Source organism: Mixophyes fleayi, chromosome 7, assembly GCF_038048845.1.
Source record: "Mixophyes fleayi isolate aMixFle1 chromosome 7, aMixFle1.hap1, whole genome shotgun sequence".
NCBI classification, from domain to species: Eukaryota; Metazoa; Chordata; class Amphibia; order Anura; family Limnodynastidae; genus Mixophyes; species Mixophyes fleayi.
In genome coordinates, this window is record NC_134408.1 from 119372077 (window position 1) to 119487693 (window position 115617).

General features: G+C 40.6%; 1 protein-coding gene across 2 annotated transcripts; it reads left to right on the forward strand.

The window, feature by feature from the left end:
- The first annotated feature begins 5965 nt into the window (after nt 1–5965).
- Nucleotides 5966–115165, forward strand: SESTD1 (SEC14 and spectrin domain containing 1). Of its 2 annotated transcripts, XM_075180512.1 has the most exons (19): nt 5973–6050; nt 7170–7266; nt 20686–20757; nt 38579–38687; nt 42817–42907; nt 52217–52330; nt 63886–63999; nt 65124–65221; nt 66103–66158; nt 74855–75066; nt 81889–82011; nt 84295–84489; nt 86077–86191; nt 92626–92785; nt 101343–101424; nt 105347–105469; nt 108703–108894; nt 110500–110621; nt 114346–115165. In XM_075180512.1, exons 3-19 carry the CDS (start codon nt 20703–20705, stop codon nt 114473–114475), a joined length of 2091 nt encoding a protein of 696 aa, XP_075036613.1. In that variant the 5' UTR covers nt 5973–6050; nt 7170–7266; nt 20686–20702; the 3' UTR covers nt 114476–115165. The 2 variants fall into 2 exon arrangements, with proteins under 2 accessions (XP_075036612.1, XP_075036613.1); XM_075180511.1 differs by lacking the exon at nt 7170–7266 and having other exon boundaries at nt 5966–6050.
- Nucleotides 115166–115617: the final 452 nt, after the last annotated feature.

The following is a 115617-nucleotide window of genomic DNA, read 5'->3' on the forward strand; positions in this document are numbered from 1 at the left end:
CCTCGGAACTGCAACTTTTTGGGCCCGTTCCATAGCTGCTGAAGAGGGAGGTACCATCAGATTGGTGGTTCCTCCCTCTACATAGACAGGCCAGGGACCCCAGGCAGACCTGGCCCCCTGTACTTTGTACCTGATCCCTTAGTGTATGTCTGCAGAGCAAGTCTGACGAGTTGTGTCTGCTGTGTTAGAGAAGCACGTCCTCTCTAGCATGCTATCCTGTTGCAGGATTAATGTCAAAGCTTTACTTGCACTTTAATATCACCTATACTGAGTTCTGTCTCTTTCATGCAGAAGCAGCAACTCAGCTGAATCTCTTCTTCATGAAATCACATATTAACCACCTGTTGGGAACAGGAAATCCACTCTGTGCAGTTGAGTTGCTCATTGCTAAAGGGATCTCCTAATATTTGACATTGATCTGGCCATTGTTATTGAATCTTCATAGGACCCTGACCACTGGTTGTGTCCAACATTTCCACCTGAAGTGAGACCATAATTATCAAGAATACACTTTCAGAATGTGCAACCCCCTGAATGTTGGTATGTTGTGTCTGTATATTGACCTTAATCCAGTTGGACCAGCTTCCTCTAAAGAAAAACACAGCTGGAAATATAAGGAACTGTTCATAATACATGATTGGTATGAATACTTATTAATAATTAATAGCATTAATAGCTGTAATATAAATCCTTATCCTTGACGACTACTGATGTCAGAATGTGACATGATATACACCATCTTCTGTGAAATCAATGAATATTCAAAATCACATGTTCATATTATTTTATTTGATGATGTATTTTTTAATGAGATAAATTCAAGCTTTCACACATGTGAGTGCATGTGTGTGACAGGCTAGCTGGTCATGATGGAGGGAGAGCACTGGGGTAAAGTGCAGAGTTAAGTAAAATGAAGTAAGACAGGAATGAAGGAGAGAAGTGGTCATTATAGAGCCAACACAATGTATGAAAAAATTAGAAATCTACAGCCAGGGATGGACTGGCCTGCCGGGAAGCTGGGGTATTCCCCAATAGGCCCCGACCCTGATCGCTCCCCTCTTCGTTAGTGGGGGGGGGGCGGGTACTATTAAAAAAATAAAATAAAAATATACTCACGTGATCGCAGCGCCGTTGCCCCTCCTCTCTGCTCTGTTCGCACTGAATGTTGGGCGTGACATCATCACGCCCGACGTTCAGCGAAGAGTGGCGCAGACAGGAGTCTGCAAGAGGACAGAAGAAGAGAAGAAAAGAAAGAAGCCGATAGAAAAGGTAAGTGAAAGAACGGATGCAAGGGGGAGCAAAGGCAGCATGGCACAGTGTGAAGAGGGGCAAAGACAGCATGGCACAGTGTAAAGAGTGGCAAAGGCAGCATGGCACAGTGTAAAGAGGGGCAAAGGCAGCATGGCACAGTGTAAAGAGGGGCAAAGGCAGCATGGCACAGTGTGAAGAGGGGCAAAGGCAGCATGTCACAGTGTGAAGAGGGGCAAAGGCAGCATGTCACAGTGTGAAGAGGGGCAAAGGCAGCATGGCAGAGTGTGAAGGGGGGCAAAGGCAGCATGGCACAGTGTGAAGAGAGGCAAAGACAGCATGGCACAGTGTAAAGAGGGGCAAGGCAGAATGGCATAGTGTGAAGAGGGGCAAAGGCAGCATGGCACAGTGTAAAGAAAGACAAAGGCAGCATGGCAAAGTGTGAAGAGGGGCAAAGACAGTATGGCAAAGTGTGAAGGGGGGCAAAGGCAGCATGGCAGAGTGTAAAGGGGGCCAAAGGCAGCATGGCAGAGTGCGAAGGGGGGCCAAAGCAGCATTGCAGAGTGTGAAGGGGAGCCAAAGCAGCATGGAGGGTGCAGTTTTAAAATAAGGGGGCACAGCATGGTGATGAAGGGGCACAGTAATGTGTGTGTGATGACACAACGGGCTTGTGGCAATGTAATATGTGTGTGTGGTAGGTGGTAGCTAATGGATGTTATTTTGTTTGTGGGGTGATGGTGGGGCAATTTATTTTATAGTGGGGACTATTACTTTAAGATGGGGTGGTTTGGGGGCTATTAATTGACTGTGGGGCTGAGTTTGAGGAGCATGAGGTCTATTTATTAAATGTGAAAATGAATTATTTAATGGCAGTGACGGTTGCGGGAAATAGGTATATTTATTATACGTAAATGCTATTAATTTATTGCTGGGGCTGTTTGGAGGGAGGAAAATAGGTTTATTTATTAAATGGGAATACTATTACTTTAATGCTGCGGCTGGAGGAAGGCCCAAGTATTAATCGTGGATCCTATTGATTTAACGCTGGGGTTGATTGGAATTTTCTAAATGTACCCATTTTTTTCCAAATATGACCCCCAGCATTCCAGGATCCAGACAAGCCGCAACTAAAGAAACCAGCAGTCACAGGTGGTGAAAGTGACAAGAACAGGTAGGACAGTCTGTCAAATGTTCTGACTCTAGTGGGACAATTCCGATTTTTGGTGACTGTTCTGCCCAATCTAAGGGGCAGGTCAATACAGTGTCCTTTTTATATATACACACTGCATTCTTTATATACTACACTATGGTGCTAGCTGTCCTTCGTGGGCTGACCACTCCCCCTCTAGTGTCTGGTCTCGCCTCTATGATGGCTGGTCACACCCCCTCTGGTGGGCCCCTAGTGTTGCAGTCCCCGTTGGGCCCTTCATGCCCCAGTGCGACACTGTCTACAGCTATGTCTAACTCTTTAGCAGGGTTTAAGTATTCCCTAAAATGGACACCATAATAAAAGATATTTAATGTCAGGGAGTGACATAGGTAAAGACATTTTTCTCTTTTGTTAATTCACCCCTTTTATTTTCCTGTTTTCTTCCATTTTAGTAACCTCAGTCTAAGATTATACTGCCCAATATATCCTGCATCAGCCCTGCAACCAATAAATTAAAGAAATAAAATCAAAATATATTTTTAGGATAGTTATATCTATATCATCTTTGATAAAGTTGAGTTAATTAGATAAAGTCTTTTTTATTGATTTGGCTGTGTGGGCAGCACCCGCAAGAGCAAATCTAAGTCATAGTGGTCATTCTGTATTATTTGAACACAAAAGAAATAGCAGAAAATCTCACTATTTTAGTAATTGACGTGGTAAAAGTATGATCATTTACAGTTGATCATGTGATCTAATTTAAAATGAAAGAACTTTATCTAGTTTCCTCTAATTCTCACTCTAAGCTGACCAGATCTGCAGTGCTATCTTATGGGACTATTTACTATTAGATGGTGTTTTTTTTACCTAGATAGGGCTTTTCTCCTTCATTTATATAGACCCCTTAGAGTGCATATCCCTTTTTGGCAGGTGGGGGAGGAGGGAGGTGGTCAGTTACCTTTTATTTAGTTTTTAACAGTGAGCAAAAAAGGACATGGTCTATGGGGCATGCAAGACGAAGACAAATTGGAGACCTTACCTCCCAATGGCTCTGATTTTGGAGGAACATCTCGATTTCCGGACCACAAATGGGGTGGGGTCTTAACAGGAAAATGGGTGGAGTTTTATACAAAGTTGCCCGTTTGTGGGTGGAGTTTGTGCAGAATGGGGTGGTGCTTATTTTGCTTTTGGGATTCTAAATATTGGGAGGTATGGGAGCCTGATCAGGTAATTAGGGGAGATCAGGAACATTGTCTTTTAAATGATATGGCCCTGTGGTAGTTACCCTTTGGTGATCACATATGATCACCAAGCAATAACACCCTGCACTACAGAAAGCATTAAGGAGCACAGGATGCGGGATGAGTTTTGTAATGCACACATCTAGGATTGCTTTCTAACATGTTGCTTATCAATTGCTTGAAAGACGCTCCATGAAAGCAATCCAGAATGTTACTGCATCCGGCTGATTTAGCATTTGGCATATTCTAGTTCACATCAGGTATACTAAAATCTTCTATAATTCATACCTTCCAACGTTTTCAGTTTAGGAATTGGGACAATGACTCAGAGCATAAAGCTTGGGGTCCAGCACTTCCACTAAAACACCCCTTCAATACTACGGCACAGTCACCTCAAAACGAGACTATCCCACCTAAATCAGGACAGTTAGGTGCTATACATAATTATCACCTAACTGTTCATTGACATTGCAGTGATTTTCTGTATTAATCTATCCAATACCTAATTTTGAACTGGTGGTCTATAAATTATTGCTATTCAAAAGATCTAGTTCTCAAAAGTTTCCCAAAGACTCTCAATTTATTGTACTGTGCTCTGTATTAGAATTGCTTTTTATCTAACGTTACTTATAAAGCAACTCCACCTCCATTTTCTCCTATCTGTCTTTTCTAAACAGGGGCTAACTGGGGGTAACTATGGGGCCTGTTTATTAACAAGCAGCAATAACACTGATTTTATTGACACTTATCACAGCAATTAAATATCTGTTATCACCAGAATTTATCAATAAAATTTCACTGAAGCAAACTGAGTGACACTTAGCTGCTTCAGCGATACTGGCAGGGACCGTTAAGGGTTAACTTACCACTTGGTCAGGACAGTGATATGTTCATGCGTGATCCGGCTAGCTGTTTGATGCAAGTGCAATGGAACTGAAAGCCCAAGTAAAACAAATAAATAAATGAAATAGATAACAAATATTTTGAAGAATAAAAACAATTAAAAATATTCCTCAATGAGATGTTTTATTCAAATAGTAAAGCCTTTTTACATTCATATTTTTCTGTTATCTGCATCCTGAGATCCTTGTTTAATAGGCTTTCCAATGCTTTGCATGGGGGATCTATCCAGGGCCATCTTAACAACATTATGGGCCCCCGGGTAAAGCAGTGCACCGGGGCCCCTAGATATAGATATAGATATATAGATGTATACAGATACAGATATAGATATAGATATATAGAGATAGAGATAGATAGATGTACTTGCTCAGTGACCCTTGTAGGTTTTTTTTGCAGGTTTTTTTCTTGCAGGATTATTTATTCTCATTAAGAGCCGTGCCTATGGGGCCCCCTTGCCCGTGGGGCCCCCGGGCAGCTGCCCATCGTGCCCAATGGAAAAGATGGCCCTGGATCTATCGCAGGCAAAACTTGGCGAATCTTACCACCAGCAATAGCAGTGCTATTGCGGGTGGTACCTCCCTATTGTATAAGACCAAGCCCTATAGCCAGCAAAAAGCCATTTTTGCCACTAATAGGGCTTTTCACCCTTTCATAAATATACCCCATGTTCCAGTAATAATTATCACTGTACCATGCCTCAGCAATCATTACAAGATATAAGCTACCCCTGGCATATTTTAAATAATTCCAGATTGTATTTCTTAAACTGCAAGTATTTGTATGCATTGTATTTAAAACCATGCCTCTTTTTCTTAACATGCCAATATTACCAATTCACTTTTAAAAAATATTTAAGGGATCTACTATTTTTCAAGGGACAAGCGCCCCTTTTATGACAAATGCTACTATTATATTCAGCATATTATGTGGTATGGTTAGGTCAGGCAACAATAATGTTTCCAAGCACATTTATTAAGGGCTGTGTTTATAAATGCAGTATTTTTCTACGCACTAAAACCGATTATTCTAGGACTGGCTCTTAACATCTGTCAGCAGCTGGCAAGCACTGAGCCCTGGATTGCAGCAGAGAAATATAATACTCTCTTGCATAACTCTGATTATTTTCCAACATTACTGTTGATGCCAGTAGTCTTTGGTGGAAATATGGTCATTTTTTCCAGCCTAGTGTCACACGTATATAGCAATATCTGTGTGTGTGTGAAACGCCCCTCATTCCCTAATTCCCACCCGACCGCATCACTTTCATTGTTTCCACGTCTGCGGTCGCCAAGGAATCGTCCCCAGTCTCCCAGAGGGGCGGGACCAGACATGAGGAGAAGTGCCCACGTGGATGCGTCGCAGCCAATGGAATCCCGCTGTCTTTGATACCTTACCTCTGAGGGGGGCGTGGTCTGGGGGGAGAGTGGGCCGGAGTGTAGTGGGGAGGGGATGTAACACAGGAAGTGTGGAGCGTAGCCGGAGCCGCCGTGGTCGCTGCCTCAGCTCATGTAAATATTGACGGGGACGTGTGTGTGTGAGAGTGCTGGACAGGGAGGGTAACGGGCGGCCGGTGCTGTGTGTGTGGCTGCAGCCGGGAGTGTCCGCTGCAGGAGGGCAGCAGCATCTGTCCTCAGCCGTGTGCGGTGTCTGTGTGTCAATGACAAACGCTGCTCCTATCCCTGTCTGTGCTGGTGTGGGGAGCCTGCCCGTGGCCACATGTGCAGTACCTGCACTGGAGAGCACTGATCCAGCCTTTGTGTTCATGTCCTTTTCATTGCTTGTAATGTTTCCTGTTCTTGCAGCTTTGTCATTGTGTTTAAATTGAAAAGAATGACCCTATTCCACAGTCCATTGTTACTATTCCTGCTTGTATCTATTTATAAAGTGCCAACACATGATATAGGCAGCACAATAGGAAACTAAAGGGCGTAAATGACATACATATGTTTCCGATGCCCATCTCCAGTGAATGGGTAAAAGAAAGATTCATTTTTTGGTACATCTAGCAATGCTATATGCTACAACCAGCACACCCACTTTTTACTATTCTTTTTTGCAGAGGGGAAGAGCTCCCCATGTTGTCTTAATTTCCTAATGTGCCTTGTATGCTAAATCAATTCTCATCCCATCATGTACTCCCAACATTCCCATATTGCAGTTGTGCTGAGATATTGTTCCCCCCCAATGAAACTGAATCAAGCAGTATGTGATCTTTTATTACAGTATTACAATAATGAATGTTTTATGCAGAATATATATATATATATATATATATATATATATATATATATATTATGTGTGTTTTATTTGATCAGGAGGCATTTGCTGTGCAGACAGAAATTAAAACTCAGCTGGAGAGCTTGCAGTGGTTTTCTGTCTGCAGCGTGAATATGCCTAGATTATTTTGCTCTCTGTTTTATGATATCCGCCGGTAACTGAATAATAGAATTGATCCTTAATGTCATTTGTAGAGAGATTGAATTATAAGGGCCTTCAGAATTGTGCTGCAAAGGTTTGTCCCAAACATGGCTGAACAGATGTCCTTGTAATATAAATAAATTGTGTGGTTGTTGTGTTTTTGTATTGTTCCTCATAGCAACATATTTTTGTATATTTATCACCTGCAGACAATGGGGCCTATCCAGGTATTCACACGAGATCACTAGTGATATGTTTCTGCGTGCAGAACAGGAAACATCGACCAGTTTTGCGCGCACCTCTGAGGTTAGAGCAAAGATTATTTCCAGAATGTCCCACAGAGACACATATTGCTTGGTTCCTACGGGACCCCGCGGCTATTTGAATCAGCCCCAAGGTCTCATTGATGTCACTGGTTCCCAGTGAACTGATATGTTGCTTTCTCATAGATATTTGTTCAGCCCAAAAAATGGCTGACTGCACTGTGTATAGGCGACAAGTGCAGTTTAAACATAGTCAACTAATTATTTTTAAAATACATAGATATAGAAGCTACATTTGTAGTTTCCACACAGCAAGTATAAGTTGAACAGGCAGTGCAGAGTCTCTCCTCTGCCAGCCCCTCTCATGTACGACAGCTCTCGCAGGTCTGCCAACTTATCAGCAGTGGACTGGCAATCGTACTGCCCACATATGTTATTTAGCATGATGGGCACACTAAATATATCTATTCATCTGGTTTGAGTATGTGATGGGAAAACTTATACTATTTTGGAAATGGTACTCTTTTCAATAACCCCTCCCCATCATTCCACTTTAATACTTGTCTGATGTTTGCTGATTTTTTAACAGAACACGTCTAGAACATGTTACTGTGGAAGAAGTTCATAATGCATTACAGTAGTTCCAGCATCTTCTGTGTTATTTCTTGTCTGTTCCGACCTTCCAGTGGTGTTGGGCACGACAACAATTAATATCTGTTTTATTTGTAGACAATACATAATATTGCTCATGCATAGATATATATATATATATATATATATATATATATATATATATCTATCTCACATATCTTATTAAATGAGGTAGACAAATTGTTAAGGATACTCACAAAATACTCCATTGAACCAAGTGCGATTTATAATTGAAGCAAGTGCAGGGATCAGCATCCTTCCATGCCACTGCAATCTGAAATTTGGTGGCGCAGCAAGTATTTCGGATTATTAAGATTTTAAAACCTGGGATGGGAAACAACACTTTGGATAAAGTGGACCAATACATCGGTGATGGAGTGGATGAGATTTCTGACCTCCCTGAGCAGAACTCCATTTAATCAAATGAATGAGTGGTTCTCCGTGCATCAACGTTGCTCATGTGCTTTTAATATATTCACAGAACTTAATCTAAATTGAGTACCGCTGAATGTATCACATAAAATTGGATAAGCTTGATGTATTTTATAAAGGAAAGATCCACCTTAACTTTAAAGCAAACAAAAAATAAAAATTAATCATAAAACATAAGCCGATTGGTTTCCTAGAATTTTCTTGCCTTCCTCCAGACTAAGAAATGAAAAAGTCTCCTTGTTGGTGGGCTGGAAGAGCGGCTCACATCACCAGGTATTGTAGGGCACTGCCTGGCAGAAGAACTACAGCTCTTACTATTCAGTGTGTTGCTCTGCTAATTGACCAGCAAGAGTGTACCCTGGCACGTGGATGAGGAGGGAAGAGCTGTGCCCAGATTATGTATGATGTGCCACAGAGCAGTTGTTGATAGGCGGGCATGAATGCATGGTATTCCATCTGCATACAGTTTCCCCTAGGTAACAAGATTGCTTTTGGAGAGCTGCCTGGTCTCACAATGGGAGAGAGAGCAGAAACTGTTGAACTTCGATTAGGGATGCTATTTAAAGAAATGTAGATTTTCACTGACTGCATCTAACTAGGATAAGTAGTTTAAACGTGAACTTGGCCTTTAATCTCTGAACAAGACACTGTTCATGTGTATAACACTTGTTATTTGTTTATTAAAGTTCATACCTTAATCTCATTTTTGTTTATTTTCCTTTTTTAATGCCATATAACATTGCAGACCCATGTAGCATGTGGTACATGACCCATAATATGATTCTCCATTCAATTGTCACATGTTGAAAAGGAGTTTCTCTTAGGCTTGATGTCAACTGAGCTTTTTACTATACACTGAAACGTAGTGTTCAGAAACTAATTTACCTGCAAAGACAAATAGAAAACGTATGAAGGCTTTTGCATTAGAAATGATGTTGGGCCAATTTGGATAATACTAACAAAAATAAGTCAAGGTCATGGCCAAATGCCTCTTGACTCCAAAACAAGTGTAATGTCTCACCTAGCAGCAGTAGAGTCTGGCACCTGAGTTAAAAGGGCTGCAAGCACAAAATGTGTTGGGGTTTTTATTTGGGGAGGGGGGGGGGGTTTGCATAGGGTAATGCCTATCCAAAACATAATTTTATGTTATGCCCTTATCTGCATCTTTGCCTACTCTGTCTTATTTTCCGTCTTGCATACAGTGACATCACCCATATGCCTTGCTGCTAGGTAAGATTGACAGGAGAGGTATGGGTGAAGGGAACACAGGGATAACTGTACTGGTGGGCAAACTCCGCTAGCTGACTTACTAGCATCGTTGTAAAATAAAGTCCAGTATCATGGATATTTGTGTACATTCAACCGTTAAAAAATGACATTAGACAAATACAAAAGGAATGTAAACCCGATGCGTTCAACCAGGTGTGTTCATTATGCACTCTATGTCGGCATACAATGAATACTTGATGACAAAGCAATGTTTAAACTTAAAATAACACAGTTGAGCAAAATTAATAGTGAATGATTTTGTTTCACTAAGTTCTTTTGCATCAAACCTTAACATAGTTAAAGAGACATATGGCAGGAGTGAACTGTGGACTAAGACAATGCTCTGAATTGGCAATTTATTAAAGCTGTATTTATGCACATCTTCAATGCACCCTACAGTTTGATGCACAGTTTAAAGTTAAAGTGACGAATAAAAGCAATTTAATATGGATATAGTAAATGGTGAAAACTGTGAGTGTGATATGTCTACCTTTTTGTTGCTAAATTGGAACAGTCTGACTTATCGGAGTTCTTTCAAGTGGCAGGATTGGCCAGTGTGCCAGCTTTACATGTGGACCTTTACACGCAGGTGACAGAAGACTGCACACACAAGAGAGTATCTGTATTTGCTGACAGGATTTTCAGGCAAAGATCCAATTGTTTTTGAATGATGCAGACGAGGCAGCCATGTTGAGGCATAAACATAGTTAGTGGGCCAACCTTGCGGCATGTGTCTTACATAAGACTCCATGTTCAAACTATTTTAGTTCAGTAGGTTTAACTTGAGTGGTATTCCCTGTAAAGATCCACTAAGCCTAGAATACAAGTTGTTGTTTTTTTTTGTTTTTTTAAATAAACCACTAATAATATTTGCAACTAGCCGGCCACGTGCAATGATCTGCCACTTGGTTCCTGTTAGTCGCCAAATTAGAGGTGATTGATCCATTTGGAAAACTGGTTGAGCAACGAGACTATTGGGCGACTATTTGTGTGACTGGAAAATGTTTCCCCACACAGCAGAATTGTCATCTTCCAACAGAATTTACCTACATTCCTGCCAGTTATCCCAGTGAAAGGCAGCAGGTTTTAGGGCCCCTTCAGAAGGTAAATTGTCTGTGGAAGTATTGCAGCATAGAGACTATAATTGATTTCTAGGTTTTCCCCCTTTGCCAGCCTCAAGGTGGATTATGGCGCCTCTGTATAATACAACATACGAATGCGACAAAGCCTTGGCTAGCTAATCACATACTAAACCCCTTCCTATCTCTTTTTTTTTTTTTTAAATCTCTTGCAGCCTGATGGCTGTCAAATACTGATGTCTTGCTCTACATTGCTTTAGTGGGAAAAGCCCTTCAAACATCCTTTAATGGTAAAGATACATGACACACAGTTTCTATGTTTGTGTCAATTTAAAACACAGGTTAATGTTAATTCAAAACTTTAATCAATTTCTGCTAGGAGTTATCTGGAAGCTGCAGACATGACTGATAATTATACACTTGTGTGATTGGTCTTGTTCGTTATGCATATTTTAATGCAAAACCTTGGATCATCAATTATTTCAGTCTGCTGCAATGAAATAAGTAACATCGTTCTGAATAAATGTTTGTAATAGGTCTGTTTAAGATCGGAAGATGTTCTGTGTTTGCCGAAGAGGAAGTATTACTTTTGCAATCATTTTTTGCTTTTTTGCCATACAGTGATATGCTTACCAGTTAGAATGTGGAGAATATGAATGGAAATGGACAGCAGTGTGGCACAGTGGTTAGCATTGCTGTCTTACAGCGATGGGGTCACAAGTTCAGTTCCTGACCAGAGCCCTATGTGTGTGTGGAGTTTGTATGTTCTCCCCAAAACATACTGTTAGGTTATTGGTTGGTGACCAAAAGGGACCCTAGTGGGTGTTTGCTTGTATGTTAGGAAATTTAAATTGTGAGCTCCAACGGGGCAGGAACGGATATGCTTGGACATGTTTTCTGTACAGCACTGCTTAATATGGTGACTATATAAATAATAATTATTTCATTTAGCCGTTACATTGCAGGAAACCTATGACCGGCATACAAGTTCGCCATTTGACAAAACATGTTCTAATAATGGTTATCTTAACTTGATCTTTACATTGTTGTAGTTGTTGGCAGCAAGGATTACACAGAGCTTTCAGTGTTGGGACACTGGATCTGACCCGCAGATTCAAGCTGCTAGGACAGGTGGTGCATAGGACATAAATGGGTGGTTACAGCTCCTGACCAATCAGGCTCCAGCGCTGAAAGCTCTCTGTTTTGATACAGCACGATTATGTATATTTTTTTAGATATGAGTGAAGGACCCTGGGTAGGCCCCCCCCCCCACCAAGGTACCACACTGGAGTTATTCAAGGGGAGTGTCAAAATTGTACCCTTTTAATTTACAATTTGGGATGGCCTTCCAAATGTCTCTGAACATTAAAACATTGTGGGTCAGTGAAAAAGTGTTCTTTGTTTGTTTTTTTGCAATACTAGATGCCATATTTAGCCCAGTATTGCATTTCCCAAAAGTTTTGTAACTTGGCTCTAAGTACAAGTGTGCAGAAGAGGTACATTCTGTGTTCTTGGTAACTTATGTCTGTTTTATTGCATATTGTGTGGGAATTGAATTACTATTCTGAGTGACATGTTTTCCTTTATTTTTCATTTTGGTATGTGAGGGGACTTCTGATGTTTCAGCATAGAAGCAAGAGCCTCATGTAGACAAAACGGTCACTGCTTTCTCTTTATGGTTTTTCTTGTAATGTGTGTGTAGAGTGGGTTGATGTCCTCCTTCAGTGTTTATTCTGAAATCATACTTACTGTGGTCTTAATGGGCTATAATTTGTGGTTGCTGTGTTTATATAAGACTTAAATATAAAATCACCTGTTTATATTAAGCTTTGTGTGTTGCATTTCAGGCTTCAATTCTAAAAATGTATAATGTGCTATTACGTTAGTGTCATCTGTATTGTACAGTTTAATTTACATTTATTAGTGCAGCTATAGCTTGAAAACCAGTTAGCCAGCATATTCAACAATAGCAATTTTTTTTCCAGCCATTAGTAAATGCTTTAATAAGGTAGCCAACAAAGTATTTGTTGTCCTGCATCTAACTATTGGTTCAATGTTTAATGGATGACTTTACTGTTTTAGTGATTTCTTTGGCCAATTTGGTAATTTCGGACCAATGTATTAATCATATTTAGCTGCACATGTTTGTGGGCAGTGTAGACAGGGCCTGTGCTAAGTGTTCTTATGTGTCTAGAGCAGTCAGATTGCATGGATTTTCATCTAGCGCTCCACATGCAATTATATCCACCCATTCTGCTTTTGTTTTTTTTATGCAATCACATGGAGACGTTGTTTTGACAAGAAGGAAACCTTTTCCTCTCCATAAAGGACAGGAAAGCGCAAAATTGAAATATTCAGACATGAAACATAAACTACATTGTTCAGTTAGCCTGATTTTCCACTGCATGTCCTCTGTTGAATAGTAAAGTAGCACAGTGGCTCAGTGGTTAGCACTTCTGTCTCACAGTACTGGGGTCATGAGTTCCATTCTCGACCATGGCCTTATCTGTGTGGAGTTTGTATGTTCTCTCTGGGTGCTCCAGTTTTCTCCCACATTCCAAAAACATACTAGTAGGTTAATTGGCTGCATTCAAATTGTCTGTGTGTGTGTGTTAGGGAAGTTAGGGAATGCATAATTTCACACACTGCATTTAGGCATGTCTACTCACTCAAACACTGCCTGTTGTGTTAGACAAGAGTCTTCCCCCTAAGTTGGCAGGTGGCAGAGCATGGTTGGTATAAGCATTTAGTAAAAGAGCACCAGTGTTTTATGTGTCTATATAGCTCGTATGATTGCACAGCAATTATATAGGTATATGTGAACGGAATGTCCTTTAAATATGAGGTAGGTAATCACTCTTGTTACCTTTAGGAAGAGATAATTTTCTTAATTTTTTTCAGTTTAAGTTGTGATTCAAGTGGCTATTGACGATTGGCACCCACCCTCAGGGGCGAACGCAGGATTTATAAGGGGGGGTTTCTGCCTCCCCCCCCCCCCCCCCCCCCCCCCGGAAAAAAGCAGCTCCATTTTGGCGAGTCTGAATTCTACAGCAGCCGCGGCGCTGACAAGCAGCATCCGCCGCACTGCTGTATTATACTACAATACAGCACTGCCGCGGACGCTTCTTTGACAGCGCCGCGGCTGCTGTACAGTACCGTTGGTTCGCGGAGGGGAGGGGTTTCTGGAGAACCAGAAACCCCCCCCACCCCTGCGTGCGACACTGCCCCCTCCCAAATCGATTTTTAGAGATGGCGCCCTGAGTTCTTGGAAGACGTTCCTGGAAGCCCCTTAGCCCCTTGCCCCTGATTTGAATGAAAGGTCGTTACTGTGGTATTCCAGGATCAAAGTTATTGATTACATCACCCTCCTTCACGTGAGGCCTAACCTTTGGTTATAGCCCTTGGGTTTATTCGGAAGCAGGGATACGCTGGCATGGGCCTTATTCTTCATGGTTTTGGTCCCTGTTTGTGAATGTCTGGATGACTTAATAGGTGATAAATTGTTTTCCTCTGTGTAAGGTGAACAACAAAGACATTGGTTGTAAAAGAAGAACAGTGGTTCACTTAACAAACACTACATAGATACAGTTAAAATCATTCTGCCCTAGTATGTTGCACTTGTGTTTCCCCTTCATTTTCTCATAATAAGCAGAATATGTGATGACATTTTACTATCAGAGTAGTTTGCTTATCTCTTGTTTGTAAAGTGATAAGATTCAGGCCATAAACTTAGCAGATAAGGTGCTGTGTATAACACTAAAGAGACAGGTGTTATTTTCTAATCTATTTCCAGGTATCCAGACATCATAAATCCTATGCCTACGCATATTTTCTTTGTGCTAAGCTTCCCACACAAGTGCGTTAAGGTCAGAAGCGTTGGTCATTTGTGGCCCCTTGTCTGGTCATGTCACCATGTGTAGCCCCATCCCGGTGCATCAACATTCAGTCCGTTCCGATCTGACTTTCTCCATCAGGGTAGATAATTGTGTTGGTTGATGGCTACTGCAGTGCTGTGAGGCTATTGGTCATCTCGGAGCATAGAGAGATCAGATCCACAGTCTTTCAGCTTTGCTCCTGATAATCTGTGCGGTTTGACCACCCATGTTTGGTCTGGTTGGTGGTCATACCGGATTGCAGTGTGCGATCAGAATTACTTGGGGGGGGAAAAAATATTAGAGTGGGTACTCATGAGAGTTTATTATATCATCATCACCATCCTCACCATTTATTTATATAGTGCCACTGATTCCGCAGTGCTGTACAGAGAACTCATTCACATCAGTCCCTGCTCCATTGGAGCTTACAGTCTAAATTTCCTAACATACACACACAGACAGAGACTAGGGTCAATTTGTTAGCAGCCAATTAACCTACTAGTATGTTTTTGGAGTGTGGGAGGAAACCGGAGCACCCGGAGGAAACACACACAAACACGAGGAGAACATACAAACTCCACACAGATAAGGCCATGGTCAGGAATTGAACTCATGACCCCAGTGCTGTGAGGCAGAAGTGCTAACCACTTAGCCACTGTGCTGCCCATATGATCTAAGAGAATCATAAGCCAAAGCTCTAAGTCTTCATAATGGTTATTTTTAAGCTGGTTTTGCAAAGGTTTCAGGACAAAAGCAAGAAAAATCTACTAAGTGGCATAACTATTGGGGCATTATTTTTATATGGAAATTCTTTAAATAGCTGTTTCCTGAAATTATATATATGGAAACTTGCTGTATTTTTCCATAACTCTTCTCCCTACATTCCACGTGTTCCACTTTGGTTTAGTTCAATTCTATATTCATTGCAGATTTTTTGGTTTTCTGGCTACAAAAAACTTGAACTTTTCATTTTGTCCTTCAAAACCAGGTTAAACTGTATGATTTGTTGACTGTAGTAAATTTGGTCCCGAGTGTGTTTTGACCTAAAGTTTTCTTGCCACTTCTGTATGTATGAAAGCTCAAACATTATATGTAAAGGCACCCCGAAAAACATTTCTTTTGTATGAAGGTCTCCGATAAGGATACATAAAAAATACACTGTCTGCTGAACAGAGCTAGTGGGTTTTAATTAAATACTGGCAAATGAGGGGTTTTTCTACAAGGGGTATAGCTACCCACACTCACAATAATTTGGAAGGCCACTCTTGCCATTTAAAGCCAAACTGACACCATATCACACTGGGTGCAGGTCCCAAATGACTAGTGTTCCTGTGAATATCTGATTCATATTTTGATTGTTACTGCCAGGAAACCAGGTCATCCGATGACTATGATACATAAATGTGCAAGTTCATAGATCGGCCTCACTAATACCACTTTCATACTGCCGCCCAGGCAATATCCTGGGTATATGAACCTGGGATATTGCCGGGGGGCAGAGGCTCGGGTAGACCGCGTTCATACTGAACACGGGTCTCTATGGCAACATCCCAAGAGGAGCTCTGATTGGCTCCTCTTGTGAGGGTTTTATTTTTATTTTTTACTTTACCATTGTGTCGGGTGAGACCCGGGTTGAAAAACCCAGGTCGCACCATTCATAGTGCAGGCTTCCCGGGAATAACCCCACCAAAAGATCCGGGTCTGATGACCTGGGAATTAGATCTGGGACCATTCATACTGCACCTGCACCTGGACCCGGGTCGTCTGGGCTTGCCCTGGCAAAAACACGGGTTTTTGGTGCAGTATGAATGGGGTCTTAGTGAGCCCATCTGTACAATTTAGTCACCCATTTAGCCGCTTGACACTAAGCAGAATGACCAGATCTTTTTAGCGCACCTTTGTAAAGGAGAGTGATAAAGGTATATTTTGTTTTTATTATTTATTTGAGTTAATTATTTTGCAGATTCCTCATGTGGTTTAGGTGGAACAATATTATTGTGAATATTAGTTAGAGGTTGAAAAGTGCATTAACAGTGGAAGGACAACTGCAGAAAATAAATAACTAAAAAACAAGAAAAGAATCCAAACCAATTTCAGGAATGAACTGTAAAGGTAAAATTGTTCATTGTTAATCTGCCTTTACACTGCAGCTCTGGTATACAGTAAAGGATCCCTCCATCCAGTACAGGTAGCTGTAGCTCCTCCCACATCATCAGTGCAGCTTCCTTACAGGATCTGATGCAGGTCAAAATAGCCGAGACTGCAATATTTGAATTATGATCTGTGGCCGTTCCCCTGTATATAATCCAACAATCCACACGACAAATTTTTCCAAAGCAAATCTGCCATGCTGTCCGTCACATAATCCGCTCTATTAGTGAAGCACCTGTTTCCTAACATGCCAACCTGTTGCAGAGGAGTAAAAGAATATTATAAAATCTACAGTTATATCAGGTATATTACTTGGCATGATACTGCACAGACTTTGATGTATATTAATAGCAAATAGTGTCTTCACACACACCCTTTAAAAATTAATACTCACAGGATGTTGAAATCCTGCTTCAAACGATTCCTGTAAGATCCACTCATTGAGCGAGTCAGCATGAGAATTATTTGTAGTTGTTTCTAAAGATATAACATGGTGTTCAAGGGGCAACTCCCGCTAAGCCTGCTTGGCAAGCGCGGATAGAGATAGAGATCAGCCTCTGGGGCACTGTTTCATTAGCACACTGCAAGTTACATTGTAAAATAGCAGAACATATGGGAAGCTACAAAACAATTAGACAATGTAGAAACTGTCTTTCTAAAGTCACTGATAACAGCCATACTAGAATAGAAATTTCTAAAGCTTGATACACATCCATGCGATTTCTGTAACAATTTCACCAATGATTGAATGTCCCGATGAGCATTCAGCTTCATGCGTACACACCTACACAGTTTAGCTTCAGATCTGTGATCTTCATCTCATAACCATCTGCTGAAAAGATAGTGACTCTGTACACACTGCAGATATCTGCTTACGCTGCTGGTAGTGAGGGCATACACACTTTGCACGACATCTTTCCATTGTTGATTGTGACTTTTCCAAAGTTTAGAAAACCAAGTCAGATGCAATGTGACCAAACAATTGTTAATCATATGATCTTCACAATAATTGCATAGGTGTGTACCTAGCTTTACTGATTGGTTCCAAAGCTTCCTAAGTAAGTGATTTAACATCCACATAGGTTTTCACAAACTTTTTCTGGTGAAACAGAAGCAATAAGTTATGTATACCTATGCTTGCCAAACCTCATGGTTCAGGTTGTGGCCATTTTGTCTCTTTAAATTGTGCTGACATTTCATCTCTGCAAACAAATCAAAACTCAATGGTGGCAGCACGGTGGCACAGTGGTTGGCACTTCTGCCTCACAGCGCTGGGGTCATGAGTTCAATTCCCGACCATGACCTTATCTGTGAGAAGTTTGTATGTTCTCCCGTGTTTGCGTGGGTTTCCTCCGGGTGCTCCGGTTTCCTCCCACACTCCAAAAACATACTGGTAGGTTAATTGGCTACTAACACATTGACCCTAGTCTGTCTGTCTGTCTGTGTGTGTGTATGTTAGGGGATTTAGACTGTAAGCCCCAATGGGGCAGGGACTGATGTGAGTGAATTCTCCGTAAAGCGCTGCGGAATTAGTGGCGCTATATAAATAAATGGTGATGATGATGAATGGTAATCTATCAGGCTGGCAAATCTGGTGTATGGCCATAATCAGAATGTGTGTACAGATATAGTTAGACCTCAATGCTTGTGCCCGGTCTATCCGTATTATTAATAAACAGCTGGGTCAGTTGAACTGGAACAGCAAGTGGAGACAAGGAGAGAAAGTACTACGATATTGTAAACACATTTTTAAGTGATTTAGAATTCTAAAGCTGTTCTTCAGCTGTTTGTAGTAACAAGAGAATTGGTAAGTTCCTTCATTTGAAAATATACTGTGAGCTTTTAGAATAGCAGCAGCCTTTTGGGTGCTGGATTTAAGTTCCAATTAATTAGATGGACGCATTTGTTTCTTGGTAGTTCTGTATAGTTAAAACACAATAAATTAAAATTGAACCCTATTAAATTTACTCCCAAAGATGAAAGGGTATTTCCCATGTAAAACCCTATGTTTGGAGATAAATATTGCCAATCCTTGCTATACTGCACTGTTCTTGACGTCTGGTTCTCGCTGATGGAATATATGGAGATATCCGTAATCATACTGTATACTTTCCATTGCAGGGTGTGGTGGCTGTATGGAAGGTTGGGAGGAGCACTTAGGGATTTGGATATTGTGGATAGCTGTATATCGTTCATTATGTCAATAGCTCTGCTGCATCACTGCGGACAGCTGTAGAGCTGGCAGGGAGCCTCTGCTCAGGACAGCACAAATCTGCAGTTACCTGGCAGCCACTTTCTGAACTTTTTCCTTTGGCAAGAACACATTGTCAAATAGGCTTTAGCACATTTGCCAGTAATCTCAAATCCACATTGAACGTAGACTTCACTGCTGGCTAGAATCAGAGCGGAGGATACTCGGTTGTATTATAGGGTGTGTTATTTGTATGTATGTGCAGTGGTTTTTTTTTGTTTTGTATTTTTTTTTATAGAGGATATTGTTTTTGAGCAGTGTTGAAATACAATATGTTATGATTCTTCTGGTAAATATCTGATAAATACATAGTTGGATATGTGTTGATGTTTCCGTTATTATTTGGCCGCCAGAGATATTATTAATCCCTTGGCCAGTGGCGCATGCAGGGGGGGTTTCTGGGTCTCTAGAAACCCCTCCCCTCCGCTGAAAAAGTGCCCTATATAGCAGCACTGTACTATACAGCAGCCGTGGCGCTGTCAAAGAAGCGTCCGTGGATGCTTCTTTGACAGCGCCGCGGCTGCTGTATAATACAGTGCTGCCTAAACTGAGCTGCTAAGTGGGTGCATGCGCGGAAGCTCTCTTGCTTTTTTTTTTTTTTCCGGTGGAGGGGAATCCTCCCCTTTAAAAATGCTCTGTGCGCCCCTGTTGGCTGCTATTTTCTTTCATTTCTACTGAGAAGGAAGAACAGCACCACTAACTCACTAATAAGTACCAATACTCATGTGAATGTTGGAGACCTTTCTGGGTCTCTGTAAAGCCGGGTACACACCTATACAATGTCTCTAACGATTCACTAACAATTGAAAGTCCCGATGGTCATGCTGATTCATGCATACACACCTGCACAACTTACCTTCACATCTGTGATCTTTAGCTCTCATAACCATCTGCTGAAAAGACATCATTCCAATATTGATCGTGATTTTTAGGACGTTTATAAAACCAAATCAACAGATGCGATGTGTTTTGCCACGATAACACATGAAGGAGGGAGAATACACACTGCAATATCTAACCAGTTGGTGGTGAATCGTGTGATAATTGCATAGGTGTGTACCCAGCTTCAGGCTCGCATGAGTCTACAAGCAAGTGGATAACAATTGTAGTGCAGTCTCTTGTCTTGTACTTGTAACACTCATAGCATTTATTTACGGCATGCTCAATATACATGCAAAGTAGTTGTCCTATAATGTAAAGACTCCAGTGACTTCACTCATTGGCTTCTTCAGGGCCTGGACATTGGAAAGATTACCTTGCAGAAGTCATTATACAGTGATACCTCTTTATACCATCGCCCTTTATAACCCCATAATTACCATGTTTGTTCTCTGCAGAAAAGTAATATAAAGTGACTTCATTCCTTTATATAACACAATTTTTGGCTGGTGTTCTAAAGAAGGAACACTGTAAAACAAATACAATAAAAGCTCTTAAGAGGACCTAGGGTCATAAAAGATTTGTATGGTTGCCCTTTGGAAAGTCCTAATCTACTGTTCACTATTTACTATTAACCACCTTAACCGTCATTGTACAGTTATTTTGTCTAAGAAAAATTGTCCGCTCAGTGCGACAGATCTGATAGCATCTCTGAAGCTATGGCTGTGTCATGCTGACTAGACCCTGCCTGTAGGGGACAGGCTATTTTAGGTGTTTTGTTTTTTTTGTTTTTATTGTTCTTGTGCTTCTTTTTTAGTTTTATTTCTAGAACTGGTATATTTAAATCATTGACTCATTTATTTTTTCTTTTGCAGACCAGTAACTAAGAAAGATGGACGCCACTGTGATTCTACCGATACTGAAGAAGAAGTTGGCTTTCCTTTCAGGTACGGTCTTCTTTGGATGCATTTCTGCATGTATTTGTTATCAAACCTGCTATGAGCTGCCAGTCACTGTGGGCAGAGAGGATTTTCAGAAGTACTTGGGTTTGTGTTAATGTTTTAGTACATCTGTTCGTGTATTTGGCAGTGATATCTGGATGGACCCATAACTTGATTGAGCTGATCTTTCCAGTGCAGGTGTTACAAACACATCATTCTTTGTTTGGCGACTGAATTTGCTAAGCACTTCTGCCAAACTGTTATGTCAATCCAAAACTCTGTTTGCTCTGTAATTAAATTAGCATATTATTTTTGCACTGAGTTACAGTATTCCAATTTTTTGGAGATTCCTCTTTGAAAAGTTATTATGTAATTGTTAGGACTTATGTTTTTTCAGATTATGCCATTAATTGTACTTTTCCCATATGTCATCTGTAATATGTATTACTGAGCAGCTCATCGCATGAATAATCACACTGGGCTTTTGGAGAAACTATGAAAGTTTTTTTTCTTCCCTCTTTTTTATGCTCTGTTTAGGAGTGTTCCAGCCTACGGTGTTGTGCTCTCTTCCAGGAATTCTGTCAGTCTGTTCCTCTGCCTCTCGAGGTAGAGGAGCTGTGATGTATTTGGGGCAGGGAAAACATAAAACAAAAAAATTGAACTATAAAAAAAAAACATACTTGCATAGTGCAGAAGCTCCATTGTTAAAATATAAATTGATTTATCTAAAAAGTGTCAGAGGTGGTCTTTAAATTATAGTAGAACCTTTTATCCCTTATTTAGTAAAGAAGGCAGGCTCAAGTTTCCCAACAAGACATACGCTTCATGGCCAAAAGTATGTGGACACCTGATTATTACATCTATATGTGTTTATTGAGCATCTAGTTCCAAAACCATGGGTATTGATTTGGAGTTGGTTCCCTATAACCTCTTCCACTAGAGATTGGAACATAACTGCAGGGATTCGCATCCATTCAGCCACAAGAGCATTAGCGAGGTTGCCACTGATGTTGGGTGAGAAGGCCTGGTCCACAGTCAGCGTTCCAGTTCATCCTGAAGATGTTTGATAGGGAAGAGGTCAGGGCTCTTTGCAGGTCTGTCAAATTCTTCCACACCGAACGCTGGTAACCATTTCTTTTGGTGGACTTTGCTTTGTGCACAGGGGCATTGTCATGCTGAAATAGGAAAGGGCCGTCCCCCAAGCTGTTGCACAAAGTTGGAAGCACACAATTCTCTAGGATATCATTGTATGCTGTAGATTTCCCTTCACTGGAACGAGGGGCCCCAGGCCAAACCATGACAAACAGCATCAGACCAATATTCCATCTTCACCAAACTTTACAGTTGTTCGTACGCATTCGGGTGCAAAGTGTTCTCCCGGCATCCGCCAAAGTCATCAGTCAGACTACTGGATGGTGAACACGTTACCACTGCTCCATAGTCTTGTGGTGGTGTGCGTTACACCACTCCAATCATCGGTTGTTGTACATGGTGGACTGAGGCTTGTGTGCAGCTGCTCGCCCATGGAAGCCTAATCCATGAAGCTCCCTACAGTGACATTATAAAGGTCACAGGCTAAGTGTTTTTATACGGGCCTCCGAAATACGATTTGGCTTCTCTCTGGCATAATATAGACTAGAGGATGTGTCCTTATAGTAAAGAAGATTTCCTAAAGAACAATAATGTGATGACATCAGTACTCATCAGTTATGTGCAATGACGTCATTCCTCTTAGATTGTAAGCTCATTTTGTCGAAACCATTTTCACCTTCTGTTTCAGGTCATTGTATGTAAAGCTTAAGTGCTTGTACCTCAGACAGCACAGTGCTGGTGTCACACCAGCAGCTAAATATAGGATATGGTTACAGTCCTTCTCAGTTGTATCATAATAATTGTATACTGTTGAGAGAGGATCAAGTTAACACTGCATGTGACCAACATCTGTTTATGAATTGGTTTGTGATATGCTCTAGCTTTGCTTACTATGTGAATATGGACATGAGGATATTCCTGTTTAATACAGTATTTGTAAAGCAGTTATTTTAATGCTGTCAGGGTTATACGTAACCAAGTACATTGTGATGTAGTGCAAGCATCTCAACATAACAGTCTGCAGGGGCGCACGCAGGGGGGGTTTCAGAAGTGCCCCTACATAGCGGCACTGTACTATATAGCAGCCACGGCGCTGTCAAAGAAGCGCCCGCAGATACAGCAACGCTGTGGATGCTGCTTTGACAGCGCCGCGGCTGCTATATAGAACAGTGCTGCGCATGTGCGGGCGCATGCGCAGCGGCTCTCTCGTGGTTTTAATTTTTTTGGGTGGGGGGGAAACCCCCCTCAAAAATCCTGCATGCGCCCCTGGTCTGATCCCTTTTTTGCTTGTAACCTGAGGATTTTTATGACCTTGACTGAAACGTACCTCCCATCCCCCTTACTCCTCTGGACTGTTCTATATTGCTTGTCTTGGAAGAATGGCTATACTGTTGTATGCTAAATTGTGGTTGAAAATATTACATACAGCACTTGTATAAATTACAAGTTGCACCTTGTATAATTAGCCTTTATAACTAGTTGGTGTACCGCCCCCAGTGGAATTTACTTTACTTTTTTTTACCCCCAATATTGAGTTTGACTTGTCTGGTCTGGGTACTTGCTTTTCCCTGTGTATTCTTTCTGCTGTTTTAGGATCACATAACCAAGTCTTTTGTGAGTGTTTTCAGGATAGTGACATCTTATTTAGGAATGAGCCTGAATTCATTGTTTTACTGCTGAATATGTCCACTTTGCCAAGTACAAACCTATAAATCTCTTTCATTCTTGGCACTCCAGAAGAGTTAGATCGGGAGCCTTGATCACTTCTTTCCTTGTGAAATAAAAGTGAGACATAAATGCACCTATATATTGTCTGTTTCATGATAATATAGGCTTTCCTTTGTGGCTACTAATTTTTATCATGGTTGTCCTAACTAAGCAAAGGCTTGGATGAAACTTGAGTCTAAAAGATCAAACCGTTATGTATCTGCAGTGAACAAACATTATTTTTTTTGAACCTGGACAGCTTTGAGTATACTGTCAGGGATACAAGTTCACTTGTTGTGAATGCTCTTAAAACATATCCAAATGTGAGAATACGTCTATTAAAACTCCACACAAGAGGGAACTATACAGGTCTACAAAATGACAAATTAGTAGTATGTATTTGTGTCTGTTTTTCCATTGCTGACTGGAAGCTGCCGTGATGTTCTCTCATTTTGTTGAATGGGGGGCTCTTACCTAACATTTGGGGGGGTATAGAGTTTTATGAATAGCCTGCAACATCTCGAAGATGTTACGTGAGATAGAATAAATCACTCCTACGAAGAGAAATACTATTGTTGTATATGTACGTGTAAAAACTGTTACTTAGCCACTAATGTTTGCAGTAATGTGCTGCCAACTACAGTCCTTTGTAGACCATCTCAGGTGGTTCATGTAATGAGTTACTGAGACTTCTGCAGAGAGGAAATAGCAGATTGTTGGAGGGTTTTTTTTGTCTCTTCTATCAGACGCAGCATAATTAGCAGTCCAGCCAAGTACTGTTATAAAAGCATCCGACAGATTGTCTAAGCTAAATTGCTTTACGTAGACTAGATTTCACCCAACACTAACAAATGTGTTTGAGTATCCCCTATATAACTTTGCAAAACATCCCATCAGTGTATGTGGATATGTCACAGATACAGTCCTTGCTGGGAACATCTTGCATCAATTAATGATGAGAGGGTTTCCTCTTTATTGATTTGGGTTTCAATAGTTTTGTGTATATAGATTGTACGCTCCCTTGAGCAGGGCCATCTCTCCTCCTGTTTCCTGCACCTTTTACTCTGCTCTCCAGCTACCTTTCCCCCCACCCCTCTGGGGGTCTCTCCGTCATCCGCGCCCTTCCTCTTGGGCTCCGGGCCTGCCGGTCTTCCCTCCCCCCTAGCTGTGCTCTGAGCTTACTGAGTTACTGTGCTTATTGTTTACTGTATTTTGCCGTCCCACCTTGTACTGTACTTGTTTGTCCCTGTACGGCGCTACGGACACTGAGTGGCGCCTTATAAATAAAAATTAATAATAATAATATATGTATGTATTTTAGTACAGGCATGCCATTTATTATCCTGAGTGCTTAGAGGTCTAGTGATGTTTTAGCTAAAGGATGTTTTACATAGCATGGACTCATGCTCACTCCCAGGCAGCTACATCGGCACTTGTGAGCATAACTCTGCAGTTGACATTTGATATTTGCATATAGTTTGTAGAAATATTTCATTCTCTCTCCTGGGTAAGGATTTTTTTTTTTTTTTAAATAAAGGCCATGCAACCTTTACTTCTGTTCTCCGTAATTTTGGTGTATATACAAAATTATATTTAAAAATGACCCCTATCTTTACCACACTGCCTCCTGCATTCCTTTCATCATTGCTGTGGCACAGTGGTTAGCATTGCTGTCTTGCAGCACCATCGTCATCATTTATTTATATAGCGCCAACATATTCCATAGCGCTTTACAATTGGGGACAAAAATAATAAACTAATAAGCTAACTGGGTAAAAAAGGGCCTATTGATTTTATTCTAACCCATGTACCCACTCACCTATTATCGGGAATTATAGTGTAACTTCCACTGGGGTAGACTGATAAGTGTTATCATGCTAGTGTGTGATATTATTACCAAACAGCATTACTAATATTATTATTATTATTATTATTATCATCGTAGATTTGTAAGGTATCGTAGTGCTCCGCAGCATCGGAGAGTAGGAAAAACAGTACATACATAAGACAGGGACAAACAAGGTAAACAAAATAAATGCAGACATGAAAACAAAGGTTATGAAGGACCCTGCTCATTAAGAGCTTACATTCTAAGTGGAAGAAGGCACAGCTGAAACAATAGGAGTTCATGTGTTTGAGTGGAGATTGGTACAGTTGAGAGTGCAGCAATTATTTAATTTTTCTTTCTGGATAACGGGTATCTAGATGAAAGATTCCAATCTTGTATATATTTTACAATTTATATCTTTTATGTATATATGGAATACAAACGCAGTTATTGCTATTTCCTTCTGAGTCTATTTGCACTGCTGTGAACACTTGTATTGTAGTTCCAGGTCTTACATGGAGATAACCCCCCCATATATTTATTGGTGCAGATGCAAAATATAATAAATCTGGGTACAACAACCCTGTTGTTCGCTACCTGGTAGCATGGCTGCTGTGTCCTGAAACATTGATTTACTATAGCAAATAAATATGGATTTTTCCTACCACCTGCCTTATCTCACTATAGCTCTAAGATTTATTTATTCAACCCCGCTGCTACGTTCATGGTGTGCCTTCTACAGTGAAAATAACCTTTTTGAAATATGGGCAGAGTTTATTGTGCTCAGCTCCTGTTATGATTTGGTAAAATATATTGTGTTTTATTATGACGCTTCCATCTACATGCCATAAATAGCTAATGATGATGTACCAGCAGCCTACATCAAGAAAGGGGTGCAGTGGTACATAACATATATATAACTTTTTTTTTTTTGCTGTCTATTTTTCTAGCATGTTGTCTGTCTTTAATGAAGATGCTTCCTGCATCATTTTTATAAAATTGACATTTTATATTGACTTTTATTTTTTGTTGCTAGGACATAATGGAAATGGCAACCAATATATCTGGTTAGTAAGGATTACATCCTGATAAAAAAAAAGAATTAGAATAAAATGATTGCTCGTATTATCCACTTAGGGTTTGCTAATAATGGGGCTGTTCCTCTATAAAAGGTTTAACGGCTGATATCCTGACTTCCCTTACCCTCTTACTCTTTAACTATAACCTTAAATAACTGACACGAAATCTGAGTGCGGCAACTTTAAATAGTTTATATAAATATGGTGGTGGGGAAGAGAGCAGCCAGTCCGACGTCCGCCAGGCAAAACCCAACTGTCCCAGCATTAACCATGGCACCTCATCAATTCAGGCACAATCAATCAAACCTTGGGGTCAAGTGGGGCACATATCTAGCTTAGCAGGACACGGCGTCCTGGGCTTTACAGAACCCGCCAATCCTCTGGGCTAAATGGAACGCGACCGCAAGGCGACCCACAGGGGCGGTACTTATACCAAAACTATAGCAGATTCACTGAGAGGCGGGTTCAGTGTGCCCACTACCATAATGTGCACCCCAGCCACTGGCCGTCGACTGTACTGCGTTTTCCGGCAACTTAATCCAGAGTCACCACCAACCGTGTCAGCATGCCAACAACTGAGCACCAACACGATAAGCATCCAACCCTGTATCCGCACTACCAAGTACCGCCAACCATCAACGTCCAGACTGCAGAGACTGTTTAATTCTCCGCCCATCCAACTGTCTACCCCTCCCCTATGACAACAGATGGGCGTACTCCATAGTTAACTATTTACCCCAGAGAATAATTTAGTTTAAAGATACAGCCTTAGCTTTTAAATTGCCTTCGAGTTTATTTCAGCCCTCAGTTCTTAATTCTTTTGCCCTATTAAAGCAATGTATATAGGTATTCAGTGTTGTCCATATACACATTTTCAGCCCCAGGCGGTCCCCACACAGAAGCGATGAAGAGTATTTGATATAATATACTACTTTTATAATCGTCTTTGGTCTCCTTTTAAGTGTAGTATACAGAAAGCCATTGATCTGGGGTAGATTAATAGACCATACCTTTTGATACATATGTGACACTACAAAATGTTAATTGGACATTAATGGTACATTAACCAGTCCTATATGAGTCCACCAACATGACAAACCAAGTTCTAGTCCAGGAAAACATTGGTTTTAACAAGATGGAAGTACTTCCTAAATGCTACCTAAAGGTGATAATCTAAATGGTTACATTTGTTTGTGTTGTATTATTCTTGTAATTGACGTAGTCTGTGTTTAGTATGGGTGTCCTGCTTGTAATCATTCACACTTAAAACCCAGGATATCGCTGCCTCTGCTTCAAGTTGTCCGTGGACCTGATACTAACCGGCCCAAGGCCTTGTTTATTTGCTTATCCTTGTTTTACCAGACAGACCTGTAACCTGCAGTCTAGGTGCCCACAGTAGTAACGCAGTGTATGATTTGTATTGTCACCTTTGAGTTGAAACTGTGTTCCAATGTTTTCTTTGCTTGTCTCGAGCCTGGGTCAGATCTTGGGAGTGTTTTCTCTTTGGTTAAAAGGTTCCAAAGTTATTTGGTCATTGATTACACGTCACTCCAGATCAGATGAATGGACTTTAGTTATATTCAGCCCTTAATTGAATGTAAGGATTACCCAATCCTTGGTATGGGAGGAACAATAAACTAAAGTATTTTGGATTTTCCTTTTACAGATAAAGGTCTAAAATTAAAATCATACTTATTGGTGTAGAAGATGCAAAACTCAACCGTGTTCTGGAACATTGATTTACTATACTTTATGTACAAATATGGATTTTTCAACCACCTACCTCAACTCGCTATGCATAATAATATCATAATCCTTGTCCTAGTGGACAGACTAAACATATTTTGCAGTTAAAGGTCTAAAATTTCTCGCATTTGCCAATAATCCCAAATGCAGAAATCCTATAGATTGTAAGCTTGTGTACAAGGGCCTCTTTACCTGTCTGATGTATAATACACTCTCTTGTCGTGTTTCTGTGTGTGTTCCCAATGTTAAAATGCTGTTTAGCAGCTCGTTCTATATGAAATAGAGTGAAGACGGCATGGTCAGCGAGCATTCATATGTTTTGGTTGCGACCTGTCTTCATGCAGTTAGAAGTTTGTCTCTTGTTTGTGGGAACTGTAATTATACCACTATAACTGGCTGGTCTATATTTTAGAAATGTATTTACCAGTAGTAGAGCTGTAGCTTGCTGCTCTATTAGATCACTATTGGCATTAAAGATATCTTTAATATTATTGATGGTTTTCTCCTATAATGTGCATTCTATGTACTATCATTTATGTTTTTCTTGATCGTTCAGTTTTGCCAATCTTTTCTTTAATTGATTGGTTTATCTTGTTCAACTCACTGGAGGCTGCTGTAAGCCTAGATTGGGTAGAACCATCAGATTGTTTGTTGGTTTCAGGTCCCACAATCTTTTTCTTCCCTGTAGCCCAACAATACTCCAAAATCTGATATGTTTTTGGGGCTTCATGGCTGTGTTAGTCAAAGTTGGAATCCTCAGAGGTAGAAGGTAATACGGGTAATGATTAGTGTCCACAGAATAGGAAAGGTAGCGCACTCTGTAGATGGAATGAGCCCACTAAGATATGCCCTCTTAGGCTGTGTGCATGCACACCTCTGTGATAGGCTATGAGGCAGCAATACTAACCACTTGCCACCCTGTTTTATTAACAATGCCCTTACAGACCATGGCTTCCTTTTGTAGTCAAGATAAACTGAGCTCTCTAGTAAGGCAGAGCTGTGTGTGGTCCACAAGCCTGTCATACTCTGTTGTTCCTTGTACCTTTGCCCTCAGCCCTCTGCCTCTTCTCTCCATTTTGTCACTTGACTCCTGCCCCACCTTTCCTCCTCTCCCATGCCTCCTCTTCTCCACCTGTGTCTGGCAATGCCTCCTCTTCTCCACCTGTGTCTGGCAGTGCCTCCTCTTCTCCACCTGTGTCTGGCAGTGCCTCCTCTTCTCCACCTGTGTCTGGCAGTGCCTCCTCTTCTCCACCTGTGTCTGGCAGTGCCTCCTCTTCTCCACCTGTGTCTGGCAGTGCCTCCTCTTCTCCACCTGTGTCTGGCAGTGCCTCCTCTTCTCCACCTGTGTCTGGCAGTGCCTCCTCTTTTCCACCTCTGCCCTGATCCTATAAATGTTGCCCACTCTGCTGGGCACATGCGCATCCCTTTATTCACTCCCCCACCTCTCTCCTTCCCCTCCTATCTGTACATCGGAATTCACTTTTACCTCTTTGCCCTGTGCACTTCTCTCTGCTAAATTGGTACCTGTTTATACATTTTGCACTTTGTCTATATTTTTTGCACTTTGCTCTTCACTTTGTTTTGTACTACCTTGTATGCCATGTATTGTATGCTATGTATTGTCACCCTGTAGTGTTAGCCCAACCTCTATGTACGACACTGCGGACCCTTTTTTTTTTTTGTGCCTCATAAATAAAAGATGATAATAGAAATCCCCCAACATGATCTGCTTTCACACTAGCAGCTATAGTGAATGGTTTCCTTTGTTAACAAAGGGAGGTCATCATCAGCTATTTATATAGCGCCACTGATTTTGCAGCGCTGTACAGAGAACACACTCCCATCAGTCCCTGCCCCATTGGAGCTTACAGTCTAATATCTCTAACATAACATACACACATAGAGCGAGAGACTAGGGTAAATTTGGTAGCTGCCAATTAACCTACTAGTATGTTTTTAGAGTGTGGGAGGAAACTGGAGTACTCGGAGGAAACCCACGCAAACACGAGGAGAACATACAAACGCCACACAGATAAGGTCATGGTTGGGAATGACCCCAGTGCTGTGCGACAGAAGTGCTAACCACTGAGTCAGGATATATTAAGTTCATATAATAGAAGCCATATAGTCATGCTTCCAGTCGAAAAAATTGAACCTTAGGCTCTCTGAAACTATATTTGCTATAAATATAGGTGGAAATACCCTAATCCTAAAAATCAATATTTCTAAAGTATTTTTTCTGCATTTAATAAGATGATTTGATTGCAGGAGTCAGTCAGTCATTGACCTGTGTAAACCATGGTAGACAATATATGTGTTATAACTTAAACATGTTGCTTATGGAAGAGGAAGGTTGAAGAAAATAAGGACAAGAAGCCATGGTAGAATGGACTGATCTCCTTCATGAATAACATGCACACTGCTTAAAATTACATACAGCCCCAAGTCGCACATACATGTCTATACTCCAATTCAAATCCATGGCATAATGCAGGAGTTTTAAAATGGCATTGACAGAGAGAGACGATTTGACTCAGTGGTAATGTATGGAGCTTGGGAATTTTAGATGGAACTGGACTTTTACATGATTTTCCAATAACAAGATGTCTCTTTTTTATGTCCTTGTAGATTGCAGAGCTGTGTTCTCATGAATATTGGTTTAATTCACAAAATAGTTCCCTCCCGTGTGTAGAGGGAACAGAGACGCTTTAAGTTTGTCTTATATCTGGTAACCAACAGCATGTGTTATTTTCTGTAGTTTATTGCAAGTAGTTCCATGTGACTGATTCAGGTAATGAGCTCCATTAAACATACTAGGCATTCTTCTATGTAATCACCATTCTACAATAAATGCATCTTTGTATATAGTCTAAAGCTTCAATCCTTGGAGGGCTTTAAATCAACAGCTTGTGTTTCTGATTCTTGAGCGTTCTTGACGTTGCTGGCTAAATTGAAAGCATGTTATATGGAAGCTCAAAGCCTCTGTTCTAATTAATTCCTGATTTTAGTGGTGAAGGTAAAGCTAATTTTAGAATTTTCATCAAAAGGTAATCTGGTTTATCCTATATTCAGACAGATTGCATAAGAGACGCTAAATTAAATCATGTCTCCCGATGAGCCAAGTGTATTAATTTAGACATTGCATAATTGGAGTAACGCAGAGTACCTCTTTATTTTCTATAATGTGATATGACACAGGCTTGCCAAACATGACGTCACAGTACTTGGAATCAGTGGGTAGCTACCTCTTATTTTATTTTTATTTGTTTTGCTAAACTGTTCACTATTAATTTAAAACAAACTGTATTTTTTTTCACTCTTTATGATTAATTTTTCTTTCTTCCCTAAATCATCATAATCCTCATCATCAACATTTATTTATTTGCCACTGATTCCGCAGCGCTGTACAGAGAGCTCGCTCACATCAGTCCCTGCCCCATTAGAGCTTACAGTCTAAAATCCCTAACACTCACACAGAGAGAGAAAGAGACTAGGGTCAATTTTTCTTGATAGCAGCCAATTAACTAGTATGTTTTTGGAGCGTGGGAGGAAACCTGAACACCCGGAGGAAACCCACGCAAACATAGGGAGAACATACAAATTCCACACAGATAAGGCCATGGTCGGGAATTGAACTCATGACCCCAGCGCTGTGAGGCAGAAGTGCTAACCACTTAGCCACCGTGCTGCCCCTGAATCTTGAGATTAAGCAGTGGAGGGCAATGCACAAACTGGGGACAGAATGTGGCCTTCTGACCAGGGCAAATTTCTCTGTTCAGTCCCCTTATTGGTAATTCTGATATCGCTGAGTGCAGTGCATTCTCATAGTTATGTGGCAGGTTGCTCAGTCTGACTTTCCCATCATAGGTTAATGTATTGTTAGGCTTAATCACCTAATTGTGATGATCTGATGCCTCTATCAAGAAGTGATGTGTAGCCACTTTGTGGCACCAATGGCCACCCGGTAGGTGCATTTAAAGTTCAGTGTAGCCCACGTCTTGAGTTTGACAATTACTTATATCCCATGCTTTAAGGTACTTTTAATACTAGTTCATTATTTTTTGCTTGTGCTGGCCATTTATTGAAATATATATTGTGATTTGTACTCAGTGGTTAGCACTCCTGCCTCACAGCACTGGGATCACGATTACGATTCCTGACTATCTGTGTGGGGTTTGTATGATCTTTGAATGGGGCTGCTCCGGTTTCCTCCCATAGTCCAAAAACATACTAGTAGATTTATTGGCGGCTGACAAAGTTAACACTAGTCTGTGTGTGCATGTTAGGGAATGGCAGGGACTGACAAATATTCTCTCTGTACAGTGCTGCGGAATTGGTGGCGCTATATAATTAAATGGCGATGATGAGGTGTAGTTTCTAAGGTAAACCTTTTTAAAAGCAGGAGCTATTTTAGCTTTGACACTGTTTACAGTGCATTTTGGATTATTAAAACAGAATAATGTAATAATGATTGTTTCTAATCCTGCGCCTACACTTCAGTTTCTATAGCGCATACAGAATAGGTGGATCAATTTGGAGAATAAAATATTTCATGGTTAAATGATTTTAGGTTTTCTATGTAGTTGATAATGCTCTAAGCCATTAGTAGTGTTGTGTGTGTGAGAGAAGGCGGGTGTTCTCTAAGAAGCTGTATATCATTTTTAATTGGACTTTGCTTATTTTCAGTTGTTTTGTCATGAAATACGTAGAGGGCAAAGGCAGGATACTTTACTGTATGCTTGGTAACTCGTAAAGGAGAACTAAAACCCCTAATGGGGCTCTTCTTACTACAAGAGCTGTAAGACGCCTATACCACAGTCCTTATCTGTTAGTCACTGATGCCGTGATGTACCCAGGCACACACTATAATACCTTTTGCGTGTATTTTGTTTGGGGATATACTTGGTGTTTTGGTGCCATTTACTAGATGAAGGAACCACCACACTACTATAACCCATCGCACACACACTGTCCAGTAACAGAGGTGGCTCCAGTCAGTTAGCAGCATCCATAATTTGTATAGCTCATTAATGCACACGTTTTGATAAATATTAATGGCTGATAGTGGCGTTATGTGCTATCATCATTTATTTATATAGCACCAGAAAATTTCGTTGCGCTTTACAATTGGGAACAAACATTTATAAAACAATACTGGGTAATACACACAGACAGAGAGGTAAGAGTACTCTGCTTGGAAGCTTACATTCTATAGGATAATGGGAGTTTGAAACACAAGGGCATGTGCTACATCATATATCACACTGGACCAGCTAGAATGCAAAGGTAAAAGTACTGAGTGGGCCGTGTGTGTACCAATGTTGATCAGAGGGTTGTTGTCTTGTATTAGCTGTGTAGAGGGTGGTAATAGGGAGATTAAGATGGTGGTTGAGGAATATCATAATCTTGTCTGAAGAGGTGGGTTTTCAGAGAACGCTTGAAGGTTTGTAGACTAGAGGAAAGTCTTACTGTGTGACGGAGGGATTTCCACAAAGTGGGTGCAGCCCGGAAAAAGTCCTGTAACCGAGAATGGGAGAATGTGGTGAGAGTGGAAGAGAGACGTAGATCTTGTGCAGAACGGAGGTGTCGAGTGGGGAGATATTTAGATACAAGTGAGGAAATGTATGTCGGTGCAATTTTGTTGACAGCCTTGTATGTTAGAAGAATTTTATATTGGGATTCGTTCAAATATAGGCAACCAAGGTAGAGACTGACAGAGTGGCTCAGCAAAGGAAGAACGGTTTGCAAAGAAAATCAATCTAGCCGCTGCGTGCAAAATAGATTGTAGGGGTTCAAGTCTGACTTTGGGAAGACCAGTAAGGAGGGAATTGCAATAGTCGATGCGGGAGATGATGAGTGCATGAATTAATGTTTTTGCGGTGTGAGATGTGTGTATTCTGGAAATGTTCTTTAGATGTATGTAACATGATTTAGATATGGAGTTGATGTGCGGTATAGTATAGTTAGGGATAGTTGTGAGTCAATGCTCAGAGCTAGGCAGTGAGCTTGCGGGGAGGGATTTATGGTCATGTTATCAACAGAAATAGAAATGTCAGGCAGGAAGCTTCTGTTTTTGGGTGGGAATATTATTAATTCAGTTTTTGAAAGATTGAGTTTGAGTTGGCGAGAAGACATCCAAGATGAAATGGCAGAAAGACAGTCAGTAACGCAAGACAACACAAATGGTGAAAGATCAGGAGAGGATAGATAGATTTGTGTATCATCCGCATAGAGATGATACTGAAATCCAAAGGAGTTTATTATTTTTCCAAGAGAAGTGGTGTAGATAGAGAATAGCAGAGGACCTAGGACTGAGCCTTGTGGTACTCCAACTGATAAAGGAAGTGGAGCAGAAGTGGATCCAAAGAAATTAACACTGAAAGAGTGATTAGATAGGTAGGATGAGAACCAGGATAGGACAGTGCCTTCAAGACCTAGGGATTGTAGCATTTGTATGAGGAGTGTGGTCAACAGTGTCAAATGCAGCAGAGAGATCCAGGAGAATTAGAAGAGCGTAATGGTTTTGACTTTTTGCTGTGATCAAATCATTGACAGCCATTGACTCTGTGGAGTGTTGAGAGCAAAAGCCAGACTGAAGAGGATCCAATAGGTTGTTTGCTGTAAGAAAGTGTGTGAGGCGAGTGTAGGCAAGTCTCTCAGTATTCACTCTATTACAGGACTCCATCAGTCTATTATTGTCAGAGCAACTGACTCTAAAATTATTTCTCAAAGACCTCAACTTCTCCTGGGTCATCCGCCTATTCTGCTTCTGGTCCAGAAATATAATCCGAGTCAGACCTTATGATGCTCAATTTTTAACATTTGATAGATTGCGACTTTATTGGACATAAAACTGTAAAAGTTTAGCCTTAAATGATTAATTTGTGACCTGATGAAATTAATAGCTCAAGATAATGTTTTCTACAGTCAATAGATGCAGCTATGTAATTGAAATACCCACCAAACCCTTAAATTACCTCTGATCAGTCCCTTGATTATGCTTGTAGTTGCCTACTTCCTTAATCAGTAATCTAAATATCTTGCAAAGCTCTAATTAACCTTCAATTGGTCGCTGCTTTATTGCTTTCTCTTAGATTCATTGTTATTCAAACTGCATAAATCTAAAATATTTTCAACCATCATAAAAATACACATTTGTGTTTTTTAAACAACAATAAAATTTGTCTTTGTTTTAAAAGTAACCTCACTTTTGTGGAAGTATTAACTTCTACGCTTTATATGCTGCTTTTTATATATTTCTGTCAGCCCAGTTCTATTTCATGATGACTTGTGACAGTTCTCAGCATTTGATGTCACAGAACCTGTCAGTGGCTGTCCTCTTCAGCTGGCCTTACACGGGCAGCTCCAAACACTGTGCAACAAGACTAATGTCCAAAACTGGACGAGATCTGTCCGATCAGAAATAAATGAGCAGCACCAGGACTGATTTGCATAGAAAACAGATAATGGGAACAGCTGTTTAGCATTAGCCAAGGCAATAAATAAAACCAGTACATTGAGAGATGGGGGGTAAAAGATTTGTATTTAGATTTTTATCTTGACTGATGGTTTTTCTTTTTAAACTGTTAAAATACCTGATGTATCCATCTATTACTCCTTTTTATAAAATCTCAGTAGCAAGATCACTCACGCCTCAGGTCTGAATAGAGGATGGGGGTTACATCATACTTGCCAACTTTGGCAAGAGGTACTTTGGGGGAGAGGTGGGCGTGTTGGGAGCGGGGCCTTGTGGGTGTCATTTGGCCACGCCCCTTAAACAGCCATCACTGTTTCTGGCCAATTACAACAGGGGGTGGGGCTACGGTGACGCACAATTCACGTCATAAAGCCCGCCCCCACCACCTTGATATAGAAGACTTTGATAACCGGGAGGTTGCCCTGCTCTCCCGGGAGTTCGGGAGGACTCCAAGAAATTCGGGAGTCGCACGGAAATTCCAGGAGAGTAGGCAACTATGGGTTACATATGTCATATCTAAATCCTAATGAGAATAATGTTATTGTCGAGAGCCTTGTATTAGAAAAAATCTGAAAAGTGTAATGACCCTTTAAACATAAAGGGCTTGAGTCCTTAAGGAAAGTAAGCAAAATAAGGAGTAAATGTTCTCCAATACAAACCATGTTACAATGCAAGAAACCATGTTACAATGCAAGGGGAGCAAATTAGTTTATTATTTTGCACATAAGTTAAATATTGGCTGTGTTTTCATCTAGCACTCAAATCCTTGAAAGTTTTAATTTTACACTTAAATTTAAACAATCTAGGTCACATCATACCCCAACTATAAATATGTCCCCACATCTTACATTTACCTCCTCCTGGAATGCAACATGGATTTGCCCAGTTGCAAACTTTCTCCCTTTTTATGCTTTACTCTCCTTAATGACTCAGAACCAAAGACTATTTTTTTGGGGGATTAATCTTTTTGCCATCAAAGGTTACTGAATTGACAGATGCACTAATCTTTAGCTACGGTGGTGGTGGGTGGTATATATGTGCCTTAAGAACACGGCGTCCTCCACCTTGTAAATCTGCGAAGTATCAGTAGTTCTAGTTGGTTACCACGGAGTGCAGACATTTACCTACAGGCCATTAAGGCATGACACAGAGTGGTCCTCATCGATGACCAGCCTACGGGTTACTGAGTGTAGACGGACTCATTCATTGAGAGAATGCCAGTATACTCTCTTGTCAGTAGTGCTTTTAGTATAGTAAAGCATACAGAGCAAGGGATGTCTATGAAGAAAATGTTGAAACCATTACCTTACATACCATGCATTTAGGTTAAGCTGAATATAATACTTTTAGGATAATTCATTTTACAGGATGTAAAGACGTTTAAAAAAAGAGGAAGGAATTAAGATCTATAGTCTTTTTCTATAATTTGAGAATGACCAGTGTCATGGTTTTGAGAAATCTGGCACACACCTGGAGTTTTCACAATACAAGTTACAGAACACTCATTTCAGAGGATGTACTGGTAATTATAACATGAAACAATGAAAATCCTTAAAAAAACTTATAACATATTGTGCATGCTCCATACATAAAAAGATTTTATTTAGATAACAGTTGGTATTATCCATATATATTATGTACTAATATGACTTGGTAATTACACAAGTCTCATATTTTAGTAGTCAAAATGTAACCTTACTATCTTAGCTATCAAGACCTGTTCAGTTTTTTTACACAAAATCCTATATCTTATCACGCACAGTCTTTTGTGTAGCTCCATCATTTCTTACAGTAACAATTACGGATATCACATTTTACACATTCTTATGGCACTTTGTAAGTTGCATCTAAAAATTTCTTAACGATGGAGGTCTGGCCATTATTGTCTAATTCCTCAATATCTGCAACAATGCTGGCCATACAGGTTCTAATACCGCTGCTTGATGTATGCACTAAATGACAGGATTCAGTTTAAATTTGTCAATTTGTGAGTGGTCATATTGGACAGATCTGGCTGTTCAGCGCATGTGCTGGGTGACTGGATGACATTTGGACCGGTTTGTGTAGTTGGCAGATGCCCTTACTTGCTTATATATACACCAGCCAGACTCACGGGCCAGCAATTCCATTATAAATATTTTGTATATGGCCCAAACCTTTAACTCCATAATAATAGCATTATTTGTCTTTCTGTGTATATGTATTCTATTGAGTTACATATATTATAGTGTTAAGTTCTCAGTCCATCTGTTTCCATACAAGTGACTGCGTAGCATCCAGTAGGTCTCTTTGCAGGATACAGAACTGAGCGTAGCACCTTCTGAAAGGAATGAAAGTTGGCACACAGACTACACACAAGGCCGGGCTGAATTCCACACATCTTTCCAAATCTACGCACTTGCATCTGCCACTTATTTTATGAGGCTTTTTACTGTATTCATGGAGCTATGATGTAAAACGCAGACATTATTTATATGCGCTTTAGGAAGAAATGAGATTACTTCCCGGCCCGTGGAAGCACTTGTTGAGTGTGCTTGTTTATGATTGCCAAACTGCTTAGATTTGGAGGTTTCTGCTTATATGGTTCAGCAGCAGCAGACTGTAGACAACACTAAGAAATACTAACACTTGTTCCAACACTTCCAGAAGGGAAACGTATAAACGTGAATGGAACTTTTTCATTTTCCTGGCAACTTTTAGACATCTCCCATAAAGGTAAAGGGAGACTATAGACTAGATATTTATTAGAGGTCTTTTTTACGTTTGTATTATGAGCTACACACATCTTCCCTTTAACGTTCACCTTTTAAATATATAGAAGTCTCTTTTCTCTTCAGTTAGGCTTGACTGATGCAAAGGGCACTTTCCTGCTGTTAACTTTGTGTGTTCTCTCTCTAGGTGGAAAGGACAGACGAAGCGGCCTCATTCTGACAATCCCATTGTGCTCAGAACAGACAAATATGGATGAGCTGAGCGTCACCCTGGATTACCTACTCAGCATCCCAAGGTGACTTTACCTCTAGCATAAATAAGTAATACAGAACTTTATAGCTGGCCACGTACAGCGTTGTTATGATTATGCACTATTCAGTATTTCTTTTTTGTTTTAAGCTGCATGTTGGAACCTAGTAAATCCTTGTTCTGGTCACAACTGCATTGGTTTGTCTTTGTGAGCATTCTTAAGCAGAGTGTCCACTGGCATTGCATTTGCATCAGAAAAAGTCCTGGGGGTATGTTTACTAAACTGCGGGTTTGAAAATGTAGAAATGTTGCCTATAGCAACCAATCAGATTCTAGCTGTCATTTTGCAGAATGTACAAAATAAATGACAGCTAGAATCTGATTGGTTGCTATAGGCAACATCTCCACTTTTTCAAACCCTCAGTTTAGTAAATAAACCCCCTGGACTGGTCTCTGACCAACAGAACCCTATGCAGTGGGTTTTACTGTTAATAACAGTGTGAGGCTGGAACCTGTATGAGTGGGGTAAGCTGCAAAAATGACACGGACATCAATTTGTAAAAATAAAGTTCAAATAGGACACTATCGATAACCTTGTTTAAGACTTAAACATTATAAAAACAAAAAGAATCTTCTTTCTTCTTGTCCTGTCATAATTCAGTGGCATTCTTGCAATTTGTAATCCAAAGGGAAAGGTCTTTTAATTGATAATACAAAGGAAAATCAAAGACAGATCTTTAAACCAGAGGGAAATATCCAGAGTGGGCAACACACTGAGGATGGATTGGGGAGCGGAGAAGAATGTGGGTTAGTTGTTGTGGCTGGCTCACTTATAAATAACGTATTGTATAAATTTATTTACATTAATACCTCAGTGCCTCAATATATATCATTGCAAATGTACCGATTTTTGTATTGGTATGTATTTTGTATGGAAATGTATTTCTTTCTGAGACAGTATGTCATGATTTGGTTTTGTAACTTTCCTAGAGGAAATTCCAATTAGACTAATTAGACTTTTTTTTTTATCTGTGAGTGACCAACAGGTCTTTTTAGCCTGAAAGCACATTAAGGGCCTGTTCCTGTTATCATGTCTTGTTAAATGTACACAGCAAGTTTTAGGATTAATGTAAATTTCGAGGATATATTACATCCTAATTGTAATTATTAAACGTGATATATCGGACGTTGCGGTGCCAGCTGGGACAGGGACTGGGTAACAATCGGCCCACGTGAATGTCAGATTTTCGTAAAAAGAGCACTGTTTGAATATGTCGCTTCTGTAAATATCGCTAGTACCACAAACTGGCCTGTAACTTTCCTAATAAGGGCTTCTTGAGCTAATAAAACATCACTGCTTCAGGATCCTGCTTTGACACATTCTTACCTGGGCATTTCCTGTGACATACAGACTAGACCAATCGTCATCCAGCTGTTCTGTGGTTGGGAACCAGCATTCGGTGCACTCTGCCCGCTACCCCGCAGCTCTGGCCAGTGTGACAGACCAGGGGGAACCATCCACAGCAACCCTGATCAAAAGGAAGAGGTCAGGTGTACAAGCTTAGGTGCCCAGCAAGGGTGTACAGTAGCCGCAAGAGTTACCCTGAAGGAAGTGATTCTAGGTGCCGGCGAAGGAGCCTACTGGTGGCAGCAGCAAGCCCCTCCTACTGCATTTAGAAGGGTGCAATTTGGGCTAAAGGAAGGGGACGGTGGCAAGGCAAGCCCAGCCGGTCCCCAGCAACACGGACATGGTGCATATGATCCCCATCCTGTCATAGTTGTTATCTACAAATGCTGTCCTGTTCCTTGCTACAATCTGTGGTATACAAACTGGAATGTAGAGGACAGTGCCAGCTGTGTGATCCCTATGATGATTTAACCTGTATAAAAGTAACCTTTCCTTTGTAGAACTATAAAGGAAGCCATGCAGGATGGTGGATGTTGGGGGTTAAATATTTCAAAGCATCAAGTAACAAAAAGTAAAGTTTAGTGTAACAAGTCTTTTCAAGATAATAAACCTGTATAAACATTTTAAATGATGTCAATAAAAGCACTTTATAGAAAAATATGTATTATTTTCTATATTAGAAATAAAACTGGTCAAATATGTTACCATATAAGTTTGTAAACAATCCAAATACATATCAGCAAATCAAATAGAAGATATCCACAACATCCCCACCACCCACACACAGCGCCCAAAGTGTTGCAGCATAACACATGTTTTTAATAGAAACAAGCAAACTGTGGAGATTACAGTGGCCACAATGATGACAATAAAAAGTGTATGGACAGCTGTTATTATAAGTCACCTCCCTTCCTTTCCATAAAATAGAAATTTGTCTCATTTCCCTTGTCCCCCCTACCTGTTTGTTTGGATAAGAATGAAAACTATCTGTACTTATAACACTTACCAGTACTGTGGTTTGGTTTTAATTAGCCACAGAACTGGTATAGTGTCTGTGCCGTCACTAAAGAGATGCATCGGGGACCCTCCTTATATATAGCCTCCTGAAAAATATATCCTTATATTTAATGAATAGTATAGTCATTACTTATATGTATTCCTTGGTGGTTTCATTTGTCAAAATGTTGGTGTCATAAACACAATTTGATATGAGGATTTTCTCGTACAAGGAACTTGTTTTGTTCCAAATGCTATAAAAAATTGTGTATCTGTACTGTAATATTGTGACCTGTACTACAGCACTGTGATATCCAGCCTTTATATGGTCACGTTTAGTTTATAGATGTAAAATGTTCTTAGCAGAGCAAATGGCTTGGTGTGTCCTATCAATAATATTCAATTGGCATTAAAACCATCTAAAACACCTGTGGTATAGGGAGGGTGGCATTACAATGAGGGGGGGGGGAATATTTGTATTAATACATATTAATGCACCTTTGCTCAGTAAATACCTGTTGGTAAGGGACTGTGGAGGTGGAACTGTGAAGAGGATTATAGTAACTTTGTTTCAAAGTACTTAGTGCATTATATGTTGTTTTCACAAGTGTTAACGTTATTAACATGCTTAAACAATATTAAATAGTGTTTTTTCCACTTGAATAACAGAATCTGTGGGCAGCTGATACGTCCAAATCCTATACCATTAGCAAACTGAACCAGAACATGATTTGAAATTAATTCATTAATTTTCATTGTTAGAAAAAATAAATTGTATAATGTAACAAGTAAGAAAGGGACATATGTTGAGACTTATGTACTGTACATATACTTGTCTGCTCTCCTGGGAGTCTGGGAAACTGACCCGGATTTCGGGAGTCTCCCGGACATTCCGGGAGAGTTGGCAAGTATGACGTAATCGTGTGATCGAGCAGGACCGTTACCCTATCACTTTATCATGCCAAAACAGGAGCTATTAAGCATGTACATATTTAGGGCTTTTCAGTGTTAAAGTCCTCCTGTGTTACACCACTCTCAGGGCTCCTATCCACTGGCAAATATGCTTGTTACATGCATTAACATACGTAAAAGAAAAACATGTAAATGAGCCCAGCACTAGATATCATTGTTCCTAGAGGACACGAACCGATTGGCCTTTCCATTACGTTGAAGTAGTATTTGCTACTTCAATCTCCTGTGATGGAAATGCAATGGGAAACTTATAGTAAGAGATGCAAGTTAAACGCCAGTGATTGGCTTTTCTAAGCAATCCCTTTGTCTTTTATTAGTTAGAAAGGCCTGAAAATTATAACATGACCTATATAACCATCTCCATTTCTATTACCTTGAAGAAGCACTCTTAGAAATGTGAAACAACTCATGGCATGGAGCTTTTTATCTTTGGTTACTCCGCTAACAGTCATTTTTAACTATATATTAATAATTTCATAAAGTTTCTAGTAAATAGAGCTCTATTCTCATGAATTTTGGGATTCTCTCTGTAGCGGAGGGCCGACCTTAATCAATAGATTGTAGTATCACTTGGGTGAAGGGTTACATCACACAGTTAAAATTGAATATATTATTTCAGCCATGTATTCTGTTATTGACAATACGAAACGAGAGTAGCCTATTTACCAGATGAGCAGATGACATTAGTGGAGCTAGAGTTTTTTTTTTATTAATAAATACCCAATAGTTAGATTTTTTTTTTTTTTTTTTAAATGGTAAATTAACATTTTCTGAACTGTCATATTCTTTTATTTTCCAGCGACAAGTGTAAAGCCAGGGGCTTTACAGTCATTGTGGATGGAAGGAAGTCACAGTGGAATATAGTAAAGACTGTTGTTCTCATGCTACAGGTAAAATTGTTTTAATGGCTCTTATTCTCTGTTGAAGTTCCAATGAGCTAGCAGCAGCTGACGCTAGGGTTCCATTTGGGGAGGACACCAGCTTGTCAATGTAGTTCTGGGGGGAACCTAGATGATTCAGTGGCTTTTAGCTGTGACAACTCCATGGAAGGAGCAGTTGGTAGAATAGCCTAGTTGGTCACAGGTAGGGAGCAACTGAGTGCCGGTCACCTAATTGTGTGTGTGTTTTTTGTTTTTTGTTTTTTGTTTGTTTTCAGTTTTGATTGGGATTAGCCTTCAACCTGGCAACGCAAATTTTTTTTTTTTTTTTTTTTTTTTTTTTAGCCCATTGTTGCATTTCTGTACAATCACATTAGTATACAATTGGGGCACACATTCTACAGTATCATCCCATCTGATCATTTTTATTAGATCTGTCGTAATAACCAAAATAAAAAGGGATGTTTTGGATCAGGAAGACATTTGTCTGGTGGAATATAGAACAGTTTTAGGATTAGGTGACTTGGATTACAATACACAGGCTGAAATCTGATCTATTTGGATGAATATTTTCCCAACATAAACCATAAGATTATCAATTGATCTGACAATCTACATATGATCCTACTGGATCGGTTACGCACATATTGAACCGTTAAAGGTTTGACGTGTGCGTCACTCAGGCTGAGTCTGACGTCCTTTTTATTTAGAAAGAGCGAAGACTTGAAAAATCAGAAGCTTATTTCTGAATGGTCTTCAGCAGCACATTGATACATTTACCTGGGGTGAGAGGTGCTTTCCATGTCCCAAATGACACAACTCATTTTATTGACTGCAACAATAACCCCATATGTAGCCTCCTAATCTCCAGGTTTATTTTACCTGCATTCATTCTGTCAAAACTAATCAGCGTAGCCTATTACTTGCTTTCGTAATGCAGGATGGAAAAGATTAGGAAAGCTTTGATTTCAGTTTGTAGGTGTGCTAGTTTTCCAGAGATTTCACACAGCACAGATGTTCATAAGTAAACAAAGTTGGTCATGTGGTCAAAATGTACATGTTTAGGAGTTCAAATGTGTGACATGGTTCTAGAACTCCAGCACCGAAATGTGTAATAACTCTTGTTTAAATGGGACTTTAATCTGTTTTCAGTTTCCTTTCTCTCCGGCTTGTTCAGAGATCACCACATTGATTAGCTGCTTGCCTGGTAGCTTTGAAAATGAAATACCATTGTAGTGTTAGCCAGCAGTCATTACGATTGCTTCAGGCTTGGAGTAATATTGAAGGTGGATAGATGCAGGAGGCACCCAGATCACACTGCTTGTCACTCATACTGTGTGCGACCAGGAGCAGCTATTAAGATAATGCATTTGTTTTGCCCGGAGGCTTCTTTCCTGGTGTAAAATCTCTATGACCTGCTTAGAGGTTGAAAGCAGCTGTACTTCAAAGAAGTGACAGAAGTCAGTGATCGCTATAAGTTATCTAATATTTGGATGTTATGAAGAATGAACTAAAATATAGAATTCATGTTGAGATTTAGGTATAAGAATTGACTATCTCTGTGCTCTTGAAATAAACATCTCCCAGTAAAATTTGATTTCATGCCCTTCACTGACTTTGTTGTGTTTTACATGTCCTATTTGGCTTTTATTTTAGCAGTGTTTGTGCTTTTTTTTTTTTTTTTTTTTTAATAATACATTTATAGGAATTTCTACCATTTGACATTTTTCATTACTCAAGACTGTTACTGGTTACTACAATATTTATGAATACTTCTACTGTGTTACATTGGCCAACATCTTAGCGAATGATCAAACTGTCTCGTGTGTGGCAGCTTCCACCACTGAGTTTTTTTTCCCTTTTTACCCTTTTTTGAAAGATCAAGAACATGGAAAATCAGAAGTGTGGATCTGAATGGTCTTAAGCAGCAGAATGGATAACTTACCTGGGGTTGGTGGTGCTTCCAATGTCCTTAATGACACAGCTCATTTCACTGACAACAATATCCTTATGTAATCTCCAAGTTTATTTTCCTTGGATTATAGGTGCAGCCTATTCATTGCTTATATAATAACAAATGAAAAAGATTAGCACAGATTTGATTTAATTTTTTTTTGTGTCTTTTACCAAACAGTTTCTGTAATGTGATAGAGAGATTTTGCACAGTACAAATGTTCATTAGCAAATTGAGTTTCAATAAAATGGAACCAAAGTTGAACATACCCAACTATGCTCAGTGGAGGCAGCCATTGTAGAAAGGAAAGCCGCTTACTATCTCCCTAAGAATTGGTGACATAACGGAGGTATGAGTTACAAAGCGAAGACTGACAGGTGCCAGTTTGCCCCATATCCTGGTCACATTCCTCTCCCCTAAAAGCACCCTTGACCAAGTCAAAACAATCACGGTAGGACAGTCCCCTCAAATCATTGCGGTTTTGCTGAAATGGGGACAGTTGGGAGGTATACAGGCAGGGGTAGGGGGGCTTCTGCCCCCTGGGCCGGTCACATAGTGAGCTACCTTGGGCTGGGTCGCTGGGCCACTTGCATTTTTTTCATTTAAAATGTTCCCAATAGGCTGCCGAGTCAAGTCTTGCCCCCTCCGGGCTAAAATTTGTCAGCCCTCCCCTGTATATAGACTCTTGTAATTTTTCGGCATGTAAGGTTACATGATGCACAACATTTTTGGGGGAGCTACATTCCCTTTCTTCAGGTGCAAAAGAATTTCTTGAAGGATAAAACACCCACAATTGTGTTTGATTTAATTAATTCAGTCTTTGTTGCCCATCATCTGGTAAAGGTGTGCACTTTACAAAGCATAACGTACATTTAAAGGCTTCAAAACCCGTAAGTGAAATGTTAACTAGGTAAGCGTCACTCAAATCCCATAGTTGGTCAATATCAAAGTCCGCACAGAATGGTGAGTATATTAGCGTTTTCCCTAAATAGCATCAAGCTGAAACCTGCTCGAGGGTCTATCCAGAGCAGAGCGGAACAATGATACGTGGGACAAATGCGTACAGAGAGATGCAAATGTCTCAAAATCACAGTTTACTGCATTACTATTGCTTAATAAATTCCCGGATACAAGTCGACATGTAAATAAGAAGCAAACAGAAATGAATTGTCACCTAAAATACTATTGCAATATAGATTTTTTTTTTTTCTTCTAAATAACCTGGTTATATAATTTTATTAATAGTTACCACTTTTTGTGATGGTGTATTTTGTGTATCTGCAGTAAACACAAATTGTACCCCCCTTTTTAGAACATAAACTGTGTCAACTTGAATTATTATATTAAACACACAATTTCTTGGCTAACAGATGTACCTTTTGTTTTTTGGGGGGTTTTTTTTTTTTTTGTTTTGTATTTTTATGGTGTTTGTTTTCTTTTTCTGTCCAATTTGTTAGCATTGATCAGTTACTCCCTGTTCAGTCCCTGCTACCAGGCAGGATTGACTAAAAGCTCTCTTGTTCCTTAATGACATCAAACTGTTCACTCTTCAGCAGGTACAATGAAAATGAGTAAACCGATTAAATACAATTTAGTGTACGAAATGAGTTCTTATTAGCAGTCTTGAAGTATTTATAACCAATTTGTAATATATTGTAGGAGTATTATGCGACCACAGAGACGAAAGATGCAGACAGTCTTTTATGTTTGACAGTTTTATGAGTTGCTGTAATCCAGCATGCTCGTTAACTTAATGATCACAGAAACACTTCATATGCAGCGAGTCTACTGAAGTTATGCATGGAAACATATGGGGCCATTTTTTTACAAGTGAGCCATATAAATATACTGCCAGAAAGCAGTAAATAGGGAGAGACTGCTGTCCCTGAGTGCCATGCCAAGGGATCTTTATATTTACTAAACCCTTCTACCCATATGCCATTCCTCTTGGGGGAAGCAAAAATAGTGCCCCTAATTTCCTTGCACTGTGGAAGTTTCATGCCAAAAGAGCAATTCCATGGTCTTTCATTTTCTGCCATAAAGTTGAATTTGGTATAAATTATTTTAATAACGTTTTTGTTATAAATTATTAAGTCCTGTTTGTTTAACTAAAGATACCAATGTCTTAATGTTATCAAGTGGGGAATTTGAGCAAGTGCCAGTGGATATTGAACATTCACAGTTGGCAGTTTATTTTCTTTTAATCACAGCTAGAGTTCAGTTGGCTTTTTGGGTGTATTGAAATCTCTGTTATAAGGATCTGAGTGACTTTGACAAGGGCCAAATTCTTATGGTTAAACGATTGGGTCAGAACATCTCCAAAGTGGCAGGGCTTGTGGGGTGTTCCTTGTATGCAGTGGTTAGTACCTACCAATAGGAGGTCCAAGGAAGGACTACCAAAAGGGTCATGTGCTCCCAAGTCTTAGTGCTGTGCTTGGGGAGTGAAGGCTAGCCCGTCTGGTTCAATCCCACAGAAGAGCTACTGTATCACAAATTGTTTATGCTGGCTATGATAGAAAGATACAAAACTGGTAGTTGCTCAAATCAATTTATAGGCTATAACAGGTGCATGAAAGGGTGGGGTTATCCTAAAAGGAAAAGACAGAGACAAATTCCCCCAGCACACTGCTATAGCCAGCAACAGATCTGCTATTTCTACTGTAGATAAAAATGCAAAAGTCTCAGTTGCACACATTTGCAAATGTATGTTGAAGCCACCCACCACGCCAAGGTGCTTTTGCTAATAGGGTGGTCCTACTCTAAACAATGAGAGTCCCATATATTTGGGCCATACATATGTGTTTTTAAATTGAGAGCTAACTTACCAAAGAGGTACCCCAGAGACCTCCAAATAGCAATCCAATGTCAGTACTCCCCCTCAGCTACTGACACCAATATGCCTCTCAGACAAATACAAAACTGGTAGTTGCTCAAATCGATTTATAGGCTATAACAGGTGCATGAAAGGGTGGGGTTATCCTAAAAGGAAAAAACAGAGACAAATTCCCCCAGCACACTGCTATAGCCAGCAACTGAGACTTTTGCATTTTTATCTACAGTAGAAATAGCAGATCTGTTGCTGGCTATAGCAGTGTGCTGGGGGAATTTGTCTATAATAGAAAGGTGTCAGAACACAGAGTGCATTGCAGCTTGCTGCATAGCCGCAGACCCCCGTCCACCGCTGAAAGCACCTACAATAGACACATGAGCAACAGAACTGAACCATGTAGCAACGAAAGAAGGTGACCTGGTCTGATGAATCAGTTGTTTTTTTTTGCATCGTGTGGATGGCCAGGTGCATGTGCGTCGTTTAACTAGGGAAGAGATGGCACCAGAATGCACTATGGGAAGAAGGCAAACCAGGCAGAGGCAGTGTAATGCTCTGCAGGGAATCCTTGTCTCCTGGCATTCATGTGATGTTACATTGACATGTACCACCTACCTAATCATTGTTGCAGACTAGGTACACCCCTTCATGTTAACGGTATTCCCTGATGGCAGTGGCCTCTCTCAGCAGGATAATGCGCCTGCCACACTGCAAAAATTGTTCAGGAATAGTGTGAGTAACATGACAAAAAGTTAAAGGTGTTGACTTGGCCTCCAAATTCTCCAGATCTCAATCTGATTGAGCATCTGTGGGATATGCTGGACAAACAAATCTGAGCCATGGAGGCCTCACCTCCCAGCTTACAGGACTTAAAGGATCTGCTGCTAATGTCTGCTAGATACCACAGTACACCTTCTGAGGTCTTGTGGAGACCATGCCTCAACGAGTCAGAGCTGTTTTGGCGACATAAGGAGAACCTACATAGTATTAGGCATGTGGTCTTAGTGTTGTGGCTTATGTCACACAATATGCCTTGTCATTAGGTCGTGTCCCCACGTCATTGTAGCTTGAGAGGGTTGTCAGACACTAATTAGATTGATGGGTCTGCTCTTGGAGGAGATGAATGTATTCTGGGCAAGAGAACAAATCCATGGAATTATAGCAAGTGGTGAGCTCTGTAAGCAGCGTTATTAGCTCCATCACAGAAAGTCCTAGAACAACAAGAATATTTTACAAATCTATCCTAACATTTTAATTTATCGGTAGTAGTATTAAAAATACTTTTTACCATGAGGCGTGTCAATACTCTTTCAGAAATATATGGCAGTGAAAATGTCTGTGACAAAGTCTTTGGTTGTGATGTCTCTTGAAAGATGTCTACTCAGAATTATTATTTTTAAAAAGTCCTATTCCCCTGCTAATAAGGTGATTTACAGATCTATTTCTGTGGCACATTTAAGCTTCTCTGCAGGACTAGTGCCAACACAAACACTTTCTTTTCACGATGTGAGAGATCTTAAAATTATCCCTAAATGTCCATCACATAAAAAATCTTGAATGAGTGAACCATGCCTACTGGAATCAATTCTGTGCATTGCATAAGCCCCTTTAATGCACAAAAATGGGTCTGAAAATTTTAGATAATTGTTTCCATTGACTCCAGACCAGCCTATGATACCATCTGTGTTCTGCACACTGCCTGCATCATTCAATGTGTTTAATGCAAGTTAAACACTTTGAGATCATTGCCAATAATCTCCAACAATCTTCCAAATCTAAGTGCCCAGCCTTAATATATGATTATATTGCTGCAGAAAAACAAATGACTCTTTTCATTGTTAATCATTTCCCTTTTAATTGAGGGTTGTGAGTTCTCCCACACTACAGCCCCCCTCGCTCACAAAAAAATAAATGCAAAGTTCACACCATGTTTAATTAATGAAGTCATAACTGATGCTGAACTCTGTTTTGTACCACTGATTTGACTGTCCAGGCCACTGAAGTGAAGGTGTGAGCACCCGCACAGGCCACTGAAGTGAAGGTGTGAGCACCCGCACAGGCCACTGAAGTGAAGGTGCGAGCACCCGCACAGGCCACTGAAGTGAAGGTGCGAGCACCCGCACAGGCCACTGAAGTGAAGGTGCGAGCACCCGCACAGGCCACTGAAGTGAAGGTGCGAGCACCCGCACAGGCCACTGAAGTGAAGGTGCGAGCACCCGCACAGGCCACTGAAGTGAAGGTGCGAGCACCCGCACAGGCCACTGAAGTGAAGGTGCGAGCACCCGCACAGGCCACTGAAGTGAAGGTGCGAGCACCCGCACAGGCCACTGAAGTGAAGGTGCGAGCACCCGCACAGGCCACTGAAGTGAAGGTGCGAGCACCCGCACAGGCCACTGAAGTGAAGGTGCGAGCACCCGCACAGGCCACTGAAGTGAAGGTGCGAGCACCCGCACAGGCCACTGAAGTGAAGGTGTGAGTACCTGCACGGGCCACTGAAGTGAAGGTGCGAGCACCCGCACGGGCCACTGAAGTGAAGGTGCGAGCACCCGCACGGGCCACTGAAGTGAAGGTGCGAGCACCCGCACAGGCCACTGAAGTGAAGGTGTGAGCACCCGCACAGGCCACTGAAGTGAAGGTGTGAGCACCCGCACAGGCCACTGAAGTGAAGGTGTGAGCACCCGCACAGGCCACTGAAGTGAAGGTGTGAGCACCCGCACAGGCCACTGAAGTGAAGGTGTGAGCACCCGCACAGGCCACTGAAGTGAAGGTGTGAGCACCCGCACAGGCCACTGAAGTGAAGGTGTGAGCACCCGCACAGGCCACTGAAGTGAAGGTGCGAGCACCCGCACAGGCCACTGAAGTGAAGGTGCGAGCACCCGCACAGGCCACTGAAGTGAAGGTGTGAGCACCCGCACAGGGCAGTGATTTCACAACAACTCACATTTGTGATAAAGGAAGGCTACATGAGGGATTTTGCTACACTCTGTATAGGAGTAACCATTATGCGTGAGATTATATATATATAGTGTAGAGGGTAATCTATTCTTGCTTATTTAATATTTGATCTTCATAACGTTTAGTGCAGCGTTGTAACTGTCTGGTATCCCAAACTCCATCCTGTGTTAAAGATTAATCCCAAAGGGTATATTGACGTTAACCCCTATCTTGTGTGTAATTGTTTGCTAGATATAGCAATATGTAACTATTAGCCCTTATTTGATGGAGAACTATCAACCTATTCATATTTAGCTCAGTCCCGATTGCGTACAGCAGACCCCAGGGTCTTCAATATCCAACAAGTGCTCACACCTGCAATATCAAGTGCACAGAGCCCAACACAGCGTCAAATGACGCCTTTCTCAGCCTGGATAGCTGTTTCATCAGAGGTAGGGTCATCAGAGGTAGGCTACCTCTGAAGAAACGGCTATCCAGGCTGAGAAATGCGTCAGCACTGAGCACATGTTATACTCTAGAGAAGTCAGTTTCCTCCCATCTTTCTATTGAACAGGATTTAGGACTCTTTGGATGAATAAGTAACAAGCTGTCTTTCTCTAATAATCTATACTGTGGATTGCTCCCGTATTCTTAAGGGTTCTGTAGTACACAGTTCATATTCAGCGGATAAATAATCCTTGTACTTCTGATTAAGACGTTCTTCTTATTCTTGTTTTGAATATCGCCAGGAGATATTTAAAGGAGGAATACTGAACTTTTCCATTTCGGTTGAGGAGTATTGGATAATTGTGCTATGTGTCCCAACTTGTGCTATATTATTTTTGCAATTTTGATTAAAGTTTATCAATATTGCAAATGGTCCTGTGTCTAAAAAGTGACTGCTAAGAGTATTTTGGATTTAGTTATTAATATAGGAGCCTATACAGCATATTTAATCTTATGTGTATTTTATTAATTTTAACATTTATTGCATTTATATTAAATATTTATTTTATCTGGTTCCAGCGCTCTTCTTGTTGCTTTCTGTGTCGTTTACATACCTGTGTCCAGATCCCAGGTTTTCAGAGCTGCAGTCCAGATAAGCAATGTTTGTTTATTAATGGTCTGCTACCGCCAATTATTTTGTTTAGTTTTATCAGTACGTTTTTAGACTGAGAGGGAACCCCCAAGAACATGTGGATAACCTACAGACGCCACACAGATGTGGCCCTGATTGGATTACGACTCATGACCCCAGCGCTGAGGCAGCACTGCTAACCACTGTGCCACAGTGATGGTCAGATTTAAATATAACAGCACTTTGCCTGTATTAGATGATCCTCAATTGTGTATTGCCTGATTGACACTTTAAAACAATAAGTATGAATAATGGACACTGAGACGAGCATAGAGGGTGATTCCTCTTGATATATTTGCATTTTTAATGTAAAAACTAGTATGTATATGTTTGGTAAGGAATTCGGTACCCCCTTTCTGTATTTAAAATAAATGTCAAAATGTTTATCCTGTGTCTCCATTTAGTTTTTTTGAACCTCCGTGTGCGGCATGTGACCTCTAATTCCTCCGTTTTCATCTTCTCTTTCAGAACGTAGTTCCAGCTGAAGTGTCTCTAGTTTGTGTGGTAAAGCCGGATGAGTTCTGGGATAAGAAAGTAACACATTTTTGCTTTTGGAAGGAAAAAGATCGACTGGGATTTGAGGTATGTTTTTTTGAGACAAGTATTTCAGTGAAAATGTTGCCCTGAAAAACAAATCACCCCCCTCCCAAAATACCTCAATATGTAACATCACTTACGTACATTTTGTGTATATCAGAATCTGCTGTTAAGTTCAAAAATACATAAAAAAATGCTGGTGACTATATTTCATTAAACATATCCTGCCTGCTGTCTCTCATCTCTTTATAGTACAACAAATGTACTGTTTAGGATCATCCATCAGTTTGGCACAAAGCGGTCAGGTCTTGTGTGACGGACTTGTGGCTTCCCAGCTGATTGTACCTTATTGGTTGGTTTGTGACATATGTCCATTCAGTTGCTGCATAAAGTTCTTTTTTAAATGAACCTGCTTCATTTAATGGTGTCGTCCACTTTTGGATGGGAATGTCCAGCAGCTGTGCAGCTTATGCCTCAGTATTACTTCCAGGAGTAGATTTACTAAAGCTTCTTAAAAGGAAAGGTGGAGGTGTTGCCCATAGCAACCAATCTGATTCTAGCCATCATGTTCTGTAATGTACTAGATAAATGATCCTTGCTAGAAGCTTTAGTAAATCTACCCCCCAGTCGTCTTGTCAGCTGCAGCATGAGCTGGCGTCATTATTCCTATAAAATAATTGTATAGCTGTTTGTTTATTATTTTAAACTCCTAATTTGGCCACAGAGGAATGTAGAATGTAGTTTATGGTTCATGGTAATCTGCTTTCGTACCTATAAGCTGTTTTTGTAAATAATGTCTTTTGAGCTTCCTGAGGCAGCTAGATAGTCTATTTTCTATTGTTTTTTGTGTTTTTTTTGTTTTTTATATTTAATTTTTTTTTTTTTTTTTTTACTGACTGCAGAGAACACAAATTAAAAATGAATTCCCTTGAGCTCATAGGGCATCTTATGCCTGATTCATAGTTTCACAAGGATCACAGTTATATTACAGCAAACACAGCAATACAAACATGTCGGCCACAAGCCTTCAGCGTATATTGTGAATCTTCCTAGTCCTCAAGTGACCAGAATTGGCCATTCCTGTTTGCAGATAAAGTTCGCCACGTTGCATTTGAAAGAAGAAATATGTAAATAACCCTTGGTGCAGTATACTAAATGATGCTGTTTACAGATCACCAGAACCAGATCAGGACATGGGCCCTATTTATTGCACATGGCAAGTCCATATTGCTTTTAGCATGCATAGATCTAACTGTGTTGATGAGTTCCATGGCTCACAGGCCAGTGATGATCTGTCAAATCTACAGTGAATGTATGAGGCAGAAGAAGGCTGAGGATAGCAGATAGAAAGCATACAATGCAATTATCCTGTTCTGTTGTGTATCCACTGAGAGTCGATAGATTTAATCAGCCAGGCTTGTGCTGGATATATTGTGTGAGAGTGTCACACAATATACTGTTCATCATGGATCCTTATATGACCCCCTTGTAAAACATGCTTTGTCAAGGTACAATCAGTGGAAGCAGTGTGCTTGCTTCCTGTCACTGTGTGCCCATTATGGTTAGAGTTGTGGTGCGTCATTTCAAATAGATCTTTTAATTTGTCTACATCAGTATTGTGATGGCGGTTTACTCTGAAGTTTGTTCAAACTGTAAAATGAAAAGGGTTTTGGATATTGAGTGTAAACTAATTGACTCATTTACTGTAGAAGAGTCCCATCCTAAATTTTAAGTCTATTATTTGGTGGAATTCATTAAGTTAACATCAAATACTGAGCTTTATTTACGTGTGATGCATTGCGAAACTGCTTCGCCGCGTCCCCCAAAGCCACTTTTCCAGTGGTCCCAGGACACTTTTCTGTACACTTCTGCCGGCCCCTTGTATTTCTTATTAGCATGCTCTGGGAATTATACTGGGGAGCTGTTTGTATGAAGCAGACCAGAGGTGGTAATATACAGATGAGCAGCATAAGACTGATGGAGGTTCTAGAGGACCAGGTGAATCGGTTGACTGGCATCCGAGTTAAATAAAATTTGGGATATAAGGTCATCTTTGAGCATTCCGCCACACCAGGCCTATTGCTCTCTAGATTGTTAGTTTTTGTGGAGTTCATGAATCTGGGAGTGCATATTACAAAAACAGATCTATGTATTGCATTTTCTTACAGACTCCATGGACAAGGCCTTGGCAACCTGTGCCTCTCTGGGTCTTGTGAAAGTACAAGTAGAAGCATACTTTGCCAACTATCAACTGGCTATTGGGTGGCATCCATGCTGGACTTGTAGGACACTACACCTAGAGAGCCGCAGGTTGTCCTGCCATGGATTTTCCCAGTTTCTTTGCATCTTGTAAATGGTTAATCCCTATAATTTTGCTGACTGCCAGAGAATAATGCTGCTATACGTGTTTCCCATGGCGTCTTACAGTGACCCACCTCTCCAACTCAAAGCTGTGTTTCCTCCTCTGCACCACCATTACTTTATCCACTTTCTCTAACTAATGTCCACAGCACTACTAAAACCCACTACTGAAAGTTGGCCGTTTCATTTATGTTTGTTAGATATTTTATTTAGTTTTTCTAGGGAAGCCTTTTAAGCCATTCAGTCTTTCTGTACATCATCCTAAACTTATTGGTCGCTCTCAAATCTATATGCTTAACTGAAATGAAAACTTCCTTGTAAACTTGTGTTTCCTTCTAGCATCTGTTCTGTGATTTCCATAATCGCTGTTTGACACAGGATAGTAAATCATTCTACAGAATGATAAGGATCACAAATCACGGTGCACAAGCTGTGGTAGGAAATACAATTATGGAAAGCAAAATGTAACTTTCTATATTTGAAGCTTTTCTGGTTGAATCCCAAAAGCATTCATGAATATAAACTGTAATCTTCTAAGCTCTGTGAGTGGCCAATGTTTCCTTTGCAGCGAAATGAGACCAAAAGTTGCCACAATACGAACTTGTTTTCCAACTTTTGAAGTTTTGCAGGGAAATAAAACAGATGCACATCCAGTTTAACATTGATGGGAAGGAACTGCGAAGATTAGTAGTGTCAGGACAAAGCTGCTGTCTTACTAAAGCAAAGTGCATGTGCTCTGCATCCTAAACTCTCAATGCAGAGAAAGGCTTGGTTAAATATTTTCAGGAATGGGTCAGATCCTGCTCTCATAGTGTTTCTAGCACGATATTCTGTTTAGGAGGCACTGAGTTCAGTTCTACCAATCCTCTTGTTGAGAAAGATTTTATACGAGAACACTCACCATCCTTTACATCAGTGTTGGCTAACCTGTGACACTCCAGGTGTTGTGAAACTACAAGTCCCAGCATGCTTTGCCAATATATAGCAGCTTATTGTTAGAAGGCTATGCTGGGACTTGTAGTTTCACAACACTTGGAGTGTCACAGGTTAGCCAACACTGCTTTATATGAATAGCTTATCCCCACAAATGCTCTCCCTTACCTAAATAGTAGGAGGTCCTCCTCTGGAAACGCTTTTTTGGTTTTGAGCTGGGGGACACCTGATGAAATCAGGTCTTCATACAAGTGGAACAAGCTTGTCACAGCAGAGGGTGGTGGTAAAACCCCAGTCATGATGTTGGTTTGCTAATATACTAACATTTGAAAGTCCCATCACCTACAGTATAGTCTCCACACTGGGACCTTCACAAATGTCATTACATTGGCAGACACACAGCAAGTTCATAAATGCACATAACATATAGGCCTAGTCATAGAATTAATTGCAACAGTGATGTCCTTCTTTGGATTACCGCTGGATCATACTAATAAGTAAAGCACTATCAAAAATATATATTTTTTTTATATTAACTGCGTCCACTGAAGCTTATGCTGATCATACACCCTGCTATTTGCACTTAACTTGATATTATAGCATGTGGGGTCAACAAACAACTTCCACTGCCGATAATAATCCAACCCAAATCAATGAGATCATTCTGACTTGATGGTAAATGCAGTTGAACCCCTGCTGGTCTTGTGTATGGTAATCTTCTGACCGAACTAAACAGGCTTCAGTGACAAGAGAGATCCGAGTGGCCAGATCTCATCCAACCACTTACGTGTGTGGCCCTATTAGTCCCTCATCCTGTCTCAACCTTGGCCAAGCGTGTGTGACAGCCATGATCAGATACTAGTTGTGTGTGAGAGCACTACACAAGGCTACTATCTGTTCTATTATAGAGGTGAGGGTGGTAGGGATAAATCATCACATGCAAAACATGGTTTAGTTGCCAAACATTTATATATGAAGAAAATGTGTGTGTGTGTACATTTCAATTTCTTACCACTGATGAGAATTGAATTTAAATTATCTTTGTAGCTAAGTTCAAGCTGTTATGAGTAATTTTATGCAGAATGTGGCTGAAACAGGCTGACTGCAGAGTCCTTCGATGGCAATTCTGAAATAAAGTCTGTCATAGGAACATCCTTATCCCACTATCATACTATTAACCTGCTGAAACATTTATATTGTAAATTGTATTAGTAGCTCTTTTATATTAACCAACTTGTATTTTAAGTCATTAACTTAGAGAAAATTGTATAAACTCTTTGTGGTAAAGGCTTGATCACGTTCTGTGTATAATGGAAGAGGTCAAATGACAGTATGGCCGGGAGAACTGAAAGACTAATTAACATGCAGAGTCCTTCCAGTCACCTTTCTATTGAGGTCCTATATGGTTTGCTAGCGAATAATTAGAGTACTTGACACTCGGCTGCACAATAATCAGATATTTGAGAAAACCTCTACATATATCGGGGCTGACACAAAATGGAAATAACTTACTCTTAAAAAACCAAAAAGAAAACAAACACCCCACAAAAAATGAGTGTATTTCTGACCTCTACATATCTCCCAGTTGCATCCGCCCCTGCATCAGCATCATGTGCGCCTGGTTCATGATAAATCATTGTGTACTTGCACCTGTCCTATAGCAGACCCCCCCTAACATGTTTGTGCAGGTCTGCACGAGCCGCATTTGCGTGAACACTTCTTTAGTATGCTCAGCCCACGTTTCCCCCCCCTGTCCAACCTCTCCAGACTCAGGCGGATGTAAATGCCAAAACCATGCAGGTCTGAATAGGAGCATATGCATGGGCATGTGCAGAGCAATTTCATGCAAGATATGCTACGCAGACTGGCGCACATCTCACTCTGCATCAGCTCCATTGTATGATCTGTTTTATTTCTTTACATGAAGTGTTGTGGACAGTTATACATACTCAGTAATGAGAGAGCGAGCATCCCAAGTGCTGTCAGGAGCATGATCACTGTTGTGCTTCTGAGAAACTCTTTTAACCTCCAAAGTGTAGGAAGTCTGCCTACTTTCAGCATGAGTAATCAAAGGAGATTTAGCTCCTATGACAGCCCACACCAACTTAAATAGCTAAATTTCAATATTGCCTAATGCAAGAGGGGAGAAAGACACCTGAGATTCTATAGGATCCTCGCACAAATTGACATAATGTGTGTGCGGAATAGTCCAAGAATATACATCATATCAGGGTTTATCCATAAATTTACACTCATTTTTCCTTGCGTCCATAGAGGTGCGCAGAAAATTGAGCGGAGCAATATGCGCGTCTGAATATTGAGGCGGTGTTCAGCGGCACCTCGCACCGAACTGAATCTGCCCATTGGCTTGCGGGATGTTTGTGGTAATGATCTTCACTCAGTTTTGCATGAGCAGTGTTTTCTGTACCATAGTTGCAGCATTTTTGCCTAGCGCAAGGTTCCTACAAGACCTTGTGGCTAAAACTATTTACCAGAATGAAGCCTATAAAGTCTTTAAGCTAGAGGAAGCAGTATGTGCCTCAGTAAGGCTGAGTACAGACTAAAGAATTCTCCGACCGACGTGTTATCTGCAACGACTTTACCTGCGACCGAAGATCCGATCACTCGGGCGATTAATGCATACACACTAGTCACGTTTTAGACAATTAACAAAAGACTGACCGTCTGGGCAGCGACTTTTCACAGCATATTGTCGTGAGCAAAGATTAGAATTCTGTACACACTGAAACGACTTATGAAAAGCATGTTCAATAGTAACCACCCCAAACCTCATAGAAAACCAAACGTAACACGTTTTCTTCATACGTTCGTTGGCACAGTGTACGTTGGTTCGCAACTGCACATAAACAAATTTATTTTACTAATATGGATACTATTGAAGAACAACAAGCAACTGCTCTTTTTCAGATCGCTGTAGCAAGAAGACTGCAAGTACAGACCCGAAGGGAAAGGAGAAAGAATATATCTTGTTATTAATGTGTCTGGAGTGTACAATAAAGTGACAAATAGCAGATATAAGCAATACACACATAAATGAAGCATTGTTTTTTTTTTTTATAACACTATAGTGACATATGGTTCGTAATTATAAAGGCAGAGTATGCTGTATGCATTAATGCAATAGACACCTGCTATTGCTTTACAGCTAGAAGCACCTAATTGTAAAAAGAGTGACGTGCGAACACCACATCATATGGGACTGGTGCAGGCATCAGAAATTAAGATACACACACCCTCAAAGGAGTCGCAGTTCGAGGAACTATCGGCAGTTGCTCGTGGATCGATTGGAAACTTATACACTCTACATGATCCTTATGTGAGTTGTCGGAATATATTAAACAGCACAACCAACCAAATGAGCCGGCAATCGACACTTCGGGACGGCTTTCGACCACCATGTCACTATACACACTAACCTGACTTCCGACCGAACGGTCGTATGTCGATAATTGGATGAAAATGATCCAGTGTGTACCCAGCCTACGGTTACTAGTTCTTGTGAACTCTCCTGCCTAAGTGATCACTCCTAGTGAATTGTCTGTCTGGATATAGAGATAGATACAGATATATGTAGATATATAGAGATAGATACTCAATACATTTCAAAATGAACAATGACAATTATTTATTAATTTTACATCTAGTTTATAAGCTTAAAACTACAAGATAAATGCGTAGATAATGTAAGACTTATAAACAGTCATATTACCCAAATACAGGCCCGACATCCATCAATAACATGTTTATGGGATCTAGGCCTAACCACAACTTCATCTTTCCATTGTCATTTCTAGATAAATTGCAAGTTAAAATGCAGTATGATATATTGCCACATAAGCTCTTGAGTAACTTCTGCTAAATTAAAAGAATATTCAGTTTTTCAGCCAATATACTGTTAACTCTTAAACATCCTAATCATTTAAACATAGCCTGTTTTTTTAAACTTCCATTTTATCATTGATATGTAATGTACAAGACCCTGTGCATACAGCAAATAAAGAGTACAGACATATGCTACTAAGTAACATACACAACACCATTGGTGCTCAGTACAGTTAGATGTTTTAGGTCTGCAGGTCTACCATCTTAGTACATCGTATTGATGGCTTTACTTTGGAAATGTAGCAGTCTAATTAAGCTTTTTATGATACAATTTTCATATTTTTTAACATTGCTTTGTTTTATATTGTCAATAAAATAACTCAGTATTTGTTTTTTATTATTTTTAATAAAATCAAAGGCTATCAACATTTGGGAGTATATTTACTAAACTGCGGGTTTGAAAAGTGGAGTTGTTGCCTAAAGCAGCAACCAATCATATTCTAGCGATCATTTATTTAGTACATTCTACAAAATGGCAGCTATAATCTGATTGGTTGTTATAGTCAATATCTCCACTTTTTCAAACCCGCAGTTTAGTAAATATACCCCCTGGACTGTAGTTCGGCTGCCTAAATAGGCCCTATGGCCCCATAAAGTCTTTGATTTTTAAACTTCAATGTTTGTACAGAGAAGGTTGCTCATGTCATAGTATTCAAACAGCAGAGCATTTTACATAACACTATATAATCACAGTAAAAAACTGAGCAATACATTCCATACCGGCACAAGCCAAAAAAGGTTACAATGTAATGTGGAAGAAAATAAGCTATTAATGAGTACTTATTGGATGTTTACATAGGGTTAATGGAGTACACTTTATATGATCTAGCAAAGCTAGTGATAATATTTGATTACAGTTAATAAATATAGTTTATTATTTCACACTTTGGATCAAAGTTTAGAATTAACCTTGACAGACTATTTTCTTACTTTGCCAAATGAAGTTTAAAAACATCTATAAAAGGAAACTTACAGCGACAAAAAAAATGAACTTGCATATTCAACATTGACAAGCTTGTCAAGTAATGAGGCCTTCCACCTCCTTCCTTGGAAATATAGCTGTAAAATACCACAGTACACTAATAAAACGAGGAACATATATGTCTTGTCAAATATTTTGTTTAGAAAAATCCTGTCATACTTCTAACTTTAATTGAATGTGTTTTGCCACTGTCCAGATCCTTGGATAACCTCAGCTATCAACTTGCAAGCTTATAAACTGAACATCTAACTAACAAGCTGATAAAGCAGATTTCACGTGGCAGAATTGCAAACTGAGCATACTTGTTGCAGGATCTTCTTTTTTTGTTTAATTTCTATATTTTTTTTATTTTTTTTCCACGTGCTGCTTAATCATGATTTGACAGAGCCAATACGCTAACATTCCATGTAATAAATGAGCTAGTAATAGCATTCACAGATCGATGGATGGATACACACACGCACACGCGATTGTTGAGCTTACAGATAGGATGTTTTCATCATGGAGTAGACCTTTCCTTCTGTGCTTATCACACTTCCTCTGAGTAAGCCAATTAAAGGTAGTTTAGAGGCAACAGTGGAGTTTGTGAGTTAGGGAAGCCCAAGTTCCGCCCCTGTGGAATCAGTCCATTATTTAACGCACTTGGAATGGCTATAAAGTGTTTGTTTTTGTTTTGTAATTAATTCTTAAGGAAGTAATTCAATTAGTCGCAAGGTTCTGCGGTGTGTATCCGAAACAGTTTACGGAGATACATCGCATCAACGGTTTTTTTCTTGACTCAAACATGCGAGGAGAAAATGAGCGGAGATTCAAAAATAAGTAAAAAAAAAATTGATTTCTCCACTTTTTCACTCATTGACTCCATAGAAAAAAGAAAGGATAACAATTTCAGCTTGACCCAATGCAGGGAAAAAAGTTGTTTAAAATAATGAGACGTGCATTAACAAGAAAAACTTATAGGGGCATATTCAATTAGCTTTCCCGTTCTCTGTGACGCGCATTACTGTGAAAAGTGTGCAGTATTGACAGTAATACGGTACCACAATAGTGCGGATTTTCCTTCGCGACCCTATGGGGTGCACACGAAAATCTACATTTTTGCGGTACCGTGAATTGCCTTTGCGGCCCTTACCAGCGCGTTATTGCGCACCGGAAACCTAATTGACCCCCCTTAGACTTACATTGACTTCAGTTGTTGGCTTTCCTCCAGCTAAAGACTCATCAAAGCTGTAAGGAGAAAACGCCTTGGTACACAGGCCCAGAAGCAATATCCATCATTTCCAATAAGCTGATCTGACCTCTTTGACTTTGCACCTGGTTGAATAGCCAGTCAGACTGACACCCTGGATCTAGTCTAATTCCACTGACTTCTTACTCTGCGCAATTATTTTACATGTAATTTGTATCTGTTGATCTAACATGGAAACACTTCTTCATGGTTAAAAGACGTTCTCAGTTCCGTCTAAGAAGCAAAATCTATCAGGCTGTGAAAGTAGGAAATTAATTGGAATTTAGATGATATTTTCTGCGAATGAAGAATTGACTTTCCATCCATATCCAATATTGTGGTTTTAATCAAATTCCTTGGCCGAACGCCAGAGATATGTTACACTGTAAACTCAAACAGTAAATGTCACAATGTATAAATATTTTAAAGATCAGAAAACCACATATTAACTTCTTGGCCTAAAGTTTAGCCCAGTGGTTCCCAAACTTTTGCAGTTCGCGGCACCCTTAGAGTCTCCAACTTTTTTCAAGGCACCCCTCCAAAATATTTACTGAGCAGTCCTGTTTTAGAGGTAGTTGGGTCAAAAAGTTGTAATAAGTATTTTTAGGTCACGACAGAAATACTTATTTAGTTGTATGCAAAAATGCCCCTCTGCATCCAGGCACACTGCCCCCTCTGCATCCAGGCACACTGCCCTCTCTCACGCTGGCCCCCTCCTCTGCCCTCTGTCACGCTGGCCCCTCCTCTGCCCTCTCTCACGCTGTCCCCTTCCTCTGCCCTCTCTCACGCTGTTCCCTTCCTCTGCCCTCTCTCACGCTGCCCTTCCTCTTCTGCCATCTGTCTTCCTCTTCTGCCCTCTGTCGCCCTCCTGGTCTGCCATCTGTCCCCCTCGTCTGCCATCTGTCCCCCTTCTCCTCCTCTGCCCTCCTCCTCTGCCGCCCTCCTCTGCCCTCCTCCTCTGTCCTCCTCCTCTGCCCTCTGTCCTCCTCCTCTGAGCTCCTCCTCTGCCCTCCTCCTCCTCCTCTGCCCTCCTCCTCCTCTGCCCTCTGTCACGCTGGCCCCTCCTCTGCCCTCTCTCACGCTGTCCCCTTCCTCTGCCCTCTGTCCTCCTCCTCTGCCCTCTGTCCTCCTCCTCTGCCCTCTGTACTCCTCCTCTGCCCTCTGTCCCCCTCCTCTAGATCTTTCCCATTCAGCCAGTCACGTGTAACTGATCCTGTTGCTTGGCAGGACTGATTTGTATAGGCCAGTAATAGCATCATAACTTGTGTAAAAGTATAAACTGTATTACAGTGACCATTGATGCCTCAGTTTTTTGGGGGTTTTTACTGCCAACTTGCATGTGCCCAAACAGACCTTTTATCCCAATCAGCAAGTTGCCAGATTTCAGTAGGAACAGGTTGTAAATACAGAGGATAATGACAATTATCCACATCTGACAATATACTATTATTGCTGCATCTGATCCAGCCTTTGACTGAGTACTGAACAGCCATAGTCTTCAGATTTGGCCACGCACAGTCTATGGACGTGTAGGGCCAAGCGGCCCAGATCTCTTTTTGGGCCATGTTTTTTGTTTGGCTTCTTCTCTGGCTTCAAGCAGCACAACCACCCACTCAGTCCAGTTTACTAAGCATCTCCCTACCCTGGCCAGAGGGGGCTACTGCATGCTGCATATACTAGTAATGCATCAGCTGGAGGGACGTCCTCGCTGTATGTAACACATGCCACTCTTTTATTTTAATTTTATTTGTTAAATTAAGTAAATGAATAATAACTGTGTATTGAAATGTACAGAAAGGGCATTATGCTTAAGTTCTCCTTAATTACTTTTTACTTACAGATGTAAACATTTAAATGAACCAGGGGTGTCCAGACCTGCACATGTATATCTTGTGAATGTCACACCTTGCTTTATAAACTCTATCTATCTGTATTTTATGTTTAGTAGTCATTTAACCTTTAGATATTTTTGCATATATCGTATGTTCTAAATCATACTGACTACACTTGTGTGCAGCATGCTTTTCCCATAGGCTTCGGCTCACAGCCTCTTGTCTTTTCCCCACTCCTTATTCTGGAATATGGGCCCCTCCTTGTCTGTCATATGATGCAAGTAAATGTAACACCTCTGGGAGCACACAAGTGCATATTTTATTTTCAATGATTTCCCTTCCTCCTCTGTCTGTTATATAGGTTATATTGGTGTCTGGTAACAAGCTCACCAGATACATAGAACCTTCCCAGCTCACAGAAGAATTTGGTGGAAGTCTTACCTATGATCATATGGACTGGTTGAATAAAAGGCTAGTAAGTAATTGTGCAGCTTTCTCGTACACAATGAGAAATACATACAAACAAAATCCAATTGTGTAATAGATCTGTTAGTGATGACACCAGCTGCAAGCTGTTAGCTGAGCTTTATTTGCCCCACTGGACAGAAATCAATATCATTGTGTGTGATGTGGTGCTGCGCAGAGGTGTGTGTGTGTGTGTGTGTGTGTGTGTGAGGCAGAGCTGCGCAGAGTTGTGTGTGTGTGTGAGGCAGAGCTGCGCAGAGTTGTGTGTGTGTGTGGCAGAGCTGCGCAGAGTTGTGTGTGTGAGGCAGAGCTGCGCAGAGTTGTGTGTGTGTGTGAGGCAGAGCTGTGTGTGTGTGTGTGTGTGAGGCAGAGCTGCGCAGAGTTGTGTGTGTGTGAGGCAGAGCTGCGCAGAGTTGTGTGTGTGTGTGAGGCAGAGCTGCGCAGAGTTGTGTGTGTGTGTGTGAGGCAGAGCTGCGCAGAGTTTGTGTGTGTGTGAGGCAGAGCTGCGCAGAGTTGTGTGTGTGTGTGAGGCAGAGCTGCGCAGAGTTGTGTGTGTGTGTGTGAGGCAGAGCTGCGCAGAGTTGTGTGTGTGTGTGAGGCAGAGCTGCGCAGAGTTGTGTGTATGTGTGAGGCAGAGCTGCGCAGAGGTGTGTGTGAGGCAGAGCTGCGCAGAGGTGTGTATGTGTGAGGCAGAGCTGCGCAGGTGTGTGTGTGAGGCAGAGGTGTGTGAGGCGGAGCTGCGGAGAGGTGTGTGTGTGAGGCAGAGCTGCGCAGAGGTGTGTGTGTGAGGCGGAGCTGCGCAGAGGTGGAGAGAGCAAGTGGCTGTGGGTGCATTTTGGGTTAAGTAGTCTCGGTGTTACGAAATAGTTTTGAAATGTAAGATAATATGCAGCCCTTAAAGTATATAAGGTTGCCCATCGCTGCTTTAAACTTCCCTAGATATCGTGACTCTGCACATATTTACTATATATAAACATAGAACATATGTCCCTGCAGACATAATGTATTATGCTTTTGTTGTATTGTTTAGTATGTGTGTGTGAAATTTGTTTTAGAAGTTTGTATTTACTATGCGCAATCCAACAAAGTCCTTGTCCTATTGAATGGCATAATGTTTTTTCCTCTGCATTGTAGGTGTTTGAGAAATTCACAAAAGAATCAACATCATTGCTGGACGAGCTTGCTGTTATTAACAATGGGAGCGATAAGGGAAATCAGAATGAGAAAGACAGGTTTGTGAAACAAACTGATTTTACTTGTGCTGTGTGGTGCCATCATAATTCCATTATCAAAAGCCTTGTGTGCTGACCACCTTTCATAACTAGCAAAGGCAAGAGCGACAGCTGTTTATCTGCTAGTCAGTAATGAAATGCTTCACTATAAGTTCTATGGAACTCAATTTTCATAAAACAATGTCAGATTTACAACCATTGTTCACTTTTTGGCAACTGCTTCTTAATCCTTACTATTAACTCCCAGTGGCAAATACCCTGCCTCTCCCCTATCCCCCTTGCTTAGAATGCACCCCTTTTACCTAGCCGTAAAGCAGAGTGAGCCAGCTCTATTTATTTATGGAAGTACGTATGACTTTAAAATATAATAGTCCCTTTCACACTCCTGCCTGTTTGTGTAACCTCTACTCCATTTTTAGATATCTTCGTTTTGTAGGTAATATGTATTGAAGGGACTTCACTAAGTGTTGTTTCGCTATGGAGGATACACATCGCAATTGCAAAGATTCATTCAATCCGAAACTACGTTTTGCTCCATGCTCTTGTGCAGGAGTGTATATATGCCATTATATAGTACATCATAAAATGGATAGTTGCCATTAGAATCAAACCATGCTTTGTCTTTTTAGTTATTTATTTTATTTTACGTACTGCGTACCCAACATGAATTTTTTGTGGTCTTTCCTCCATGGGGCCACCCTAGAGTTTCGTTGTGTGTGAAGATATAGAAAGCCAACATGAAAAGACAACGGTTATGTATGATGCACAGCAATATGTTAATTTCAGGATAAAGCTTTGGTTGTTCAGAATGCTTGATAGAATCAGTACTAGCGGTATTGTCAATAGAAAATTAATTCCCCTTTTTGGTTTTAAATTTTAAGGTCAATGGATTTCAATTACCTTCCCTCTGTTGACCCTGAAACTGTTCTACAAACAGGTAAGGTTTGTTTTATTCTAATAATGAGATCAAATATAGTAATTGTGTGTGTGTTCACTTTTGGGGGCACATTCAATTAGGGTTCCGGTCCGCATTACCGCAGAAAGTGCGCACTATTGCCGGTAATACGGTACCGCAATAACGCAGATTTTCGTACGCAATCCTATCTGCTGCGAACGAAAATCCCCGTTATTGCGGTACCGTGGATTAAGTTCGCGGCCCGTTCCGGCGCGATCCCGCGGACCGGAATCGTAATTGAATATGCCCCTTAGTGTCCATATTTCAGTGTAGGGATAAAGTCGTTAGTACTTATTTACTAGAGTTGCATTTTGGTGCACAATTTACAGTGAACCACAGCATCCAGTCCGCTTTTATGTGCTAGTTCAGGGGTCAGAGAACTTTTTTACCTTTTACCCCCAAATATATTTAGATACACCGATGTTACCCCCTTGATTTGAAAGGAAGGAAATCATATATTATTAATTATTGCAATTCAAAATTGTATTGAATCTATTCAAAATTTCTTTGAAAGCTTGAACTTCAAAACTTCAGTTTTTGGAGAAATGATGTTGCTTAATTTTTGATACGAAAGCATCAATATTGGGGCATTTTGATGTCAGAGCAATTTGGATACAGTCTTCAGCTTCCAATCGATTTCTCTGCTTTGTTTTTATGTTCGTTAGAGTGGAAAATCCTTGTTCGCAAAGGTAGGTTGTTGCAAAAGGCAGCAACTTTTTGACTGCCTCCTCATGTGTAATTTTGAATGCCTTTGCAGCTGTTGACATCCAAAAATATGACTGATCTGCTTTGTTTTCAAATGCAATACGTGCTTCATTATTGCATCAAAGCTCAAGAAGTGCCAACCCTTGAGGCTCTTCTGGTACAACAGAAATGTCACATTTTAAGGGGTCTACAATCCAACTGACGGCATGTGAATCGGCAGCATTACCCCCAGGAATTAAATTTTTACCCCATTTTGGGTAATTTACCCCTGTTCCCTGACCACTGTGCTAGTTAGATAGTGAAAGTGTCTTCAGTTTAGTGCAAATTGTGCACCCAAGTGCAGTGTTACTAACTGAGCTCTTTTGAGTTGGCGCTGGATCTGTAGTGAAAAAAAATTATTTATTTTAAATGCCTTTATCTTATGTCTAATTTGTCTGCACTTTTCAGCAATGTTACCCTCTGCATCAGCAGGGCCATACGTTTTGTTTGTAACGGCATACTTATAGACAATACACTTCATGTATTTAAGGATACCTGCCATGTGTCTTGTATGGCATAACGAGACAAACTCCCTGAATTTAGAGAATGCAAAAAATATTGTGTCTGTAGTAAACAGTGTCTGACTAATGTGCACTGCTCCTATTCTCTTTGTTGATAATGTTTGTTTACACCTAGCTATTAACGTCTATAGCCTTACTTATTATGCGCCAAGAGGTTTTTAAAACCCCTGTATTTCTAATTTTGAATTTAGGCAGCTTATGGCTCTCTAAATATTGTGGCTCATCTGTAAAAAGGCTCTGTCCTCCTGACCACAACAGCATTCTCTATTTGCTCTGTCTCCATGCTCTGATTCACCTACTATGAATTTGCCAGCATTACCACAAGAAGGACATTTGTTGAGAACCAAATAATTAAAAACAGAAATGTCCCGGTGAAGCCAGTTGGACCACCGTGTTGCCGTTATCTAACATACCCCTGGTCCCGTCTCTCAATTGCTTGATCGCTTTGCCACCTTGCTCCCTCACTTTCTCTCTTCTGACCTTCAGTCCCTCATCTTGGGGGACTTTAATATCCCTATAGACAATCCCCTCAGAAGCTACTGCTTTGCTCTCCTCCTACCTTGATCTCTCTCAATGGACCACTTGATCTGGTCTTTTCTCACCTCTGTACTGTCTCCGACTTCAACAATTCGACTTTCCCCTGACCACCACCGTTTAGCATCTCCCCACCTCTCTCACCTTCCCCATCCCCTAAAGTCACTCTCACCAGTCGAAACCTTGACACCATGTTCTCCTCCCCCTACTAACACTCCCCTCCACACTCTCTATTGACTTTGCTACCCACTTCATCTCCAAAATTGAGGTAATACGTCATGACCTCTGCTCCCATCAGTTCCTCCTCTCCCCACACTCCTCGGTTGATACTATCTCCATTCTCTGCCCCCTACTGTCACCCCCTCGCTAATCCACCCTCCTTCGCTTCCTTCACTCCGTTATCTGCAGATGAAGTCTACAACTTCTATCCTCCTCACCCCCCCTCCATCTGCCCACCTGACCCCTTCCTCTCCCACCTCCTACGCGCCCTCTCTCTTGAGTCCTGCTTCCACCTTGCCCACATCCTCAATCAATTCCTCTTCTTTAAACATGCTCTTGTCTCCCCTATGCTTAAAAAAACATAACAAAAAAAGCCCGTCCATCAATAATCCGGTTTTCGTTCCCATCACTCTACCAAAACTGCCCGCACTTTGTTAAATCTAAAGAACACTTCTCCCTTCTTAATCTTCCAGTTCTCTCTGTTGCTTTAAATACCACTTACCACTCCCTACTTTTGCAAAATCTTAAATCTATAGGCCTCTGTAGCATTGTTCTCTCCTGGTTTACCTCTTACCTCACCAAACGCTCCTTTTCAGTCTCTACACCTGATTCCACATCATCCCTTCTTTCCCACTACATTTCCCCTTCTTCCCCTACCTGTTGGAGGTCCCTAAGGATCCGTTCTTGTCCCCCTGCTCTTCTCCCTCTACACCTCCTCTTTTGGTGACCTCATCTGCACCTTTGGCCTCCAGTATCACCTGTAAGCTGATTACACTCAAATCTATCTTTCATCCCCTGACCTCTCCCCTTCCTTTATGTCTATTGTCTTCTGCTGTCTCTCGACCATCTGATCTTGGATGTCCAAGTGTTTTCCTAAACTCAATATTTCCAAGATTGAACTAATCCTCTTCCCCCGCTACAGGGCTCCCTCACCCCCCTCCTCTCTCATTCTGTTAATAACACTACCCTTCGTTCCTTGTGTACTCCTTCTACTATTCAGTCACCCTCTGTACCTCTTTGCCTCCTTCCCTAGGCGTATTGTCTAGAGCTTAGGTCTACTTCACATTGGTCATTACCATCACTCACACTGTCCCATAAGTTATTTGATCTACATGTTATCTGTATATTTTTTTTATGTTTGTTTTTTTATTTTTTCCTTGGATTAAATGGCTGCATTATAGTGCCCAGATTAGAAGCAGAGATGACCGTACAGTTTTGAAAGTCTGCAAAACTCAAATATAATTATCTGTTATGTATGCCAATAACTGGATTTAAAAGCATAACGAAGTCATGCATATTTTTAGTGCTGTCTATTTATAATTCAGTATGGATAACATGATGTACCTGAAACCGTGCATTAGTTTTTGTTATTGTGGAGGAAAAGAATACACTTGATTTCCCTGAAATCCATTTGAGGTTATGATTTCATTAGCAAAAACTTTTTTTAATCCTAGTTTGTTGGAAATAACCTTCTTAAAACAAAATATTTACTCTACGACAGCATTATTCTAAAAAATTCACTCACTCAAAGAATTGTGGGTGGAGACATGCAAATCAGTCTTTAATTACCTTTACTGGCCAACAGTGCAAAAGGAAATTGCTATTTTGACTGACAGCATAGATTCAGCCTTAAGTTCAGGGCTGTTACCATATCCATTATAAGGAAATCCTTTATTTTTGGGGATAAAAAAAGCTTGGTAGACTTCCTTTACCCCTCTTAGAACTTGTTGGGGAGGGGGAGTCACCTTGTAGTTATACAGCGTGAAACTGATGGCCATAAGGAGTGTCCCTTCTTTTCCAACACACACCCCACAATGTTTTTTGTTTGTTTATTGGGAACCCCCATTTGTATGTCTGCAGTGTCCAATAATGAGGGCAGTTTTGCCTGCCTGTTTGTCAGGGCTGTAGAATGGGCAGAGCTTCCCCAATCTAAACTTAATGGTGCAAGTATGTAATTGTCAAAGGATAATGTAAACTAACATATGAGGTGCTTTCCGCATAATCTAACGAAAAGTGGAGATATTTTTGCTGCTCACTGTAACACACTTATTGTCCTGCCCAGGGTCAAATACTACCTATTCATTAGTTATACTGGATTACCCTCCTGTCGTTTAACAGAATCCCACCTACTGTTGTTTGTTCTATTGTTAAATTGATTATACGCATTGGATTTATGTTACAAGGGATTTTCATCTGGAGACTTTTACATTGAAACAGAAGGGTGAATTTGATAATTATAAAACTCCACTTTCTTGATTATTACACCCTTATTTTGAAAATTAATATCTTTCTTGAAAATGGGCTTGTTTAATTAAGTTCAAGCTGTAATGTTGAAATCCTATTTTAGAACATTGGTAGATATATGTGGATAACCAAAATAGAAGCATCTTGGTGTAGCCTGATCACATGCGGCTCAGTTAGGTGTTCTGCCAATCGGCTGTACACCCTAGTAAGTCATGGTAAGTCATGGTCAACACCACAGTAAGTCATGGTCAACGGCCTTTTGGATCTTCCCCTGTTCCCGACTGATTTCTGATAGATCCCAAGTAGGTGTTCAAACAGGATCGGGCGGTCACTTTTGGATCTACACATGGGGCCAACTTTGTCTGAATCTACCAAACTGACTGTCCAAATTGTTGTGTTTATGAGCAGCTTAACTACTAGCTTTCTTTATAATATATTTGGAAAAAGTTTGGTGTGCAGGTTAAAAGCTTAAATTACATTTTATTAAGTGTTGGCCTCCCCTTTATGGATCAGATAAAGTGAAGTTGCTTGGCACATTTGGAAATTGGGGGAGAGAGAAAACAAATATAGTGTGTGCTCACCTATTTAGGTGAAAAAATTAAGCCTTTCATCAACAAAACAATTATGGAGAGATGATTGTGTCTCTGGTATCTTGTATAGCGGAACTTCTCCACTTGATTCCATAAATTCAAATGTTCATGATGTAAATATAGAAAAGAAAATAAGTAAAATAATGCACAAAAATGTGAAGAAATTACAGTTAAAACTCTGGTACGGATTGGAGACCCTGGATTCTAGAGTGTTTGGTCTACTTAAGTCCACTGGACACATATGTCTGGTAATATTGCACCTTTGTTCCTTTGGGATAAGCATTGCTTTTCTTCAAGATATGTACACTGGGTAAAACTCTAGACTTTACCAGTTGCAGTTAGCGGCATCCACAGAGTCAAAGTATAGTCAACTAGAAAGTCCGTCGCCATAAAGACCTCTGCACTTACTAAAGAGCAGGACCTGAAATTCGGCATGTACTGGTTTAGGTGTGTCCTGCTCTCAGTAAGTGCAGATGTTGCATTTGTCATTGAGGTCAGTGATCTTCATACCAACAGCTGTTTCGCTGTGTCCATCCTCAGTGATGTTCACACACCTGACTGTATCACCGGCACAATGCTTTACTCAGCAAGTCCTTAGGTTGTGTACACACAGAGCTTCTCAGCCCATTTTTGGAACTCAGATTGAATTAATTGTCCTCTGTGGAGACGTACACACAGAGCACTGAACTTGCAATGACCGAGGGAAAATGTGCAAAGAGCAAGAGAACATTTTCTTGCATGTTATGTCATTTATAGCATTTCATGTGTATTTTTAGAGGACAACTAGTCCTAGAAGTGCAATGTGTACAGAACCCAGCACATCGGAGCCTAAAATACTGACGTAGTCTCCACACTCAGAAGCCAAGTTTGGAATATGTTGTCCTCGTGATGATAGTCATCTGTGCAAATGCAGGACAAAGTATAGAAAACACTAAGCAGACATCACATTTAAGTATATAGAGAGGGAAGATTCTTTCTCAATCCTTCAGAATGGAAATATGCATTTAATCCTCACCGTGTATCTGATAATATTCTGTGTAACTTTAAAGCAGGCAAAATGTGCCGTTTGTATGAATAACAGCAGCCTGGCACCTCTTTTTGCTTTGTCACTATTAAATTCTCACCTCCCGAAATTGTTTCTTATGTTTGGGTAATTAGCTAAACACTGGGATGTTGTGAAATAAAATGCCTCTAGTTATGTAGAATTCCTGTTTACAGTGCACATGTGGTGGTGGCAGCCATTTTATAGCAAATGAATTGGCTCCTTTCTCATCTGTTTTGCTTAAGCCCATAAAATGGCTGCTTCTGTGTGTGCATAGTATGAGACGGATAAACTTTAATTAAAGTGATATAAGTCGGCAGTGAATACAGCAATCCGTGATATTGGCAGTAAATGGGTAGCCGATGCGCTTCTAGATATCTTATGTGGAGTACAAAGCCGTGGCAGGTGACAGAAGTTAAAATCTCCTTTGGGCAGCACAACAAAAACAATTGTTTGTTGAGTTGTTTGTTTTTTTGTTTTTGTTTTGTTTTTTCCTTTCTTTTAATTCTGAACCACAATTTCCAGTCTGAAATATGCTTACATTATGATTTTTGCTTTGGAATCATTTTTTGTCCTTGATTTTATCCCTGTGACCAGACTTAAAATAAATCACCCATTAAGAGTGGCATTACAGTATAATGCCGCCTGTTTTATAAAAAAAAAAAGTCTCACCGCTCAGAGAAAGTTTAATTTATAGCAGCAATTAAAGGAGCTGTGTTTCCTTTTTATGTCTTGGAGTTTCTCTAAATTGTGCTCTAAAAAGTCCCCAAAAGTGATATATATTTTAAGCAGGCCATTTTCTTTTATGTCATCATGTCTGGTGTTTGTTAGCATAAATCATGCAATATGGCTTCTGTTAAGTAAATTACCTCGTGTAGATATTTATGGAGCAGTTCAAACCCAAGCTATCCTTAAGTGAAACTAATAGCTTGAATCAGTGATCTCTGGTGATAATTATGTCAGTCGCTGAAAATTAATAGGAACATTTAAATTAATGTTGGGGATGATAGTTGAAGTAAAACCCCTCATCTTCCCAGCACGTTCATCTCAATAGAGTGTCAGAGGTCTTGAAAGTTATGTTGGCGCTTTAGCCATGTGATATAAACTAGCCGGCTGTAGGGAAGAGAGAGTGCTGTTTATATTTTATTGCAGAAAAGTAAAATGTAATGTTCTAAACAGTGATTGAAGTGGAAATGTATTGATTGTATGGAAAATGCAAGTGAATGGAATTTGAATGAGGTTTCCAATGACGGCAGTAGGAGAACTGGAGGTATGGCCATACCACCATACACCAGCCCACGTCAATCACTGGTTCTAAATATAAAATGGATGTATAAGTGCAGACTGTAGAAATGGTATAAATCTTTTGTATTGTGATAGGTTGATGTGTGCTGGTTATATAGCATGAAAAACAAAAACTGGGCATCTAGTTTGTCTTATCTGTGGTAGCGGTATCCATAGCTTCTCCGAGGTTATGAGTGCCTACAGATACATTGGTAAAGTTACTAGGAAGTGTTGACCAGGAAGTGTGTACTTCCTGGTCAACCAGGCCAACCCAGAATTGATGTCCACTACTTTTGAGTTTTTCATGCTGAGAGTAATACAGTTAACTAAATAGTTCTTTCTTTAGTCCTCAAGTGTCCATAAACCCTATCTCTCAGGGGTATTCCTGAACACAGATTCATAACATGGTGATATTGACCCAAAGCATGAGTCACTTTTTTTGCAGCGCATTTTAATATTTTGTACAGATCTATAATGTTAATGTAATGTATTAATGGAAGTATATTCACATACTTAAACTAAATGCAAGCTATTTAACTTTTTCTGCCTGAGATCAAATAGTTTTCCCTAAGAAGAGAAAATTACAATTTTCCAATAATATTTTTAACACCTCATTATTTAAATAATGAGGGTGATGAGTATCTTTAAAGTTTTTAAACAAAACACTTTGTTAAAAGAACACTGAACCATGCATCTAAAAGCTTATTTGTAGATTCATTTTGGGTCACGTCAATTATTACACAGTCGCATTATAGTAAATTGTCAGATCTGCACATCAAGGTCTTTATAGAGATGGGTGCTGGGAATATCTGCGTTCACTTTAGCCAACTAGTAATATCTAAAAGATGATCTTTCTAATTATTTATTCAAAGTATTGAGAAATGAAAAAAATCAATTGTTCAAAAAAATCCAGTTTTACTAGAAATAAATAGAATTTTGAAAATAAATATTTTGATTGGTTCCTGCTTTGTTACTCCCATCTTTCATAGATGCTTGGTTGATTTAAATGGTAAATCTACCCATCCAAGAAGTATTATTTACTTCATATTTTGATAAACATTTAGTGAAACATGAGCATAAGCTGCACAGATCATCATCACCATTTATTTATATAGCGCCACCAATTCTGCAGCGCTGTACAGAGAACTTGCTTACAGTCTAAATTCCCTAACATACACAGACAGACTAAGGTCAATTTTAATAGCAGCCAATTAACCTACTAGTATGTTTTTGGACTGTGGGAGGAAACCGGAGGACCCGGATGAAACCCATACAAACTCCACAGAGTTAACGCCATGGTCGAGAATTGAATTCATGACCCCAATGCTGTGAGGCAGAAGTGCTAGCCACTAAGCCACCGTGCTTCCCAGAGAATATAGCTTTCTGCATGTCAAACATGACTTACCAATGTTACCACCATATTACTTCTTTGTCTGTTGTTAATTAAGTAACACGGCATACGTTTTCATTCATATTGTCTCCTCTTTCTGTGGCATGAAGGTCATGAGCTGCTATCTGAACTTCAGCAGAGGCGGTTTAATGGTTCGGAGGGAGGGGTGGCATGGTCTCCAATGGACGATGAACTTTTGGCTCAGCCCCAGGTTATGAAACTTCTGGACTCCCTCCGAGAGCAGTATACTCGTTACCAGGAAGTGTGTAGACAACGTAGCAAACGTACGCAGCTTGATGAAATTCAGCAGAAGGTTATGCAGGTAAGAGAGCTCTGCTCCTCTTATGCGCTCTGTGTGTCCTTATGGTATGCCTCCTTGCATGTTTGTACTATACCCTGTGTCTTATGTCTTATGGTTAATTTGTTGGCTTTGAAAATACAAACACATGGAGAAATAAATAGAAACTCAGCAGAAGGAAAGTCTGTCCATCGCAACCCTTTTAAAATCAGGAATAATTAGATATCATTATTAGAATATCAAAAATAGAAACTGCAGCGCCGAGATAATTTCGGACAAAGCCTTCCATGATGGTCTATTCTGTAAGGCGCTGTGAATGACAAAACAAAAACCGCAATAGACCAAGCAGTTTATTTCACAGTAATAATAAAATCACACTTACATATAAATGAAATTCCTGCCAAAAATGGGGAAAATAAATCTAGCTGTCTGCAATAGTTTACACCTTTTTCCTGTCCATCGGTTTTGAGAAATGGTGTTTACAGTGGTGTGATTTTAAAGAAATAGTAAGTAAACTACAATTACAAAAAGTGAATATTTCTGAAACAAATGGAGATCATTAATTGTTAGCAATGAGTGCATGGTGATGTGTTTTCCCTGTGCCCAAGTCTGACTGGAGAGCAGGTTTCACGGTTGTCAAGTTACCCTCCTGCGTGGAAAAAACATGTCTGAACAAAGCAACCAAAATAGTCTTTAATACATACATGCTGTACTATCTGTAGCCTGTGAATACACCATATTACAGTAATATGCTGAAAGAGGGCTCCTTATTATCCCAACCCCACTACCTTCCCTGGGTCCCGTTGCTGCAGCCTCTTGAAGGAAGGAGGGTGAGCAGATCATTTTTTAAATGTAATTCCTTTCCAATTAATTAGCTTTTTAAGAGAGTCTCTGTCCTTGTGAATTTTAGTTAACTAATTCTAAAGGCATTATTATACTGTTCTTCTGCGTTGCCATTAAACATCCAATCAAATGGCACTATAGGCACTGTGCTAGGTTGATGATTAAACTGGCTGAAGGATGAGCTGATTAAAATAAGCTATTTAGCTTACTGTGGAAAGTTACTGTCATTGTTGCATTTAAATGGACTTGTTTACCAGAACATCAACCTCAATTGACATTAGTTGGATTAGAAACAGATATCTATGTGTTTGACCTGAATTACTAGTGTTGCATAGGAATATAGTCCGTAACTAATTCCCCATTGCTTTCCGTAATCGGTTGCACAATGCTACATTGAAATAGAATATTCACCGAGCAGCCACAACATTAAAACCGCCTGCCTAATATTGTGTAGGTCTTCCTCGTGCCCCTAAAATAGCTCTGACCTGTTGAGACATGGACTCCACAAGACCTTTGAAGGTGTCCTGTGGTATTTGGTACCAAGACTTTAGCAGCAGATCCTTGAAGACATGTAAGGTGCGAGATGGGGCCTGCTTCCAACACATCAACTTCAAGAACTGATTGTTCACTTGCACTTACAGGTGCCACTGTAATGAGATGATCAATGTTGTTCACTTCACTTCTCAGTGATTTTAACGTTGACTTCTCAGTGTATATATCTTGTTTTGGTTTTTCTAATCTGTATATTGGAACAAAAAATCTAAAAGGGATAATTTTTATATTTTTGTGGTATTACATCTTTGTATGCTGGTTGTAATTTGCTTTAGGTTTTCCAGCCTACTTTGTTGTCACTTAAAAAAAACAACAGAGTTCATGTTTGTTTAGTTGTCATTGAGCTTATTACAGCAGTTTACTACTATAGTCTGGATTTCTTGAAAGATCAAATTGACCTGAAGCAACAGGCTGCTCCAGTATCATAGTTTTAACACATTATTATTTCTAAGGGAGGGCTGGAATCATAACAAAATCAAAGATCAATTTTAACTAGTAGAAAACATTTTTTATACAGATTGGTGTTCGTGATGTCTAGAATTATGACAGGGGGGTTGTTTAGAAGAAGGAAAAAAACATCCAAGGTACAGGATTGGCAGCAATCATTAAATTTACTGATAGCAGAAAAAGTAGAATCATTAAAAATAAAATCACTGGGCTTGTGTGTTTGAGGGAGGCTTCAGGAGCAGTAGGCACTACCCAATGTGACACGGCCATGCCCTCTTTTCATCGGTACGCACTGTCCTGATGTCTGTACACATTTTACACTGTTGGGAGGAAAACAACACTGATTGTCGATAAACAAGAGGACTGACTGTCACAGTGCTTAATTACATTGAGCTCATATGGAAAATGATCTTGTAGCTTTAAAGCACTCCTCTCACCTAGACACACCGGAGGCCTCTGTCTAGTAGCTAAACCAACAGTCTGTTGTTTCACTAGAAACTTAGGATCCTGATCCAGAATTTAGCCCTTAGAGCTATAACAAAGTAAGTAAGAGCTACTTGTCCCTGGTTCTGCTCCTTGATCTCTCTGCATCTCGACACAGTTGACCATCCTCTCCTCCTTGACACCCTTCACTCCCTTGCCCTTCATGGCACTGACCTTTTCTGGTTTAACTCCTTCATCTCTGATTGTTCTTTTACGGTGTCTACTTCTGGTACCTGCTCTCTCCTGTCCCTCTATCTGTTAAGGTTCCCCAAAGCTCTGTCCTTGGCCCATTACTTTTCTCTCCTTACACCTCCGCTCTTGGTCAACTGATCCGCTACTTTGACCTCCAATATCACCTCTGTGCCGACGACTCTAATCTACCTTTATCCCCCTGATCTCTCTCCCTCCCTCTCCCGTGTGTCCGACTGCTTCTCTGCCATCTCCACCCAAATGGCTGGGTTACCTCAAGCTCAACATATCCAAAACTGAGCTCATCTTTTCACCACCTAGTGTCACATCCCCCTCCTCTGATTTCCATTAAGGTTGATGGTGTGGCGACCTCTATCCTGTTCCCCACACACGATGCCTGGGAGTTGATTTCACTCCCCATGTCCAGTCCCTTGCCGATACCTGTCGCCTCCATCTCCACAACATTGCCGATATTCGCCCTTTCCTCTCTCTTGATGCCCCCAAGTCCGTCATTCATTTATGCTTTTGTCATATTCTGCCTTGATTATTGCAGTCTGTGCTAAATGCTGCATCATGACTAATCTTCCTCTCCGACGTTCCTCTTCTGTTATGCCTCTCTTCTAAACCCTCTATTCACTCCTCATTCCCTCCAGAATACATTCAAGTTGCTTACCCTCACTTATATGTAACTGTAATGCCTCTTCTTCCTACAATATCAGCCTTGTCAAGAAATACTCCCCTACTCGACCGCTATGTTTTGTCAGTGACCTTTGCCTCTCCTCTTCACCTATCGCCATCTCACACTTCCACCTCCAGGACTTTCCCCACGCTTCTCCCCACATTTGGAATTCCCCTTCCTGCCTAATCAGTCTCTTCCCCCAACGTCGAATGTTTCAAATGCTCCCTCAAAACTCACCTTTTCACACTTGCCTTCCCGACTCCCTCTATAGAGAATTCCATTCTCACTCTCCACCTTCCCATTTCACTCCACCACTATCATCTCCATATACTATCCTAATCCACTTATTAGCTCTCGACAGTTATGGGGCCATTATGGAATATACAGATCAATTGAGACATTCAAATTGCACATCAAATATCTGCTGTGATTTCTGGCAGACAAGGAGAATTAATTCTGATTAGCGTCCAAACTAGCAGGTTCTGCCATCTCGTGCCACTTCTGCATTAGAATAAAGTCTGACAATGTAAATCCATTGTTAGCATATTAGACCAGAAAAAATTGTATTGTAATTGTTACAAAGCGTCTAACGTATTATTTGGCCACATTAAGGAAACCCATAAAGGGGACATATTTTTTATTTTATATATAATACCGTATGAGAAGTTTTAGTAACCACATTGAGTAAAATAATAATTATGCAGAGTGATGCACGCAGTGTATAGACAATGTTTTTATATGTCTCTGATTAATTATTCATCATACTTTACAGTAGAGTTAGTTAGTTTAGTTCAGTATGTTATGAAGATGCTGTTGCAGCAGAATGGTGTGCTGTTCTGTGAGAGTTAATCAGTAGTCTGGGATATGTCTTGTGTGATTATAGGAAATGTCATTTGGTTAGGTTGCACTGACAAAACTACTTATCCCTGAAGTCTTAATCCCAGTCTGGATGAGTCAGTGATACATCTGAGAAAGGGGTCGCTGCCAAGTCCGTCACATGACACCAGAAGCAACAACAGACCTCTCTTGTACAGTGTGGAAATGGGATTAGCCCAGATGTCTGTTCTCCTCACAGAATCGCTACTGATTGAAACCATGCACCTTGCTCAATGTCTATGTGCATATAATATACTATGTGCGACAGGGGAGGGTGCTGAAAGCACAAGGCTTATTTAAGTTGGATATAACGAAAAGGACATTCTAGATACTTCAGTTGAGGGATGTAATTCCAGTAGTATTGTTATTATACTTCAGTAACTTGGCCAAGTTAATACGACTTAGCAGAGTTGTCTGTACTGACTAACACTTGAGAACAATATAATGTGTTTGTAATACTATATAAACTGCATAATACCAATTTTTTTATACCTCCCCTTAAATGTGCTGACTGTGTAAAGCTGACCACACATGGTCCTATCCTGCTCCTAACCCAAAGCACGGAATAACAGGATCCATTTGCAGTTTAACCTGATAGGGAGGGGTTGGACAATTTGGAAATATCTCCCCATTAGGTATCATATTTAATATTGTCGGCAGGTAACTGCACACAAAGGCAGAAAGTGGTCATCGGTCAACCAGATTTATGGGTGTGCCAGAAAATAATCCAGTGGATTTAGGTTAGATTATATTAGGGCAACAGAGGAATGTGTAATCGTATTTCCAAGGTGCTTTATTTATCCATTTTTTTATATAACGTGAACATACACGGTGACCAATATGGGTAATTGGAAAGATTATCCACCTTTGGACACCCACTGTGATTTAGGGGAACTCTGCTATTTAGGGTGCTCCTCCATGTGCTCCTTTTGTGAGGTTGTCATTAAACAGTTTAGAGGGGGTCCCCTGCTCGGATCCTTCCTTTCTCCCAGCTGTAAGCATTAAAGCAGCAATCCAATAACATGGGAGAGTGTAGGGCAGCCATAAACTGGTGTCTAAATAGCAGGGATTGTCCAGATATAGACATACATATTTGTTATATTCTGAAATGACAACGTGTATAAACAAGTAATACAAAGTGTTCAATAATGTCATAATTTTTAAAAGAAGAGAAAAATACATGGTCTGTGTGCCATTTTTAAAAAGAAAAAGGGAGGAAAAGGAGCACCTTATTCAGAAATCACTAAAACTGTGGCCAAATGAACTCGTTGTGTGAATGGTCTGCATAGTACATACATCACCCAATAGAGAGATCACTGAAATAGTGGCAAATAGTTATGGTGTACCGGGAGTGGGCGAAGTAAACGTAAACCAGGGCTCCAAAATTTAATCAAATGTGTCTCCTTTTCCTTGTAGTTGTAAAATATCTCCATAGCAGTGTTCTCCCCAGCACCTATTTCCTGGTTGCTCCACCCAGATGTTTTTACTGCCACCCGGCTCTTGGAGCCCAACAGAGTCCTATTGCAATTGAATAAACCAATGTTTCTCCTATTAGAACAGGCACTATGTGACCACTACAGCCAGCAGTGTGTGTTAGACCACTGACCACCAGTCCTGGCAGATGTGGGCAATAACCTCCAACATTTTTCTGTATTATTGCAAAGTATTACATCTATCCCCTACCCGGCTACTTCTGAATGCCACCCGGCTGGCAAAATTTTCTGGGGAGAACACTGCATAGAGGCAATAAACAAGATTTTGTTCTGGGCATGCTGAAGGGGAGGCGAACACGAATCCTGCCAATATTTAGATATGTATCAGATTTGGCTGTGTTTTAGATATGAGGCAAGTTTACTAGCATGTGCTCTAAAGGCAGAGAAAGGAAGGCATGAGATTCAACATGTAGTGTCTAAGGGCTAGATTTACTAAGCTGCGGGTTTGAAAAAGTGGGGATGTTGCCTATAGCAACCAATTAGATTCTAGCTTTTATTTAGTACCTTCTACAAAATGAAAGCTAGAATCTGATTGGTTGCTATAGGCAACATCCCCACTTTTTCAAACCCGCAGCTTAGTAAATCTAGCTCTAAGTGTCTAACATCTGTTTGGGCATTACATGATTTCCTCTAAAACTTTGAGATCTTGGGACAGTGCCACCAGAGGTGAATAAATCTCCTATACATCCCTTTTAAATATATAGTATGAAAGTTATTTTTCAAAAGAGAAATGTTTTGAAAAGTACACTTAACCTCAAAACTCCTTTCCGATATAAACCATGGAATTAAAATAAATTTTTATTATTAAGCTGGTATTGCAGCTCTAGATCAAATTAAAATATTAATCCTCTCTACATAACAGGCCACCGAAGTTCTGTCTACATCTTTTGGACTGTGTCCTGATTGGATATGATACAGGTCAAGAACCTGAGACATGATTAGCCGTAGCCTAGTGTATGAATCAACCAATCCACACAGTAGATTTCTGCTAAGCAAGTCTCACTGTCTGCTTGTTTGTAGTTGCACATTCACGTTAACATGGCAGCCTGCTGCATAGTAATAATTTTAAGTATAAACATTGCAATTATTTCGAGTCTATTATTCGGCTTGGTAAAACACAGACTTTGATATATGTTAATGTCAAATACTGGCTTTACTTGCTCTTTAAATGGACTTGATGTAGTTTGTCGTGTGTATAATTCTATGCCTTACTTTGTGTTTGTGCTTTCTAGGATGATTTTGTTTCTCTAAATATCTCAGTCATGGCATTTGTCCTTTACGCAGGTTGTAAACTGGCTGGAAGGGCCCGGATCAGAACAGCTGAGAACCCAGTGGGGAATTGGAGACTCCATCAGAGCATCTCAGGCTTTACAACAGAAACATGAAGAGATTGAGAGTCAGCACAGTGTAAGAGTAGACATGCCAATGTAGTGAAATCATTTGACACTGCTCACCATGATTATTAGTATGCTGTCCTTTTCTTCATGTGTCAATCATTGTAGTTTCTCTGCATATCTTCTATACTCTAATATACCACATACAGTACACAGATACACTTGTACTGTCGGCTGTAGCATATATGGTGCTCCAATCATTTACAAACGGAAACCGGAGCACCTGTGTGATCTGACATTTCAGCAGGTTCATATAATGGGCATACAGTCAAAAACATTAATTAAATATTTTAAAATATGACTGTTGCCAAAAATGCACCATATGTTTCCCTTTGGGTGTGGAATACTGTTAAGTCCTCATGGTAACCTAATTCCATCTTTACAGTTTATCAAGGATCTTTATTGTATGAGAATAAAGATTCAATTTGGAGATTTCCTGGGGGGGGGGGGGCACATTTCGTGTTGGGAAAAGCTGGACACATGGTAATTCTACACATACTGGAGGCTCATTTATGTAATATTTTATCTATTGAGTCATCCAATGGGAGAGGAATTAGTGATACAGTGGAATGATGTTTTACTGGATAAACCACATTGGAGCGTTCAGGACATTAAGGTGGTTTGATACAAAACAAAGGAAGGTCAGCCAGCTGGCGTTATATAAAGAAATGTTGATTATAATAACCTTACTCTCAGAAACACACATTGTGGGGTTTACATGCTTGAATTCCGTTTAAAGCCTATTGGAGAGCTGCAATCTCCATGGTTTTATTACTGTATCTTACCACAACTAGTAGAACCATGGAGATTCCTCTTCTGGGCCGTCGTTGCCTTCTTTAATGTATCTACCCTATTTTATGGTGGTTTATAACTGAAACTTTACGTCATTCATTAAACTGTTTTACAAAAGGTTTTCATTAAAGACTTTTTATTTAAATGGGGCTTTCACCTTCTGAGAATTTTAACTACTTGGCTGTTAAATTCCTTCCTGCAACTTTTACCAAGCACTTTGCTTTATCCTTTTGGATTTATTCCAGGCTATCGTATCAAACCGTTTAAATTAAGCGGTTCGTCAATTAAAGTGTATTTATTTTCAGAGGAAGTGTAGGTGGCATTCCTTAACATGATGTTAGATTGGCTTTTAAACATTGACTTCCTGGATATCTGGTACTTCAAACTGGCCAGACATTTGCATCCTAGAACATTCAGATGCCATTCACAGTGCAATGCATGTATGGAAGGCTGTGGTCACCTGCTGATGGTTAAATAGTGTGGGTATAGTGCTTACATATTCAGAAACTGAGAATGAAGATTGTTGCCTCTATTACCTGCAGCCATTATATTATTCCAGCAAATACATTCCTGCTTAAGTTGTTTCTATCTATTGAATCTCAGTACGGACCGCTCTGCCTTTACAAGATAACATTATTACCTGTCATTAATTGAAAGGGTGACGTTCAAGCTTAACCAGCTTCATTCCAATATGCTCTCGCTAAAAGTATCTGCTTTTCATAAATAGCTAGAACTTACCTAATGGCCAGTTTGGGTTTTTTTTTTTGTTTTTGTTTTGTTGGGGGAGGGTTACAGGGTAAAGCATTGCTTAGAGATATCTCATTTAGGAGTTAAAATGGTACATGTACCATCACTCATACACAAGTCCTTTTTATTTGGTGACTTTTGTCTCTATATTTATGCTTTTGCCAGTAGAGGGACCATTAGTTGAAACAATGCCAGCGATGAACACTAGAGGGTGTATTCACTAAGCGGCGGTTTGATTCTCTGCGCTTTGCCGTAATTTTTTAAAATGGTTATAAACCCGATGGACTTTGTCTTTAATAAAATTGTCCTTTTAATAAAAGAAAAAAAATCATGGCACAGCGCCAGCAGATCGCTGAAGCTGCCTCTTAGTAAATATACCCCTAGGGCTAAGGACTTGGGTGCATTTAATTGCATGCATCACCTACACATGTTGGAGAGGACCATTTTATGGCCTGAACAATATTCATGAAAATGTACCTATCCTATGACTAAAATCCAGTGCCTCCTGATTTCACCAGTTCATACAGAATTGTTACGGATTTGCAGATATTTGCTCGGCTGCATTTTCAAAAATATTTGTTCAGCCTAAAATAAAGTCTTCCTCCTCTTGTGCCTATGTTACGGCTAATGCCTTTCTTTTCTTAATAAAGTACAGGGCAGGCGATATTTTATTGCTTTTATTAGGTGGTGCCATTGTTGTTTCTGTCAGATGCTATTTCCATGTGGTGAGAAGAACATTACCTTTGTCATATTGTAGGAATGGTTTGCTGTGTACGTTGAGCTGAACCAGCAGATTGCAGCGCTCTTAAACGCCGGTGACGAGGAGGATCTGGTGGAGCTGAAGAGTCTGCAGCAGCGGCTCAGCGACGTCTGTTACCGACAGGCGAGCCAGTTAGAATTCCGCCAGAACCTGCTGCAGACAGCACTGGAGTTCCATGGAGTTGCCCAAGAGGTATAGTTCAAAATAATATGAAAATGGATACATTACTGCAATCAGCCAAAGTTTATCATAGGTGCCATCAATCTAAAATAAAATGTTTTAATAGAAAATTATTATTTTACATTTTGAATACATTCTCAAATAAAAAGTATTTGTCAAAACTTCTTATATAGTAAGTGCTGCTCTCTTGTCCTCTCTTATAGAATGTGCATACATATCACAAGCTGATCACATTCACAAGATTGTCTCTGAGCTTTAGAACTCCCCTTACATATACTGCAAGTCATTCTTGTATTCTGACGCGATACTGGCCACGGATGCATCAATAGATCATTCAATACAGTTGTTTTCAGTCTTATTGTTAGAAAACCGCAAAATAAAACCATGCGGGTGTCAGTTGGTCCAATCAGTTTCTCTTATTGAAGCTATGTCAAATGGATAGTGTAATGTACGTGAAACAACAGCTTGTTTCTTTAATCTAATTAAAACTAATTACATATGACAGGTTAATGTACATAGTAGTTTTTACCTGCTTTAGTGATCACTGCATTTGGTGGTGTGGTCCAACACAGTAAGCAATCTCTTGTGCTCGGGCAGACTTTTCTTAAACTAAGGGTGAATCCACTAGAAAAGTGAAATGTTCTGTAGTTCCTGTGTTGTGGCAGAATAAATGGCTCGGCTCAAATTGAGGTCTGTGGCGTGTGCTCAGTCCACTGTGTGCGACCAGCAACCACATGATAAAAATGACAGTGGGTGCAGACTGTGGGGCTCATTTTGAGTTAGACATATGTCAATAGTTTTTTTTGCATTTTGTATACACGCATGCATCCGCAGAATTACTGGTGCTATATAAATAAATAGAGGACGATGATAAAATCTAATGCACTGCCACAAGCTCACACAAGTAAACACTAGGGAACGTACCTTAGCTGGAATGAAACCTAAATGTCCTGTACTCTTTCCCCTATGATGTCACATTCCAGGCACACCTACAAGTTATTTCAGTGTGTGTGCGTTTTCACATCCACAACTTGGGGCATATTCAATTCCGATCCGATCGGAAAATGCGCACTACTGCCGGTAATACGGTATCGCAATAACGCGGATTTTCGTAGGCAGCCCTATGGGCTGCGAACGAAAATCCACGTTATTGCGGTACCGCGGATTACGTTCACGGCCGTTCCGGCTCGATCCCGCGAATCTGGATCGGAATTGAATATGCCCCAAAGGGTCTTGTGGATTAGATAAATGGATTATAGAAGGGTGGGGGGGACAAGACAGCGGAAGTAAGTGGAGAGCTCTACTAGAGGAAGAAAAAATAAATAAAGGGTTAACGCATGAAATGTGCATGCTCTATGAAACACCACTGTAGGTGTTACCCCTTATTGGTATTGCAATGTTGATGTAATTGGTATTTGTATAGGCTGCTTTTGTTTTTCTTTTCTTCTTTTTTTCTTTATACAAACTCTCTTCCCACTACTTGTAAAAATAAAATATTATTTGTATAAAAGCCTTTTGTTTGCGGAGCTTAGTAACAGCTGGCATCACAGTTCTCAACCTTGCAGAAGTCTGATTTCTAAATATGACTTGTTTTGTCAGTTATCACAGCAATTGGACAGCCTGCTGGGGATGCTGTGTGTTGATGTAGCCCCTTCAGATGGAGCTGCCATTCAGCAAACATTAAAACTGCTTGAAGAGAAGCTGAAGAGTGTTGGTAAGGAGCAGACAGCCACATTTCCACCGTCTTTACAATGCAAATCTAGATGAATCCTTCTCTGTCCACTGGTAATTGGCAGTCACAGACAGATTGGGCGTACCATATGGCTATGGTTGGCACCTAACCTGGAGCTTTTCAGGGACAGCCTTAGATTTCACTCACGTGCCCAGGGACAATTACTTTACCCCCCCCCCCCGACACCCGACTGCCATACAGAGCATTCAAAGTAAGTGTTTTATATCTGTCTGTGAGCCTTGAGGAAAAATTAAAAAATAATATGACTTAAATTGTCATAATTACTGATAGCCTGACTGTGTTAAACCTTGCATCATTTATAACTGTCTGAGATGAGATATTTTAAAAGATTTAAACTTTTTTAGTGTCCTGCAAATTTTCACAATAAGGTGTCCACCAGGTTGCACTGTTCCTTTGAAGTCTATGGGTTATAGACCAATGTACATGGGCTAAACAAGTCTATGGGGCAACTTCAGTTCAGCACGAGGTTTGTGACGAGACCCCGTGGGATGTTGGGGTACTAAAACATTTAATTACCGTATATACTTGTGTATAAGCCGAATTTTTCAGCACATTTTTTATACTGAAAAAGCCCACCCCCGTCTTATACTCGTCAATAAGTTTTCCCAATTTTTTGCAGTAAAATTAGGTGCCTCGGCTAATATTCATGTCGGCTTATACTCGAGTATATACAGTAATTATTTTTACTTGCAGCTCATAGATATGCCTGGAAATGGGTGCTAGAGAACATCACACGAAGCTCTAACGGGACTTTGCGCGTAATTGAATCCGCCACTATATGGCAGCTTTATTTGATATTATAAAGTCCATGTTGAATAAATTCTGTCCATGTTTTACTGAATCTAAAACTACACAAAATATAAAAGGATAATCTTTAAAGCTAGTATGGATAATAAAATAGGAATTGACATAAGCAGATAATCCTTGGACAATCACCTCTATACCCTATTGTAATTGAATATGTAAAGATTGCTATGTAAATAAGCAGCTTCATTTCTGGAGTGTAAACTTCATGATATGACAATTACCCAGTGCGTATTCAGAGCATGACACATGTCAACAGGGCTGCCACCAGAAATTGCGGGGTCCAGTACAAATGTAACAGGCAGGGCCCCCCTCTTTCCTTCTCTCACCCCACCTTCATTTTTAAATTATTCTCTACCCAACATTTGCCTTCCCCCCCCCATTCTTTACAGTCACCCCCCCATCCCGGTTCCATCTAACCCCTGCAGCAGTTTACTTACCTCTCTGCGTCTTCTTGTTGTCTCCTTTCAGCTCCTCTCTATTGACAGTGTTGCGACGTTAATTAATCTCTGTCCGTGAACTGGGGGGCTGGGACTGGAGCAAATAGCGGCAACTGTGGGGCCCCAGCATCTTTGGAGCGGAGGCAGACATGCTGCCTACAAGGGGGCCCACTGACACATCCTTAATTATGCGCAGAGGTCTCTCCCTACACCGCCTCTCACATCTCAGGCATAGCTGCTGCCTAGAAAAGGCGCCTACTACCTCCCTTAATTCACTGCGGATTCTCCGGTCCCTAATAAATTTGTTTGGACCCATGGCTAGTGGGGCCCCACTCTGTTGCTGGGCCCCCTATAGCTGTACTCCCTGTACCCCCCTGATGGTGGCCCTGCATGCCAATGCTAAGATAGAATCCACCTACAGACCGTTTCACATTTGTTATAGCTCATCAGTGTAGGATAAAGGTTTCTGCTCAGCATGTAAGGTGCTATAGAGGTAGCCTCTTGGAAGCATAGAGGGTCAACAGGCAAAATACAGGACATGCAAGAAGCGTAAATGCAAAAATAGTGGGACATTGAGCATGTTACTATACATAAGACCTAATAGGTAATGCATATAACAAACCGGTGTTGTACAGATCATACAAGAGGTGTGATATAAAGATGCGCAGGTTGAGCAGATAAGAAGACAGGAGAAGACCTTACGGTCTAATGGGACATATTAGCCCCTCCATTCCAGATCACAGACTTGTAGTCTTTTTAGTCAATACTGTGCCCATTAGGAATTGAAAGTGTGACACAGACTGGTGCTGACACACTAATGAAAAGGTTGTAGAGCTGGTTTGATATAATGCAGTTTGTCCTTTTTGTACAATATTAATTTATTCCTGTCCCTCATCCTCCTTTTTGTTGAAATCATTATAGAGCTCAACATTACACACACTTACAATTGTTGTGGAAGCTGATGGCGAACAAGATTAATATTCTAGTATGTAGTAAATGAATACACAGTAATGCTCATTGTTCCCATCCGGTTCAATCTGTACCATGTAAGCTAATTATACAGCAGAATCCAAGTTAATGATTTGTCAATAATAGCTCTCAGTATTCCCAGCAATGTCTAATTCAGATCTGTCACTTGCTGATACTTTCACATAAAGGAAAAATCACGAAAAAGTGTAATAAATATGAGACATTGTCTATAAATGAGGATAAATCCAAAAGGGTTAATATAAATAGACCTTTTTGTACTGTATAATTATTCTTTCAGTTATCTGTTATGGCATATAGGAAAACACTTTAGTAAACTTGTCTAAGATTATAGTTTTTGCTAAATTGATGTAGCAGAAATATTCATTAGGCTCTGTGCTTGTTATTAGTGGCAGTGATGTGGGTTCAAAGTGTCTTACAGGTACTTAGACTAGGTCACTTTCAGTGTTTTGTAGGTGCAGTAACTGACTGATCATTTGTATTAAACCTCGGACTCAGATTTTTTTTTGTGCTCTAGGCCCTAAATTCAGCAAGGATGAGGGAGCATATGGATCATATTCTTCTCTCACTGCTGGTACTAATTATTAGGTGATTTGGGTTTAGAAATCCCTATGTGTGTAGTCCCTGAACTGTTTATACCACAAACCTTTTTCTATGTATTTTTTTTTTTAATACTCCGCTAATGGAAACATATGGAATTTGACGGTAGATCAGAACCGCTTGGTCCATCTAGTCTGCCCATTATTTTTTTTTTAACCTATGGTAACCTTAAACCTTATTTGATCCCTTATTCTTTATAAGGGTATTCTTATGTCTATCCCAAGCATGTTTAAACTGCTCTACTGTATTAGCCTCTACCACATCTGATGGGAGGCTATTCCACTTATTCACTGCCCTTTCTATGAAGTAGTTTTTCCTCAAATTTCCTCTGAACCTACTTCCCTCCAGTTTCAGTGCATGTCCTCGTGTTCTAGTACTTCTCTTCCTTTAAAGAATGTTTCCCTCATGTACCTTGTTCAAACCCTTGATATCTTTGAAAGTTTCTATCATGTTCCCCCTTTCCCTTCTCTGCTCCAAACTATACATATTAAGATCTTTTAGTCTTTCCGGGTAAGTTTTGCACTGTAGGCCATGCACCATTTTAGTTGCCCTTCTTTGTACAGTTTCTAATGTATTTAAATCCTTCTGGAGATATGGCTTCCAGAACTGAAGTCAGTATTCTAGATGAGGCCGTACCAATGACCTATACAGTGCCATTATTACTGCTTTCTTTCTGATACGGATTCCTCTCCTTATGCAACCAAGTATCTGACTTGCCTTCCTCATTGCTTTGTTACATTGCTTTGTTACATTGCTTACCTGCCTTTAAGTCACCTGAAATAGTGACTCCTAATATCCCTTTCCTCTTCAGTAGTTTCCATTATAATGCCATTAATAATATATTTAGCCTTTGGGTTTTTGAGACCCAAGTGCATGATTTTGCATTTTTGTGGCATTATACTGTAGTTTCCACTCTTGACCATTCCTCTAGTCTGCCTAGATCATCAATTATTTGTTTTACCCCTCCTGGTGTGTCTACCCTGTTGCGTATCTTTGTGTCATCTGCACAACGCCATACTTTCCCTTGCATACCATTTACAATATCTGCAATAAAGATATTCAAAAGCACTTGTCCAAGTAGAGATTCTTGGGGTACTCTACTGGTAACCTTTCCCTCCTATGAATGCACACCATTTACTATAACTCTCTGTTTTCTATCCTGCAACCAAGATATTATCCATTCAACCATCTTAGAATCCAATCCCAAGCTTTCAAGTTTATTTAACAGTCTGCGATGTGGGACCGTGTCAAAAGCCTTACTAAAGTCTAGATAAGCTACATCTACACCCTTCCCCCGATCTATTACTTTAGTCACCCAGTCAAAAAACTCAATAAGATTTGTTTGACATGATCTCCCCCCAGTAAATCCATGCTGTTTGGGATCCTGTAAGTTACTGGATTTGAGATATTCTACAACTCTCTTTCTTTTAAGAGTGTTTCCATCAATTTCCCTACTACTGATGTAAGGCTCACTGGTCTGTAGTTGCTGCCTCTTCCTTGCTTCCACTCTTGTGCAGTGGGACTATATCTGCTTTTTCCAGTCCTCTTAAATTACTCCTGTAGCTAGTGACTGATTGAAAAATTCTGTTAATGGTGTTACCAGCACCCCTTTAAGCTCTTTTAGTATCCTTGGATGTACCCCATCTGGCCCCATTGATTTATCCACTTTCAGTTTTGAGAGCTCTATTAGGACCATCTCCTCTGTAAATGTACTTGTATCTACCTCAGTTTTATGAGTATACCTGTGGCCCCTTCCCCACTCTTCACTTTTATGTAGTGAACACTAAGCAAAATAATTATTAAGATGATCTGCTATCACCTTGTCTCCCACAACAAGACCCTCACTCTATGTCTTTAGTCTTATTATTCCTCCTTTTGTTTTTCTCCTTTCACTTATATATCTAAAAAAAAGTTTTTGCCCCCTTTACCCACTGACTGGGCCATTTTCTCTTCAGATTGTGCCTTTGTACATCCGATTACCTTCTTAGTCTCCTGTCTAACAAGATGCACCTCTTTGTCTTCCTTATTCTGAGTCTGCTTATATCTCCTGAAGTCAAACTTTTTTTTTTTTTTTTAATTTCAATCTACTTCTTTTGCAAACCACACTGGCTTCCTTTTCCTTGTACTTTTCTTAAGTCTTTTGATACAAAGGTCTGTTGCTTTAAGTATTGCACTTTGTAATATTTCCCACCTCTCCTGCATGCCTTTCAAGTCTTTCTACACTGCCAAAGAGTCACTTACACAATTTCCCATGTCTGCAATTCATCCTTCCTAAAATCTAACACCTTTGTTTTTGTGTGGTATGCTTCGGTCTACTAAACCAAAATGCTTGATGATTACTGGATCCTAGGTTCTCACCCACAGTTACATCAGATATTGTGTCACCATTTGTAAGAATTATGTCTAATATTGCGTCTTTGCAAGTAGGCTCCCTCTATGTTTGCTTGAGGGATGCTCCCCGCAAGGAATTCAGAATGTCCCTACTTCTAGTTGAACTTACAAAATACCCCCCCCCCCCCCCCAGTTCACATCAGGTAGATTAAATTCTCCCATGATTATTACCTCTCCTTTTAATGCCATTTTATTGATGTCCTGCAGTAAATTCCTCTTCTTGACCGGGTGGTCTATAGATCACCCCAGTACAAAGAACAGCCTTATACCCTGTTTCTATGGTCACCCAAAGGGCCTCAGTTTTTTCTTCAATACTTTTGTATTAAAGTAGTATTTATGCTTTTATTGACATACATTGCTACTCCTCCTCTGATTCTTCCCACTCTGTCCTTCCTAAATAAAGTATATCCTGGTATAGCTATGTCCCAGTCATGATTTTCATTGCATCATGACTCCATAATGTCACAATATCCAGATCATCCCTTGTCATTTAAAGCAATTAGTTCTGGAATTTTATTTCCTAAACTTCTAGCATTAGCGCACACAGCTGTAAGAGATTTGTTTGTGCATTTTCTGTTCCTATCTTCCATGTTTACCTCTTTGTTAGCCTGCAGAAACAATACCGCTTGTTTGGGGGAGCAGATTGTTTTATTCCTGTTTAGTTCACTGCCCTCCTCTGCTAGTTTAAATTGTTCCTGATGAAGCTTCCAAACTTATTTCTCACTAAAAGCAAAACAAAGTAAAGTTATAGGACATCACCGACCCCAATTTCTCTATAATGTAAACGTCATACTTCTGTTAGATAAGAGCCGGGTAACTGTGCAGCAAGAGTTAGAGATGCTTCTCTTTAGAAAACCCAGCCTTAATGAGCATGCCGTCTCCCATTGTCTAAAGCCGGGGATCGGAGCAAAACACTAATTTACTCACTCAAGCCTTTATAATGGTCTTAAAATTGTCAGAAACACCTCAGAGTGGAATAACTGACCCAGCATCATCTTAAGCGTCTCAATATCTTTGTGCCTTTTAATTAACACTTCAGTGTTACAACCTAAATATCGGCACAAGCATACAACCAGTGGGCTGACGCCAGAGAATGTTCCTTTATAAAACATGACAATGATGTTTTTGTTAAATAGCTTTTCATGAAGTTCTGAAAAATGTCTTTGCTTGTAGACACCGGCCTCCAAGGCTTACGTGAGAAAGGTCAAAGTCTTCTGGATCAGATTACAAGCCAGGCATCTTGGGCTTACGGAAAAGATGTTTCAAGTGAAAACAAGGATAATGTGGATCACATTCAAGGTGTAATGGAGGACATGCAGCTACGGAAGCAAAGGTGAGCTGGCCAATCACAGGTGATCCATATCATATGAATAACGTGAAGTGATGCAGGCACTAGATTCAATAAAATTCAATATAAAGTGATGCAGACCGGGTATCCTGAAACCATAATAATATGTATAAAATACATCAGTTGTCAAGTGGAGCAGCCATGTTAACCTACAACTGTTGTTTGTTGGATGCTAAATGTATAAAACCTAGAGAAAGGTGCCAAATAGTGTAGTATTTTAGAACGAATACAGTGCACTGCAAGTTGTGGTAATAGGTATACCAAATAAAAATGAAACAAGGGCTTATCTGTAGTGATGGACTTCAAAATTGCTTCATTGTAAATGTCAAGGCTTTTACCAGGTGCGCATGGAACACAGACAAGTAAATATAGTGTAGTCATTTTATATAAATGCTTGGAAGAAGAAACGAAGAAAAAGAAAAAAAAAAAACATACTTCAGTTAAACATATTAAACAAATTATCTAGATGACCGGACAAAGTCCGATGATTCTGCCACTCGGCACAGGGGATGAAGTCATCAGGATGAACTTAAGCTCTTCATCTGGATAACTATCTGTACCTGCTCACCAGGGTGATCTTTCTGATCCTGGACTGCTCTCCCCTGTGTGCAAGCTACATCTCTAGAGGCAGAGGGGGCTTAAGCAACTCTGCTCCCGTACTCCAGTAGTGTCAACATCTTTGGATTGTCATATATATATATATATATATATATATATATATATATATATATATATATATATAATTTATTATTTTCTTGTTCTCTGTCTGTTTTGTGGGTCTCCGAGGAATTGGGCCCTGATACAAGCCTTGTCATTTACAGCGGAGCAGTTCTGATATCCCTAAACATCACTACAGATTGTTTGCCCTTGTTTAATGTTTATTTGATACATTAGTCAGTCTTTTACCACTATCTATAGTGCACTATTTTTTGTGCTAAATTACTATATTAAATCACTGCACATCTTTTTCCTCTATTTTACAGATCCATATCCTGAACGTTTAATTGGGAAAAATGCCTTTGGAAGCTCATTGTAGCAACCATGGTAAAATGGCAGTGTGTATGGTGACTCTAGAACCAATGGTATTGTGTGCCAGACCCATATACATGCATTTTACTACAGGTACATTTTGTAATAATAAACCCCAGGGGGTACAAGCCCTGGCACAGATTAATGTGTTAGAGTTTTCACTCTCTATTTTCTTTGTAAAAAAAAAAAAAAAATCAACTTTCCTTTTAAATATCAGTCTGCTCTGAAGCAAAGGTCTTATAGGAATTACAGTTTAGTCCCAAACTGTAGGCGATCTGGAGTTAGGAGGAATGTGTCCTATTGAAGTTCAATATCGCAGTGTAAATATAAATCTGTCCAGTATTTGTGCATATCTCCCTACTGCCTCTATTCGCAGCCCTGAAAGGTGTGGGGCTTAACAATAAATGGGTGGCGTTTTACACAAATTTACCCATTTGTGGCCAGAGATTGGGCGAAGCGGTGGAGGGTCTTATTTGGTTCATTTTCTGGATTCTGAATGTTGGGAGGTATGATAAATGCTGGATGGAAAAGCCGCCAATATTTTTCCTACATGGAAAAATAAATACATGTACTTGCACCCCTTGCATTGGAACATGGTTTGTCCAGGAGCAGATTTGTTCTTTATGTTTGACATTGCTTTTAAAGAAACTTTATGCCTGTTTATTGCGACATATTGTTCTTCATTTATCTGCTCTAGCACAGGTTCATTTATTGAGGTTGAAGTGTTTGTTTGTTGCTCTTATTTATGTAACGGCAACATTTTACGCAGCTCTTTACAACCCAATGAATGTTTATTCATTCATCTCAGTCCCAGGGGAGCTTACGGACAAATCCCCTGCTAACAAGCATACAAATGTACACACAATCGGGCCAATTCAGTATGTCTCTGAACTGTTGGAGGAAACCCAAGCAAGCTCCGGAAAAATGTACAAACCTCACACAGATAGCGTTCTGGTTGCAATTGAACTGAATGCCCCAGTGACATCAGGGTCATTTAGAAACATAGAAAGTTCAGACCCACAATAGTGTATGTGTGTGAGTGCGTGCCTGCTGGTCCGCCTAGCATGTTTCAAGATACATGTCCACATGTGTTTGGAAATACCCCGTGTTTTTCATGTCATTGGTTGGCATGCACATGCTCATCCAGTGCAACTGGAGGACGCAGAATACGTCCACGTGTAAATATAGGGGATAGGGGCGAGACCTGACCTCCAAATCTCGGGCCACTCCTTCTCATGCAAATCTATGAACACCCTTATAAATGCACTCTGCACCCTTGTATCTCTTTTAAATAACCACACAAAACTAAGGCTAATTTTTATAATTCGGTGTAAAGCTACAGTCACTTTGCCTAATACAATCTTTAGTGAGGAACTTTCCCACATCTGTACACGCTGCCATCTTGTTCTTTAAATCCATGCCCTTTTCTGTAAAACGGGTGCATTAGCGGATTTGTAGATACTTGATGTTGCAGAAGAGCACTGTCACTGTAGTGTTCTCTTGCAGTTCATAAATTACCCCTGTGAGCCAACAATACTGATCACTGTGCACCCTGTATTGTAACATATCATCACTATTCAGTTTACGATTGGTAGAAATATCAGTATGGCTGTTTTTAGTTCATATTCAGACAGATTTTCAAACAAAGGTTTTATATGCATAATAAGTTATGGATACATTTTAATGAACATGTGTCTAGATCAGTAAACATTTTTAGCTGCCCCCAAATGTCTTTAAACTCTTAATATTTTATTGAAACCCTTGAATTTATAAGAAGCAATTCTGTTTCAATTCAAAAAAAAGATTATTTTTCTCTTGCATCCATCTGGGGGACACTCCTTAACCATGGGGTTGAGTCGGGGGGAGGAGTCTGGCACCCAAAGAGTTAACTTTTTTCAGCTGACAGCATATCACCCCCGCCAATTCCCCACATACCTCAGTTTGAATTGGGTGCCCTTGGAAGAAGGTCGCACCTGAAGAGCTCCAAGAGAGACAGTGAACAGGGTTCACTGGTAATAGGTTTTTCATTTTCTTTTGCAAGTTTATTTCTTTTGATAGCAGCGAGAGGCTCCTTGTACAACAGAGCTGACTCGTGGGAGAAGCGCCTGTCAGGGGGGCGGCCCCGCTGACAGAGCAGGTGAAACGCTTCTCAGAAAGGGCAAAACGCTGTTAAAGTAAATAACACAGAAGGAGAGCCAGTGGAAGGGGAATGTGTTTGAGGAACACCGCTTCCCCCCCCCCCCCCACTGAGTGAGCGCGTGGAAGATCCCTTTTGGTGCCAAGGTTCAAAAGGAGGACAGTTGCAGCAGTCATTTGAAGAGAAGTGCACTGTTGACACATATCTTCCCCGCTGAGTATCACTTTTATTTCTTCTGTGTGCATGTATAGACATGTATATTATAATACAATGATGTGTTGAGAGAACTGTTGTTTATAAGAAAACTATAAAGTTCTCCAAGCCTGTCTTATTTAAATCAGAAATACTATAATAGGTTAAATAACCTAATCTGTATTTCCTGATAATTTGGAGAAGTGTTTGTGAATTTTGAAACGTGATTCAGGTTTTAGCTTATCTTGTGATGGCAGATAAAAGCAAAACAACACATACCAAACATAATGTCTGTTCAAAATGTAATGTTAAATTAACAAGTGAAAGGCTGGATCAGGGGGGGCTCTGTGCGGCCTGCACTGTGGCTCCTGTGAAACAGCCTATAGACACCTCCACCATAACGGTAGATCCTCCTGAGTGGGTGGCTGCCTTAACACAGGGAGTTAATACCCTTGTAAGTCTGTTATCTAAACCAGTTGAGATCCCATCTACATCTGTGGCTTCTCAGGGTATAACAGTAAGAATGACAGATGAGTCATTTTCCCCAGGGGTCGGTTTAATTCCCTCCCAGGGGTTTCCCAGATAGGAGAGGTGGGTTGGTCAGCGGTGGCTAAAGGCCTGGACCGGCTTACCCATCTACTGGAGAACCCCAGACACAAGCGTAGTGTTAAAAGACGTAGACCAGCTAAAGCGCTGTGGTCAGTGTCAGACTCTGAGAGTTCCTCAGAGGAGGAGGGGGAATTGTTGGACGATTCAGATGTGTCCATTATAGAGTCAGAAGGAAACTCTAGGCACCAGGGTATGGACGATCTGGTAAGAGCAGTTCGTCAGACCCTGGGGTTTGTTGAAGTAGAGGAGACGAAGTCTTGGACCGCTCTCTTTAAGAAAGTTTCTAAGCAGGTGGTCAGGTTCCCTCCCTCAGCTGAGTTGAGGGATATTGTAGAGGCCTCTTGGAAATATCCAGATAAGAGGTTCTCTATGCCAAGGAAGTTTGACGTGTTGTATCCCCTTCAGGAGGAGGATATGACCCGTTGGGAACAGGTGGCGAAGGTGGATGCACCTGTGGCGAGATTGGTTCGTCAGACTACACTACCTGTACCCGGGTCAGCAGCCTTACAGGATGCGACTGACAAAAAATTAGAATCCCTGCTGAAGTCGGTCTTCTTGGCCGCTGGTACTAGCCTCAGGCCAGCATTGTCCTCTACCTGGGTAGCTAGGGCCATGGAAGTCTGGGCAGGGCAGTTAGAGTCTGCCTTGCAGGATTCAGATTTACTGCCTCTGGCCATGCAGCTAAGGGAGGCAGCAGGCTATGTATATGAAGCGGCCCATAATTCGGCCTCCATAGCTTCGTCTATTTCAGCTACAGCTGTAGTAGCTAGAAGGGCGTTATGGTTAAGGACTTGGAATGCGGATTCAGAGTCTAAAATATCATTAGAATCCATCCCGTATACGGGTGGGATGCGATTTGGTCCAGAATTAGACTCTTGGATTTTACAGGCTTCAGGGGGCAAGAAGACGTCCTTGCCTGTAAATACTCCAAGACCTAGGGCTAGGCCTAGGTTTACTTCTTTCAGACAGCCTCTTTACGGGGGCGGGTCTGGCAGAGGCCACCAGACTACCAATCCAGGGGCCGTGGAATCCCGGAGACAGTCCCGTAGGGGAAGGTCATCCTTTGCCCCTGCGGCGCGGAGAGCTTCTTCCGCCAAGCTGCCGGATAGACCAGCAGCATGACTACCACCTGCTTCTGGTTACAGAGGGTGGGGTGGGAGGACGGTTGCTTGGGTTTGCTCAGCAGTAGACAAGGTCCTCGGTAGACGAGTAGGTCCAGGATATCGTGATAGAATTCATGGGGCCAGCTCATCTCAAGTTTTGGTTACCTCGCTGGCTTCTGTCAAATCAGAAAGAGCTCAGGGCTGTCGATTTGCTTTGTTTAAACAAAGCTATACAGGCTTAGAATTTCCAGTGAGGGAAAAGGTTTTAGTCACACCCATTCGGGGTGCTAAGGCTAGACGGGTCGTTCAGTCTATGACCGAACTTCTGGAGTCTGAAAGGGTCACAGAGAATCCCTTGTCTAAGAATGACTTTCTTGAGACTAGTGAGGGACTTGGTACGCAGCAGAATGTTGTCTCCACAGGACAGGTTGAGGTCCTAGGTGGAGTGGACAGGCAGGATCCTGTCAAACAAAAGGCTGTCAGTAGCCAGGTCTTTGAAGCTGCTGGGAAAGATGGTGACATCTTTCGCGACCTTACCCTGTGCAGGGTTCCACCCCATAGGAGCATTCCTGTGTTCGAGGTACCAGTGGAGGAAGTAGGTCCTCAGCTGGTGGTTGCTGGACAAAAACCAAACAAAAGGCAGGAAGGTCCCAGAGTTCTGCGCAAGAACAAGGAATCCACTGGTAGTGGACGTCCTAGCAAGGCCTTGGGGCTGCAGGTAAAACCTGCCCCACAGGATCCCGTGGAGAGTCAGTCCGGAGGATCGTCCAGTCTTTCTGGTACTGCTAGTAAGGCTGTGAAGAGATCTGCTGACCCTGGGACAGTTCTTGCGTCAGAGGCTGAACCAGCTGAATTTAATGGCAGAGCCTTAGAATCCAGTCTGTGGAGAGCGAGAGGTTTCTCGGGGGGTGTAATAGGCACTCTCCTGAATGCCAGGAAGCCAGTTTCAGCCAGAATTTACCACCGTATCTGGCATATATATATATATATATATATAAAGTGGTGTAAGAAGAAGTCTTGCAATTCTAAAACCTTTGGTCTGGCTAGATTTCTCGCCTTCTTACAGTGTGGTTTAGAGGCAGGGCTTAAACTTGGAACCTTAAAAGTTCAAGTATCTGCTTTGTCAGTGTATTTCCACAGACGGCTGGCGGAGCTTCCGGATGTTAAGACTTTTCTACAGGGAGTGCTTCACATCCAGCCGCCCAACGTACATCCTGCGGAGCCTTGGGATCTTAATCTGGTCCTTAGCATGTTGCAGGAGCCTCCCTTTGAACCTCTACTCTCAGCAGTTCTCGGCCAGAAGGGTCTCTGAGCTGGGAGCTTTATCCTGCAAAGAACCTTATCTGGTTTTTCATGAGGATAGAGCAGTTTTAAGGACTGTTCCGTCTTTTCTCCCTAAGGTGGTCTCAGGTTTTCATATTAATCAGGATATAGTTGTTCCAGTGTTCAGAGAGGAGCCTCAGACTCCTAGAACAAAGACGAATAAATATTTGGACGTAGTGAGGGCATTACGTATATATGTTAAGAGATCTGCAAAGATGCGTAAGACAGATTCTCTATTTGTATTATTTGACTTTTCCAAGCGGGGATGGCCAGCATCTAAGCAAACTATTGCCAGATGGCTTACCCTGACTATCAGGGAGGCTTATGTCCGTACTAATTTCCCTGTGCCGAAGCGTATTGTTGCCCATTCTACCCGGTCGGTTGGGGCGTCTTGGGCGGCTCGTAATGGAGCCACGGCGGACCAGCTGTGCAGGGCTGCCACCTGGTCCTCGGTCCATACCTTTACAAAATTCTACCAATTTAATATATTTGCGTCTGGGGAGGCCTCCTTTGGCCGTAGTGTTCTACGTGCAAGGAGATCAGAGCGATCCCACCCTTCAGAGGGATTGCTTTAGTAAGTCCCCATGGTTAAGCAGTGTCCCCCAGATGGATGTAAGAGAAAACGGGATTTATACTTACGATAAATCTTTTTCTCTGAGTCCATCTGGGGGACACTGCGATCCCCCCCGTCTTTTCGTTGTTTTCTTTTATCTCCACTCCCCCCTCTGTTGAGTGGTGTGTCTTGGTTGATTGGCCTCTCGTCCTAGGGCTTTGGTAATCAAACTGAGGTATGTGGGGAATTGGCGGGGGTGATATGCTGTCAGCTGAAAATAGTTAACTCTTTGGGTGCCAGACTCCTCCCCCCGACTCAACCCCGTGGTTAAGGAGTGTCCCCCAGATGGACTCAGAGAAAAAGATTTATCGTAAGTAAAAATCCCGTTTTTTCATCTAGTGCAGATACGCATCTCATCCAGGCAATAAAAGAATATTAACGTTTGATTGATACTTTAAAATAAAAAGATGAGTGCCAGAAAAAATTGTTACGAAAACTTTCCAAGCTTTAAGGTGAAGGTCTGGGTAGATTAATCTGTTCACATCACTGTCGTCGTACTCTGCAGAATCCTTTGTGGTTTGATGAAGAGCAATTCAGCCTTCAGCACATTTATTAAGATTAAATCATCTGATTCTCATGCCAGCCCTCAGGTCTGCCAAGATCATGACAAGTTCTAAGTAGGGCTGAAAGTGATCTATATCATCCCAGTGTCTCTAGGCATGCTGCTTTATTCATGTGAGATTATCGTTATTCTACACTATACACAGAATGTTATAAGCCCAATTGAGCTTACAATCATTCTGCTCAGTGCGGGGTGGGGGTGTCAGGAAAAGTTATTCTCATGGTAGGAATCCATGATTGAGCTAAGAATTGGAGAGGAACTTGTCAGATATCCCCATCTGCTTCAGGTGTGTCGTATCCATGAGTTTTATAGTACATTAAGGGACCGATTCTATTCAGTGTGATGTGTCAGGGAGTGCCTCCGGGGCAACATTGTGGGTTTTGCCTCACACCCTATAGAGGTGTGTAGGAAAATCTGTTTGGCAGTGCATCGCTTAGAATTGAATCTTCCGCAAAGAGTCATTATTACAGGGTGGTGTTTGTGCTTTGGGTTTAGATTAGCTTCCATTTGTGGACCTCCCTCCATATCCTCTATACAATGTGCTCACATATCTTTAATGCTGCATATGTGTGTGTATTTATATGATTCTTTCGCTGGACTCTAATAGTGTACATAGTAAGCCAGTAAGCCTTTCGGAGGCAATATAACTGCACCTTTAGATGTTTAACAGTCGGTCAACAAGTCTATATATTTAACTTTGTCCAATGCTATTTGGACTACCATCAGCTCACGTACACAGGAAACAGAGGGACATGGAGGTAAGTGCTTCTACTTGTACATCATGGAAATTTGGCTGTACAATGACAGCGGCCTTCACATTTCATTCTTTTCTGAACCAAGAGGTTTATAAAGCATGTGTTCACGTATTTCTTTTAATAACGTGACCATACATGGACTATGATTCATTGTTGTTATGATGATGATGTCTAATGAAAGGGAACATTATACAAATGAAATGTTAATTCTCCTTCCAGGTGTGAAGACATGGTGGATGTCCGGAGGTTAAAAATGCTACAGATGGTTCAGCTATTTAAATGTGAAGAAGACGCAGCTCAAGTAAGAAGTAAAACAACCAAAGCTTTATTAATACTCGTAGCATAAAACATTCGAATGAGCATTGGTGTTTCCAGAACTGTTCATTATTGCTAAATGACATCTGCCGTGACACTGCACTACCATGTGCTTGTCCCTGTTTTAGTACAATAGGTAGACTATGTATCTAACATTTTAAAGAGAGAGTTTCACTTTTGTATTTAGTTTTTTTTCTATCCATTTTTCCTATGTGGCCGAATGTTCCGGATGAATGACTAAAGTACACTGTGCAGCTATATTGGTCTGTGCAGTAAACAATATGACCTAACCCTATTTCCAGCCTGCATTAAATCACTGCTTACCCTTGTGTCACCAGATAGCTCACACTAACACCATCCTTCCCACGTCACATAAGACCATCTGTTCCCGTCCTAGACTAAGGCCCATCCGGTAGTTGTCTTGTTCTGTCTGCCAGTCAAAGCAGTATGTATTATATTCAGATTAATTTTTACACCATCAAAACAACTACAAATTAGCAGTAATATAAATATGGCAGGAAGGAGAGAACAACGAGCCATTTGATAAATAATGAAGCAGATGTGGCTAAAAATGTGGACAATAATTTTTGATTATCCTGGTAGACTCTATAGTTTTTCCATTTCTGGAAATGCTATGTTTTGTCAGCTGGAGATAAAATAGGGAGCGGAGTCAGGTTAGAGTGCATGCATTTAAAATAAACTAGGTCTCCTTATAGAAGATAATATACAATATGAGGGCATCTGCCAATATACAAAATGCGCATTGCAATATTTTACTGTCTATGCACATGCAGCTATTATAGATGTAAGCCATGAAGGTCATGCCTACTGTCACTTTAATACCACCACCTCCGATAAGTTAAACTTCTTCATTGTTCTCCTAAAATACTTATTTTCCAGCCTCCTTTATGTCTTCAGTTAATCATGAGAGAGGACATTGTGTCTTTTTTAATAATCGTCACTGTTGTGTGTTTCAATGTTTTTATTATATTTGTGTGTACTTATAAATGTGCTTCCCCTCATTAAATGCGCTGTCATGGGGGGGAGGGGTGACTTCCAATTTCCATCTAATTTTGTGAGCATCCACAAAACTCATTCTCTTTTACCGGAGGCAAGAGGCTGCCGGCCACCTATTAATCAGGGAACTCCGCCGTAATAACACCTTCACCCTTGAAGCATATCTTATGGATGACTCAGATTGACACACACACACACACACACACACACACACACACACACACACACACACACACACACACACACACACACACACACACACACACACACACACACGCTGCAGTCTTGATGCACAGATCCATACACGTTTTGTAAAAATAGGCGTATGATGTCACATAAGCTCTTAATGCACTATAGAGTTGCAGGTTTGTAAATGGTGTTTCGTGTCTGATCAAAAACCAAGTTGTGGGCTTTAATAATTAACCAATGTTAATAAATGTTGTCACAGCAAGCTCAGTATAGAACATATTCTAGAATCAGTGATACATTCTGGCTTATAATGCTGGTCACAGACATATACATTTCTGGTGAAGTCATATTATTTAGTCATTGGTTCCTCATAATGTGCATGGTGACTGCATATAGCCACTGCTGGATCAGGGTTTAATATGGGCATACTTTGGGCGTGGGTTGTGATGCCATGCCCAGCTTTTACTTTTTTACAAGTCCTGTGCAGCACTTAGAGCCCAGTAAAAAAGCAAGGTCAACTAAAGTCAAACAATTAAAAGGTTCAGTTTTTGGCTGCATTTTTTTTTTTTTAAATTATAGTATTTGAATATTCCCTGTTTCATCCATTACAAACTGTAAAACACATAGGATCTGATTTATTGAGGAGCGGAAATGCCAATACGTGCCGTATTTATTATTACATTTCTTGGTGCATGCCCAGAAACGAACTATACACTAGTGAACACAAGTGCATGCAATTAATCTTTAAATGCAAAGGACACGCACGTCCGATAGCCTACGTTTTAATGGGCCGTACGAGGCGGGCAGGGGTGTATGCACGTAGTCAATTTACAGTATGGGCATGCCAAGCTGGAGTGCACGCAGCAGGATCTGATTTAAGCTTTGGGGTACGTGTTTTTCTGTCCTGTCACTTGCACCAGATACAGATGTAAGTGCTGATTTAATAGTGATGATGGCTATGTATGCATTCTACAACATCTGATGGAAATCAGGAGCAACTGTAACATTGCATTTTATGTACAATAGACATTAATAACATCCTGATAAATGTATTTTATGGGGGGGGAAATGAGAATTCTTTTAAAATGTTTTTTTTTTTTTATTAATGACTACTTTATTAACGGCTGACAATTGAAAAAAAATTTTGTCTGAGTTCTGATGGGACTTTTTATATGGCATATATGCATTGTAAGTATCCTGCAGTGTATTGTCTGTCTCAATACGGCAAACACCGTATATGCAGAGCGTACCTAGATCCGTATTCAATAAGAGACATTTCTTCAGATCTGCTTGTAGGTAAATTGGGACGTCCGTATACTCGATTTAAATGCGTTTAAAAAAAAATCACATGCACAATACGTTGATATGGGTGCCTTCATGAATCGGGCTAATAATTCATAAGTTGCAACAATTGCCTAAAAGGCTTCTAAAATGGGCCAAAAAACTGAAATATTAAATTGTTGCATATCCGTTGACTTTCAATTTTGCAGTGATAGCACTAGACTTGCACAGAATGGTTACCTAGGAGACTGCAAGCCGATAACTCAGATCTATCAAGAACTTTACCTCTGTTCACCAAAGAAATTAGTGCGCTACCCAGGAAATGATTGTGTGTGCTGCTTGGGACCTAGAGCAACCCCTCTTCTCTAGATAAGTTAACAATGCAAACAAAGAATTCCCAGCGCACAACCTTGTAAGGTCTACTATCAGTAAACCACTCACTCACACATGACACATCAATGATTACCCAAGATCAGGGTAATCATTTTATTAATTTATTGCCATGTATGGGCAGTTTTATTAGTTTACAATAAATACAATTTGTTCACAACAATTTGTGTGCATATCAGATGTATCACGTGAGACTGAGTGGTTTACTGATATAAATGGACCTTACAAGGTTGTGCGCTGGAAATTGTTTGTTTGCATTACCTCTGTTCACTGACTTCTCCGAGTTCTGCAGAAATGCAAGATGGATAAGCTGGGCTCACCTTGGAAGCATTAAACGTGTCCACTGTCACCAAAGATGCTGTACATGAATGTATTACTGTATATTATGAGATGAAAGACTGTACAAAATCAGCCATTAGTAATTTGTGGTAAATGTGACTGGAATTACTGCCTTAGTTTACAGAACTAATATTTCACTAGCTTTGCGTTGTCACCATTAGTTATGCTCCTTTCACATAAAAGCCCCTTCATATGTATTATCATTTGAATAGGTTTATGTACATGCATGTAATCCACTATCTGGAACACCGTTATCAGAAAGTTCTGTTTTTCAGAAAAGTAAGATTTTAGTAATTTGTGGTCATGCACTCTTATATAAAACACCCCTCTTCCATTGGCCACTGTGAGGAGCACTGGTGGAGGATTTAGTGGGAACGCCCGAGGCAGTGTGAGGGAAGACAGGTCATGTTTACCTGTAAATGGTGGGTGGTGGCACCTTATACAGAAAATTCTATATATGAAGCATTCCAGATAAGCTGTCACATGCCTACACCCAATTTTGGTCGTTGACTCTCTGCTTGTTACTCAGGTCAGGCAGAACACATTTAAGTATATATCCTATTTAGCTCATTGATAATGTTCCTCTGCACAGATTGAATGATGCACCTTGAAGTATTGGCAAGGGACTAATTTATTGCCTGATGTTTAGTCTGAATATTGAAGAGTTATTGTTAATATCTGCGGTTTTCTAGGCAGTAGAATGGTTAAATGAATTGCTGGATGCCTTGTTAAAGACGCACATCAGACTGGGAGACGACAGCCAAGAAACCAAAATTTTGATAGAAAAGCATAGAAAATTTGTGGACGTCGCTCAGGTAAATAGCATGATTCTCTAATGACGTCTCTGTGGGTAATGTGTTTATGTATGTATATGTATATATATATATATATATATATATATATATATATATATATATATATATGTATATGTATATATATATATATATATATATATATATATGTATATGTATTTTTATTTTATTTTATTATTGCATGTATAGATTATGTGACTCAGTGGGTCCCATCTTAAGGAGTTCCAAGTTTAGTTAATTATAAGACACAAGTTAACCCGTGCATGATACTCATGCATTCTAGTCAAATCAAGCTACTTAAGGTGTTAAAAGGGTTCTTGTCATGCATTTGGGCCTAGCCCAGGCCTCCTCAGGGGAAGAGCGTTACTTCCCGACGCAAGCGCCCTTTTTTAACGTGGTTTTGTCCACATGTCACCACCTCATCATTTTTTTCCATCACCTCATCCTTCATCTTCATCGTCACATCCTTCATCAAGCTACTTAAGGTGTTAAAAACTCCCCACTGTCACCCCCGGCAACCACCAACCACTCCCAACTGTCACTTCTCCTTCAAGAAATATATAGGTCAGTGTATAACTCTGCCAAGCAGGTGGCGCTGCAGCTTGTTTTTTTTTTTTTCCCACACACGCCACTAGGCATTTATATAGTAGATTGTGAGCCTTGCTCACTTATAGTTTTTCACATTATGTTATGACAAAATTGATTCCCCATAAGCCTAATTCTTAGCCACAATTAGGCTATTTTGACCATATGATGCTTTTCCTTGGGGTGAGCACACACACAGTAAACAAAGGATTGAAAACTCACAAATATAAAGTGATTGGGCATTGGGCCGCCATGTGTGCTCTGTTTTCGCTGTGTCATTGAGGCTACCAGAGTTTGGCACTGTGCCGGAGGGATGCAGCACCGTTCTTTCACAATAATGTCCCTCTACTGACTGGTTGATGGTAGAGGACAACGGTGTCTCGGAGTTGTTCTAGGATATTCCATAAATGCTGGATTAGGTGCAGATGTGATGACTGAGAGGATGATGACATATGGATAAACCTCAACATCATGCTCAACAAACTACTAGTGCTCTGAGAATGGGGCCACTGTCATCCTGTCAGAAATGCTGCAACATGGGGTGTGGATTATCAAGTCTGTACCATTATGTAGTAATTACCATTCACTTTGATTCCTAAGGGAACGTCTGCACCCAACTTATACTGGAAAATGTGTGCGCCAGAATTCTAAAGCAGCACTTGTAGTTTCCAGCCCTGCAGGTTGGTGCCATACGTGCACTCATCTGTCTGTCAAGAACCATGATAGTAAAGGAGGGTTCACCCGACCAGATCACTTTAGTCCACTGCTTGGTAGTCCATTGTCTGTGCTCTTTGCAGCACTGAACTTACAAATGTGCATTGCAAGGTGTGATTAGCGGTTTATGCACTGCATCCCGACTATGATATCCTCTATTGTGGAGTTGTCGTTGGACCATTTTCTATGAGCCTGGCTGCTCATATCAAAGTTTGAAATCTGCATTCAGTTAACCTGCTTATCTATTTTGACTTGCATTTCAATTAAATGCACAATATCACGTTACTGAATTATATGCTTCCTCCCACTGTTGCACTTTGATGATGATTTTACCCTCTGAGTTTGATGCAGACATCCCCTAAATCATCCTGGTCACTGAAGCTTCTGCTAAACACGCCCCAACAATTTCAGAATCACTGAGGACTCTTGCAGTCATGTAGTCATAATTATAGGCAACAGATCAGCCCAGCATTTATTTACATGACCCTGACATGCTGGGATGTATTTTGCTTAATAAATGCATGAGTCACACCTATGTGGAAGTGCTGGCTTCCAATATGCTTGGTGTCCCCAAATTACCCAGGCGTTTCCATCTTTTTACATTTATTTGTATGTGTGTATAGCTGTTTCTGTGCATATATGCAGTGTTCTCCCCAGCCGGGTGGTGAGAGTTGTGTAATACTTTGCAATAATAATGAAAGATGTTGGAGGTTATTGCCCAGGTCTGGGTACTAAATGCGAGTACCCAAAACCTAACACAAATTTACCCGATAGTAAAGCACCGATAGTGATGTTTCCTACATTGTCTTCATATCGAATGCCTGTAATACATACTTGAAACAATTGCGGCAAATCAACATGCCGTCCAGGCAAAATGACGACACCGAGATTGTTGGTATTAAGGTGGTTATTTCAGGAGGTGCTGCGTGTACAATGTAGAATGGGTATTTTTTTAAAAAAAACATAGTACACGCGGAGCTTAATGAAATGACCACCTTAATACCAACAATCTCAGTGTCTCTGTTTAAGATGACGTCATATTTCCCGGACGACATGTTGATTCCCCGCAGTTGTTTCAAGTATGTATTACAAGCGGTCGAGATGAAGACAATGTAAGAAACACCACTATCGGTGTTATACTATCAGGGGAAATTTGTGTTGTGTTTTGGGTAGTCTGTGAAGTGACTACCATCGATTGCCCACACCTGCCAGGACTGGTTAGATAGGTGGTCAGTGGTCTAACACACACTGCTGGCTGTAGTGCCCACATAGTGCCTATTTTAATAGGAGAAACAATGGTTTATCCAATTATAATAGGACTCTGTTTGGCCGCAAGAGCCAGGGGCAAATACAAACAGCCGGGCAGAGCACTCGGGAAATAGGTGCTGGGGAGAACACTGATGTATGTATGTATGTATATATCAACTTTGCCTACTCTCGATCTTTCGAAAGTGCAAACAAATATCCTGGGAAAGCTAACCTGCCACATGGGGAATTGGGTTATGATACAAACTGCGTATCACCCACGCCCACCCCAGTAAACACCCAGTGGCAGCAGGGTGATGACGGTATATACATATATTTGTGTGCGTGTCATCTTAGGTTGATATGTATTAGAGCCTGGATAGCTCCAAGTTTGCTTATTTGCAAACTACTTTCTCAGGGTATTTTTGTTACATTATTACATAGTTAGTCATATTAGTCAGATCACATAGTAACCCCAGTCTATGCTGGAAATACGTTGTACAAATAGAATGTTGTATGTTCTGACCTGTAGCTAAAATGGCAAAACTTGAAACATCTTTACAGTGAATTAACTTCTATTGGAAATATAACATTAGGAAGCGCGTCCCATTTGTTTGACCTCTTCATTTCAGCAATCGGACAAATAAATGTCTAATTGTCTCCTCCCCCGTAATTTCCTTTCCTTTTTGCAGAGCACTTATGATTACGGCCGGCAGTTACTGCAAGCCACAGTTGTGTTATGTCAGTCTCTGCGATGTACGTCAAGGTCGTCGGGGGACACACTTCCTAAACTCAACAGAGTATGGAAACAGTTTACGATAACCTCAGAAGAGAGAGTTCACCGGTTGGAAATGGCTCTCGCTTTTCACTCAAATGCGGAAAAGGTTAGAGTCATTTGCATATGACCCACGTCAAGTCGTGCTATTCATCTAAAGGTCAAGTACTTTTGTAAAATGTTTCTTGGCAATTTTCACTGTCAGTACAATACAATTCTCTTCAATTTTCCAACAGTGTGCTGAAATGTCTTCTAGAATTATATAAAATGTTTGGAAATTATATTCCTTAAAAATAGCCTGGCAGGAAATGTATAAAAATACATTATTTTTTCCTTCAAAAATAAGGTAGCTTCTCATGGGCCAGCATTACTAAATCAAATGTAAACTTTAGGTTTTATCTATATGGAACCACCTGGTTGTTCAGGTCATGTGGTGCAGGCGGGCAGTGAAGTGAAATAGATCTGCTTGAATCACTCAAGTTTTTGACAGCCTGGTTCCAAACAGAGCAGCTTTCAGAAATTTTGCGGACCCCCTTTATTGCTGCTAAGAATTTCCACCTCTCATTCCAGTGATTACAACACAATTCTTTCTAGTGGTTTGTGTGCAAATTAGAGGCAGTCTGGTGGCTAGTATAAAATGTAGGCCTTCAATTTGGGCTCTGGGGTGTGAGCGGAGGTCCCGACTGGGGGGTCTAGCGTGTGAGCGGAGGTCCCGACTGGGGGGTCTAGCGTGTGAGCGGAGGTCCCGACTAGGGGGGTCTAGCGTGTGAGCGGAGGTCCCGACTAGGGGGGTCTAGCGTGTGAGCGGAGGTCCCGACTAGGGGGGTCTAGCGTGTGAGCGGAGGTCCCGACTGGGGGGTCTAGCGTGTGAGCGGAGGTCCCGACTGGGGGGTCTAGCGTGTGAGCGGAGGTCCCGACTGGGGGGTCTAGCGTGTGAGCGGAGGTCCCGACTGGGGGGTCTAGCGTGTGAGCGGAGGTCCCGACTGGGGGGTCTAGCGTGTGAGCGGAGGTCCCGACTGGGGGGTCTAGCGTGTGAGCGGAGGTCCCGACTGGGGGGTCTAGCGTGTGAGCGGAGGTCCCGACTGGGGGGTCTAGCGTGTGAGCGGAGGTCCCGACTGGGGGGTCTAGCGTGTGAGCGGAGGTCCCGACTGGGGGGTCTAGCGTGTGAGCGGAGGTCCCGACTGGGGGGTCTAGCGTGTGAGCGGAGGTCCCGACTGGGGGGTCTAGCGTGTGAGCGGAGGTCCCGACTAGGGGGGTCTAGCGTGTGAGCGGAGGTCCCAAAAAGTGGCTTGTCCAGACTTGAATGTTTTTATATATTTTTTACAGTGTGATTGGCAGGAACAAGTTAATGTGGTGTTCATCACCAGAGTAAAGATGAAATTATTGTGGTACACCCACAATAAAATGATGCACAATGGTAATGTGAAAATGTAATGCTCCTGTATTGTAAATATTTAATGCTTGCTGAGTACTTCAGACGATGAATGATCCATGAGGAGGAGAGTACCTTTGCATTACTTAGCAATATGAACAATACACAAAGCATGATTTATGGAAAATGATTGTCATCGTAATTTCATATTAAAAGGCCGAGATATAAAACTAAAGTTAGGGGTGATTTAGGGCAGGTTGTATTATAGTTTTACATTCTCTAAATCATTTTAAATTGACATAACTAGAATCTGCTTTTCATGTTTTCTATTTGTTCTTTCAGATTTTACAAGACAGTCCGGACCTTCCCGAATCTGTGATGGATTTTGAGCAATTTGACGAAGTTGAAGCTGTTGGGAAATCTCTGATGGATAGATTAACTGTGCCTGTAATGTATCCTGATGGGTAGGTCATGTCTCTGTGCCGTGCTCACAGCATAGGCGTTGTGTGTCTGCCTCACAGCATGCTCTGTATGGAAGAGAGGGCTATATAAAACCAAGGTGAACTATAAAATAGCTAATCTTGGATGTCTGATGGTTTCGCCTTAGACCTTTCCTTGTCCTTCTGCCCCTCTACACATAAATGAAAGCAGGACAGAGGTGGATAGTTATCCCAGCATCTGAGCAATAGACTGGGATAGTCTTCAACCAGTGGGATCCTGTTGCTTACATTGAAAGTCTTCAGAGTTAAGCTGGATACACACTACAGAAAATTACTGTACTGATTTTAACAACGACTGAAAGCCCCAATGAGCATGCAGACTTATGTGTACACACTTGCCTTCAGATCTGTGATCTTCATCTCTCATAACCATCTGCTGAAAAGACTGTGACAGCGCACTCTACAGATATCTGCCTACACTGCTGGCCTTGAGTGCATACACACTCCCATATTTGCCAGACATCTTTCCATCGTTGATCATGATTTTTAGTTAGTTTATAAAATCAAATCAACCGATACGATGTGGTTCCGTACGATAAAACATGATAGTGGGAGCGGACACTAATGTGATGTCTGACCAGCCGTTTATCGTGTGATTGGCACAATAATTGGTTAAAAAACCTGTAGTGTGTGCTCAGCTTTACACTGTAGGTTGTAAGTGCCTTAATGGTTCTTGCAGGTAGGCCAGTGTAAAGTAGGGTTGTCCTAGATGTCTTCCAGTATCCAATGGTTTAGTTAAAGGAACTGTACAAAAATATTTTAGGTTACAAGTTATCTTTTTTTTAAAGCAAAGGCTTTTTATGAAAGCAAAAATTAAAGCAAAAATGTGAAAGTATCCCGAAAATTAGTAGCAGTTAGCTTAGTCGTATGGGAATATGTATAGAGAGTGAATCAAACCAAACTACAAATACATTTATTCCAGCATATAATCAAAAGAAAGACTTGTTATCTGTGAACAGTAGGGAAGTGCTGAAATCAGGATTTAGTTTGAGAGTTTGCAGAATTGTAAGAGGTTTTTATAGCAAGAAATAATTGTGGTAAATTTATGTGATATTCACATAAAATAGATATAAATAGTAACCAAACAGATCCCACTTGAGTGTCTCAAAGTAAATTTATTATAGACCTTGGTTCTCAGACCAAACGTGAATCCTTCTCACACATATTCCTATGATCTTAATCGGTGAAGCTGGAATCCTTAGTGTTCCAAAATTTCCTTATATCCCCCATGTAGTAGTCGCACATCAGGGAGCTTATCAGCCATACAATATGTGAGAAGAATCATCAGAACAAAGTTCCATAATACCAGCTAACTTATTAAGAGATCCACAGTTGTGATGAATGTCCAGATACAATGTGTGTGTAAAACAAAATAGCCAGCAGGCTCTCATCCTTGTAGTGACTGACAGCTCTCATTAGTGAACCCTAAAGCCCGTGCCCATGATCTCAGTGGGCTTAGTACAAAAGTCTGTAATAATGAGAATAAGACACAGTGCATCACACTTTACCACTCAACTTGAATTAAAGAAGCTTTTGTTTCCTCACCGCAGGATGATCCATAGCACCAAACTGTGCTATGTTGGTGGTTCACAGTCCCAGAAGATTACATTCAGAGATACCCGGCAACTTTGAACAGTCCGAGTCAGACTAAAGGAAGTCAGTCCGCAGTAGTTCAGAGGGAACATTAAGCCATTCCCGTAGGAAAAAGCCTTATTTAAAAACAGTAATCACAAAATCAACCTTTACCACAAGTAACCTCTGCTTGACACGTTTCTCCACGCAATTACAGTGGCATGTAGTGTGCGTTAGGTCGCCCCGTGAGCACAGAAATACCTCTGGATACCAATCAATAACCAATCTAAATTGATTAATCGCATTTCACAAATTATATTAAATATAAATCATTTAAAATATCAACATAAAAGATGCCAGCACCATAGTGAATGAAAATAATCCCCCAAAAAAAGGCAGTTAGTTGAGTATTAAGCCTGCCTCAAAGCTGGATGCTGGAAGCAGATGCAGGAAGAGTAGGATGTATATCAGAGACATTATATCGGACAACAGCAATTTCCGCAAATGTCTAACAAAACAGGTTGAGTCACAAATTCCCCATAATAGGCAATAACTAGAGACCCTACAACTCGTACATCAAGCTAACACTCTTACTTTCCCTAAGGAAAATGTTATATATTAATAAATGGAGGGGAAATATTCAGTTGAATATTCACTATAAGGGCATACTATAGCTAGTGAAATATTATTCAATTCTGTTAATATTATATTTTATTTATAAGGCACCAGAAGGGTTCTGCAGCGTGGTATCTTATTGTTAAACGCTTTTGAATAAACAGTCTAATATTAAATATTCAGCTGTGACCTATAGCGCCACAAAATTACTTTTTAAAAAAAAAAAACACTGACCCAATCTCTTGTTCACCAGTTTATTATTCACCGAAAGCCACAGGGATTCTCTTCTTCCTTCAGGCTTTTAACCCAATGAGGAGAAAATAAAACTTTTTGACAAACTTGCGGAGCAGCGGCACAGCTTTGCTCCGATTGGTCAGAGCACTATTTATATAAAGGATTTTTTCATGGAGGAAATCTCAGTGCTAAATAAGATGGGACTGGGTCACATTATGACAGGAGGACCCCACGCTGTGGGATTCTCTGTTTGTGTGACCAGCCCTGTCTGTCTGAGTCTGATGAGATTTGCAGGGGGCACCGGGTCCCCCAAAATTGCCTCAAGCTGCCCAGGCTATAAGCGCTGGTACTTAGACCATTGGGGGTGCACCGTTTAATATAGTATACCTTAATATACGGACTCAGAATAGGCATGTAATTGCACAATTTTGTGGACACATTTTATATCTGCGTGTTTCATGTAAGATGCATCCAATACTGTGTGTGGTGTTTCTTAATTATATTGCGTCTGTGTTCAAGGAAACTCACGTTCAATGTTTGCCCTATATATCACATACTGCAACTACATTCTAATAAATATATGATGTAAGTGGTCGTTCGATGAAGGGGCTCGGAGTGCATACACATTTCATATGAATAAATATTCATGAGATTGAAGCCTGTACAGTTTTAGTCAGTTGATGGGCAACGAAATAGCTGCGTCTACTCTTTGTAGGGAATGGGTGAACTTTAAATGAAATTCCTCCTTTGTCCAGAAATAGTTGTACTCTTGCTTACATATTTTTTTTTTTTTAATTGGGCAATTCCACAATTGAATATGTCTCTGTGTGTATGTATAGACGTTATTCCTCTTGTATGAAACGTCAAGAATGTGGTTAGAGCCATTTATCCAGGTACTAGGATACGAGACATCAGTCAGTGGCATTCCTGAAGTGCTATTGAACTAGTTCCAAACACCCCTAGTAATCAAATTATTAGGCCAACTTATAAAAAAGAAAAGTTCCTCCATTTTATGACAAGACTTATGGGGGTAAATATATCAAGCTGAGAGTGTTTCTGCGGGTTTGAAAAACCAATCAGATTCTAGCTATCATTTATTTTAGTACATTCTACAAAATGATAGCTAGAATCTGATTGGTTGCTATAGGCAACATCTCCACTTTTCAAAAACAGCCGGAAAACTCTCAGCTTGATACATTTACCCCATGGTTTGTTTTTCTTTATAGAACATATTGAGGGTGATAATATATTATCTCTTGTTTTACAGAACCGAGCAGTATTTTGGAAGTCCAAGCGACATGGCCTCCTCAGCAGAACACATTAGGGAGAGGATCAAGATGGTTTGCTTAAAAAAAGAGCAGCTTCTAGAGCCCGATGTCTCCCTAAGAGAGAGTTAAAAGAGACTGGACTGTGATCTATCCAATAAGCTACAGTTTGTAACACAGCATGTCATCATAATCCAACATTCAGTATAATCCATGGAAACGCATTTCACCACCATCCCATGAAGCAGCATCCCCCCAAATATCGCTCTGTGTATTGTAACACTACTGATCTATAAAGCCTTACTTATATACTGTGCTGTGAAATCATCCAGCATCTAAACCCGTGTAGTGTTCGCTCAACACTACCTTAGCCCTTTGGCTACCAAACGGGCCCGAGACACGTGGCAGGATAATGTGTTCTGAGGCTCGCGGTTAGCGGATGGGTTAAAAGCTTTACCTTATATGGTAGTTAAATTCATAGATAAGCAGCTGGCAAACGCTTCCAATGATGCTACCGGAAATGAAGGATCTCTCCACCGCCATTATAGGAAGGAGAAGACGAATTTGAAAAGTGCTGTCCCTGATCGGGTAATGTAGTATTTTTAGGACGTGGGTAAATTACCTGTTGTTTTAGGCTGTAGCGTACTTCTTCTCTTGTCTTTAATATCTGAAGACATTTCATTTTTTTTATTGTGCCATTATGCAACCTGTACATGAAACCTTTGATATATCATTTTCATGAAACAAATGTTTTCTTACTTGTATGGGACTATGTATTTAAAAGCTGTTTGTGATGAATAAAACCATCTTTATAAGAATGGACATCTTGCCTACTGCTGGAATGTTACTGCACCTATTCAAACTTTTGTTTCCTGTAAAGGAAGACGGCATCATAGGTCACTAATATTATATTATATTACACACTTACATGTGTTGTGGCAGCACTTTACTTTCCATTTTCATACTTCCTAAAATCAGGATATTATAGGTTACATCCTGATCCCCAAATCAAAGATCAAGTAAAAAGGCCATATACATTGTTACAATGTTCTAGGACTGAATTACATTGGTTTAGGTAGATGTGCGTACATTGAGGTCAAACTGCAATGAATGTACAGTGACTAAATGTGTGCAGAAGGTGGCGGAAGTCAGGGAGAGAGGTAGGTTTCCTGGATCCTTATGAGATCTGTACACAAATACATATATACACACTGCACCATTCCATGGTATGGATATATTTCAATAAGATGGTTGTGTTGCCCAGCTCTGTGACC

Coding starts and splice junctions, on each gene's coding strand:
- SESTD1 (XM_075180511.1), top strand. CDS start 20,703: ATGGACGCCACTGTGATTCTACCGATACTGAAGAAGAAGTTGGCTTTC. Junction 64,000..65,123: donor ACTGGTTGAATAAAAGGCTA/GTAAGTAATTGT, acceptor TCTGCATTGTAG/GTGTTTGAGAAATTCACAAA. Junction 75,067..81,888: donor TTCAGCAGAAGGTTATGCAG/GTAAGAGAGCTC, acceptor TCCTTTACGCAG/GTTGTAAACTGGCTGGAAGG.